Source organism: Meles meles, chromosome X (genome assembly GCF_922984935.1).
Source record: "Meles meles chromosome X, mMelMel3.1 paternal haplotype, whole genome shotgun sequence".
Lineage (NCBI taxonomy): Eukaryota > Metazoa > Chordata > Mammalia > Carnivora > Mustelidae > Meles > Meles meles.
In genome coordinates this window covers 43,354,750-43,492,044 of record NC_060087.1, presented here as the reverse complement: position 1 = coordinate 43,492,044, position 137,295 = coordinate 43,354,750, and the positions used below count along the sequence as shown (strand labels likewise).

The following is a 137,295-nucleotide window of genomic DNA, read 5'->3' as shown; positions in this document are numbered from 1 at the left end:
GGAGGGTCCTCTAATAAGCTTCAACAGGTTCATGTCTCTGAACCTGTTCCCTTTTGTCTGCACCCGTTGAGTGATGCACACCCTTTGCTCCCTCGCTCTTCAACCCCTATTCATTTATTGGGTTGAGATTTCTTAGAAAAGTACCTCGCCAGAATTTCTTTCTCCCAAAAGGGGGAAGTAATACCAGAATTTGACAGTGGTAATTAAAAGAGCCAACCAGGGGGCACCTGGGTGGCTCATTGGGTTAAGCCTCTGCCTTCGGCTCAGGTCATGATCTCAGGGTGCTGGATCGAGCCCCGGATCGGGCTCTCTGCTCAGCAGGGAGCCTGCTTCCCCCTATCTCTGCCTGCCTCTGCCTACTTGTGATCTCTCTCTGTGTCAAATAAATAAATAAAATCTTTTTAAAAATAAAATAAAATAGTCAATGGGGAATTAAATGACCCTTTGACATCTTTTGTTTGCCCTATCTCTGATGACACTATCACTGAGTCTGGGCACAGTGATCATTTGTTCCTATTAGATTAGCTACTATCCTCTTTATGGGAAAAATCTTCAACTGATATTGGCAGAACCCACAGGGTACCAGCCATCAACATTCAAATAGATCCCTCAAAACTTCTCCCTAGAATTAATCAATGCCTTATAAATAAACCTTCAAGGCATCAACTCCATACTAGATTACAACCCTCAGAGCCTCATTATCGCCTGCACTGGCTCCTCTAATACCCTTATTTTACCTGTGAGAAAACCCAATGGCCAAGGATGGAAGTTTTTCCAGGACCTTGGAGCAATGAGTAACATTGTTATCGATTGACACCCTGTTGTTCCTAACCCCCATGTGCTACTGACATCCATTCCCGCTGAAAGCAAATTTTTCAAATTGATCCATGCACCGCATTTTTAGTATTCCAGTTGATAAGGATAGCCAGCATCCTTTTGCTTTCCCTTGGGAAAAGGGGCAATATAGCAGGACAGTAATGGCCCAGGATTTCACGGGAGTTCTTGTATTTCACAAACCTTAGAAGCTGATTCAGATGATATAAAGTTTTCTGCAGTCTCTACTTTGCCACAATACATAGATTATTTGCTTCTCTCTTTCCCTTCTCAAGCCTCTTCACAGGAGGAAAACATCCACCTGTTTAAAAGTTTTGGCCTTAAAGAGACATAGAATCTCCAAAGAAAACTTGCAGTTGGCTCAAACCCAGGTTCTATACTTAGGGCATCTGATCTTGGAACAAGGACCACGTTTAGATCCTGAAGAAACCCTTCACCGCTGCTTACCACTGACAGATCACTATTTGACTCCCCATGACAATTTACCAGAAACTCCTCTAATCAATGCAGACTTTTCCTGGCTTACTGATGGTCCTTACTTAAAGGATGAAAAATGGTAGATGCTGTGCTGGGTTTGCTATTGCAACTCGTTTCGAAGTCATCACGACAACACCTTTACCTTTGGCTACTTCAGCCCAGCAGGCTGAGTTAGATGCCCCACTCAAGCTTGGTCCTTAGCCAAGGGTAAAACCACAGACATTTATACCAGTAGTCAGTATGCCTTTGGGGTAGCCCATGATTGAGAAGTGTTATGTGGAAATGAGGTTTCCTTACTTCCGGTGGGGGTACAATTTTAAATGGTTCTTTTGTCCAATATGTATCAGATGCCATAGTTTTGCCCGCTGCTCTGTTTACTATTCATGTTCCTGGGCGTTCCAGACTCAACTCCTTGGAGGCCAAAGAAAACTAGCTCGCTGATACTTCCACCAAAAATGCTGCCCTCCAGGAAACCAATAGCCAAATCTCTGTCCTATTTCAAAGGGATGTTTGAAATGTCCAAATGATAATTTGGAAAAGTTGACAAGGGATACCCAACAACCGGCCCCAGAGAGGGAAAAACAATATTGGAAATCGCATAATTGTGGGTTCCAAATAAAAAGAGAACTCTGGTTTGGACAAAATAATAATCTGGCCCTACCAGAAATTCTACAATTCCTTTTGCTTTACCACTATAGAGGCATTAAACCATTAGTCTACTGACAAAATGATAGTGTTTGTGAACCAATATTGGTGGGGAAATATTAATAAGGCCACAAAAAATGCCTATTTCTGCCAGAGGGGAGGTGGGGGGGCTTGGATGAAGTAGGTGATGGGGATTAAGGAGGACACTTGCTCCTCCTTGCTCATGATGAGCACCAGGTGTGGTATAGAAGTATCGAATCATTGTATTGTATGCCTAAAACTAGTATAACACTGTATGTTAACTATTCTGGAATTAAGAAGTTTTCAAAAAGAGGGGCAGCTGGGTAGCCCAGTTGGTGAAGCATCCGACTGTTGATTTAGGCTGACTGTGACTTCAGGTTCCCGAGATTAAGCCCCACATGGGGGCTCTGCACTGGGCATGGAACCTGCTTAAGATTCTCTCTCTCTCCTCTCCCTCTGCCCCTGCCCACCCTCTCTCCCTCCCCAAAATTAAATTAATAATTAAAATAAAGAGATAAAAAGTTTTTAAAACGTGCCTACCTCACTTGTCCCACCTGTCCAAAGTACAATCCAGAGAAACCCATTCACACAAATGGGTTTCGAGCTGTTTCCCCTATCCTGTGGATATCAATCTTTTTCAGTCATGGTTTTAGGTTTTCTCACTGGGCCGAAGCTTGCTTTCTTTTTTTTTTTTTTAAGATTTTATTTATTTATTTGACAGAGAGAGACACCGCAAGAGAGGGAACACAAGCAGGGGGAGTGGGAAAGGGAGAAGCAGGCTTTCTGCAGAGCAGGAAGCCCCATGCAGGTCTTAATCCCAGGACCTTGGGATCATAACCCACTGAGCCACCCAGGTGCCCCAAATGATTGTTTAGATATGTGCCACTTTTTAAAAGATTTTATTTATTTATTTATTTGACAGGGAGAGAGAGACAGCAAGAGGGAACACAAGCAGGGGGAGTGAGAAAGGGAGAAGTAGGCTCCCTGCTGAGCAGGGAGCCTGACACAGGGCTCTATCCCAGGACTCTGGGATCATGACCTGAGCCAAAGGCGGATGGTTAATGACGGAGCCACACGGGCGCCCCCCAAATCTTTCCCTTATAGACATGTCGCTGCTGCTGCTGTGGTTAAAATTCTGTTAGAAAAGATTAGCCTAATCTGGGGAACTCCTCTTGAGCTTCACAGTGATGGGAGAAACCCGTTTTACCAGTCAGGTGTTTCAGTGAGTCTGTACTGCTTGGCTGGTTTTGTATTTCTTTTTTTTTATTCATTTGACAGAGATCACAAGTAGGCAGAGCATCAGGCAGAGAGAGAGGAGGAAGCAGGCTCCCTGCTGAGCAGAGAACCCGATGCAATGCGGGCTCCATCCCAGGACCCTGAGACCATGACCTGAGCTGAAGGCAGAGGTTTAACCCACTGAGCCACCTAGGCGCCCCGGCTTGGCTGGTTTTACACTTTCTTGGTGCATAACCTCCTCAATCCTCAGGGTTAGCTGAATGCACTAAAGGCACTCTAAGACTCAGTTGGCAAAATTTGTAGACACCCTCCAAATACCTTGGCTGAAAGCATTGCCACCGGTCCTTGTAAATCTCAGATCCATCCCCCTGGAACTCACAGACTTTCACCCTTTGAGATAGTCACAGGATGTCCAATGCACTTGGCCCTTGCCTCCTTGAACCCACTTCAATACTGTCAAGGCCTAATTGCCTCTATTTAAAGTAACCATGCCCCTGGATGGCTCAGTGGGTTAAGCTTCTGCCTTTCGCCTCAGGTCATGATTCTGGGGTCCTGGGATGGAGCCCCATGTCCGGCTCCCTGCTAAGTAGGGAGTCTGCTTCTCCCTCTGCCGCTCCCCCTGCTGGTGATCTCTGTTAAATAAATAAATCAAATCTTTAAAAATAAAATAAAGTAACCATGCTTTGAAATACATATATACATATATAAAATTAAATAATCATTTGGAGCAATCTTCTCATCGTGTCCTTTTTAAAATAACGGCAGCTCCATTTTTTTGGAGACTTCATTTATGTATTTGTGAGAGAGAAGGAAAGAGAGAGAGAGTACGTGCACAAGCAGGGAGAGCCGCAGGCAGAGGGAGAGGGAGAAGCAGACTCCCCACTGAATAAGGAGCCCGACATGGGGCTCGATCCCAGGACCCGGGGATCATGACCTGAGCCAAAGGTAGACGCTTAATGGACTGAGCCACCCAGGCACCCTAACAATACTGTTTTAAAATGCCTCTGAGGTTTGGCTCTTTTGCAAAAAGTTCATGAGCTATTGCTTCATGTTTATACCTGCACCATATCTTCCCAAATGCGCTTAGCTAATTCAGTGGGCTCTCTCAGTACTTACTACTTTGCTTTCATGACCCCTTTAAGCAGGGGCCCCTGGGAGACATACATGACTCTAGGTTTGCACCCATAGGGAGAACTTTTCTCCCCTAAATCAGAGCACGTGCAAATAAATACTTTCAATTGAATACATTCACACCTAGGGTTCTAGAACCATTATACAATTTGGAATTGCCATATTACTTTTTCTTAAAGATTTATTTTTTTAAAAGAGTTTATTTATTTGCTTATTTGTTAGAGAGAGAGAGAGAGATTGAGAGAGTGCACAAGCAGGCATTGTGGCAGGCAGAGGCAGAGAGAGAAGCAGGCTCCCCGCCGAGCAAGGAGCCCGATGTGGGACTGGATCCCAGAACCCTGGGATCAGGACCTGAGCCCAAGGCAGCGGCTTAACCGACTGAAACACCCAGCCGTCCCAAGATTTATTTATTTTAGATAGAGAGCAGAGGGAGGGGCAGAGGGAGAGGGAGTCTCACGCAGACTCCCCACTGAGCGCTGAGCCCAACATGGGGCTTGATCTTATGACCCTGAGATCATGACCTGAGCCTAAATCAAGAGTTGGACACTTAACTGACTGAGCCACCCAGTCGCCCCAAAAATATTCTTAAAGTAATATTTGTTGGAGACTTTGCAAATTTGGCAAAAGACATAAACCTACAATCCAAGAAGTTCGGCAAACACCAAACAAGATAGACCCAAACAACCCATGCCTGGATGCATGGTAATCAAACTCAGAAATCCACAAAGAAAAAAAATTTCTTGAAAGCAACTGCAGGAAAAGGATGCATTATTTGTAGGGAAACAATGATGCAAATGATTGCAGAATTCTCTTCAGAAATCATGGAGGCCAGGGGTGCCTGACTGGCTTAGTCAGTAGATCATGTGACTCTTCATTTCAGGGTCATGAGTTTGAACCCTATTTTGGGTGTAGAGATGACTTAAATAAATAAATAAAATTAAAGAAAAATTATGTAATATTTAAGATAACAAGAACATAAAGGGGGGACTCCTGGGTGGCTCAGTGGGTTAAAGCCTCTGCCTTCGAACAGGTCATGATCTCAGAGTCCTGGGATGGAGCCCCGCATTGGGCTCTCTGCTCAGCGGGGAGCCTGCTTCCCCTCTCTCTGCCTCTCTGCTTACTTGTGATCTCTGTCTGTCAAATTAATAAATAAAAATCTTTAAGATTAAAAAAACTTAAAAAAAAAGAGAACATAAAGGAGGGAGACTAACAGGACCTGTATGGTGATAAGGTTTCCACATTCCATGTGAAATGGTAAAAATATTGATTTTTTGTAGTCTAGGAAGACTAAGTATGTATGTATTTTCTAAGTATGTATATTTTAACTCTCAGACAAATCACTTTTATTTATTTATTTATTTATTTATTTTTTTTTTTTATAAGTAGACAGAGAGGCAGGCAGAGAGAGAGGAAGGGAAGCAGGCTCCATGCTGAGCAGAAAGCCCGACGCGGGGCTCGATCCCAGGACCCTGAGATCATGACCCGAGCTGAAGGCAGAGGCCTTAACCCACCAAGCCACCCAGGCGCCCCGACAAATCACTTTTAAAAGTATACAAAGAGATACAGCCAAAAACACAGTAGATAAATCTAATCGGAATGCTAAACAATGTTCAAATAACCCAAAGGAGGGGAGCCTGGGTGTTTCAGTCATTAAGCATCTGCCTTAGGCTCAGGTCATGATCCCAGAGTCCTGGGATCGAGCCCTGCATCGGGCTCTCTCCTCAGCTAGGAGCCTGCTTCTCCCTCTCCCACTCCCCCTGTTTGTATTCCCTCTCTTGACTCTCTCACTGTCAAATGAATAAATAAAATCATAAAAAAAACCACAAATAACCCGAAGAAAAGCAAAAAGCAGAGACAAAAACAGGGAAGAAACAGAAAACAAATGATAAAATGTACACTTTGTGCACAATGGTCTAAATTCATATGGTACACAATGGCATAAATCCAAACATACTAGTAATAACATTACGTGTAAATTATCGGGGTTCCTGGGTGGCTCAGTTGGTTAGACATCCAACTCTTGGTTTTGGCTCAAATTGAAATCTTGGGGTGGTGAGATTGAGCCCAAAGGGAGGCTCTGCACTCAGTGAAGTCTGCTGAGAACCCTCTCTCCTTCTCCCTATGCTCCACCCCTTTGCATTTGCGTATGCGCACGCACTCTCTCTCATTATATAAATTAAGTCTTTTAAAAAATAAAATAAATGTAAGTGATCAAAGTCAAAGATTTTAAGGCTGGATTTTTTTTTCTTTTTTAAAAAAGGATTTTATTTATTTATTGGAAGAGACAGAGAGTGCAAGGCACAAGCAGGGGAGGGACAGAAGCAGGCTCCCCGCTAAGTAGGGAGTAGGACATGGGGCTCATCCCAGTACCCTGGGATCATGACCTGAGCCAAAGGCAGAGGTTTAACCAACTGAACCACCCAGGTGCCTCAAAGATGGATTTTTTTTCTTATAAAAAAGGCAACGTGACCCAACTATATGCTGTGTACAGTCAATTCACTTCAAATATAATGATGTAGCTAGGTTGAAATAAAGGATGAAAAAAGATATGCCAGATAAACACTAATTTAAAAAGAAAAAGTTCGAGTGGTGCCTGGGTGCTCAGTCTTTAAGCATCTGCCTTTGGCTCAGGTCATGATCCCAGGGTCCTGGGATCAAGCCCTGCACCAGGCTCTCTGCTTGGTGGGAAGCCTGCTTCTCCCTCTCCTACTCCCCCTGCTTGTGTTCCCTTTCTCGCTTTCTCTCTCTGTCAAATAAATAAATAAAATCTTTTTTTAAGATTTTATTTATTTATTTGACAGAAAGAGAGAGATCACAAGTAGGCAGAGAGGCAGGCAGAGGGGGGGGAGAAGCAGGCTCCCGGCCGAGCAGAGAGCCCGATGTGGGGCTCGATCCCAGGACCCTGAGATCATGACCTGGGCCGAAGGCAGAGGCTTAACCCACTGAGCCACCCAGGCACCCCAACAAATAAAATCTTTTTTAAAAAAAGTTCAAGTGACTCTATTAATAGATGACAAAATAAACTACAGAACCAAGAACATTACCAGGGTAAAGAGAGATATTACAAACTGATGAAAGTTCGCCAAGAATACATAATAATCTATAGTGTGTATACACTTGTGTTGGGGTCGCCAAGACCATCCCAGGTTCAATTCTTTGGGAAGAGAATACACAGAATTCAGCATATAATGGTACCCAAGGCTAATATTTATTATGACTTAAGGATACTAAGCAAATTCAGCAAAGGGGAAAAGTGCATGGGGTGAAGTCCAGAGGAAAGCCACACAAGCTTCTAAGAGTCCTTTCCCAGTGGAGTCATGCCATTCATCCCTCCAGCAACGAATTGTGATAACACATAGGCAGTTTTGTCTACCATTATCTACCAGGGCAGCTCATGATACTCACTGTTTTTCCCCTAAGATCAGAAAGGAGGAAAAATGTCTGCTCTTACCCTGGTTATTTAACATTATTTTGGAAATCCTAGACAGTTCAGAAATGCAAGGAAAAAGTTGTAAATGGTTTACAGATTGGGAAAGAAGAAATAAAACAACTACCATTCTCAGATGACATGATTGTCTGCATAGCAAATCCCATGGAATTTACATTAAAATTGCCAGAGCTGGGGTTCATGGGTGGCTCAATCAGTTAAGCCTCTGACTCTTGATTTTGGACTCAGGTCATGATCTCTAGGTTGCGAGATTGAGCCCCACATCAGGCTCTGTGCTCAGCGTGGAGTCTACTTGAGATTCTCTCTTTCTCTCCTCCTTTGCCTCTATCCTTGCTCACTCACTCTCTCTCAAATAAATAAATAAAATCTTTAAAATAAATTTGGTTTTAAAAGTACTGGAGCTAATATATGAATTTGGCAACATTGCCAAATACAAATCCCACACACATAAATCAAGAGTATTTCTGTACTTGTATACTAGCAATGAACAGTAAAAACTGAAAAAAAAAATTTTTAAGATTGTATTTAGAGGGAGAGAGAGGGAGATCGAGAGCGCACACACAAACAGGGGGAGGGAGGAGCAGACTTCCCACTGAACAGGGAGCCTGACGCAGGGCTCAATCCCAGGGCCCCAGGATCATGACCTGAGCCCAAGGCAGATGATCAACCGACAGAGCAACCCAGGCGCCCTGAAAACTGAAATTTTAAAAAACACATACACACAATACTATTTTACAGTAGCTCCCCAAAACATCTAACAAAAACGTACAGGACCTGTGGATGTTGTAAACTACAAGAAGCTGGTGAAATGAAAGACCTAAATAATGAAGAGACATACTGTGTATGCAGGTTGACAGATTCAGTATAGTTAAGATGTTAACTGTTCCCCCAAATTGGCTTGTACATTTATTGCAATTCCAATCAAGATTCCAGCAGAAATTTTTTTGTGGAGACAGACTACTCAGTTCTAAAATGTATGTGGAGGGGCACCTGGTTGGCTCAGTGGGTTAAGTGTCTGCCTTCAGCTCAGGTCATGATCCCAGGGTCCTGGGATCAAGCCCCACATCAGGCTCCCTGCTCAGCAGGGAGCCTGCTTCCCCCTCACCCTCGCCTGCATCTCTGCCTCCTTGTGATCTCTGTCAAATAAATAAATAATCTTAAATAAAAATAAATAATAAATAAGTAAAATGTATGTGGAAAAACGAAGGAACTAGAATTGTCAAAGAAATTTTGAGAAGGAAAAACGAAATTGGAGGGCTTACCTGGATTTTTACTTACTATAAAGCTACAATAATCAAGACAGTGTGGTATGCATGGGGAGAGACACCTTCATGAAGTATCGATTGGCCATATTTGCGTGTGAAGGTGTGACTATGAAGGGGCATCACAAGGGAGCTCTATAAATGGATGGAACAGCCATATATCCTGAATGTGGTGGTGGTTACAGGAATGTATTCATGTGTTAAAACTCACAGAACCCCCAGGGGCACCTGAGTGGCTCAGTCATTAAGCGTCTGCCTTCGGCTCAGGTCATGATCCCGGGGTCCTGGGTCCCTCTCCCACTCTCCCTGCTTGTGTTCCCCCTCTTACTGTGTCTCTCTTTGTCAATTAAATAAATAAAATCTTTGAAAAAAACCCCACAGAACTCCCAAAGCCAATTTTTACATTTTTGATATTTTGGTATCTTATTTTTATTTATTATTTTTTAAAGATTTTATTTATTTATTTGACAGAGAGAAATATAGTGAGAGAGGGAACACAAGCAGGGAGAGTGGAAGAGGGAGAAGCAGGCTTTTTGCCGAGCAGGGAGCCCAATGCAGGGCTTGATCCCAGGACCCTGGAGTCATGACCTGAGCCAAAGGCAGACACTTAACCAACTGAGCCACCCAGGCGCCTCTCAGGGTTTCCTATTAGCGTATAATTGGGTTGTTTCCAGCAGTTAGCTACTACAGAAAGAGTTACTACACGACCACTATTGTATGTCCCGGAATGCTCACCACAAGCTAGTATGAGATGGCAAGAACCTAAATCATATACTACCTATCCATTCAGTGGAAGAGTGATTGAATAAAGTCTGGCTGTAGTAAATAATGACACTTCATCAGAACCATGTCAGACCCCGTGAGCCACTGTTTGCTCAGGTTACACTAGTGTTAATGTGTATCCGTTGTGAAGATGACACATGACTCTAATTAGAGTGCAGATGGGTCATAGGAACCAAGCAGGCAGGGAGCTCCCTGAGCTCATCTTGGTATCCCTGTGGGCAGAGGAGAGGATAAACGGGAAGGACATAAGTGGCCAGAGAGGACCTCAACTGGACCTTGGCCCACGGCTCTGATTGCAGAGCTTCCCACCTGCCTGATGGCCCTGAACAATTCGAGGGAGACAGCCCCTGGCTGTGCCTGGGGAGACCCAAGTCAGGTCATCCCCAGCAACTTTGACCTGCTCCTCCTCCTCTTGGGCCAAATCTACTTTCTCATCATTTCAGAGCTCCCTTCATTCATGAGCATCCCCTGCATTGGGAAGCCTGTCTCTCCCAGCCCAGCAGCCTGGGTGCAGCCACTTGCCCTGGCTAGGGACTGTAGACCCAGCATTCAGGCTCTGGGAAGGGACTGGGTGGAGGCAGAGTTGGCAGCTGGTCAGGATCTAAATGGGGAGCCAGAGGCCTTTTCCTAAACCCAGACTTTGTTGGGGATGCTCCAGAGCCTTCAGGATCCTGAGCTATGGCCGTCAGGACAGGACAAGCTATAGCCCAACCTTCCCTGTGGGTGAGGCAACAGAACCAGTCCATCATGTGGGGAAAAAACTAAAATGAAACGTTTCAATGAAAAAAAGATTACAAATGTGAGAACTTCCTTTAACCACAGAAACGAGCTTCTGGTAGGAGAAAGAAGAGCAGAAGGAAGAGGAAAGCCATCTGCAGTGACTAGGACCGGGGTCCTCCAGGAAGAAGAGGCAGAGCTGGCCCTAGGCTGCCCGCAGCTGTCCACACGGAGAGAGAGGTTCCGAGGGACACCCAGGTCTGGGGCTCATGTACCCAGAGGCCTGTGACCCTCTCAGGTGTGAGTGTTTAAGTCTCACTTCCTCCTGGTCTTCTTCCTGAGGCCTTCCTGGTCTTGGAGATGAGCCGCCCCCTGCTGGTAAAGGTTAGAGTATGGATAGTCCAAGGCCGAGGGGTGAGGCGTGTGGACACTAACACCTCACCTTGGGACCACACCTTCAGCCACGCTGCTGGGAATGAAAGGAAAAGTCCACTTTGACTTAGCAGGAAGCTCAGGTTTAAACCTGGACTTCCCTGGAACCTAGACATCCGGAATGGGAAATGCAGGGTTTGTAGTCTGTGGTCAGGTGACAGCTGGGCTGAGGTCTGAGACCCCAGGACAGATAGCAGGGGCCCCTGTGAGATCAAGATACTGGGCCTAGTAAAAGGGCGGAGGAGACAGAGGAGATCACGGAGGCCCCAACAAAGGACTGTGCTCAGGGCTGACAAGAACACAGAAGGCACTTAGGACTTCAGTTCGCTCATCTGTAAACTCGTGATAAAAATAGAATTTACATCATGGTGTCTGTGTGAGAAAAGCATGATTCATGTAAAGTAATCAGCCCAGGGTCTGGCACAGAGTAACTGGGAGATAAATGCTGATAGCATTGTTATTGTTCTTATTACAAGAATCATTCAATCTTAATTATCTGGTGACAGGCCCTTCTCCCTACAGGATGGGCAATTTGCTCCCTTCAAGGGGAAGTCCCATCTGTCCACCTCCATTGCTTCAGGGTGGGGACACTGGCAGTGACCACGGAGGCCTCCGGAGAGAGGGAGTGAGTGCTAAGCAGAATACAGCCCCCCAAAGATAACCACACCCTAAGCAGTAGGACCTGGAATCTGTCACCTAACTTGGCAAAAGGGACTTCGCCGATGTGATTAAGTTAAGCATTTTGAGATGGGGAGGATTATCCTGGATTATCTGACTGGGAGTGAAAGAAGGAGGTTGGAGAGAGAGAGTCAGGGTGGTTTGACATAAGACTCAACTGGCCATTGCTAGCTTTGAAGATGGAGGAAGGGGCCATGAGCCAAGGACTGCAGTCAGCCTCTAGAAGCTGGAAAAGGCAAGGGAATGAATTCTCCTCTAGAGCCTCCAGAAGGAACACAGCCCCCACGGACACCCTGTGAGACTCCTGACCCCCACAACTATAAGATAGTATATTTGTGTTGTGTTCAGCCACCAAGTTTGTTGCAGATTTATTACATCATTAATAGGACACTACTAGGTGGGGAAACACAAGTGCTCCCCACTTCCTTCCTTCCTCTCTCTTGGGTCCACATTTCTGCCAGAAATACCCCGTCCTGTGGCCCCTACAAGATGGTGCCTCTCAAGAGGGCAGACAGGGACAGGGTCAGGGGCACAAAGAGGCCTCTGCCCTTCGCAGTATCCACCACTATAACAATACACACACTTGAGGGTGGGAAGGATGGGTCTTGGATGACAGTGATTGCAAGAGTTCATGGGGTGGGGGCTGATAACAGCTGGCATTTACTTGTTCTGTGCTAGGCACTGCCCTTGGTAATTGATGTGTTATCTCATTTAACATTTACCGTAACCCCATGCTGAGGGAAAGTTATTACCCCTGATGACAGACAAGCAAAGGGAGGCACAGAGTGCTTGAATAACTTGCCTATCGTGTGACCTAGTGGCAATTTAGTCCTGGACTGTACCACTCCAGAACCCTTCCTCTCACCTGCCCTGCTATACTGCCTGAATTGTTAGATTAATCAAATATGTTCATGAGTGATGCCATTACACGTTTTCTCCAAAGCTCAGTTGGCATTAGTCTCTTTTTAAGAATGGGAAACCGAGGCTGGTAGGGGACAGATGACTTACCCAAAGGTTACACAACCAGGACTTGGGGTCTTAGCTTTTAAATTAACTCTTCTGGGCTCTAAAACCATAGAGGGGGCACCTGGGTGGCTCAGTCGGTTAAGCATCCAACTCGTGATTTCAGCTCAGGTCATGATCTCAAGATTGTGAGATCAAGCACCGCGTCAGGCTCCATGCTGGGTGTGGGGACTTCTTGGGATTCTCTCTCTCTCTCTCCATCTCTAAACAAACAAACAAATATTCTCTCTCTCCCTCTCTAAATAAATAAATAAATAAATAAAATAAGACAAAACCATGTATGAATGAGGTCAAAGGCGAGATGAACTCCGACGACTGAGGACAAAATGGACAGATTCTCTCCATCCCCCAAGAGGTGAGTGTCTCTGCTCAATGGCTGGTGTCAGGAGACACAGAATAAACAAGTCCCCAAAACATGACTTCCACAGACAGGGCTGAGGGAACCTCAGTAACCTCCAGGACGCCAAGGGAGGTTCTGAAGGAAGTAGTTCACCTGCACTTCGTGGTCTAGACAAGGAAACTGGGGTTGCTCAGAGCTGGTGTAGAGGAGTCCCAAAGAGTCACATCATTCCCACGACTCACTGCATTTTGTTTTAGTTGTGATCTTTTTTTTTTTTTGCCTGAGAAATGTACATTTCAGTGAATATTAAATGAATTGCACATCCAGGAACAACCACCCAGGTCAAGCTATAGACTAGTATTGCCATTCCAGAAGTCTCCTGGGGTCCCTGCCCAATTACATCCCTCCTCCCCTCTTCCAGAAGTAAACATTATCATGGACTTGGTGATAATCATTCTCTCACTTTCCTTTATAATTTTACCACTGATAATGGATTCATTTTGCCTGTTTTTCTGTTTGGCTCCTTTTGCTCAACATCATGTCTGTGCAGTTCATCCAGCCTATTCCATATAGTTGTAGATCTTTCATTCTCATTCTACAATATTCCATTCTGTGACTATATAATTTATTTACACACTTCTTGGCACAGCTGGTTCTTCTATTTGTAATTTCTAATATATTTTAGGTTTGAGCTTTTCATCAGTTAATTGTGTTTGAATTATTTTCTTTCAATTTGAATCCCAATTGTTGTTTTCACTCTATGGTGTTTCTTTTTTTAAAGATTTTATTTATTTATTTGAGAGACAGAGATCACAAGTAGGCAGAGAGGCAGGCAGAGAGAGAGGGGGAAGCAGGCTCCCTGCCAAGTCCGATGTGGACTGGATCCCAGGATGCTGGGATCATGACCTGAGCCGAAGGCAGCAGCTTTACCCCACTAAGCCACCCAGGCACCCCCATGGTGTTTCTTTTTTTTTTTTTTTTTTTTTTTTTTTTTTTTTTTAAAGATTTATTTATTCAACAGATAGAGATCACAAGTAGGCAGAGAGGCAGGCAGAGAGAGAGAGAGAGGAGGAAGCAGGCTCCCAGCCAAGCAGAGAGTCCGATGCGGGGCTCGATCCGGAGACCCTGGGATCATGACCTGAGCTGAAGGCAGAGGCTTTAACCTGCTGAGCCACCCAGGTGCCCCCCCCATGGTGTTTCTTGATCAATAGACATTCTTTTTTTTTTTTTAAAGATTTTATTTTATTTATTTGACAGTGAGAGAGAGAGATCATAAGTAGGCAGAGAGGCAGGCAGAGAGAGAGGAGGAAGCAGGCTCCCTGCGGAGCAGAGAGCCCGATGTGGGGCTCGATCCCAGGACCCTGAGATCATGACCTGAGCCGAAGGCAGCGGCTTAATCCACTGAGCCACCCAGGCGCCCCGATCAATAGACATTCTTAATTTTAATGTAATTGAATGTTTTTTAATTGTCATTTGTGGTTAGCATTTTGCATCTTGTTTAAAAAAAAACTTTTCTACCGTGAGTATATAAAGGTATTTTTCTATATTAAATTCTTAAAGCTCTTTGGTTTTGCTTCTCACATTTAGGTTTTGAATATGTCTAGAGTTATTTTGTGTTGTAAGGATCCAATTTCATTTTTTTCAATATGGATAACAGATTGTTCCATTTATTGGAAGTCCATCCATTTCCCACTGGTATCACAACACCTCATTGGATATCTATTCTGAGTCTACATGTAAGTGGGTCTTTTTCTGAGACCACTGGTCTTTCATTGGTCTATTGGTCTACATTTGCAACAATATCACACCATCTTAATCGCTATACCTTAAATTAAGTATGGGTGTTCTGGCTAGTTGGCACTTACACATAAATTTAAGAACTAACTTGCTATGATATGCAGACACACAAATCTATTAAAATTGTGACTGGATTTACACTGAACCTACAAAACAGTTCAGAGGGAACTGACAGCTTTATGACATTGACTTTCATTCAATAACATGTATATCTATTTAATTAATCTTTTAAAATATCTTTCAGGGGCACCTGGGTGGCTCAGTGGGTTAAGCCTCTGCCTTCGGCCCAGGTCATGGTCTCAGAGTCCTGGGATTGAGCCCCACGTCGGGCTCTCTGCTCAGCAGGGAGCCTGCTTCCCCCCTCTTCTCTCTGCCTGCCCTTCTGCCTGCTTGTGACGTGTCAAATGGATAAGTAAAATCTTTTAAAAAATAAATAAAATAAAATAAAATATCTTTCAATAAGGCTTTATACTTTTTTAACTAAAAGAACTTGCCTTTTTGGGGTGCCTGGCTGGTTCAGTCAGTAGAATATGTTAACTCTTGATCTCAGGGTTATGAGTTCAAATCCCACATTGGGTGTGCAGGTTACTTAAAAATAAAATCTTTTTTTAAAATTTATTTATCTGATGAGAGAGAGAGAGAGAGAGAGAGAGAGTGCATAAATGGGGGGGAGCAGGAGAGGGAGAAGCAGACCCCCCTCCCGAGCAGGGAGCCTGATGTGGGGCTTGACCCCAAGACCATGGGATCCTGGGGCACCACCCAGGTACCCTGAAAATAAAATCTTTTAAAAAAAGAAAGATCTGGGGCGCCTGGGTGGCTCAGTGGGTTAGGCCGCTGCCTTCGGCTCAGGTCATGATCTCAGGGTCCTGGGATCGAGTCCCGCATCGGGCTCTCTGCTCAGCGGGGAGCCTGCTTCCCTCTCTCTCTCTCTCTGCCTGCCTCTCTGCCTTGTTGTGATTTCTCTCTGTCAAAAAATAAATAAAATCTTTAAAAAAAAAAAAAAAAAAAAAAAAGAAAGATCTTGGGGCGCCTGGGTGGCTCAGTGGGTTAAGCCGCTGCCTTCGGCTCAGGTCATGATCTCAGGGTCCTGGGATCGAGTCCCGCATCGGGCTCTCTGCTCAGCAGGGAGCCTGCTTCCCTCTCTCTCTCTCTGCCTGCCTCTCTATCTACTTATGATCTCTGTCAAATAAATAAATAAAATCTTTAAAAAAAATAAAAATAAAAAAAGAAAGATCTTGCCCTCTTTTGTTAATTTCTAAGTAGTTCATAAATGGTATCTTTATTAAAATTTTCTGTCTGTTGTTAGGATATAAAAGCAATTGAGGGTGCCTGGGTGGCTCAGTGGGTTAAGCCTCTGCCTTCGGCTCAGGTCATGGTCTCTGGGTCCTAGGATCGAGCCCCACATCAGGCTCTCTGCTCAGCTAGGAGACTGCTTTCCCCTCTCTCTCTGCCTGCTGCTCTGCCTACTTGTGATCTCTCTCTCTCTCTCTCTCTGTCTAATAAAAATAAATAAAATATTTAAAACTAAATAAAAGCAATTGATTTTTGAATATGGATTTTTGTATCAAAAATCTTTTTAAATTCTTAATAATTCTAATAATTTGTCCATGGACTATTTTGGATTTTCCATATACACAATGGTATCATCTATAAATAATGACAATTCTGTTCTTCATTTCCAATCTTTGAATATTTTTAATTTCTTTTCCTTGCCTTTCCTTGCCTTACTGTTCTTGCTACGATCTCCAGTATAATGCTGAGTAGAAATGGTGATAGCAGGCATCCTTGACATGTTCCAAATGTCAGAGCTCTTAAAATTTCATTTGAAGTATGTAGTTTACCGTAAATCCTTGTAGATAGATATCTTTTATTCTAAGAAAATGTGTTCAACTGATTTCCTAAGGTTTTTATTGCTTATTTGTCTTTGTTTCTGTTTTAGGTAGGCTCCACACCCAGTGTGGAGCCCAATGTGGGGCTTGCACTTACAATGAGATCAGAACTGAAACCAGATTAAGAATCAGATGCTCAACCGACTAAAACCACTCAGCTGTCCCTTGCTAAGGTTTTTGGAGTCAAGAATAGAGGGGCACCTGGGTGGCTTAGTGAGTTAAGCATCCACCTCTTGATTTTGGCTCAGGTCATGATCTCAGGGTTGTGAGATTGGGCTCTGCATGCAGCACTCCTTCTCCCTCTGCTCCCCCACCCCCCCTCAAATAAATAAAATCTTTCAAAAAAGAAAATCATGAATAGATGTTAAATTTAATCCAACACTTTCTCTACAGCTATTGAGATTATTGTGGTTTTTCCTTTGATACGTTAATGAAGCAACTTTTGTTGACTAAGCTCAAATGTTAAATGTTAAATAAAAATGTTGCCGTTTTAGAATAAATCCAACTTGGTCATATTACACTTTTTAAATGTATTGAATGTAGGCAGTGCTAGAGACTGAATGATTGTGTCCCCTCACAAGCTGTATGTTGAAACGTAACCCCAATGTGATGGTATTAGGAGATGGGGGACTTTAGGGGTGATTAGATCATGAGGGTGGAGCCTTCATGAATGGGAGTACCTTTATAAGAAACCCCAAAGAGTGAGCACCTGGGTGACTCAGTTGGTTAAGCCACTGCCTTCAGCTCAGGTCATGATCCTGGAGTCCTGGGATTGAGTTCTGCATTGGGCTCCCAGCTCTGTGGGGAGCCTGCTTCTTCCTCTGACCTTCTCCCCTCTCATGCTCTTTCTCTCTCAAATAAATAAAATATTTAAAAAGAAAAAAAAAAGAAACCCCAAAGAGTAACATTGCCCCTTCACTATGTGAAGACACCACAAGAAGAGAGCCATCTATGAACCAGGACGTTGGTCCCCACCAGACTCCGAATCTTCAGGTGCTGAAGATTCTTCAACTTCCCAGCCTCTGGTGCTGTGAGAAATAAATGTTTGTTGTTTTCAAGCCACATAGTCTACACTATTTTGTTATGGCTGCCTAAGCAGACCAAGACAGGCAACTGTTTAGTTTAAGGTATTTGTATATTTTCTTGAGATCTATAATATTCTTTTTTCACTCATCAAGTTTTAGGATCAAGGTTCTATCAGCCCCATAAAACGAGTTAGATGCTCCCTTTTACGGCACTCTGGAATTGCTTTTGTAAAATCAGAATTATTTGTTCCTTGAGTGTTTCACCAGTGAAGCCATCTGGGCCCAGAGTTTCTGTGCAGGAAGACTTCTGGCTATAGGTTCTGTTACTTTAATGGTCATAGGACTTCTCAACTTATCCTCTTTTTTTTGGGAACAGTTTTGGCAAGTTACATGTCTGTAGTAATTTGAGTACTTTGTCCATTGTATCTAACTTTTCAATCCAGTTGGCAGAAAGTTGCCTTTTTGGACATTGAGCAAACAATCACATCAGTGGAAGACCATGGACACTTGTTTGCACTTTTGATATTTGACCAAGTGAGAATATCCTCATTGAAAGACAGATGAAATGAGTGGGTGCTGAATTTGTTTTCAGTACGTTTTCCACTTCCAAACCTCTGCAATGCTATTCCTTCTGACTGGACTGCCCTCTCTTCCCCTCTACTACCTGCTGGATTCCTTCTCACTTTTTAACTCAGTTCAGGCACCGTGCCTTCCCAAAAGGTTTCCAGAGTCCCCACACTGGGCTGAGCATATGTCCTGAGGCCCTCATCACTGCTAATGAGCTAACCGCACTGTACTAAAATCCTTTCTCTGTGTCTGTCTCTCCCACTAGACTGTGAGATCCTTCCTCTGTGTCCTCAGAACAGAGAAGAGGTGGTCAGTCCACATTTGTGAACTGAACTAAGCTTGTCACCACTGAATGCCCAGCTAGCTCTCTAACCATGTCTCTATTTTCCCACATCCGTTTATTTGTTCCCTCATTTATTTCAATCAGTAGGCATTTATTGAGGACTTACTAGGTGCCAGGCCCTGTTCTAGAAGAGTGGCCAACGAGGAAAGAGGAAAACCAGGCAAGTGTGGTGTCCCAGAAACCAAGTAAAGAGAGATTTCACGGTGGGGGAGATGACCAGCTGTGTCAAATGTTGCCAGTAGGTCAAGGAAGATGAAATCTGGGATGTGGCTGTTGATGGACCAATCAAATATCATCAGGGATTTTTGCTGAAGTGGCTGGGAAAACAATCTGATTGGGGCTTTTTCAGAAAAGCAGGGGAGCCCTGGAGAAGAATGAAAGAAAGTTGGTGTGAAGTTTTGTTGCGAAGGCAAGTAAATAAATATATGGTGTTTTGTTGTGCTAATGCAGAGATTTTTATTTGCATGCAGTAAATATATCTATCCTTTCTTTCAAAGCTTCTGGGTTTCCTGTTTTGAGTTATAAAGGCAAAGTCTGTGGACAGCAACTCTGGTATGAATTCTTCACAGCACATTAATTCCTTTGTCCCTTCTGAGACCTTCCCAATCTTGGAGACAGAAGGGTCTCCTTCCTGGTGTCAAAGGCTTCTTTCTTTTTCCAGGAACCTCAAAACCTTGTGGCTTATTCGCAGCCAGTATTCCCACATCTACAGCTGACCACATCCACCGCCGCAGCCGTGTGTTCAACACCAAACCTTCACGTGGCAATCATTCTTCCTCCCTCCCTGGCAGAATATAAAAAAGCCAAAGGACCCGCCCCTCCAAAGACCACCAGACCACACAGGGCAGGACCATAAGGTGAGGTGACACGTACTGAAGCTGTGGCAGCAGACATGGCCGTGTCACATGGCCAACTCCCCACCCGCCCCTCCCACAGAACAGGACCACGCCACACACACTCAGGCCCACACTGGAGAACACTGTACAGCAAGACACATCATTTCTCATAGAGCTCTATTGTGGCATATAATAATAGGTACTCTATATAAATTAAATTAAAAATAAAGCTCCAGCAGGTTGCACAGGTTGACTGTTAATAAATATATCTCTGGGTAATTGTGCCCCAAGACCAGCTCACGACCACTCGCCCTCATCCAGAGAATTATACAAAAATAAATACAGGCTTGGGGGGGGAGGAAGGGAGGACATGCCCAGTTCCTCTCTGAAAATTATCTCACGTTGTCCACCGTGCCCTGTTCCCCTCCACCAGCATCACCACAGGGAGCTCTGTGCTGACAAGTCCTCAGGCACGGGAAGGTCTCTCTCCAGCTGGGCATTCTCAGAAGCAAAAGACCCCTCACTATACAGGCCACACATCCTATCTGAACCCCCTGGGTGCAGTGCAGGGACGGCCTCTCCCCACACCCCAGAGGGGGGGAATCTGTTACTGCTACACCCCACACAAGCAGCCTCTACGAGAACCAGGCCAGATAGAGGCACAGCGCAAGCACCAGGAGGGACATACCACTGTTCAGAGCCACAGGGACCACCACCAACCCAGCCAGGACACCCAGAGTCTGGGTCAAGGGCCCCCGCAGCTGGGGAGGCAATACACAAACACTTTCTGCAGGGGCTGCTAAGGTGGGAGACTTCTTTGGGGGCTCCAGGCTTGGGCCTGCACCCTCTTCATCCTGGGGGCTCACATGGGGCCTGGCCAGGCTAGAAGGACAGACTTCAGCCCCCGAGGGACTGAGGAGGGTCAAACTTTGCCCCCGTAGGACTGGAGCAGCTGGCTCCTTACCAGATCTAGGAACAAAGCTGTCTGCCCACTCAGTGGTAAACTCCATCCGGCCTTCTTTCTCCCCTGGGGGCCCAGTCACCCCAGCCATCACCCTACTTATGCGCAGAGAGTCAATGTCCTTGCGCATCCCCTTTTCTGGAGCCCCAGTGAACTGACCCTCTGCACCCAGAACCACGGGGCTGTCACAGCCCGAGCCCTCTGCCCATGGGAGCCACACATCTCCCATAGTGGCTACCACAGGATGGGCCCCTGAGAGGATTTCTGGAGGTGATTCCTTGGGGGTGTCCCCTTCTGGGCTGGAGGGTACAATGGAGAGTCCCTCTTCACCCTCCCCCTCCTCATCAGGATCCTCAGTGTCCTTGATAAGCTCCACACCACGCCCCAGCCGGGCATAGTGCAGGGTGATCTCCTCAGCCAGGGCGCTGTTCAGGGCCCTCTCGGGGCCAGGCCACTTCAAGATCAGGTCGCGGTCCGTGAGTATGCCCAGGGGATGGCTGGGGGACACCCCCCCATCTGTGGGGCCCTCCCCGCCACCTCCCGCCCCACCTGCAGCCACAGCGGCCCGCAGGCGGCTCAGGTGGGACAGGTAGAGCTGCTCCAGCTCCTGGTCAATGGTGTCCTCGCCAAGGAGCTCCTCCAACCCACCCACAACCTCCAGACCCCCAGGGGGTTCATCCATGAAGGCCCCCACCATGGAGTCCTTTCGGCCCCCTCCATTCTCTCGTGATACTTCCCACGTGGCCTCCACCTGTTGCTGGCTGGGTTCCAGAAGAGGCCCGGCTGCCCCCTCACTTGCATCGGGCCCCGACGCCTGGTCCCTGGGGGAGCCACCCAGGCCACAGAGAGAGGAAGAGGGGAGAATCCTGATGGCCCATGCCTGGGGGACCTCTGTGAAAGCCACAGGCGGATTGCTTCTGGGGACGTCACCTTCCTCTGGGGGTTTGCCAGTCACTGTAACTTCAGAAACCTAGAGCCATTGGGAGGGGGGTAGGGCAGGAGGGGAGAGAAAGGAAGAGGAATGAAGTAGAGGAGGGGATGGGACAGGCAGAGACAGTGAGACTGGTGACAGCCCACACCCAGCCCCACCCGTGTTTCCAGGTACACCCTCCTTAAAGAGCCCTCTCTACTGCTCCAAATGCCAAAGCCTATGTCATCTTTAGTAACATAACCAAATCAGATGGAGTAAAGGGGACCTCCTGCAGATCATTAAGATAAGGAAGGCAGTGGGCCCCAACATTTGGTGAATGGCTCTCCATAAGCACTGTTGGCTGACCTCTAAAACAGATCCAGAATATCCACGTGAATTCAGATATTTTCTCTTTCAAAAACATTTATTTTGACAAGGCCTAGAAACAATGGCCTATCTAGCAGGAGGAAAGCACATGGAGCACCCAGATTCTGGTTTCTAAATATCATTCTCCCCTAAAAGGAACCGGAGCTTTCTAACTAAATGGCTGCAGGTAGGGTAAGTACAAAATGAGTCTAGGACACACTGTCATTCTAGAATCTGAAGAAGTGGTCAAAGAATGATGGGACTGTGTTCAAAAGGACTCTGGAACCAACGTAAACAAGTTCCTACTGACCGGAGAGAGTTCAATTTAAACACCAAAATGAGTAAATAAATGCAATGGGTGGAAACTTATCAAATATGCTTAAAATTCACGAGTTAGTAATAATACACCAAAACCAAAAATCCTTTAGTTGGTCACCTTTGGAGATGTTCACTTCTTCTGAAAACTGGTAAATAAAAGGGAAAAAATTAAGCATTTATACAGCTTTTTCGATACAAATTATATACCCTCAAGGCAGCCAAATGGTTGATATGAGAACGTTTTTCTTTGGAGAAGAATTCCAGTTACTAAATGAAACAGGAATAAGAGAATTCAATAGAATCAATTCTAGTTAAATTAGTTTCATAATAACAGATGGTATTTAATAAATCAATTTAAAGTGGATTAATTGGATTTAATAGATCACATTAAGTGGAATTAACATATTGATAAAAAGAGAGTGAGAAATGTGTTTCCATACAATCAGCCAAAACCAGCCTGTGGGAAACTCTACAGGACAAACAAGGTTTCTTCAACAAACAAACAAACTGCCAGAAAAGTGAGGGAGATTTTAAAATCTAAAAAAGACCCATCCACCAAATGTAACGTGTTGACCTGGTTTGGATCCTATAACACCTATGAGATAAGGAACTTTGAACACTGATCAAATATTTGATGATACTAAGGACTAACTGTTGATTTCCTGCATTGTGTTGTGTTTTTTTAAAAGAGTGCTTAATTTTCTGAGATACAAACTGAAATATTTGTGGATGAGATAATGTCTGGATTTCTTCCCAGAATAATTCCATAGGCAATTGGGGGGTGGGCAGAGAGGGTACGGAAAAAGTAGGAATGGACATGTGCTGAAATTTGTTGAAGCTAGGTGACAGGAGTATGTGAGTTCATTATACTAGTCTCCTTCTATATATGTTTGAAAACCTTTGTACTAAAACACACACATACACACATGCTCGGTCTCTCTCTCTCTCTCTCTCTCTCTGTCTCTCTCTCTCTCTTTCTCTCTAACATACATCTCCAGAATCTCTATCTCCCGTGTCATCTCCGGCATCAATTGCCTGGATCGCTGCAGTTGCCTCCCCGTCATGGTCCCCCTGCTTCTGCCCTCATTCCTATAGCCTACTGTCCTCACCGCAGCCAAAGGGAGCCTGTTAAATCCTAAGTCAGATCATGGCCTTCCTCCACTCACAACCTTTCCGTGGCTCCCCTGTCACTCAGAGTAAAAGCCCGAGTTCTCTCCAAGGCCCACGAGACGCTGTATGATCTGTCTGACCTCACCTCCTGCTGCTCCCCAACACCCTCCCTCACTGCTCCTTGCTGTTCCTCACACATTAGTCATGGCCCGGCCTGGGGGACTTTGCAGCTGCCTGGGATGTTCTTCCCCTAGTTACTCATGTGGCTCACTCTCACCTTCTCCAACCTTTGCTCAAATCTCACTTTCCATGAAGGCCTCCCCTGCTCTAAACTCAAAAACTTCCCCCCCAACCCCGTATGCATGCGCGCGTGCATGCACACACGTATGACACACACACACTCCCCATCCCTTTATTTTTTTCCTTAGCACTCATCATCACCTAAAACAGCATATATTTTAACTATTCTTTTGTTTTGTCATGTCTCACTCCACCAAAATGTAAATAAGTCCCATGGAGACCTCTTTTTTGGTCGCTCCCAGCTTCCCAGTGCCCAGGACTGCTTGGCACAGGGCAAGCACTGGATAAATGTTTCCTAACATAACAAAGCTCGGGTGAATCCCAGCTCTCCACCCTCTGCCATCAGGTTCTGCTTTGGGGGACCTCCCTCCGACCTAGGGTAAACCTGGAGCAAGTTGGCCCCCACCACCCAGTCTCCCACTGGGCTGTCCATCCAGAGGCTGCCAGGGCCTGCTTACCTGAAGCGTCATCTGAGGCCATGGGCGGAGAGGGGTGGGGGCCACCAGGGGACCCACTGACTCCTGGACATTAGGGCGCTCTGCTGGAGAGAAGAGAAGGGGTAGTGTCAGGGTGAGGCAGGTGTCCAGGTAGGCCAGGTTTAGTTAAGAAAGGCTACTCTTTGGGCTACTTGGCAGCTTTGTCTCTGAGGCTCTCTGGGACAGTTGAAGGCAGAGGGGACCTCCTAATTCATATAGAGAAAACAGGGAGAAAGAAAGGAACAGTGCAAAGAAGCTGAAACCCCCACAGCCTGCCAATTGCTTACCCACAGCAGGGGTGCTGTCCTCTGCGCTCTTCATCCTCAGCTCTTCCTCAGCGGGCCTGTCGGGGGCAAAGAGGAGAATGCATGGATCTGATGTCCCTGAGAAGCCAGTTCTGCCACCCACTGGCCCCTTCCGAGCCTCCGTGGCGGCCCATTCCCAAGGGACAGTGGCTGTCTTCCCTTCTGCCACCTCTTGTTACCCCCCTGATTGGGAAAGTCCTACAGACACATTGGGGGAATGCTGTGAAACACAGAAAAGCATAGAGAAGGGGGGAAAGGCACACATCAGCTAGAGGCAACCACTAGGACCATGAAGGACAAGTTCATTCCAGATATTCTACAAAATCAACTTAGCTTCCGCAGACAATATTTTGCAGCTGGCTTTGTCCGTGCAATGTCCGTGCAACCATATGAAGCATCACTATATGCTCTTGTCAACACCTGAGGTGGCCGTTTACCCTCACAGTGGCTCACCGTGACATCTGTAACCCATTCCCATCCTCCTGAGCGGCTCGCTTGTTGCCTTCATTCTGCTCTCATGAAGCAGACTCCAGCAGACACTACTGGGCATGGCTTATATGAGCATTTTGGATGATTTCCTTAGGGTATATTCCTAGCCATAGAGGAACCTGCTTTCTCCAAGAAAGGCCAGGTGAGGACTGTGGGACTCAGAAAAGCAGCAAAGAGGAGGAAGGAAGCAACTGGAGGACAGGAAGGAAGCCAGCAGAAAAAGGAAGTAGCCCAGGGTCACAAAGACCTGGGTCCCTCCACCAACACACCCCCCGTCATCCAATCAGCCTGGTCAACCCCCTAATCTTTCAGAGCCTCGCCCTCCTCACCTTAAAACAGAGCACAGGACAGTCAGGATATACACACCAAGCACAGGGCAGTCAAGGCCATCGAGCCAGACACCAGCATCTGGCACGGAGCAGGGGGCTGAATCGACCGTGGTTGGTCCTCCTCCACAACGCAAGTCAGGCCCCCACGTCTAAGTGGCATAAGGCAAGTGTATTTCGCCCAGTCTCTCCCAGGGGTGGGGTCACAGGGATCATGGAGAAATCACTGTTCTCGTTCTCAGAAATGAGTACCAAATGTTTATAGATTAAGGCAAATGAGAGGGAAGCGTTAACAAAAACATGAGCAGAGGCAGAGAGGAGCTGAGGCAATTGCTCAGACCTTCTCATTCCTAAAAGGTAATATGATGACATTGACATTTCTACAGATGGTTGCAACTTTTTGAAAAACATAATTAATTGCCTCTCAGAAACCGGGGATCACTAGCTGACCTGAATAGAATACCTTCTATGATGTTCGGCACTGTTCTGGGTGCTTTCACATCTATTAACACAGCCTCACAATAATCCTGTGAGGTAGGTACTTTTAATCCTGTGAAGTGGGTGGTAGTATTATCCGCATCTCACGGATAATGACGTGGAAGGTGAGGAAACGGCTCGAGGTCAGGCAGCAAGGACCAAAACCTAAGCCTTCTGGCTCCCATGTCTAAATCCAGGCTCTTGATCAACAAACTGCTACTTCCTGGACAGGGGGCGGGGGGAAACTGGGGTCTTACTCCAACGCCATCTCCGATCCTTTCCAGAAGTAGGTAGAGGGGGGCAGCAATAACAGACAAGATCTCTCCCTCTTCTTTCATTCAGGCTTTTCTTTGGACCTGCCTTTTGCCCATATATTCATTCCCAGTTTCCCTGCCTTCTTGGGACATGTGGCTAGGTGACCACCAGACACGGAAGTCACAGCAAGGTCCCTCAGGAAGGAAATATGAATCAGGTACATGGATCTAGAGTCTGGAAGCTCCAGAAGGGACTATCTGTCTTTCTCTATGGACTAGGGCTCATGCGTCCCACCAAAGGTATTTGAATCTGAATATTACCAGGCCCAGGAGTGAGTGACTCCAGAATCCTGGCCACCAACTCCCAAGCATCACAGAGAAGAAAGGGGGATTTGAAACAAACCAGCCTGATCTTGTGCCAGTCCCGCCAGTAAGTTTAAAATCTAGGTCTTTGGACCTGTGGCCCAACACGATTTCTGAAGACTTCTTTTGCTGGCACAGTCCTTCGTTAGAGAAAAAGTTACCTTTCTAGATCTTCTAAAGCAATCTTCTTCAAGAAGACCCACAAACAGAAGGGTAGCCCTCCCTCCCAGGGGCAGGACTAGGCAAGCCCTCCCCTGCCATCTGGCCCAGTGCTGACATGTACAACCAGGCTCTGAAATACCACTCCGGAGTCCTAGATCTATTTGAGAGAGAAAAGGTGGGGCGGGGAGGGACACAGGATGCAGCCAACCAGAAGGGAAAGAATTCCACAGTTCAGCTGAAGGAAGGAGAGGAAAAACAAATACAAAACAAATCCCTCAGCCCCCAGAGCATCTCTTCTGCAGCAGAGGAGCGTGAGAAGAGGGGAAACTTCCAAAAATCAGGTCAAGCAATTCAGCCGATCCCAAGATCCACAAAGTCAGCAGAAGTACGCAGGGCTCTCTCCACACCTCTGAAGTCAGAGAGATGAAAGCAGGAGGCACAAGCATTTATCGTTCATCTCCTCCAACGTGGGCCCTTTTCATTGATACACCAAGTCATTTGAAAACCTTCACATCTATCCTTCAAAGCAACACCCTTCCCTTTTTACAAATGCGGAAACTGAGGCTCAAGGAACCGTGTCTCTACACCCACTAACTACACACCACACTGATAACAATCCAAAGAAGGCTCCATTTTGAAGACTGTTCGAAACTGTGGGCTGAAAAAAAAAACCCTAGATATCCTTGAACTGTCTTTCACAGTAAACATTCAGGGGCAGCTATGACTTTAATCAAAAGGAGGATAGTAAGAGAAATGGAGTACAAGTGTATACTGACTCACTGATCAGTAACAGAGAAGAGGGGTTCTTAGAAAAACTGGGAGGGAGGAGATTAAGAACAAAACTGTACCTCCAGCGTGCTTGCTAATTTTCGAGAAGGAAACCTGCTCTTTTGGCACCAGCCCCACAAATGTCACGTGCTATCTCCTCCAGGGCAAAACGCAGTAGTGGGTCAGGGGCAGGCCCGGGAACCTGGGCCCACACCCAGGACACATCCTTGGGGTGTTCTCAAGAACTAGTCAAGACAGCGCAGCCTAGAAGGGGCCACACCAGTCTCCTAGGTGTGAAATTCCTCCTGCCATCAGGAAATTCAACGACCGCTGACCTCAGACGACATGCGGGGAGACCGGAAGGTGAGATTTTAGAAAGAGGCGCCGTCAGCCCCAGCCTGGGCCAGCCGAGACAGAACAAAAAAGTTAATCGCCAGAGTGCAAGCGGGGGAGGGCTGACAACCCCCAATGGGCGAGAACAAAGCAGACTCTCAGAGGTCACATCACTGCAGCCGCCACCCCAAGTCCTCTGGGAGTACCCCCGACGCTGTTTTCAAAGAACTTGGCCAGCCCAAAGTGGGTCATGTGCTGAAACCCAAAGGGAAACTCAGCAGACCCCAGCTCCCATGCAGTCAACTCGAAGATAATGCTGACTCCCCAGGAGGTCAGGTGGCTTCAGAAACCTACCCCACGATACTTGGAATCCCAGGATTCTGGTTACCCTACCGCCCCCCGCCCCCAGCCATCTGCTTTCTGACAAGAACAGGGTTTAAAGCAGTTGTGAAAGCCACCACATTCTGTGGGGGCACTGCTCTGGGGAAGGCAGAGCCTTCCAGTGTTGGCTCTGGGACTCACAGCCCCTCCAGCAGGCTGGGAGGGAGAGCAGTTTATTGTGGCCATGAGCTTCTTTCATGGCAGGGACTTCATTCATTTGGCAGTGACCCACAGTAAGAAATACATTTGACATCATAAGCCAGCACCCCACATACGTGTAAATATACATAGTTATTGAAAACTGAAAAACAGTTGTTGAGTGAAACAGCACTTACCTTTACTACATGTTATGATGCACACTATTTCCTACGCTACTTCTTTTTCTTTAATATTGGTTGGGATCCAGGAAACTGATTTCACAGTTCAATGAAGGGTCAGAACAGGTAACTTTGAATAATCTCAGCTCTGCCACCTACCAGCTGTGTGACCTGGAGCAAGTCACTTAACCTCTCGATGCCTCACTTTCCTCCTCAGTAAGGAAGGTATAATGGTAACGGCCACCCCAGACGGCTGTGGGGTAGACTGAGAAAATAGTGGAACATCGCCTATGAAGTGCTAACAAACAGCGATCCCCTCCAAATTCCCACTGAGGGCAACTGAGGCTCCAAAAAGGACAGCAACTTGCCTGGCAATGCCCCGCTGGTCAGACGCACCACCCAGCCTGGTATAGCCTTTAGGAACTGCGGAACTAGAGGAGGACCACCCTGGCCCAGAGCCCAGCTCTGCCACTTCCATAGTGTGTGGCCTCAGTCCACATCCTGAACCATGATGCCCTACCAATTGTCGATGGAGTACAAAAGGATCGCTTTCCCACTCGATCCTGACTTTCTGGACAACTAAGACGGCCCTTGGCCTGTCCTGTTTCAACTTTGTTTGTTCTGGTTTCCCCTAAGGCTGCCGACTCAGAGAGCAAGTTGTGTCCCCAACCATTCAGCAACAGGTGACCTAAAAATCACTGAGGCCTTACTGTGCATCAGCCCAGTGACAGACCCTGGAGACACAAGGGGGAGCACACCCAACTAGCAAGCTGACAATTTCATGTGGAGGAAGACATTTAAAAAAATAACTCACACTCATTCTTTCAACAAACATTTATTGAGCACCTGTTAAGTGCCAGGCACCATGGCAGGCCCTGCAGGAATACAGATGTGAACAAAAAGCAGACCACGTCCCTACCCCTCACGGAGCTTACAGTCTAAGAGGGCAGAGAGGGTCATCCAATAATCCCCTAGCGAAGATCTAACTACACACTGAGGTCCGTGCCTTCAGGAAAGGAAGAATGCCCTGGAACAAAAGGCCCTGGCCCAGACTCCAGGGTCAGGATGGGCTTAGAATGCTTAGAAGGAAGATAAGCAAGGGAGGGGTCAGGGAGAGGCCGCTCAGGAACACTGCTGGGGAGGTGATGGATTCGATCTTGAACACGGGACCCATCTTTGGGACACCAGCCAAGTGAGAGACACGAAGCCTGGCTATGTGAGCTGAAGGCAAGAGCAAGGAGAAAGGCCAGGGGGTTAAGAGGAAAAGCAGCAGAGCCTGGTCCCAAGGCAAGGGAGAGACCGTGTGTTAAGTAGGAATGCTCAGCAACTTCAAGAAGGAAACCAAAACCACCTCTGGAATCTGGTAGATGTCCGGGGCTGAAGCAAATGGGAGGAGAGTGTCAGCAACTCTTCAGAGAGGGGTTTGCACTGAAGAGGAAGGGGTGGTTAGGTGCTGGTTGGGAGCAGCAGGGACAGAGGGGAGGTCAAAGGACAGGTTTTTCAGATAGTAGAGATGCTAGCACGTATAAAGGCCGAGAGAGAGGATCAGTGAGGAGGGCCAAACAAGCTGCCAGGAGAGAAAGGGTCAAGTTCTGGAGCAGGTGGCAGAAAATGGAACTTGCAGAGCACAAATGGGGAGACTGGCCTGAGGCAGTAAAAGGGCCCCTCCTCCCCTGTAACACAAAGGAGGGAACTTAGTTTGCACGCTGGGGGGCTGTGAGCTATGGGGAGTTCCATCCTTTCAGCTTCTTTTTGTTTTTTGAAGCAGGAAGTAAAGTCTGAAGGTAAAGAACATTTGAAAAGAGTCACAGCAAGGTGGAGACAAGAGTGGATCAGAAAAATAGAATAGGACCGACAGGCGGGGTGGGAAATGATCTTAAAGTTGTGGCAACACACATCTGTTCTGCTACATGACATTTTCAGGCAGGGCTCACCTGATCCACGCTATGAAAACATCAGGGCCATGCTAAGAAAACATCAGGATGTTGGGACGGACAAGCTTTCCAGGGGAAGCACTCTTAGAACGAGGGATCAAAACAAGGAGACTGCAAGGAGTACAGGATCAACATTCCTGGTGATGGAAAACAGCATGGGCAAAGGCCCTGAGGCAGTAAGGGGCAAGGCACCTTGTTAAGACCACAGTGACAGGAGCTCAGAAGGCAGAGGACAGTGGGATGTGAGACTAGCAGCTGTGGAGGACAGACTGGGGGACAGGGCAGGGGGATGCTGGAAGGCCATGCTGAGGCTTTCTTGGTCTTTCTTTCTAAGAGGAACAGGACACCTCCTAAGGGTGTTAAGCCAAGGCAGACCAGGAGGGTTCCTCCTGACACCAGCCCTAGGACTCTGGACTCTGGGAGCCTCAGTTTGCTAATCCAGGAAAGAGGGATAAAAACAGTCTCTCTCAAGGGGAATGCTGAAAGGATTAGATGAGGCCTTTGCACGCGAACCCTCAGCAAAACTTTGCCCAGCACAGAGTAGGGTCTCTGCCAAGCATCACACACCAAGCGTCACACACGAAGCCCTCCGCCCCTGCCTCTCCCACCCAGTTCCACCACAAAACCCTCAACAACTTAGTGCCAGTCTGCGTCTTTTTCCCTGTTTGAACCTAGCACCGTGCCCAGCACATAGTAGGCCCTCAACAAATGCTTGTTGATGGATCATCTCAAAGCCTAAGTGTTATCAAAAGCTTGGTCCCATAGACTTCCCCTGTGCCCCCACCTGATGTGCCCATGCCCGGTTCGGGGCCAGAGTGGGGGGCTGTGGCCAGCACTTTTGAACAAGGCCCTCTACCACAGGGCTCCCACACGTTCAGCCTATCCCCTGCGACCAGCTACCAGTTCCCAAGAGGGCTGGGTCACAGGGGCAGCTGTTCTTCAACAGTGCTCCAAGTCCCGGGCAGCACACAGCTTTTAAAACAATAATAAGTTGAAATGTACTCGCCAAGAAAGCCACCGACCTACAAAGAAAATCTTACCGCTGATCTTGCAATGAGCACCAACCTCCCCTTTGCAAGAGCTGAGATCAAAAGATAAAGAAGCTATCAAAAAGCCATCTGCCCACTTAAAATAATATCACAAGTCATGTTAGGAACCACAGACCTGGGGCCAGATACCAAAACAATTGTCTGAACGGGCTGCTTCAATTTCTCCTTAAAACCACCCATGTATTTTAAAAGAAAAACACCCTCTCCACCCACCTTGGCCCTGCGAGCTTTTGATTTCTCTGGTTCTCTTCCTTTTACACTCTAAAATGACCAAACTCTGGTTACCCAAACTGTCGCATCTTACAGACAGGGCTCCCATGCAGCCACCTGGGAAGACAACTTGGGAAAAGTGACAGAAAAGAAGGCGCTTCTGGGAACCAGGACCACTCCAAACCTTGATCTGGGTGATGGCTACATGAACATATGTATGTAAAAATCCACTGAGCCCTATACTTAAGATCACTACACTTTGTAAAGGGATACCTCCGAAAAAGCAAAGAGAGAGACAAACAGAAAAGAGCGAGAAAGAGAGAAAGAGAGAGAAAAGGAAAGCATACCCTGCTGGGAACACCAGGAATGAGATGCAGAATTCTTCCCGAACCCTGTCAGAACTTCCAGAGGAGTAGTTAAAAAAAAAAAGTCCCCAGCATGTCCTCCCTGGCATTGTCACTCCCTGAGCTACCTCAGTATCCCCCTTTATCAAGTGCACATAACCAGAGCACCTGTACCACAGAGCACATACAGCAGGACTCAGGAGAGAACAGACTTGAAGCTGTCAGCACACAGCTCAGTAAATGCTGAGCACTATTTTCTTCCACGGCTACCACCGTAGTGCCTTGCCCATGTTTGCTGTGTTCAATCCAAAGTGCCTGTCATTCCCCTTTAGCAGATGAGAAGACTGAGGCTTACAGATGAAGAAAACTGAGGCATGGCCACACAGTAGGTGATGGGCAGAGCCGAGTTTAGGAGGAGTATCCAAGGAACTGTATGTGTCATTCCCTAAACATAAACACTAGCTAACACTTTCTGGCAGTGCTATGAGCCAGATTTGGTTCTGAGTGCTTTTACTCGTCTCCTCTGAAGTAGGTGTTGTAATTATCTGTTTTACAGGTGAGGGTACTGAGGCATGGTGCGGTTAAATGAGTTAGCCAAGCTCACAAAGCCAACAGACGGCAGGGCTGCAATTTGAACCAAGGCACTCTGATGTCAGAATCCATTCTCTTAACACTGTAAGGGAAGGCATGCTGCCTGGCCCCTTACACTAAGTCTCAGATTACTGTGGGGCTCATAGGTCCGTAAGCGGGTACTTGCCTGGCTGCTCACACACCCGGGCACACCTGCCCACCAGCCCCAAGCTAGACCTTTCTGAATCACTCACTCACAGCCTAAGGCCTTGCCAGGACCACAAACATCTTGCTGCAGCCTGAGGCTTCTGATCAAGCACATACAAGGTCCAGAACGCATTTTCCCATTCCCATTTCCAGTCCTTCCCAGAAGCAGGGAAATGTGTGCATTTCCCACACATGCAGAGACTCTACTTCTCCCAGACTAGACTTACGTGACCCCGTTCCCCAAAAGAATCAGGCCTAGCTGCTACCTTCAAAGAACTCCTAGCTTGACTGAGAAAATCTAGACTCCTATGATGCCTCCTAGGGTTAAGTGGCTCCTTCTCCCAGGCTCTGAATGGTCACAGGCAAAAACAGGACAAGGGCTTCAAGTCCAGGCCCATCTGGTTCTGCCTCTGCCAGAGCTACTGCTTCCCTGTGAGAGCATAGACTCAGCCCCTCAATACTGCAGGAGACCTCGCACTGGACTAGAACATAACAGTAAAGAGATGCACAGGCTTCAATGTCAGCCATGGTGGAATTGGAAAAGCCAGGCGCCATCACTTCCTCAACCAGTTTCTCCCTCTGGAATCCCAGTTTGCTGCTCTGTCAAATGGGGATCAGATCCCCTGTCCCCCACTGGCAAAGCCCTTGGTCTACCTACTAGATCACTAAAGTTCTGTCCACTGCAGCACACAGCTCATCATTCACACCAAGCTCATTCTCACCTTAGGACCTCTGTCCTCAGCTCCCTCTGCTCCCATACCTGTGCATAACCACTCCTCCTCTATCATTCAGGACTCAGTTTAAATGGCACCTCCTCAGAAAAGTCCTCCTTGTTCCCTTTTCTCCAAACTCTCCCCACCCCACCCCCATACCTGCACATGACTCTTATGATCATCCAGGACTCACCTCCTTAAAGGCCTTCCCTGAACATTCTAAAGCAGCTACTCCCTCCAAATTACCGCCTTACCCTATTTCACTTTCCTCTCAGCAACTAATCTCATCCCTCTGTATCTTATCTGCTTGCTTTGTTTTTCTTTCAAACCATCTCCCAGAGGAGCCTACATGATCCTTGAGGGTAGGGAAGATGTCTGTCTCCTTCAGGGTTTTACCAGGGAATTCAATAAATGAATGAAACACCAGTAATTAAAACAGAGCCTAGCACATGTTTGGCCTCCATTACTCTGACTAACTGACTGAATGCGCCCTCCTCCCTGTCCTGGAGAGCAGGCCTGAGGGGGTTCCAGGGTCGGGATGCTTGTCCTCCATCCTAGACACAGCCCTGCGTTGGCGGAGGTGGCGCTGGCAGACATTACCTGCGCCTCACCGGCTTCATGCAGCTCTTCAGCTGCCTGGCCTCAGCCTCCACGGGACCCTGGCACTCGGGCTGTGGCTCCAGCTGCTGCAGCTGCTGCTGCTGGGGCAGCCCTTCAGCATCAGTGGGTGTGGGAGCGGGTGCGATCCGGAGCAGGACTGTGTAGTTGCGGCCTTGATTGTTGGCCCAGAAAGTGCCCTCGGGGGTCTCATAGCGCACCACGAAGTCCAGGCGCGCCCCATCGCCCGCGCCCTCAGCAAAGGGCAGCTGGAAGGCAAAGCGGTCAGTGCGGCCGCCGTCGTCGGGCGAGGAGGCGGACGCCTGGCCAAGGCCCAAGCCCAGGCCCAGGCCGGGATCCAGGAAGGGATCTCCTGCTCCCGGTCCTCCCGCTCCTGCCCCCGGCGGGCTGCGCGGGACGTAGCGCGCTGGGTGGTCGCAGAAGGAAGCCCAACCGTCGTGTGAGGCCCGCACGTGCACCGCTTTCTCGAAGGAGCGGTTCAGCACGCGTACCAACCCGCGCAGCACCGGCGGGCGCCCCCCAGGCACCCACACCCCGGCACCCCCAGGGACCGCTCCGGGAGGCGGCAGCAGCGCCTCCAGCTCCACCATGACGCGCCCCAAGCGCTCCAGACGGCCCGGCGCGGGCGGCAGCGAAAATGTGGGCACCAGGTAAAACCCCCCGCCAGCGGGGACGGGGCACAGCGGCGAGGGCGCAGGGCAAGCCTCCTCTTCCTCCTCCCCTTCATCCCCATCCTCGCCATCGTCGTCCTCGTCAGCCCCGCCGCCGTCGCCATCTTGCCCGGCCGCCGCCGCCATCTTGCCCGCCCCGGGCCCGCCCCACGGCCGGTAGCGGCGCAGCTGCGCCAGTGGCAGCCCCAGGGCCTCGTCGGCGAACAGCACTCTCCGCGGGGCCACCGCCGCCTCAACAGAAGTGCGGGGCTCGCCCGCGGCCGGCGAGGGGGGCGCGGGATGCCGCAGCGGGGGCTCCACAGGGGCCGGTCGCGCCATATCGGCGGCGGCGGCGGCACCGACGGCACCGGTGGCGGGACCGGCGGGGGCAGGGCCTGAAGGGGCGGGCAGCCAATGGGAAGGCCAGCGCGGGGGGGTACGGCTCACGGGGGGTGTAGGCGGTGAGAGGAAGACAGGTAGAGCAGAAAGCCAATAGGGAGCCGCGCCTGGGTGACGTAGCGGGGAAGCGAGTGCAGGAGAAGCACGCAGCCAATGGGGATGCCCGAGAGTGGGCGGTGCAGGAGGCGGGATGATCAGGGAATCAATGGGGAGGTCTAGATGGGGGTGGTGCGGGGTCCGGGAGGAAAAGAGCAGAAGTAGGACAGCTAGTAGGGGAGTGTGAGCAGGAGCGGCATGTGTGCGGCGGGGAGAATGGAATGACTACAGGCGATGGGGGCAGCGGGGAGCGAACGGAGCGGCCAGAAAAGCAGGAGATCCCTTGGTTGCGTAGACGCCGGAACGCGAAGACAGAGGCCGCGAAGAGCCAATGGAGAGCCACGCGCCGGTGGCGTAGAGGAGATGACGAAAAGATAATGGCTACAGCGGGCCAGTGGGGGAGCCGTATGAGCTTGCACTCTGCCTTCAAGAGGCGGTGCTAGGGCTGAACTAACGAATACGAAGACTAGAAAGAGACCCAAGGGGCGGTGTAAGAACAGCCTCGGAGGCTGGACTGGAGGGGCAGGGCCAATGGGAGTGGACGGCGAAGGCTGGAGCCAGGAGGAGAGATGGTTGATAGCCAATGAGGGACCCAGAATGAAGGCAGTTGAGACCTCAAAGGGCAGTGCTAGAACGAAATGAACCAATATGCAAAGGCTGCAAAGTCTAGCGAGCTGGAAGGACACGGAGGAGGATCGGCTGAGAGCAGAGCCAACCGGGGTGTTGGAGGTTGTGTGAAGGAGTGGATGAACAGCCAATAAAGAGGCCAGAGGAGGGGGTCTAGGCTGTGCGGTGGTTGGGCCGGAGAGCCATAGAATGCACTCAGCTATTGGGAAGAGTATGCCTCTTGTGGTTAGACTCACCATCTCCTTAGCCCTTCGTGACTTCTCATTGCCCCAGAGCTGTGAATGCCTAGAGTCCCTGAAGACCTAGACTGCACCCTAGTGTGAGGTCTAAGAAAGCAAAACGGACTCTCCTGTCACAGTTACTGGGTCTTCCCTGCCCACCTCGGATCCTTTGCTTGAGCAATGCCACTAGCCAAGAATATTCTTGGTTGTCACCCTCAGCTTTCTCTGGGACTTGTCACCATTGCTGAAGAATGACCAAATGAAAAAATTGACCTCTTCTGGAAAATGAGCTTTTTCTGACTTCAGCTCAGCAAAACACTGAGCCTGACTGTATGCCTCCAGGAGTTGGCTAAACACATTGGCAGATGTCTAATGTAATCACAAACCAAAGTCCTACCTTTCTCACCCCACTGGCACTCCACATCCCAAAGTGGCCTCAGTTCCCTCTTTCTGTCCCCCATCTCTGCTCCTGCTGTTTCCTCTGCCACAAGCGCTGCTCTGGCTTCCTCATTCGCTCTCCTTTGAGGTCCTGCCTTCTGTGGGAACTGAAATGTAGCTTTGGTCCGCTGAGCATGACCCTTCATAAATTCCCCCTCCCTCCTGGGAGGGTTTTCTGAACACCTACTGTATGCCAGGTGCTGACATGCGACATCCTGAGGAGAGAGGAGGTCCCCCCCACCCCCGGTAACCTCTCCCTTCTAAGGTCTCAGTGTCCAGGGTGGGGTCATGGATCAGGAAGGAATATGTTCACTTGCAAGCAATGGGGGGGGGGGGGACACAAAAGAGTAGGGTTTAAACAAGATAAGACTTGGAGAGTTTTTTTTTTTTTCTTACTTCCAGTTAGGGCATTATCTGTGTCCTGGTCTGGCCCCAAGACTCTCATCCTTCAGCAAATTCTGTGTGCTCTCCATTCAAAATGTTTGATGAATCCAGCCTCTCCTCCCCACTCCACTGCCAATGCCACCATCAGTCACTGGATTACTGCAGTAGCTTCCTCGTGTCTGATGCCCCTGCTTCCATCTTCACTCCTACAGTCTGTTCTATACTCAGCAGTCAGAGGGATCCTGTTAAATCCTAAGGCAGTTCCTGTCTCCTCCTTGCTCACAACCCTCCTGTGGCCTCCTCCTCACTCAGAGCAAAAGCCAAAGTCCTTACAATGGGCTACAAAGTCCTGCAGGGTCTAACCCCCATAACTCCTTTCTGACCTCACCTTCTCTCCCTCTTCCTTTTGCTCACACCACTGTAACCACACCGACCACCTTCGTAGACCTCGAGCAAATCACACACACCCACTCAGGGCCTTTGAGCTGGCTGTTCCCTCTAGAACCACTCAGATATCTCCGTGGCTCCATCCCCCAAGTCTGTCCAAGTCCCCTGCCCCCATTCTCTGGTGACTTTCATGGACCTGTCTGTGTACTCCTGTGTACTCTCCCCCAGGAGCCTTCCACACAAGAGGATATAGTCCAGTACGGAGAGGAGGTGGTGACCTCTGCCCCTCTCTGTCCACTGACCCCCCCCCCCCCAGCTCTTACTCTGCAAGGGTCCCAGCTCTCAGCAGCAGCAGCAGCATCACCTCACCCTGAGCCCCACTCAAGTGGCCTCCTGGGCCCCTGGGGCACCAGTCAAACTCAGTCATCCCTCTACTTCTCTGGCACCTCCTCTCCTGGAGCCAATGACAGTGAGGGAGAGATGGTCTAGGGAGGGTATACCTCTGACCTTATAAAAGAAAACCAGTCCCCTCTCTCAAGAGGGGACAGGTCCTAGAGCAAGAAATGAGGCCTCCACCTCGAGAATTGGCCTAGTTTATGGTTACACAGGAAGTATAAGTAACGTTCAGACCCAAGTCCAGGCAGAGCAAGGGGTCATTGGGCCTGGAAACATCCATAAAGGCAGCTCCCCAAAATGCCTTCCTGACCAACAAGCACCTCACACCCTCTTGCTCCCAACCACATGCCACAGCTGTTAAGCCCGTGCAAGCCTCCAGCCTGAGGACCTCATCCCACTTTGGTGCCTCCTCTGGCTGCCCAGCACACACGGGCCATCTCTGGGTCTCAGACGTGTCCCACCAACCCAGAAACCTCAACCAGTGAAAGTTTTGTTTTGAACTAATGGTAGGGAGGGTTGGGTTTTGTTTTTTTGTTGGTTTTTTTTTTTGGTCTTTTATATATATATATATATATATATATATATATATATATATATATACACACACACACACACATATTCACTTTTTTTTCTTATCTTCACAAAGCCAGACCATCAGGCCCCCTCTGGGATTTTCCAGAAAGGTGAGTCAGAGTTAAGGATAGTTAAGGATTTTTTTTAGGGCTTGGGAAGTGGGGCGGTGGGGTGGGGGGGAAGGTGAAGGGGCAAAGGGGTGGGTCTTGGCCACTAGGTTTGTACCATGTGAATAAAGAGCGGTTTCCAATTTCTCTTCCCCAGGCCTGAAGTCAGTCTTGCAGAGGGCTTGGAGTAGACGTTGGATGGCAGAACCCTGGGCCACGCAGGGTGCTGAGGAGCCGGGGACTGGGAGCCACAGCCATGACTTATCGGGAGAAGCCCCTGGGGCCTGGGGCTTCTGCTCAAGGGGTTACTGCTCAAGTAAGAAAATGCAGCTGCCAACTCTTGGACAACCGTAAAACCTCACAAGCTTCAAGCTCCCCCCCCACCCCGAGGAATCTACAAATCTCAGGACTTCCCTGTCAACTGCAGCCTCGAATTTAAGACCCAAGACTGTTGGGCCCAAGGAAACCTGGGTGTTTTTAAGCCCATCCAGCACCAAAGAAGGCAGAGTCCCCACTTGCCAGCTCTATCATCTTGGGCAAGTCTGTCGACTACTTTGCGCCTCTGTTTGGCCCATCTGTGTAATGGCCATGATGACAAGATGGACCGCAAAGGGCTGTGGTGAGGATTGAACGTGATCGTTTGGGAGACTTGCCCAGCACAGTGTCTGGCCTGGGGAAAGCTGCAGATAAATGTCAGCTACAGAGAGGATGGTGGATACTTGGCATCCGAAAACCTTGGAAACTGGGATTTTTCAAAGTAGAGAATTGCAAAGACTGAGATCGTGGTGTCCCTGAGTAGGAGAGGGTTGGGGTCCTAGGGTGCCTCTCGGCTTCATGAGGACAGATGCATTAACACTGGGGGCCTCATCGGGACCTTCCCTGTAGGGTACCCTCCAGGTTAGAGCTCTCAGACCCTACGGCGTGATAAGACGAGACTTTTCTCCCTTTCCTCGCTTAGTGATGCTAAGTGGATTCTGGGAGCTAGTGATTCTCAGACTGTTAGATTCTGCAAATTGTGGCAGATAGAGAGGGACTCCCTGCCTTTTCCTCTGTGAAATAACTTCCATGTCCCCTTCTGTAGGGAGACGCGTTGCAGATATCCCCCTCCCTGGGCAGTAAGAACAGTGATGACCATATCAATTCTGCTTAAAGGGAAACTGAGGCATGGAGCAGGGCAAAGTCTCTGGAAACCCAGCCCTATTCAGTTTCTTTCCCTGGTGTTTCTTGTCCCATCACATTCGCAGAGTGGTGTCTCTGCCTGCTTGGGACACCTCCGTGATTTATTTGAGCTCCCCCCCCTTTTTTTTCTAACTCTACACACTTTTGTGTAAAAAACTGTGGTTTCTCATGAGCCCTGTTATCTCATTGATACCTCTCACCTCTGTGGTGAGGGGAAGAAATCATATTTTCAGATGACTCGTAAAGGGCAAAGAAAAAACCCAAAATTTCAAAATTTCCGTTTAAGTCTCATAATCAAGAAGAAGAGAAACAGAGCGAGCGAGAGAGAGAGAGAGAGCAAGAGAGAGAAAAAACTATGAGAACCCCCCCACCCCGTGATGATCAGCACACACACACTCATCGAAAAAAAAAATTGGATTATTAGAAGAGAGAGAGAGAGGTCTGTGGCTTCCACACCGTGGTTTTTCTTCTCGGTATAAAAGCAAAGTTGTTTTTGATATGTGACAGTTTCCCACAAGCCAGGCTGATCCTTTTCTGTCAGTCCACTTCACCAAGGTGAGTGTCCCCGCTCTCCCCCATCAGATGCGGGTCCAGTGGAGGAGATGGTAGTGAGGCAGGCACTGGGCGGGGGTCAGGGGACCTCCGGTACCGGCAAGACAGCTCCTTTGGTTCCAGTCAGGTAAGAGATTTTTCTTTTTTTACAATTATAATAGTAATAATAAATGCCAGCAGACTGATTGGGAAAGTGCTAGATCAATGTGTGGGCAGAAGCAATGATGAATAAATTGATTGCTGTGTAGATGGGCAGGATTTTTTTTTTAAATAGGCCAACTGCCAGTCTTTGTGAATTTCAGAGCTTTGAACAACTTGAAACTGTCCAGGTATAACTGGAAATTTCAACTACACCCCTCCCTCCTCTTCATCTCTTGTCTCTTGATAGCTCCCATCACTTTCTGTCTTCTCACCCTGTCTCCCTCTTTCCGTGTTGCTCTGTCTCCCGGTCTGTTTCCCTGGCACTCAGACTCTCCTTCGCCCTTTCTCTGGCTCTGCCCAGCTTCCCTGCCTCTGTCTCCTCCATCTTCACCACGCTCCCACTATCTCCTTTCCTCTTTCTCCCACTGTCTCTCCTGCTCTCTTGTCTAGCCTTCCCCCACTGACCTTACCCCCTCCATGACCCAGCACAGAGCTTTGTACCGTTGGTGCCTAGTAATAGTGGATTGAGTAACATCGATGAGGACATTTCCATTTTACCAGAGTGATCATCAGTTCTGTTTGCCCCGATCGACGGAGGATAGTGAGCTGTCGGGTCAGGCTGAGCCCTTAATTGAACTTGGGCTTGCACGGCACGAGGGGACCTCCAGAGGGGTACTTTATGCCACTGTTGGTTGTGGTTTAGCTGTGTGGTCCTACCCTGGGACCTTGTGTGCATGAGTGTGTGTGTGTGTGTGTGTGTGTGTGTGTGTGTATGTCCAGAGTCCATGTCCAGGAACCAAGCAGGCTGTTCAGGGCTGGGGCAAGCTCATCTCTGCAGGCTTAGCAGTGCTCACTGTTAGCTGTTAGTATTTTTTTTTAAACAAATTAGAACCACTCTCTCTATTGGTTTTGCTCCTGATCTATTCAATTAATAGGAGCGTTTTTGTAGATCACTAAAAATTGTTTCAACATATGATCTTTCATGGCTGTCAAGACTGTCCTCACACTGGTATGAACCACGGTTGGTTCGACCAAGCGCCAGTTCCTGGACATTCAGGTTGTTTCTAGTTCTTTCCCCCATAATCATCCCTCATTAGTTCCTTGGATTCCTGAAAATGGAGTTGCTGAGACAAGGGGCACGTGCATTTTTAAGGTTGTCTGACCCTCTCTGCAAATCGTTCTTCCAAAAGGTTGTCCTGTTATATGCTTCTTGTACTCAAGCCAGTCCTGGGTGGGTATTATCATTTTTTAAATCCTTTTTCAGCATACCAGGCAAGAAAAAATATTATCACATTGTTGACATTTGCTTTCTTTGATTATTTACACTATTTATTGAGCATTTGTACTTTTTCTTAAGTTGTCTGGTCATATCCTTAGTCCCAATGGAGTGCTCATCATTTTTTTTCTTATTGATTTGTCACAGCTTTTTATTTAAAAGGATATTACCCTTCCAATAGGCATACATGTATAGCAGATATTTTCCCCCAATTCATCTCTCACTTTTTCTATTTGTTTATGGAGTTTTGTGATGCTATGATGTTTTTATATAGACAAATGGGTTACTCTTTCCTTCTGTGGTTACTGTCTCTGGTTTTGTGCTTAGAAAGTCCTTTCCCACTTGAAAATGAGATAAATGTTCACCTTTGTTGGCTTCTAGTCTCTTTTATGGCTTCATTTTTTCCATTTGCTGTGGAGGTTAAGAGTGTGGGTACTGGAGCCAGACTGTCTGGGACAAACCCAACCTCACCCCAAGCCATCTGTATGATTTTTAGCCAGGCATTTAACTTGTCTGTACCTTCATTTCCTCGTATGTACTGTGGTGATTATAGTAGCACCTACCTCAAAGAGTTGTGAGAATTAAATGTATTAATCACGTAAAGTGCTTAGCATAGGGCTGGCATACAAGAAACCCAAGAGCAGTATTAAATATTCTTACTTATCTCTTTAATAAATCTGGAATGTGTTTCAGGGTATATGTTGACTGGTGACATTTCAAACTGGCCAGAGAGGAATTGGTGGGGAAAGTGGACTGATTATTCATTAACTAACTTTATCTTTCCCTTAATATTCCCAGAAGCATTTGTCAAATAGTGTAGCCTCCGCCATCTCCCAGGTTGAAATGCCACATTTATCACGAACTCGCTTCCCTCTAGACAGTGGTCTGTGATTGAGATTTCTGTTTTGTTCTGTTCCCCAGTGTCTGAGCCATGGCACTTTGCTGACTGCTGCTTCACAGTACAATATATCCCCCAACCACAGGCCACCCCCCACCACCCAGCCCCGCCAGCATCTTGCCCTTCTTTTTTCCTTGTTACCTGATGCAGCCTCAGTTCCTGTAGCCAGAGACCAACAACAATTCTTATTTGGGGCATCCATCTCTCTCTCTCTCTCTCTCTCTCTCTCCCCCCCCCCATCCCTCTGTTTCCCTCTTTCTCTGTCTCTATCTCTATTTGGGACATCTCTCCCTCTCTCTCCCCCTCTCCCTCTTCCTACCTCATCCTCTTCCCATCTCCCTGTGCTGTTCTCTTATTCTTTTTGTTTCTCTCATTCTCTGTCTCCCTCCTTGTGTATACTTCTAGGTCTTTCTGTTCCTTTGAGTTCCTCTTCCCTCCTTTCTCTCTCTCTCTCTCTCTCTCTCTCTCTTTCTCTCTCTCTCCCTCCCTCCCTCAGCATCTCTTACTCTCTGTGTATCTCTGTCCCACCTCATGTTTCTTGCATCTCTCTGTATCTCTTGTTCTCTGGGTCTTTGTGTCCCCCTATGTCTGTCTGTCTCTCTCTGTCTCTGTCTCTTTGTGTATCCCTGTCTCTCAGCCAGTCCCCTGGGTGGAGGGGCTGTTGTTGACTCGAGGCCCTGCAGACATGTAGCAGGTCCCCCAGACACAGAGTGGAAGGGCCCTGACCCTTATCTCCTCCATGCTTCTCTCTGCCCAGTGTACGCAGGAGCAAACTGAGGCCTGGAGATCAGCAAGAGGGCCTCTCCCAAGGCCTCACAGGGATGGAGTGGCAGAGTTAAGACCCAACTCAGACCATGGAACTCTTGGCAGGACCCTGCTTCTGTCTCTCCCCTGCACTGTGGGCCTCAGTTTACTTCTCAGCACCCATGAGGGGTGGAGGGGGAGCTGAGCTGCCCCCTGGCTGCTGCCATTTCCCCTTCTGCCTTCTCACAACTTGGACCCTTACTCAGACAGGAGGCTCTGTGGCCACATGGGCCAGTATGGGGCCCAACCTCCTAAGAGCTAGTCTGGGTGGGGTCCCAGGGTCCCATGAATCAGAAGGCCTGTGGCCAGAGGGTAGTGATACTGGAAGGACATAAGTCAGCCAGTTTGGCTGTGGGTCTGGCTGTGGATAGAGCTCAACCATATCCCCAGAGTGGGCACGGGTTCCCGGGAACTTCCATCCCGGGACCCCTCCAGAGATCCTGGCAGTGGGCTCCCTACTGGCCAAGACTCTTCCTGTCCCCTACCATGAGGCCCTAGCCAAAGGCATGCTGGCCTCTAACTCCCCCTCCTTTCCTCCCCATCTCCTGTGGAACGGCTATGAGTACAGGAACATAGTCCCAGAATGAACAGGGAGACTGAGGCCCTGCACGTGTTCATTTATCATCACTGACATTTTGTTAAGCATTTCATGTGCATTAACTTTGGATGAGGGGTATGATTACTGTCCCAGTTTACATGTAAGCCCAAGGAGAGTTATAGCTAGTTAATGGCCGAGCCCAACCCCAGGGTCAGGGGAGTCAAGGAGATGATTCTGATCATTCTGCTGTCACAGAACTTAGGAGGGAAACTGTCAGAAGAAGCAGAGGCTTCCTACAATGCCAAGCCTGGTAAGGCCAGAGACCCTGTGAGGTAGTGAGCTGCCTGTCCTTCAGGGAGTTTCAGTGAGTTTGGACACCATTGACATTGGCCTTCACCATCTGTGAAGTTGGACCCAAGGACCCCCCCGCCCAGAGGGTTTTGAGACTCTGGGATCCTTTGAACATAAGAAATGACGTTCTATGATTCGGAGGTTATGGCATAGTACCATTTGAAGACCCCCAGGGTCCCAACAGCTCTAGGGTCTGCGTGGTAGTCCCCAAGCAAACCTTTGGCCTCAAACCTTTGGCCTCTCCATGGCTCAAGTCTACAAGGCCCAGGACTTGCCATGGGGGCCAGATGGACGTCACTCACCACATCCGCAAGCACCCACATCACCCCCACCTGGGCCAAGGCAGCTGCAGGATGGGCCAGCCAATTCTCGGAACGAAACCCGTGGTGGGGGGGGTCTGCCCCCTTCTCTTCCTCCTTGGTGCCGATGAAGCCCTGCGCATCCGGCCGCCATGACGTCAATGGCGGAAAATCTGGGGATGTGACAACAGGGCCCAGATGCAGACCCCGATATGAAAACACTCTCTGTGTCCCAGAAACAACCTCCATGCAGCTTCTGAGAAACAGTCAGAAAGGGACGCCCCGACAGACAATGCAGGAAGCTGGCTGCCCAGCCCGGCCCTCCAGGTTCCCCACCACCAGACACACCGTATCTATGTCCCCTTTCTGAGAATGTCCCTGTGCTTCCCTGAGGCTGGACGTTCCAGATATGTTTGAGGAAAAGATTTCTTATAAGCCCCAGCCAAGTGTCCCAGCACCGTCAGAAGTGACCACGGGCCAGCCGTCTGGGCCAGGCCAGAGTGGCGGAGACCATCCACTCACAGACCAAAGTTGGTATTCATTTACTCAGGCTTCTATAACCATTTACCACAAGCTGGGGGGTGCTGAAACAACAGAAATTTATGGTCTCCCACTTCTGGAGGCCGGAAGTCCAAGATCAAGGTGCCAGCAGGGTGGTTCCTTCTAAGGCTACAAGGGATGATCTGTCCATGCCTCCCTTCTAGGTCTTGGAGGACTGCTGGCAGTCTTTGGCATGCATTGGCTTCTAGAAGCCTCTCCCCGATCTCCACCTTCACCCATTTGCTCACCTCCTCATGGTCCCTGAGTCCTGAGCTTCCACAGATCCAGGCTCTTGCCTCTCACACAGTAATGTTCTACGCCACCACCACCACCCCCCGCACCAAGAGACTGAGAGTTTACTACCTGGATTCTTACCCCCACCTCCCTCCATGTGAGAGCTCCTGACAATCCCATGAGCTGACAGCAAAGAAAGGAAGGTGCAGCTGCTCCCCTAAACCCCCCTTGTGCCAGCTTGGGCTACTATCGGCAGCTGTGCCCAACCGAGTGCTGTGCGGTGGAGAGTCACATGCACACACACACACACTTTCTGGAGAAAGACAGGGAGCTCTCAAGTTGTGGTGGGACTGTGGAACGCACCTGGGTGTTCCCTTCAGTAAAGTAGTGGTTGGGCTAGGTGGTCCCTTCCAGCTCCAGCTTCCTCTTAGACTGGGATTCTGAGAAGCAGAAGCCCTGCCTGTCACAGAGGGTTCGGTTCTGGGGCTCAGCAAAGGAGCCCAACGCCATTATGGAGGACTTTCTGGATGGGGTTCGGATAGGGGATACGGGGGAAGAGCAGACATTCCAGGCACAGCATCTAGTAGGAGTGCAGGCTTGGAGAGCAGAGTTGGGGTAAATGCTGGTGAGGCCTGAGTCAAGATGCTCCCACCGGCCCTGGCTCAGGGGACCTAAGCTCTCCCTGCTCTCCGGTACCTGCCATGTCAGCTTCGTGCAAGGCAGGAGCCCAGAGATGATCAGACCCCGCCCCTGCCTGAGCTCCAGACTCCTGTCCTCCACTTCCCACTCAGTATTTCCACTCGTGTGTCTAATGCCAGACTCTTTGTGTCTATCCATCCCTGATTGTCACCCCCAACCTTGCTCCCCCCAGCTCAGAAGATGTCCACTCGGTCCTTCCTGCCTGCTCAGGCAAATACCATGCCAGAATTTTCCTTGACCCTCCCCCTCTCACCACCCCCCACCACATCCAAGCTGCCAGCAAATTCTCCTGACTCCACCTTCAAATCACACTCAGAATCCACCAACTTACCATCTCCACCAACACCATCCTGGTCTGTGCCACCACTGTCACTTGCCTGGACTGTCACAGGAGCCTCCTCACCAGTACTCCTGCTTTCACCTTCCAAGAGTCTGTCCCTCTCCCCGCAGCCAGAAGGACCTTGAGTCCATGCCCCCCTCCACTCTTGTACATGCCGGGTCACTGGGATAAAATAATGCCACCCAGAGACTCAGAAGCCAGTCCCAGCAGGATCAGCAAAGGTTGTATGGCCTGTGTATAGTGCAGGGAGGACCAGGAGCCTGAGGCCTGGGGACGAGCCCCACGTGGTTGGGAGAAGAAAAGCTGACACCTGCCTGTGGCTGAGGCCCCAGAAATAACCCTAAGCCCCCACCTCCCTTGTGGAGGACACATCACCACCAGCGCTCTGCCAGCACGCACAGGCAGGCTGAGAGCCAGAGCCGGGCACGTCTGCACCTGGGATGTGTGTGGAGACACATGCACATCTGCGTTCCCGACACCAATGTATGCACACTGTGCCACATGTGTGCATGATCGGAGCTGGGGTCCAGCCGTGGAGCCCTTGAGGACAGGCCCCAACTGATGCCTGCTCTGACCGGGGCACGGGGCGAGGGGTGGTCTACATGGTTCAAGTGGTCGAGCAGTTCACACCACCGCTGGAGACACGTGTAACTCCTTCCCCCTATGTCCCCACAGCCTGCCCTCGGACAAGGACTCAATGCCCAACCCCAGGCCAGCCAAGCCCTCGGCCCCTTCCTTGGTGCTTGGCCCATCCCAGGGAGCCTCACCCAACTGGAGGGCTACAACCAAAGCTTCAGACCTGCTTGGGGCCAAGGGCCCGGGGGCGACTTTCCAGGGCCGGGACCTCCGAGGCGGGGCCCATGCCTCCTCCTCCTCTTTGAACCCCATGCCACCATCGCAGCTGCAGGTGAGGCCCAGGGCCCAGGATGGGGCAGGCAGGGTGAGGTACCTGGGCCTACAGGTGCCGACCTTTACTGTGGCACTGGGCGGGGGGCCCAGCTGGGGCACAGGAAGTGGTTTTCTGGGTCCCAGGCAAGTCTGTGACTTATGCAGATGTCGCGGGGCCAAGAAAGTCCCCAGTTAGCAGGTCTCAGAGATTCAAGGCTCTCCCCGACCTCCCAATCCCGGTCTCAGGAGAGGAGATCCTATCATGGTCCCACAGGTGTGGCCCTGTGTCCGCATCCCCACATGACAAGGGAGAGGGCTGGTGCCCAGAGAGGTGAGGTGACGGGGTTGAGGCCAACTCAGCCACCTATTAGCTGTTTGATCTTAAAAAAGTCATTCGCTCTCCACATACGTAAAGTGGGGATGGTCAGAATACCTGCCGTGTGGGGCTGTGGTGAGGAGTGTATGAACTAGACATGTAGAAAAGTGAGGATAAGGATGGCATCTCACACGCCTGCCTTCTCCCCCCCTCAGCTGCCCACAGTGCCCCTAGTCATGGTGGCACCGTCTGGGGCACGGCTGGGCCCCTCGCCCCACTTGCAAGCCCTCCTCCAGGACAGGCCACACTTCATGCACCAGGTACTGACCCAGAATGGGCAGGGCGGCGGGAGCAGGTGGGACAACTGGGTGCCGCGGCGGGGAGGAGGCTGAACCACAGCCCCTGTGTGCCCCCAGCTCTCAACGGTGGATTCCCACACTCGGACCCCCGTGCTGCAGGTTCGCCCACTGGACAGCCCAGCTATGATCAGCCTGCCGCCACCCACTGCTGCCACCAGTGTCTTCTCCCTCAAGGCCCGGCCTGGCCTGCCACCTGGTAACACCCCCCCATCCCACAGCTCTACAGAACCCCAAGCCCCACCCCCACCCCCCAGGGCTTGAACGTGAGCTGCGTAGGCTGCTGAATGGCGGCCCTCAGGAGGTCAGAGGCATCAGGTCTTATCATCTGGGAAACTCCAGCCTCCAAAAAATGTCAGGCTCAGAACCTGAAAGATGCAGAAAGGCACGAATCACAGAACCACAGGTCTCTGCAGTCGAAATGTCAGCTCTCGCAAATGGCAGCCTTTGAGCTGCTCCCCAAGAAACCTTGGGTGTTAGGGCCAATAGAGTCCCTGGGAATCGGGGTCTGAGAGGCTCAGGAGGGTGGGAAGTTCAAAATGAGAGTCTCTGTGGGCCAAGCCCAAGGGACCAGCCTAAGGTCCCAAAGGTACCCCATCCCCACCCGCAGGGATCAACGTGGCCAGTCTGGAGTGGGTGTCCAGGGAGCCAGCGCTGCTCTGCACCTTCCCAAGCCCCAGCACACCCAGGAAAGACAGGTCAGTGGACCAGGCTGGGAAGGACCCTTGCTCTGCCATTGCCTCCCCTTACACCCTCTGTCCTCCTAGTGCCCTCTCGACCATGCCCCAGGGCTCCTACTCGCTGCTGGCAAATGGTGTCTGCAAGTGGCCCGGATGTGAGAAGGTCTTTGAGGAGCCAGAGGATTTCTTCAAGTGAGTGACCCAGGCTCACACTAGTCCAGGAGGGTCCCCAGTGTGGGAAAAGGCCTGTGGTACAGGTCTCAGCTCAGGCCTCATCTTAGTACAGAGTGATGAGGCAAAAGGCAAAGGCTAAGACCATAGGTTCAAATCCCACTCACTGGCTGTGTGGCCTTGGGCAAGTTACTTAGCTTCTCTGGCCCCTGGTTTCCTCATCTGTGCAATGGGGCATCATAACAGAGGTGTAAACTATTACCTACCTCCATTTTACTGATACAGAAACTGAGGCCATAAAAAAGTTAAGTGTCTTAATCGAGATCACTCAGTTCCAAAGTCACAGAGCTGGAATTTGAATCCAGGCAGCCAGGCTTCTGCTCCCCTACCCATCCTGATTTCATTGATCCCCACAGTTCCAGACTCTCACGGTGACTCTTGCTGCCTCCCCCAACACAAACACATACACACACACCCCTTCTCCCACCATACCCAACTATCAGTGGCAATTCTACACCCTGTCCTCTTCACGACCATGAGTTTGCACAGGCTGTCCACCCCTCCCCACCTGGAGTGCCTCTCCTGTCCTCGCCTACCTCTCAGCTCACCAGCCTTCCAACATCGTCTCCAGCACCCTAGCCAGGCTCCGGTGGCGAGCTCAGACCTGGCACCAGAGATGCCAAGTAGCGTGTGTTGAAGGAACAGCAGGTGTAAGAGGGAGACTGAGGTAGAGAGGGGAGGAGGCTGAGGCAACGAGACTTCCCTAAAGGTCTGGCCCTCCTCACTCGGAGTGGTGAGCCGGGAGGCCAGGCCCAGCATGGTCACCCACGTGGACTCTTCCCCCTACCCAGGCACTGCCAGGCGGACCATCTCCTAGATGAGAAGGGCAGGGCACAGTGTCTCCTCCAGAGGGAGGTGGTGCAGTCTCTGGAGCAGCAGGTGACGGAGGAGAGGGGTGGTTGGGGGATGATGGGCGAGCCTTCCGTCTACCCTGTGCCGGGAGCCAAGCTCACTCAGGACGGGGGCTGGCATAAAGGAAAGGAGGGGGTAGGGCACTCCCAGGGAGGATCACGGCCTGAGCCAGGATATGGCAGAGAAAGGCCAAATTGAGGCCTCACTTTGCACCTGTCCTCACAGCTGGTGCTGGAGAAGGAGAAGCTGGGCGCAATGCAGGCCCACCTGGCTGGGAAGATGGCCCTGACCAAAGCCCCATCCACGGTGAGCCACCCTCGGCCCACAAGCGGTACAGGCGGCTGGAGGGGGCGGAGGGGACCTGCTCTCACACCCACGCCCTGGGACTCTGTGCCCCCCATCCCCAGCTCCAAACATGCCCAGACCTGGAAACCTCTCCCCTCCGTTACAAATCCTCTACCCCCCAAGGTCCCAAAACATCATGATCTGGGGTTTTCAAAGCAATGGCAAATCACCAAGCATTTACTGGACAACAGAGCCAATGCCGTGGGCAGGGTTGGCCGTGTAACACGCAGCGGGCAGGGGCTGGTGCAAAATAGACACATGGGGCCCGGGTTTCAAGATGACCTCCACAGAGCAGTAAACAAAGGGCAGGGACCCCTGTGATCACACAGGCCACACACCCGTGAAGCTGGCCCTGGGGACCAGGCCCCTTTCCCAAGCACTTTCCCGTTGCTGGGGTTAATTTATCAAATCCTCGTGAGGAAACTCACAATAGTTATTACTATCATCCCTAAGATTAAGGGACCGTTGGGTAGGGAGCCCAACTCAGCCCCAGCTCGTGGCCCCGGCATCATACAGCTCAATGCTGCTTTGTGGGATTCTGTATCAGACTGGAATTGGGAAGAGAGATCCCTCGCTTTGGGAAAAAAAAAAACTTACTTAAAATTGAAGTGGAAAGTTTAAGCCTCTGAATCACCAGCCATTCTCTTCTCTCCCCCCACAGGTGTCATCGGACAAGGGCTCGTGCTGCATCGTGGCCAGTGGCACTCCAGTCACCACTGGCCCAGCGTGGCCCAGCCCCCAGGAGTCCCCTGATGGCCTGTTCGCTGTGAGGAGGCACCTCTGGGGCAGCCATGGAAACAGTACGTTCCCAGGTAAGGATGGTCCACATCCCTACGTGGTCCAGCCTCCACGTACCCCACCCCCAGCCCCTCATCCCCCATTGGCCCGAGGTGGGAGACAGCCAGGACCAACCCTCCCCAGCACTGCCACTCAGCCTTTGGGAAAACACAACCCCTTGCCAAAGCTGCTTTTCAGCGTTTGCAAGGCCTGTAAGCCCCCTGCTCCCCCCCACCCCCCACCGCAGTTTCTCCTGTCTAGTCCATCTCCCCTGGGGCCTGGGGCTCACTCAATCTGGGCTTTGGCTACTCCATTCGGTTGTCAGAAGGGAGGGCAGGGAGGGAACTAGCTCCCCCCTCTCCCCAGGGACTCTCCCTTCCCCCTCCAAGGAAAAGCGGGGGGGGGGGGGGATTCTCCCCAGCTCACGGATCCAGGGGCTGCCCGCAAGGCCTGGGCTGTGGGCTTAAGAGGGATCAGGGCCCTTGAGTGCCATCCTGCCTCTACCACTTGGCCACCTGAATCCCTCTGGTGTACAAGTTACTTTACTTCCTTTCAACTTCAGTGATGGTGAGGCCCATTTTGGTGCAAGTAGTGCAAAGCAGTAAATGACACATCAGCGCCCAATGCTCAGCATGCTCACCATGACGGTGACCACTGGCAGTGAGGGATCTCAGCTGGGCGGCCTCTTCTTGTGGCGTGGGGGATGGAAGAGGGAGGAGCTCCAGGACGGGACCTGATCCTCCCCCATCCCCTACAGAGTTCTTCCACAACATGGACTACTTCAAGTTCCACAACATGCGGCCTCCCTTCACCTATGCCACCCTCATCCGCTGGGTAAGCAGGCGGTGTGGGCCAAGGAGAAGGAAAAGAAATGGCGATGGGGGGAGGAAGGGGAGCACCAGGCTCCCACATTCCCAGCCTCCTCCCAAGCGCCCCCAGGAAAGGCTCCCTCATGAACAAACCCAGGCCTCCCACAGGATTCCCCACCCGCCCCCATGCCGGCTCTACCCCAGACCTGCTCCCTCAACCCAAACCGAAACCACTATCCAGGTCTTTGTGAGCCAAATTCTGGCCCTCGCCCCACCCCTTTCCCGGGGCCCACCTCGACCCCATACTTAACCCCCTCCCAGACCCGTAAAATAGCCCCCAGATGACCCTGATCTTTGCCCCTTGCCCTAAACCCACCACAGATACTATCCTAACTCCTTCCCCAGCCCCCACATACCCCAATAAGCCGGTAGGATCCTGCCTCTCACCCCTTCCTTGTGACACCTATCTGACCCTTGGCCTCACCCAGTCCCAGCCCCTTCATTTGAATCTCCCTAATGCTTGCCCAGAACTTTCATCCTAGGCCCACACCTAACCCTTCCACAACAACACACATTCCCCCACCTGGCCCCACCCTGACCCAGAACCTCACTGTGGTGGTAATCTCCCACCCTTTCCTTACCCCACTCCTAAATCCAAACAGATCCAATTCCCTGACCGTTAGCCTCACTCCACACCTAACACAAGCCCTGACCCTGAACGACCACATACAACCAAATTCGTTCTTGACCTTGACTCTAAGCACATGCCTAATACAGAAAATAACTCCATCACCAGGCTCGGCTTGGACTCCCGACCTTAATGCCATCCCATCTCTCAGCCCTCAACTCGCCCCGGTCCATCCCCAGCCAGACCCTTAACCAGCCCCTTCCCTGCTAACCTTTAACTCTACCTGGCCCTTTACCCCTCCCACATCCTTAACTTGGCCCCCCCCCTCCTGGGTTTTGACCTTCCCAAACCCTGACGCCTTGCTCCCGTGGAGAAGGACAGCTCCAACTCCATCCCAGACCTTTAACCCAATCCCGGGCCTACCCCGAACCAGACCTTACTGCGACCCTCCATCTCACCCCACTTCTAACTCTGTCTCTGACCTATCCCCGCACACCGTCTCCCTCCCTCCCTTCCCCTGCCCACCCCAGTTCCACCCCTGTCAGACACCCAGGGTGGGCCACTGCCACCCTCAGCCCAACTTCAGGGGAAGGGCTCCCTGACCACCTGACTCCCTAACCTCCAGGCCATCCTGGAGGCTCCCGAGAAGCAGCGGACACTCAACGAGATCTACCACTGGTTCACGCGCATGTTTGCCTTCTTCAGAAACCACCCTGCCACCTGGAAGGTGAGCTCTTCTGGCTGTGGCAGTGGCTGGGAGGGCCTCCAATGTCACCGGGGTGCTGGGCCGAGCTCAGGAGTCGGCGGCGTGGTGGGGGGGCTTGTAGACATGTCGGGAAGGGCTGGGAGGCCGGTTTGGGCTGGGTCCTGCTGACCTCAGAGGCTGACTGCCTAGCCGTTCCTCCTACCCCCGGCCCGGTGGGCTTTCCTCCCACAGAACGCCATCCGCCACAACCTAAGCCTGCACAAGTGCTTCGTGCGGGTGGAGAGCGAGAAAGGGGCCGTGTGGACCGTGGATGAATTCGAGTTCCGCAAGAAGAGGAGCCAGAGGCCCAGCAGGAGTGCTAACCCCACACCCGGCCCCTAACCTCAAAACCAAGGAAAGGAGGAAGGATGGACAGGGGCTGAAATGGGGGGTGGAAGTGGCCAGGGGCAGGGGTGATGGGCCCTGGACATGCCCACTGGGGCCAAGAAGTGAGGTGTGCACAGTCTTGCCTGCCAGGGACCCTGAGCCTCAGCCGACGATCCTTCTAGAGCATCCGCCCTGCACCAAGGTGCCCTGGCTCCTGCCCCCTGGCTCAGCTTCCCACAACAAGCTCTTTAGCCAAACTGAGCCTTCACACCAACCACACACACAGCCTGCCTCGGTCGCTCAGACAGGTGATCTTTGGGCTGGAAGACACACACACACACACACACACAGGGGCCATCCTGTCCCTTGGACACAGGACAAAGAACCTGCCTCAGTACTCTCGGATAACCCCAACCTCTACAGCCTCACAGACCATTGCACCTGAGCATGGTCCTGTCAACCCACAACCCCCGAAGCACGCACCCACGGCCATCCCCCTGCCTGGCACACACATGCATGTGGTGTCACATGGGGTGTGCCCAGCACACCCCACCCCCGCCCTGCACAGAAGCAGCCTTGATACCTTTAGGATCTCAGGTCCCAAAGAGCCACACAAACACACCCCAGTCATGCACATTCTCATGCAGCTCCCAAGACATCAGCTCGCTCACAGGCCAAGAGAACACACAGGGACACCACAAGTGCATGCACATGCACTTGGTGCCCCAGTGGGTCTCTGGAGTCCCAAGTGGGCTTTCACAGCCACACCCACGGAATCACCAAATAGATCCCATGTCTCACCTGCCGCCTGCCCCACGTCCCCGGTCTTGAACGCTGTGTCCCCATCCAGACCTCAGCTTAGACTGCACACAGAGCCCCTTCTTTATTTGGGATCCAAGGTTCTAACCCCAGTGCCCTCTCTAATAAACGGCAGCCAAGTTCCCATGCTCTGGATGATCACCCCAGATCAGGGCTGGGGTCAGGAGGGTGGGGGTCTGGGCCCAAGGCCACAGCAGGAGGAGCGCAGCCAACAGAGGGAATGGCTAGGGCGAGTGCTTGGCCAGCACCCCCAACATCCCAGCTCCCTGCCCCATGCCAGGAGCAGACCAGCGCTGTGGAGCTGCAGCTCCTCAGGTCTCCCGGACCCGCCCCAGGAGGCTCGCATTCTCCTGGCGGAGGGCTCGGTAGTCCTCGCGGATCTTCTCCAGGTTGCTGAGGGTCTTTTTCCCCATCTCCGTCTCGATCTAAGGCAAGGCAAATCGCACGGCTTCAGTGTGTGGGGCCCCTGTCCCAGTTCCTACTTGCCACCCATCTCCATCAAGGCCACTTGAGGCCCCCTCCTTGCTCCTCCCACCCTCCTCGCGCAACAGCGTGCTGTGCCCTAACGCAGGGCCTTTGCACGTGCCATCTGTTTGCCTAAAGTGTCATGTGCTAATGTGGCAGCACGAACCACCACATACTCTGGCTGAAGCCTCTGCTGATGGCCAAGGGAGGCAGGTACAAGGCCCTACTGGGTAGAAGCTAGGGACCAGAAGAGGCCGCTGGCTGGTGCCAGGTCATACACACAGCTACTAAGGGGCAAGGTTGAGAGTCCAGCCATAGGCTATGTCTGCTCCCACAGCCTCTCTGGGCATAAACCGAGGTGCTGTCCACTGGCTTGCCTTGGTTTCCCCTCCTACCCCCGGACCTCACCTGCTCCTCAAGGTCTCGAACTTCCCGCATGATTGTGCCCGTATCCTCGATGGTTTGGATGAGCTGGCTGCAGTTCTGGGGACGGCAAGAGCAGAAGGCTTGCACCCCGACCACACCCCCCCCCCAGCCAGCCCCCAGCATGCTTCTCCACTCACCTCATGCAAGGCAGCTAGATACTTGTATGCCTTCCGAACAGCGTCATCCTTCTTGGCATCCTGACCAGACAGAAGGGACCAGTGGGCTTGCCCCTCGCCCCCAACACATACCATCTCCAGGACCCCAAGGCCACCCTCCCCCACTCCCCTGACTTCCCCCTCCATGGCTTACAGCAAGGCCCACGCCACAGTGTACCTACACGGTTCACACCAGGCCAAGGCCCAAGCCAGCCTGTGAGCAGACAGGCAGACGGGAGCCTAGCACCCACCGTACCCCCCGACCCAGCCCAGCCAGGCCCACACCTTGAACACAAGCTCATCAGTCACGGCAAATGTCCGGTCCAGCTTCCCAGACAGGGAGTTGATTTCCTTCTGAAGCTCCTTTGTGTCCGACAAGATCTGGCAGAGAACAGGGCAGCCATGAGCCCACACTTACACCCAGACAGTGGCTAGAGAGCTCTGCCTTTCAGAGGGTGTGAGGTCCCTGTGTGGCCACGCTACATGCTTCTGCCCTTTGCGCGTGTCTGCCTGTCGGCCCCAACCCTCCATGGCCACAGTGATGCACCTTAGTGATCTCTTCCTTCTGTTTTCGGATGTTGCCCACAATCTCCAGGATGCGCTGGGTATAGGCCAGTCGGGACACGTCTCTAGGCAGGGTCTCCAGCTCAGACACCTAGACAGGAATACAGCAGATACTCTCCTGGGACCCAGTCCCCATCCATTCCAAGCCACTCAGGGACCCTGCACGGGCCTTACCAGCTGCTTATAGACCTCCTCCTTCCTGCGGGCCTCTTCGGCAGCAGCTCGAACACTCTGGTGCAGCTCCTGGATCTCTGCCAGCCGTCGAGAAGATTCCAGCTGCCAGGACCCCAGGGGCAGAGGGGCAGTGAGCACAGCACAAGGATGGCCCCCTAGGGAGGAACCAAACCCGCCCCTACCTACAGCCCAGGGACCTGACAACCTACCTCTCTGCAATCCTGGAGCTTTCGGAGGTGGCGGTACTCAGCCAGGAGAGGGACCCGGTGCTTTTCCCACTGACCCGCCAAGTGGATGACCCGCTGGGCACTGCTCTCTACCACGAGCTGGGGGTGATGGGAGGGGATCCGTGTCACACAGGCTGGACCCCTCCGCCTCCGGCCCTCCCGCCCAGCCCCGCTGCCAGCCCCACCTGCAGCTTGGCGAGGTTGGCAGCCCCATCAGGCAGCAGCTCCGCCGCCCGGCTCTTCAAGCGCAGGACCTGCTCACGCTCCGCCACGCTGAGCTCGCTCTGACGACGCTCTGCCTCTACCTGGCACCCCAAGACCCCCGCTGCTGTCAGTGGAGGAGCCCAGCCACACACCACAGCCCTTTAGCCCCCACCCAGCCTGAGCGCCCCCAGATGACAACATACCCCTCTACCCTCTAGCAGCCCCCTGAGCCCTCCTGATGGTGACAGACACCCACAGGCCCCTTTGATCCCTCTACCTCCACAATGACCCCCTCCCCCCGCCCCGGAAGCCCTGACAAGGCCCACAAGCCCCTGCCCAGACAGACCCATCGCACCCCCACAGACGCTCACACCCCTCCTGATTCTCAAAGACACCAACATATCCTGACCGAAACCCACAGGTGCCCCTAACCCCCACAGCTCCAACGCCCCTGACCCTACGCCCCCCTCTCACTCCCACTGATTCTCCTGAACCCTCAAGAGCCCACAGGTCCCCGAAGTTGCCTCTGAACCCTTCTGACATCAGCAGACCACCACCAAGCCCTCTCAGCCCCTTTAAGTCCTTCTAGGCCCTCTAGGCCCTGCCAGGACCCAACCCCAGGTGGGCAGCCCCTCCCCCACCCCCATCCCCCACCTGCACGAGGTTGATTCCCAGGGTCTTCATGTTGGCTTCAACCTCTTCGATGTTGCGGTTCACTCCCTCCAGCTGTTCCCTAAGAGACTCCAGCTCCTGCTCTTGGGCTGCCCTCGTGTCCTGGGAGGGACAGGCCAGTGGGGGTGGGGGTGTCAGGCCTGCTAGGCAGGTCGGGAGCCCAGAATCCCCTCTGCTGCTCCAGTTACCTGTTCAGGCCGCTGGGAGGGGGCCGGCACATCGCACACCTGGGCTGCCTGGACCTCGGGCTCCTGGGGGAGTGAGACGGGGGTATCCTGGCTGTCAGAGAAGACCCTGCCTCTCCCAGCCCAGCCTTAGCAGCCCCTCCGAGCGCCATCTTCCTGTCCACTCAACGGCTGACGGCTGTCAGAGCGCGTTTATGGGACCCAGACATTCTGAGACCGCAGGCTGGAGTTCTTGCTCATGAAAAAACCTCCAAGACCCCGATACGAGAAGGATGAGGGCCCCTCTAGGTCAAGGAACAAAGACATTTCCAAGGAAACTGCCCGGGGGAAGCTGGGGTTTGCACAAAGCATCCCTACACCCTGCCATGGTTTCCACCCCTCCACCCCTTTCTCCACAGAAGCCCTTGAGAAGCCAGGGGACCCCCAGCGCACAGAGGGCACACCCAGTGGGGACACGGGAACCTGTGTTGTGAAAGTGTGTCGTCTGCACAGACAGCGACCCTGCAAGCCTGCCTTGGCCCTGCCAGCCCACCGGGGGTCGCTCAGACTCACTCACCGGCTGGAAGGTGAACTTCTCTGAGTGGGTGAAACGGGAGCCCTTGGGAGCACCAGTCCTGGCCCCCGCACCCCAGGCTTGCAGCAGTTCTCCCAGGTCTCGGGCTTGCGCAGGAGCCCCTGGTTGGCCCCAGGTCTGGCGGAGATGCTCAGCCAGGTGCTTCTGTAGCCGCTGTCGCTGGGCCCGTGTATCCTCCTGGACGCAGAAGACAGCGCAGATGGTAGGCTGTCGAGGCCAGCTGGGCACCCGAGGTCCTGCCTCCTCCAGGGAGCCACCTGACAAAGGGCTACTACCCAGTCGCCTCTCCCACCATGGGGGCCCAGTCCTCCCCTCTCAGGACGCACCAGGTCTGGGAGGTCCCCAAGGACAGGGTCCCCGCCTCCCAGCCATGCTTCTCTCCACCCATTCGCTCCCCATACAGGAGGCAGCTGAGGGAAGGGAGAGAGGCAGCAAATCAGCAGCCTCCAAATCAGAGGTCGATGGGGCAAGGCTATGTGGGGACAGAGCAGAGACAGAGTCGGAGGTGCTGGGCAAAGAAGCGGTGGAAACAGAGTAGGAGAGAGAGAGAATGAACAGCAGCAGTTTCGAGACAACTGGGGAAATCTGAGTACGAACGAACGCAGTGATGGATGGTATTGAGGTGTTAATGTTATCAGGTGCGAAAATGACCCAGGGGCTACCTTAAAAAGTGGATACCCTTACGAGTTAAGAGAGGTATACTTCAGTAAGTACACTCAAAATGGCATGCATACTGGGATTTGCCTTAAAATAATAGTGGAAAAAAGAACAACTGGGGGAGAACAGATGAAGGAAGACTGGTGAAAGGCTCATAGTTGAAGGCGGATGAGGGGCACCTCGGATTCATTAGCATATTCTGTGTCTGAAAATGTCTACGAGTTTAAAAAAGATAAACGTCAGAAAAATAAATAAATTCATTAAAAAGAGAGAAGTCAAGATGGAAGAAACGGCAGCGGGGGACGCAGGGCAGGTGGAAAGTGAGTGCCAGAGGTGAGCAGAAGGGAAGGGGAGAGACAGTCTGGAAATGAGGAGACAGACAGAGGAGCAAGAACGGAGGGGCAGCAACACCCCAGAATGAGAACGACAGTGACCAGAAGAGCCAGCACAGAGACCTCAGGACGGAAAAAAATGAGCACAGGGGACAGTGGCAGAGACAGAGAAGGAAGGAGAGACTCAGGGGCAGGAAGAAGGTAATAGAAACAGGAAGGAAGGGGGCAAACCCTGACCTCTCTGGTTGCTAAGAATATGCCGGTAGTTCGGTAGTTCGGTGGAGCGTTAGCCTGAGGGGAAGGCACTATCACCCCCCCCCCCAAGTCTCAGAACTGGAAACAGAGGCTGTTGGGGGAGGGAGAGGAGAGTGACCGGTCTGAGGTTCCCAGTCCTTTGGACCTCAGTGTTCTCTCAGGGGAAGAGCCAGGTAGGCGCATGCAGAGGGGAGGTGATGAGGGACCAAGTGGGGAAGGGAGGGCACAGAGGACCAGAGGATACTGAGATGGGAGCAGGAGGAAGCAGCCATGAGCAGGGGCCTTGGAAGCAGGGAGCCGAAATTCAGGCTGTACCTGGGTGGGGTGGCGGGGTGCCCGGTGGACCCAGTCCTCATCTCCTGGGCGGTCCCGGCCCGTGTGCTGGCAGAGCTGGATGGCATGGCTTTCGAGGAGGGAGGCTACCCTCCCGGCAGGCTGGGGCACCTGGGTGGGGGCTGGTAGCAGCAGAGGACTTGCCTGGAACTCCCGGGGCTCTGGAGGCAGGAACAGAGTCAGCTAGCCCTCCCGCCAGGCCCAGGGTGCCAGGCCTACCACGTCCATCCTTCTCCTGAGCCCCTCCCCACAACCTCAGGCTTACCTCCTCTGGAACTCAACTCAGGCAGGACCAGCCTGGTGGTATGGAAAGGTTTCTGGGAGGCGGAGCCCTGGGGAGGACAGCAGAATCAGAGCCTCCATGAGGAACTGTGGTGGGGGCCACTGGTGGGAGGGGGGCCAAACACCTGAGCGTCCAGATGGGGCCAAGGTGGGGACGGGCAACATTGACGGGAGTTGGGGGGTCCCACCTGGAGGTGCTGTAGCTTGGGAGTGCGGAGGAGGGGTGGGACCCAGGGCAGGGCCAGCTGGTCCCGGATCTGGCTCCCGATGGCCCGGAGAAGGATAGCTGAGTCCCCTGTGGGGGAGTGGAGCAGGAGCATCCATCAGGTGACAAGGCCATAATGCCAAAATACAAACCCTGGGAAAGCAGCCACGGCTCCCGGACCCCACCCCCCATAGATGCATATCTAGCTAGCTAGCCTTCTCGCCCTCAAACATTCAACAAGCAGTTACGGAGCACCTACTGCGTACCAGTCACTGTTCTAGACTCATGGGATACTTCAGTGAACAAACTGAGAAGTACCCCTGCCCTCACAGAGCCAGCATGCTGGTAGAGGAGAACATGATTCAGGTCAAAAGTACAAGACAGAAAGCTGTCAGGTGATGATCTGAGAGGAGGGTAAAGATCACTGAGAGGGGCAAGCAATTTTAAACAAGGCAGTCCGAGGAAGGCCTCCCCGAGGTGACACAAGAAAAGAGCCTCTAAAAGATAAGAGGGTGAACCAGGAAGATATCTAGGGAAGAATAATCTGGCAAATACAAAGGCCCCGAGGCAGGAGCACACCTGGAGGGTCAGAGAAGCACCAAGGAGGCTGGTGTGGCTGGAGTGGTGGGGAGGGGAGCGAGAAGGAGGAGGAGGAGGAGAGGCCGAGGTCCCTCCCAGCACCAACTTCCCACCTGGGGCAGCCCAAGCCCAGGACCCCACGCCTGCCCTGACTCCCCTACCCCAGTCCCAACCCTCCCCTGCCCCCCCCAGCTCTCCCAAAGATACATCCCCCACCCCACCCCCAGTCAACCTTTTTACCACCTCCACCTCTCTCAGGCCCCTACGACACCCAGGAACACCACGCTGTCCCCACTGTGCCCTGGGCAGACCATACCTGCAGGCTGATCTGCATCCTCAGAGGCATCAGAGGGCAGACGCTCAGCCAAGAAAAGAAGGAGGTCCCGGAGATCAGGCTCACTGGGGTAGAGGAAGTTCTGATAGCCAAGCTCCAAGGGATAGCCCAGGTCCTAGAGGTTGGGGAGGTAGCCTCTATCAGGCAGAATTCCCCTGTCCCGGGAGCCCTGAGCCTGGACCACAAAGGCTCCCACTCTCTCACCAACCACCACCCTCTCAACTTCACCTCAGCTCCCCAAAGGCCTCCAGGCCTCTGCGGGGGACAGGGGTGGGAATCACAGAGTGATTACAGTCAATGCTACAGAGAGCAAGAAGTAAGAAAAGCTCTGGCCTTTCTAACTAGGACCCCAAATCCACACGCCACAGAGGAGAAGACGAGTATTTCTGAATCCCTGAAAAGAAACAAAAATTTTAAAGAATATAATTACCAAAGTCACAAAAGTGATGACAAGCTAGAAAGAATGTATATGGAGTTCACATCACAAGCAAAGAGTAAATCTACCTAGTCTATAAAGAGTATCTAAAATCAAACGAGCAGAAAAGACCAGCAATGCAAGAGAAAAGTAGGCAAAAGATAGGAAGAGGCAGTTCACAAAAAAAGAAATGAAAATGGCCCTTCAGCCTAGGCAAATATGCCCAACCTTGCTGCAGACTGAAAGCACACAAGAGAGATCTCACACACACACACACATCACTGATCCAGGACACTGCGACGATCCACCCTCTGGGTGCAGGCTGGGAGGGAGATACCATCACTACGGCAGCGTTCCTACCCCAAACCTGAATCTGCTCATTAGAAAACACTCTGACCAACTCAAGGGTAAGCCAGTCCAGGCAACAGCTAGCCTGGGCTCTTCAAAAACATTTGTCATCACAAAAGAAACATAGAAACAAAAACCAAGGAAGACTGTTGACTATGCAAGATTAGAGAAGTAACAGTGAAACAAAATGTAGGGTCCTTGATTAGATACATCCTCCAGTTAAAACAAAACAAACAAACAAACAAACAGCAACAGAGGACATTTTGGGGACAGCTGGGGAAATTCCACCAGGCACTGGATATGAGATACTGTTGTTCTAATATATTACTATCAATTGTTAAATATATACTATCGATATTAAATTTCAGGGATGTGATCACGATACTGTGGTTATGCTGGCAAATGTCCTACTTAGGAGAGGCGTGATGAAAATTGTAGGTGTGGGGTATCCTGCTGTCGGCCACTTTCAAATGGTTCGGCAAAGAAGTGTAAGTGTGTGTGTGTGTGTGTGTGTGTGTGTGTGTGTGTGTGTTTATGTATCTATATACAGAGAAAAGAATGGAGCACAAAGCTAACAAGCGTTTGTCCAAGTACAAAGCTGGGGAGAAAAATGATACCGAGATATCACTCCTCACCTACTGAAGGGGCACAAATCAGTGGGCCAGGCTATGGAGAAGCAGGTGCTCTCCCCAGCGCTGCTGGTGGGAAGGCAGAAATGAAACAAAGCCAGGTGAGGGCAACTGGGCAAAACTGGCCAAAAACAACATGCGCTTTTTTTTTTTTTTTAAGATTTTATTTATTTATTTGAGAGAGAGACAGTGAGAGAGAGCATGAGAGGGGAGAAAGTCAGAGGGAGAAGCAGACTCTCCAAGGAGCAGGGAGCCCGATGTGGGATTGATCCCAGGACTGTGGGATCATGACCTGAGCTGAAGGCAGTTTCTTAACCGACTGAGCCACCCAGGCGCCCCACAACATGTGCTTTTACTCTTCCACCTCGCTAAGCCTGCTTTGAGGAGCAGACCACGAAGCCATGCCCCAAACAATTCAAGAGGACAGATGCACAAGGTTCCTCTTTACAGCATTATTTGCAAAATACTGGAAACGCCCTAAATGTCTAAGCATTTAATACATTAAATGCCGCTTTGGGGGGGGGAATTAAAAAAAAAAGGTAAGAAGGAGAAAAGAGTCTTCCTCTTCGTCTGTATGAGGAAGACTCTGATTATCTACCTTCTAATTCTTTTTTTTTTAAGATTTTATTTATTTAAAAAAAAGATTTTATTTATGTATTTGACAGAGAGAGGGAGAGAGAGCGAGCGAGCGCGCACCGGCAGGCAGAACAGCAGGCAGAGGGAGAGGGAGAAGCAGGCTCTCTGCTGAGCAGGGAGCCTGACACAGGGCTTGATCCCAGGACCCAGGGATCATGACCTGAGCCCAAGGCAGACATTCAACCCACTGAGCCACCCAAGTGCTCCCTCCTTTTTGATTCTTACAGTGCTATCAGATGCTGCTTTCTTCTACCACTTCTGAGATACAGCATCTCCTCCTCCAGCACCCGTAAAAAATGAATACCAGTGACGATGATAATGGTGGATACTGTGTCAAGCCCTCTCTATTTTCCATGCTTCGTTCGAGTCCTTAAACCAAACGCAGGAATGGGTAGCTAGTCTTTATTTTCCCTTGTTTTACAGGTTTCCCATAAATTAAAATGACCAACTCTACCACGGTGCTGTGATTTCCGAATCACCCTCAAAAGGCTACGGGTTCACTGCCCTCACCTCCTCTTCCTCCGCGTGACAGACTTTATTAATTTACGACAGAGCGTGGGTCCCTTAGGGAGCCTTTTCTCGACAGAACAGCCACGGTAATGAAAAAAAAAAAGTTGCTAAAGAATAAATACAAGGGGCGCCTGGGTGGCTCAGTGGGTTAAAGCCTCTGCCTTCGGCTCAGGTCATGGTCCCAGGGTCCTGGGATCCAGCACCGCATCCGGCTCTCTGCTCAGCAGGGAGCCTGCTTCCTCCTCTCTCTCTGCCTGCCTCTCGGCCTACTTATGATTTTTGTCTGTCAAGTGAATAAATAAAATATTTTAAAAAAGAAGAAGAAGAAATACAAATGGGCAAAGTCCTGGAAAGGGAAGGGCTCTGCAAAGAAACCTTAGGAGTTCCCAAATGACCTCGGGCCGACCTTTCTGATAGTTATAAGAGGGCCTTTCTCCCCGACTCCAAACCAGGAAGCAGATTTCTGGTTTTGCTTTTTGCTTTCCAGACTCTGCAGAGTATGCAGATGTGCTCCCTGGAGCAGAACTACCAGGAAACGGAGCAGAATATGGAAGACCATATAGAGGAAGGATACAATGTCCAATCGTAGTCAACACAATGCTCCAAGGGGATCTATCTGTGTGATACAAGGGTTTTTAGACTATTTCAGAGAAATAGGTTCTTGCCTTGCTTCGTGGCTTGTACATATCCTAGATGGTTACTAAGTTAGGTGGATGGGACTTTTGTTACATGTCATGAATCATTGCTTACAACCAGAAACTGGGCAATCAAAATCTACTAAAGCAAGAAAAAAGATAGAAAGGAGAAAAGGGGGGAAATAAGTATATCCACATTGGCTTATATCTGCATTAAAAAAACAAAAAACAAAAACCTAGAAAGACACACAGAGACCAGTCAAAGTGAATGGTTTGGAGCGTGAGACTATGAGATACCATGTTCCTTCCATCACACCCTGGAGATCTCTTTTACCCTTTCAGTGGTTAACCACCTTTTACCTAATTAAGAGTCCTTTGTATTAAAATGTCCCTGCTCAAATTACGCCTGGGGTTTCGGTCTCCAGACTGGACCCTGACTAATAAAATGACCTACTCGAAACAAAAGGGACTTAGAGGGGTCCTGGGTGGCTCAGTGGGTTAAAACCTCTGCCTTCGGCTCAGGTCATGATCCCAGGGTCCTGGGATGGAGCCCCCCATCGGGCTCCCTGCTCTGCGGGAAGCCTGCTTCTCCCTCTCCCACTCTCCCTGCTTGTGTTCCCTCTCTCGCTGTGTCTCTCTGTCAAATAAATAAATAAGACCTTTAAAAAAAATAAAAAGGGACTTAGAGGCTTTGGTGTGAAAAGATTGGGAATGAAATCCAGCCCAGGCCACTGACTGGCTAAGGTCTTGGACCGATTACTGAACTGCCCAGAAGCTCAGTTTCCTAGCTGTAAAATGGGGTTCCCTATGTGCCTGCTTTAAGAGCTCACAGGCCCCAAAAGAGTTCTGCGTGGGGCCTGAGAAACAGGCCCAGAAAGAAAGTCTGATTCTCTATCAGAGTTGCCATTGGTCTGGAGCTCCACAGACTCTGAAAGTAGACTTCCAGACTCAAATCCAAGATTTGCCTCTGACCCACTGTGTGACCTCAGGCAAATCACTTAAATTCTCTGTGCTCTACTTTCCTCCTCTTGAAAAAAAGAAAAAAGAGGGGGGCGGGGGGATACTGACAGTACCTACTTGAGAAAGTTGTCAGGAGAACAAAGGAATATCATACCACGTTACCACAGCACCCAACCCAGGGTAGGCACTCAGAAAACATCCTTATTATCTGCCTATGCGTGTGGATTAGGTCACAACAGGACGATTTATGTCAGAGGGTCACCATCACAAGAGTATGAAAACCACTGGCTTTCGAGCAACTTTACTCTGGGTTTTTTCCGACACCTGCAATCAAAGAGTTGTGACTGATACAGAAACTCATTCCAGGAGTCAGGTGTGTGAAGTGCAGACACCAAAATATGGAGGTGGCTGAGTGGCAGAAAGTGCTGGGTGTGGGGCATGTAAAGAGGTGGACAGCAGAAGAAACTGAGAACCCCTGAGAACCAGGCGAACTTGAGAGCTAAGGGATGGGCAGGGCACCTTGGCCTCCTGGGAAGAGATAGAAACTGCACAAGCAAGGTCCAAATTCAAGAAACCTGACCACCCTGTCCCTGGGGCCAGGGCAGGGGGAGCTAAAGGAAATTTTCACTGTATTTACTCTACTCTCCCTCTGCCACCATATCCTAGGTCTGTTGGCCAAGTTCACGTTCGTCATGTAGCCAGAGGTGGCTGGAATGCAAGCCACCAGATCAGGCCTCTCTCAGAACCATAACACCACTTACACAGAGCTCTAGCCCACTTTTTCTATATGCCCTGAGTTTTACTCCTCATAGCAACCCTAGGTGGGAGGTGCGACTCTCACGCAGGTTTGACATGTGAAGAGATGGACCCAAAGAGGTTAAGAGACTGACCCTACATCACAGAGCGAGCAAGCCAGGAGAAATGACATTACTCAGAGGGCCTAGACATAGTAACTGGGCACAGATCTGTACTGGGGAGGTATGAGAGTTTCACCACAGGGCACTTTACCTGGGAGAGAGACAGGTTGGGAATTATTCTCAGGAGAGGCAGGGCCACGAGGGGGAATGCAGTAGAGACAGAGTTCTGCTTAACCAGCATACCTTCCTTCAGGTAACCCTCTGACCCCCAACTCCCAAGCAATCCTGCAGGAGCAGCCAGTCACAGTGTCCTACTGGGATGACCATGTGATCCATGCGAGGCCGATCAGAGCACATAGTGATTAATTTAGGAGAGAGCCTGTGACCCAAGTCAAGCCTTTTCCTGGAGCTCCTAAATGGATACCATAGTGGGGAAAATTCTAGCTCTGCCTTAGTGGTGCTAAGCTTAAAATGTGGGAGCCAGGGCCAGCCCAGACTCAAACTAGATCAACTCATATAATGCTCCTAACAACTCTACTTTTATCTCAGTTTCAGAAATAAGGAAACCAAGGCCCAGAAGGGTCAGGGTCACACAGTTAGTAGTGAAGGTCTGAGCTACTCAGGCAGTTTGACCACAGAGCCAGCGTCCTTAACCACTAATGAATGCTCAGCCACAAGAGGAGGTGGCAGAGAGGAAAGCGGAGCATTTCAAAGGAGCTCAGGGACTTTGTGAAGGAGGAAGTAAGAGGCCATGTGTACTGGGAGAAGGGCACTCACCATGCAGGCCTGAGCCAGGCTCATAGCCAGGCGGAACCGGGCAGACATGGCCAGAGGGAGCAGGGGACTGAGGCCGGAGCCCACAGCAGGGTTGATGACACGCAGGCAGCGGACCACAGCTTCTACAACCAACTCCGTGGTGAAGGCTCGTAGCGTCTGCACATCTGGAGGGACTGCCCTGAAAAAGAAGAGGGCAGGCTGGAATCAGGCCAGGAAAAAGGGATCAGGCTGGGCCCTGCTGCCTTATGGAAGCTTTAGTATTGGGGTGGGAGTGGGGCGGGGGAGGTACGGTCACAGTTCAGACAGGTCCTGGGTGTTGGTGACTTCAACTTCCAAAACTAAGAACTGGGGAAGTCCCTAGGTCCTAATGGTGTACATAAGGGATCTGAATTTTTTTTTAAAAACCCTCAAATTGCCATATGCTTAAAAGTCTCAAAGTTCTGGGGTCTGGGAAGGGCAAGGGACCCAGGTGGCATGCCCTCTGTGTTTCTGGATCCCCAGGTATCATGTTCCCTGCACGTCACAGGCCCCTAGATATTAAGCTGGTAGGGTTTTAAGATCAGATATCTCAAGGCTCAGGTTTGCAGGAGTTCCAATTGTCAGGTCCCTAGGTGTCAAGATCCCCGGATATCAAGACCTTCTAGTTTCAAGCAACCGAGAAATCAGGCTCCCTAGATGTTGGCATCCTCGGTTTTTAGGGTCCTTGAATGCAGAAGTCCTTGTGTGTCAGGGTGACTAAGTGTTAAGGCCGCCAGATTTTAAGGTCCAGGGATTTTAAAAGCCCAGGTATTGGGAAACAGGGTTTGAAGGTTCCCAAGTATCCAGTCCCAGGGTTTTTGAGTGCCAGCGTCCTGGGTGTTTAAATTCCCTGGTTCTCAAGATGGCTTAGATTTTCTTAATACCAGGGTCCCAGAGTATTGATGTCAAGAACTACATACTTCAGGATCCTGGGTGTTGAGGATCCAAGGTTTTAAGCTCTGGAGATGTCTGGGTCCTGGAATTTGGGGTTTACCAATTGTTGGGAGCAAAGGGTTTGTTTGGGAGCTCCCCGCTGTCAGAGTGCGTGCATGCGTGTGTGTGTGTGTGTGTCTGTGTAAGGAGGGGGTGTCTTAGGGTCCTGGAAGTTGGAGCCCCAGATGTCAGGGTCTGGGGTTTTAAGGTTCCCGGGTGACTGGGTCCAGAGTTTTGGAGTCCCGGATGTGGGCATTCCGGGGTGGGCGGGGGCTGTGTCCTTACGTGCCGGCCTGGCGCAGGGAATGGATGAGGATTCGGTCCGCCTCCTCCATGGTGGAGTGGTGTTCGAATATAGAGCCGGGTCCAGGGCCGGGTCCGAGCAAGAGAGGCGCAGTTGAAACCCCGTTCCGCACTCGCGGTCCAAGGAGTGTCACAGGCTGCGCGGGGAGAGCCGGGATGTGTAGTTCGAAGGAGGAGTGTGGCGCACGCCGGATGCCTGGCGGCGTCCTTGTGCGAAGGTGCGTCTGCAGGCTTGGGCGTGCAATGGCTGCTGGGAGTTGTAGTTCTTCCGCTTGCAGTCCGGTGGGTTCTTCCAAGGGGACAATTAAGTGTATTTTGAGCGCGTGAGCTAGCGAGCGAGCGAGAGCGCACGCACCTCTGTGTGTGCGTGCCTGTCTATGCGCGTGAGCGCGCGCGCAATGGTAGAAAAGGGACCGGAGGGGAGAGAGGCTTCCTGACTCGTTCATTTAAGGCGGCATTCATCTTCCGTGTCGTAAAAGTGTGTAAGTTAAGGGCAAGAGCTTTAGCATAAAGCGGCTACGATTGCGTCTCAACTTTTTAGCTCACGTGTTTAGCTCAACTAGCTAAAGGTGCAACAGTGGGCAGGTTATATAATTTGCTTGTGTCTTAGTTTCCTCATCTGTAAGGATTAAAACAATTAATTTATGTAAAGCATTGCTACTCTGTACCTGATACATAATACAGTAGGAAAGCGCTATGTAAATTGTAACCACTAGTATTCATGTATTCCATAAATGCTTTCTCTTAATGTTTTACATGTGTGTACAGGCCAAGGAATAATTAGAATAAACATTCATGTAACCACCATTCATTAAAAAGACCACCCTGGGGCACCTGGGTGGCTCAGTGGGTTAAAGCCTCTGCCTTCGGCTCAGGTCATGATCCCAGGGTCCTGGGATGGAGCCCCACATCTGGCTCTCTGCTCCTCAGAGAGCCTGCTTCCTCCTCTCTCTGCCTGCCTACCTGTGATCTCTCTCTCTCTCTGTCAAATAAATAAATAAATAAAATCCTTAAAAAAAAAAAAGACCACCCTGTCTCCACTGCTCAGTAGTGCCGTGTTTGTCAAAACTAAATCATGTTTGCATATATTTGGGGCTCAGTTTCTGAACTCTATTCTGTTCTTAATTACTGTAGCTTTATAACATCCCTTAATATCTGATCTGGAACGTCCTCCCACTTTGTTCCTTCTCAAAGGATTTTGGCTCTTCTAGATCCTTTGTATATCGATATACATTTTAGAATCAATTTCTCAAATTACAGGGAAAAATCTTTCGGGATTTCATTTGGGACAACCATGGAATCTCTAAATCACTTTGGGAAGAATTGACATTTTCACAACATTGACTATTTCTATTAGTAAATTTAATGTATCTCTCCATTTCCTTAGGCCCCCTTTAATCACTTGACAGTATTTGAAAATTTCTTCCCATGGAGATCTTACACACAAGTGTATTGTGTTAGGTCTATTTTTACACATTTCAAAGTTCAAATACTGTTGGGAAATGATATCATTTTTCTTATTTTAATTTCTGACTGGTATATATTTTATAAAAATATTTTTAAAAAATCAGTGCCTTTCTGTTGTCAGACTCTAGCACAAAAATGTCCCATCTTTGCCCCTATTCACCCTCCCATCCAACCCAGCTACAGCCCCGCCCTGTGACCTTAATCTCTCTAAAGCTGGGCGAAGAGAGGGGGGCTGTGTGCAGATGGCTCTTCAACCTTGAAAGGAGGATGTCGGCATCTGAAGGCGGGAAAGGTGAGAGCAGCCTTCCACCCCTGCAGACCCTTGGAGCAAGCCAAGGCTCTGCTCTACCCTCTGCCCCTCTGCCCCATCTACTGCCCAACAGGACCCCACCCCTGGAGAGTCACCAGGGGACCAGAACCACATCACCTTGTTTCCCTCCCCGACAGCACCAAACATAGCCTTAGTATCACCTGAACCCCGATGCTCAGCCTGACTCAGACCCTGCCCCTATGGCCTCCCAGCCCCATCTCCAGCTTTAGTTTGAAACTGAATCCCAACCCTAATCCTGGCCCCAACCTCCATCCTAGTGCCCACCCCAAGTCCAATTCCAAAGCCAACCCCAAGCTTAATCCTAACGCAAACCTTACCAACCAGAGGGCAATCCCCTGTCAGGGTCTAAACCCCAATGTAGATTCAGCCCTTGGTATGAGCTCTAAATTCACCTAACCTCAACCCCAACATTGAGATATCAATATTGTTAGTGAGTAGGTCTCTGAGTCTCCAAAAAGTCTCCAAAAAGAGCACAGATCAATTTTTTTTTAAAGATTTTATTTATTTATTTGACAGAGATCACAAGTAAGCAGAGAGGCAGGCAGAGAGAGGAGGAAGCAGGCTCCCTGCTGAGCAGAGAGCCCTATGTGGGGCTTGATCCCAAGACCCTGGGATCATGACCTAAGCCGAAGGCAGAGACTTTACCCACTGAGCCACCCAGGTGCCCCCAGATCAATTTTTAAAGACTAGAGAGAGAGAGAGAGAGAGAGAGAGAATGAACACATTTGATGGTGGTAGAAAGTCATGAAGTCTTACTACCTTGGAGTCAGAGATTGCATATGTTGGAATCCCAATTCGGCCACTTGGTCAAATCACTTCCCTTTTTGCATCAATTTCCTCACCTGCAAAATGGGAATAATACTCTGTGCCAGACATTATTCTGAATGTTGAACTCACTTAATCCTCACAACGATTCTATAACATAGGTACTCTTATCACTCCATTACGCAGATAAGAAAATTGAATTTCAGGGAGGTTGCACAATTTTCCCAAGGCTGCACACAGGTGCCAAGTTCAGACAGCTGTTTCCTCCAACACTGGGGATCCTAACCAAGCCAACCTACTGCCCCTCAGAGCCTAGAACAAGGCCACAAGAATTGGGAATGACTTTTGCTGAAAACCCCAATGCCAAATTCAGATCCCATCCAAACTTAACTTTAACCCTAACCTTGATCCTAATTCTAATCCCAACTCATACACTCTATTCCTTCCTGTATTTAAACCCAATCCAAAATCCACCACTCGAATTTAACCCTAAATTTGCCTCTAGCTATAAACTTAATCCTACCCCATCCCAATTTAAATTCCCTATCAAGTCTAACAGCAAAGCCTTCTTTACTTGGAAATGTAATTTCACCTTCCCTTCTCTACAAACTCTCTTTACCCTCAATCAATTACAACACCAACTCTTCCCCGCAATTCTTAACTCAGACACCACCCCAGCTCTCCCTAATTTTACATGCTCTTCTCTCCTGCCCTCAGACACAGGGATGGTATCAGGAAGGAGGCAGCCATGATTGCCCCAATACCCTCTCCCTCCTTGACTTGGTTTCTCCACACAGACACCACCCCAGAACCCAGCCCAGCCAATGGGATAGGACCTGGTCCTGAATGGGGGCTGTGCCCTGGGCCTCCAGCATTGGGGGGTGAAGAAATCAGTGGGGCAACCGGCCTGGAGACCCCTAAGCGAAGGACTCAGCACAGTAAGCACAAGACAGTGGCAGTGGCCAGTGCTCAGAGGTCACCCCGGGCACTCTTCTGCCTCACCCTGGCCAACCCCCTGCGGCGGTTCTGCATCAGCATTGTGGAGTGGAAGCATCCTGGAAGGCGGGGGCGGGGCTCAGGAGTGAGGTTTCACCAGGGTACCAAGAGTCAAGGTTTGGGTCAGGGCTGGGATGGAGGAAGGCTGAGGTCACTAGGGATCAAGAGTCAAGAACTGGATTAGAGGGTGAGTTGAGAAATGTGAAGGTCACTGCGGGGGGTGGGGGAAGGAGGAGTGTCAAGAGTCAAGGGCTAAATCAAAGCAAGAGTTGGGGATGGCTAAGGTTTCTAGGGGGTCCAAAGTCAAAGCCTTGGTCAGGGCAAGGGCTGGGAATGTCAGGGCTGGACGCCTTGGGTCAAGCATCAGCATTGGATGGGGAGGGCTCCAAGGGAATGTGGGTTATCTGAGACCTATCTGCCTGGGTCCTTGACTGTCCACCTGAGGCCCTTCGACATCCTCATCCTGCTGACCATCTTTGCCAACTGTGTAGCCCTGGGGGTCTACATCCCCTTCCCAGAGGACGACTCCAACACTGCCAACCACAACCTGGTGAGGCTTGCCCCCCCCCCCTTCCCCAAGCCAGATCCAGCCCCAGTAGAACCACACTAAAACCCTTCAAGCCCCCCATCCGCTCCTCGCTGATCCAGATGACCCTCTCCTATTCAGTCGAAGCTTAGATCTCCAATTATGCTTCTCTTTCCGTGGCTCCCCTCAAGCCCCACCCTCAAATAACCCCCACTCTCCCGTCCTGCCCCTGGCTCCAACCTCAGGAGCAAGTGGAGTACGTATTCCTGGTGATTTTCACTGTGGAGACTGTGCTCAAGATCGTGGCCTACGGGCTGGTGCTTCATCCCAGTGCCTACATCCGCAATGGCTGGAACCTACTCGACTTCATCATCGTTGTGGTCGGGTGCGCATCTTCAGGGGACACCCCCACCTTAGTTCGACTTCCTACCCCAGGCCCGCTGAATTCGGGGCCCAGGGGAAATGTCTGTTTCCGACTGCCCTCATTTGGCAGTCAGAACCAGGAATATCAACATATTTTAAACTTCTTCACATTTCCAGTCACGAGGACCTGTGCTTTTCCGAGAAGGGAGGGGTGGAGGGAGGTCCCGAGGCCCGCCTTGGCCTCCTAATCCCGTGCTACCCCTTCAGGCTGTTCAGCGTGCTACTGGAGCAGGGCCCTGGTCGGCCGGGAGACACCCCGCACACAGGGGGAAAGCCGGGAGGCTTCGATGTGAAGGCGTTAAGGGCGTTTCGGGTGCTGAGGCCACTGAGGCTGGTATCTGGGGTGCCAAGTGAGTGGCACGCCCCCCAGGAGGTTGGAGGTGAGGGAGGGGCGCTGGAGTTGGGAGTTAGGCCAACCTCGCCCCTCTGTTCCCACAGGCCTGCACATAGTGCTCAATTCCATCATGAAGGCGCTGGTGCCCCTGCTGCACATCGCCCTGCTCGTGCTCTTCGTCATCATCATCTATGCCATCATTGGACTCGAGCTGTTCCTTGGACGCATGCACAAGACATGTTACTTCCTGGGATCTGGTCAGCCATTCCACTCCTCTGGGGACAGGACACCACCACCACCGCCGCCCCGCCCCTCCCTCCACTGGTTTCTGGGCCACACCCTGTTCTCAGAAAAACCCGCTCAAATCCACAGGACTCCACCCCCAGGCTAAGGCTCCGCCTCTGGGATAACAAGCCCTACCCCTTTATTCAAGCTCCGCCCTCAATCCCGGACTACTGCCGCCCCTTGACTAATAGCTCCGCCCCATCACAAGACTCCACCTACAGGCCTAGACCTTACTCCTTGACTCCATCCTCCAGGACTGGCCCCAAATACTCAGGCCCTTTATCCAGACTCCCGCCAAGCCTTGCCCCCGCCCTTTTTAAAAGAGACCCTTCGCAGTTCACAAGACTCCTCCCCCAGGCTCAGGGCTCACTGCTATTTACAAGATTCCACCACAAGTTTTACAGTTCTACCCTCCCAGATACCTGTGGTTGGGACTCACGACTTCCCCGTGGTTCCGAATCCTGATCTAGCAGAGCTGGGAGCTTACAGTTGCCCTTGATTTAGAAAAATCTCGAACCCTGAGTTGAACTTCTCAGGTGGACGGAGCTCCAGGGTAGCAGGGACTGTGGGTGGGCAGGCTTCAGAACCCAAAGCTCGCGTCTTCCCACAGACGTGGAAGCAGAGGAGGACCCGTCGCCCTGCGCATCTTCGGGATCCGGGCGTGCGTGCACCCTGAACCAGACCGAGTGTCGCGGGCGCTGGGCAGGGCCCAACGGAGGCATCACCAACTTCGACAACTTCTTCTTCGCCATGCTGACCGTCTTCCAGTGTGTCACCATGGAAGGCTGGACAGACGTGCTCTACTGGGTGAGGTGGACGACAGGCACACAGTGAGAGACTGCACCTGCCTTTCCTCCGTAAGCTCAGGCGAGAGTGTCTTCATATACTGAGAGATGCATGTCCTCTCTCTCCCCAGATGCAGGATGCCATGGGGTATGAGCTTCCCTGGGTATATTTCGTGAGTCTCGTCATCTTTGGGTCCTTCTTCGTCCTCAACCTTGTACTTGGTGTCCTGAGCGGGTGAGGAGCCTAGACACCCGCCCCTATACTGCCCCTCAGCCCCTGTCCCATTTGTTCTATTCCTAGCAAACTCTTAGGCATCCTTTCAGAACCCATCAGAAATACCACCTCATTCGGTCAGTCAACATTGAGCAACTACTGGGTGCAAGGCATCATTCTAGGAATAGAATAAAAGACAAAAATCCCTGTCTTCCTGGATATTACATTCTGGTGGGGAGAGACAGATAATACCAATACACACAACAGACTGTGTATACGCACACCCACACATGTATGTGGTGGGTTGTTGAAATTTTTTCTTATTTCCAGTAGGCCCCATGCCCAGTGTGGGGCTTGAACTCACAACCCTGAGATTAAGAGTCACATGCTCTACTGACTGAGTCAGCCAGGCACCTCACATATGTAGTGTTTTATATGAAATATGTACTATGGAAAGAAAGGAAGGATAAGGATAGAAATGAGCAAATTGTGCAATTATAAATAGGGGCAATCAGGACAGACCTCCTTGAGAGGGTGACATCTGAGTAGAAATGTGAAAGAGATGAGGGAATGGGCCACATGGATATCTGAGGAAAGGGTGTTCCAAGGAAAGGGAACCGCTGATGCGAAGCTAGAATGAGTTTGACATATTCTAAGAACAGCAAGGAGGCCAGTGGGGCTGGAATGGTGAAGGCAAGGGAGCCAGAGTGGTTCCCTCACCTAGCTCTCCATCTTCCTCCCTTAGGGAGTTCTCCAAGGAGAGGGAGAAGGCCAAAGCACGAGGGGACTTCCAGAAGCTGCGGGAGAAGCAACAGTTGGAGGAAGACCTGCGAGGCTACCTGGACTGGATCATGCAGGCAGAGGACCTGGACATCGAAGACCCCTCAGCAGATGGCAATTTTGGTTCTATGGCTGAAGAGGGCCGGCCCGGCCACCGTAGGCAACCCCGTGGGGCCCATTCCCTGCTCCACGCATGCCTCAGATGTGGGCTACCCTCCTCAGACCCCACCCCAACTGGCAACAACTCTAGGCCCAGCCCCCGGTTCCAGCCTAGGACACAGAACCAGACCCACACTCGAATACCCTGTACCCAGAACAAAGACTCCAAATAACACCCCACCACCAACATGGCCCTAACCCAGCCTCGGGCCATTCTCCCCAACTGTCCTTCCCATCTGGCAGGGCCACAGCTGGCAGACCTGACCACCAGGAGACGTGGACGTCTGCGCTGGTTTAGTCACTCTACCCGCTCTACCCACTCCACCAGCAGCCATGGTGAGAGTCCAGCCAGATGGGGGAGGTGGGGGTGGGATGGGCAGACAGAGAAGCAAGCCAAGTTTGGAACCTGGGGTCTTCAAGTACAGACCTCTATTCTCACCCTTCCCACAGCCAGCCTCCCAGCCAGTGACACTGGTTCGATGACAGATACCCCAGGTGATGAGGAAGAAGAGGAGGGGGCTCTGGCCAGTTGCACACGCTGCCTGTAAGGGCCCCCAGCCCTTGACCACTGGCCGGCCCAGAACCCAGTCCAGACCCTGACACCCATCCTTACTGGACCCTCTAACCTTGACCCCAGCCCCTGAGCTCCAACCCCAGCCACCAACTGCCCCTTAGTCCCTCATGACGCTCACCTTCCATCCTCCTCTTTTCCAGAAACAAGATCATGAAAACCAGGGTCTGGTGAGTTGGGAAAATTATGGGATTTTGGGCCCCATGACTTTGTGTGAGCCCCACCTCCAAGTCCCCCGTGACCACCAGGCTAGCCCACCTGAAAGCCCCCCAGGCCCCACTCAGGTAGGTAATTTCAACCAGAAGACTCACCTTTCCCCCCTCCCCAGCCGCCACCTCCGCCGAGCTAACCGAGGTCTTCGGGCACGCTGCCGGCGGGCTGTGAAGTCCACTGCTTGTTACTGGGCCGTGCTGGTGCTCGTCTTCCTCAACACGCTGACCATCGCCTCAGAGCACCACGGGCAACCCGTTTGGCTCACCCAGATCCAGGGTGTGCCCTCTCCCCCACTGCCGGACTACCAGCCCCCTTCCCCAGCCCCCAATTGTCTCCACTCTAGAAACCCAAATCCAGGGTCTCTGGGGTTCCTCAGACCCCCCAGACATTGCCTTCCTGCCCTAATAAATGCAGAAACCTTAGCCTGTCCCATCGCACCTTGTAGCTAGCACTCCCAGAGCACTTGCTCTGGGCATCAAGCTCTGTTCTCCTCACTTTGCATGGACTAACTCAATTTTTCTTCACTAAAGACTTATGTGAAACAAGTACTACTACGGCACGCAGTACTGAGTGCCAAGGTACTGAAGAATTAAATGATTAATCCCAGGACTCAGCTAGTGAGTGGCAAACCCAGGCAGGTGGCTTGGAACTCCAGAATCTTAACTCCACACTGTCTGGATGGGTTAACCCCTCTGTGTCTCAGTTTCCCCATCTACAGAAATGGGGTTAGCAATTGTATCCACTTCATGGGGTTGGTTGGAAGGATTAAGTGAGTTAAAGTGAAAAGTGCTTCGAACATGGCTTAGTCCACAAAAAGCTAACATTTTAGAAGTGTTAGCTCTTACCGTTATTCATTTTATCTCAATGCCAACCTGAATACTGAACACACTTCTGACCCCAAGCCTCAAACCAGCCTCAATCCCAGCTAAACCCCAGAATCTAACACTAGCTTCAAAATGGAGTTTTCTTGGACTCATAGAGGCTGATGGAGGTCCCCCACCCTGATTCTTCCCCTCACCCCATTTCCAAGCCTCTCAAAACCTCACCCACTCTGACCTACAGACTCACCCCAATCCCTAACCCTTGTCCTATCTGTCCCCAGCCTGTGTCTGGTCCGATACCAGCTACCCCAGATCGCCCCATGGCCCCCACCCCCCTACACATTACTGAGGAAATTGGCCAATCCAGTCACCTCTGCCCCTCTCCCCATAGAGTATGCCAACAAGGTGTTGCTCTGTCTATTTACGGTGGAGATGCTTCTCAAGTTGTATGGCCTGGGCCCCTCTGCCTATGTTTCTTCCTTCTTCAACCGCTTTGACTGCTTCGTGGTCTGTGGAGGCATCCTGGAGACCACCCTGGTGGAGGTGGGCACCATGCAACCCCTGGGCATCTCAGTGCTCCGATGCGTGCGCCTCCTCAGGATCTTTAAAGTCACTAGGTGCGTGGGGCAGGGGAGGATTGGGGCCCCAAGCACAGCCTGAACAGCCCCCTCCCCAGCTCCAGTGACTATCTGCCTCACCATTCATTTAACAAATATCCACTGAGTGCCTACTTCATGCCAGGCACACTTCCAGGCCCTAGAGAAACATTAGGAATCAAAGCAGACACAAGTTCCCACCTCGCAGAGATTATTTTGAGAGAGAGAAAGAGCACAAGTTGGGGGAGAGGGGCAGAGGGAGAAGGAAAAGGAAAATTTTAAGCAGCCTCCACACCAGCTCAGAGCCTGACCAGGGGCTTGATCTCACAACCCTAAGATCATGACCTGAGCAGAAATCAAGAATCACATGCTTAACCGACTGAGCCACCCAGGTTCCTCTGGCCTCATGGAGATTAAAGTCCATTGGGGAGGGTGTCTACTCCATTTCCATTTCCTTCCTCAACCTCAACTCCAGCTCAAACATTATTCCGAGCCCCATCTCTGAACTCACCTCCATACCCATCTGCAAACATTACACCATCTCTAACCCTAACCCCTACCGACTCATCATATGCAAGCTCATCCGCAGCCCCAACACCCAATCCCAAGGCCAGCTCCATCTCTAATCTCATCCTTAACTTGCAGCCTATCCCCACCACTAACCACAACCCCCATGTCCCTAACTCCTAACCAGTATCCTACCTCCAGCTGCAATCTCAGACCCAGACCCAATCTCATTCCTATCCCCTCTTCTATCCCAACCCTCAACCACAACCTTATCCCCAACTCAGTCATCTAAAACTCCAAATACTCTCTTAACCCCTAACCCCAACCCCATCCCCAGCTACAGTCCCTAACCCCAATCCCAGTCCCCGTCCCAACCTGAAACCCAATTCTAGCTTCAACTTCCATATAACCTCCATCCTAACTTCATCTCTCATTGCACCCTTAACGCCAACACTAACCCCAAATTCAACCTCCTCACATCTTATTTTCACATCAACCCAACTTCAAAGCTCATTTTATTTTTTTAAACATTTTATTTTTTTTATCTGAGAGAGAAACTAAGAGAGAGAGAGAGAGAGAAAGAGAGAAAGCACAAGTGGGGTGAGGGGAGGAGAGAGAAGCAGATGCCCTGCTGAGCAGAGAGTCTGATGCGGGGCTTGATCCCAGGACTCCAGGACCATGACCTGAGCCAAAGGCAGACGCCCGACCAACTGAGCCTCCCAGACGCCCCTCCAAAGCTCATTTTGACCTGGCCCGCCCCTAGAACATTGCAAGCTGGAGTCCTGCCCTGGGTCCTGACTCACCACTGGACCAGTCAACCCTGTCTCCTCCATCTCTGCTGCAGGCACTGGGCATCTCTGAGCAATTTGGTGGCATCCCTGCTCAATTCAATGAAATCCATTGCATCGTTGCTGCTTCTCCTCTTTCTCTTCATCATCATCTTCTCCCTGCTTGGCATGCAGCTCTTTGGGGGCAAATTCAACTTTGACCAGACCCACACCAAGCGAAGCACCTTCGATACCTTCCCCCAGGCCCTCCTCACTGTCTTTCAGGTGAGGTCTGGAGACCATGGGATAGGTGGGTTGGGTGGGGAGGGGGGAAGCCATAGGGTGGGAGGGTCCAAAGAGCTTCACAGTGAACTCTCACCCCCAGATCCTGACAGGTGAAGACTGGAATGCGGTCATGTATGATGGTATCATGGCCTATGGTGGCCCCTTCTTCCCAGGAATGCTGGTGTGTGTCTATTTTATTATCCTCTTCATCTGCGGCAACTGTATCCTTGGAGCCTTGGGGGGCTGGGTGCTGGTAGAATGTAGGGTAGCTAAGGGGATGTGGGCAGTCCACAGGCAGGCATCTTCTCCATCCTTTGTTAGCCTGAGCTCACCACAGACATCCTTCTGAACGTGTTTCTCGCCATTGCTGTGGATAACCTGGCCAGCGGAGACACAGGGACTGTCAATGACAAGAGCAGGTGATGTCTGGCTCTGCCCCCAAGACAGTCTCTCCCTGGGATCCCTGACTGGGTCTCCACACATACATCCCACACTACACTCAGTCACCCTGGCAATCCATATCCCCAGATCCAACCTGTCAGTCCTCATTCATTCAATGTGCATTCTTTGATCTCCCACTTTGTGTCAGGCCATGTTCTAGACACTGAGGAGACGACAGGAGTCAAGGTAAACAGAGTCCTCGCTTTCACAAAGATAACATTCTAGTTGTTGGAGGCAAGCAAAATACAAAGAAATGAATATATAACATAATTTAATTAAATATATGTTAATATATAACAAAAAAAGAGTTTGGAAAAAAAGAATAGAGAGAAATGAAAGTTGCTATTTTGCTATAGGGTTAGACCCTATTTTGGTCAAGGAAGGCCTTTAACACAGAGGTGACAGTTGAACAGACACCCAAATGAAGGGAGAGAGTGAGCCATGAAAATATCTGGGGGAAGAGTGCTTCAGCAAGTGCAAAGGTCCTGAGGTGCACATTCAGCACATTTGAGAAAACGCCAAGGAAACCAGGGAGTCTGGAGTGAGGTGAGAAAGGAAAAGAGTGGTAGGAGGTGAGCTCAAATGGGGGAATAGGGGGGCCCCATTGGGGGCATTCTGGGCCATAGTGAGGACTTTGGTTTTTGCTCTGAGTGAGTGGGAGCCATAGGAGAGGTGTGAGCAGAGGAAGAATGTGCCAGACTTAAGATTTAATAGGATCCTTTTGGCTGCTGTGAAAAGAACAGACCGTGGGGATAGGGGCAGAAGCAGGGAGGTTCTATGGGACCTCAGAAAGGTCTGTTCTGATTGCACTGACCCCCTCAGCCTCGTCTATCTGCTGCAATCCTTAGAAATTGCTCCCCCTTTCTCTCACAGGGAGAAGAGTACTGAGGGGGTTCTCCCACAGGAAAATGGAGTGTTGGTGAGTTAGAAGCCTGGGCACTGTCTACGCCTCCCATTACCACCAATATCTGTCTATGTGTGTGTGTTTTAACCCCCATTTTCTGCCTGTGCATCTCTCCACTACTGTGTTCCTTCCGTGCCTCCCCTCAGTCCATTCTATAATGTCTCCCCCACCATTGGTGACCCCCATCTTTCTGTCCCCAGGTGCCTGGTGGGGAGAATGAGGAAGAGGAGGGCAGAAAGAATGAAGAAACAGGCAAGTGGGCAGGGCCAGATGGAGGAGGTGTGGGACCTTAGAGACAGCACCCAGGCAGACCTCTTGACCACCTAGATCCTCCTCTCTGAGGAGAAGCCTTTTCTGAAATCATCTTGAAAGTGATGGGTTTGATCGGAAAGGATGACTACCTACTATTTACGTCAACATGGATGGAACTGGAGGGTATTACTCTAAGTGAAATAAGTCAATCAGAGAAAGACGATTATCATATGGTGGAACATACAGAAGATCATAGGGGAAGGGAGGGAAAACTAAGTGGGAAGAAATCAGAGAGGGAGACAGCATAACTACTCTTGACTCTGAAACAAATTGAGGGTTGTGGAAGAGGAGGTGGGTGAGGGGATGGGGTAACTGGATGATGGGCATTAAGGAGGGCACATGATGGGATGAGCACTGGGTGTTACATGCAACGAACGCATCATTGAGCACTACATCAAAAACTAATAAACTGATAAAAGCAGTGGGCTTGGTGTGTGGCCAGCAACATTTGGGATGCTGAGATTAAAGAAGATAAAGACTTTCGTTTTACTGCAGAACTTCTCAGAGGCTTTATTGTAAAATAGCGTGTATTGGATGGCAAGGATGATGATGTTCATTCAACAGACATTTCCTGAGCTTCTACTGTGTCCCAGGCACTGTTCTAAGTGCTGGAGACCCAACTGTGAACAAAACAAACTAAAAGACCTTCTCTGAGGAGCTGAAACACGGGAAGAATTTGCCGTGTGACAGCCACTATTGTAGGGGCTTTACATACGTTTTCCAATGAATTGTCTGTCTTTTGGTCTTCTTCTGGTACCAGGCATGGAGGAAGAAGAGGAGGACGAGGAGGAAGAGGAGGAAGAGGAAGAAGAGGAGGAAGGAGGTGCAGGGCGTGTGGAACTCCTGCAGGAAGTTGTACCCAAGGAGAAGGTGGTACCCATCCCTGAAGGCAGTGCCTTCTTCTGTCTCAGCCAAACTAACCCGTGAGTGCTGGGAATGGATGAGGAGCTAAGGCAGCAGGGGCTGGGGCAGTTGGAGGGCCAGGGACCAGCCAAGGCTCTGGCAGGGTGCATGGCCCAATGCAAAAGAGGCTGAGCTGTCTCCGTGGGGCTCTCCCAATCAACTCTGCGGTTCTGGGTTCTGACCGCAGCCCATTCCCCACTCCCCAGGCTGAGGAAGGCCTGCCACACCCTCATCCACCATCATATCTTCACCAACCTTATCCTGGTGTTCATCATCCTCAGCAGTGTGTCCCTGGCCGCTGAGGACCCCATCCGAGCCCACTCCTTCCGCAACCACGTGAGCCATTGGCTGGGGGCTGGGGGAACACTCCCAGGGGTGTCCTACTGGGCATAAGGAGAAGGACAGAAAAAGAGAGGGAGGGAAGGAGAGGAGAAGGGAGGGACAGCAAAGCTTACAGAGAGACGCGCATGCGCACACACACACATACACACATACCCCTAGGATTTCCCTAAGTCATGACTCAGTGGCTTCCCCTATTTCTCTACTTCCAGATTCTGGGGTATTTTGATTATGCTTTCACCTCCATTTTCACCGTGGAGATTCTACTAAAGGTAATGAATAGGCCCCCAGTCTTACCCCCAGTTGCCCCAAACCATCCTGTACCCACCCCCATAGCCCACCTCTCCTGTTTCCATACCCTCTTCCCCTCTCTATACCCACACCGGGAGTCTACCCTGATGTCCTCCTCCCCCTCCCGCAGATGACAGTGTTTGGGGCCTTCCTGCACCGAGGTTCCTTCTGCCGTAGCTGGTTCAATCTATTGGATCTGCTGGTGGTCAGCGTGTCCCTCATCTCCTTTGGCATCCAGTGAGTGACCCTTGGCATCCCCTGCCCACTCCATTCCTCCCAGAGCAGAAGCCAAACCTGGGCCAGGGCCTGAGGACTGACCCTTCCCCAGCTCCAGCGCCATCTCAGTGGTGAAGATCCTGAGGGTACTCCGAGTACTGAGGCCTCTCCGAGCCATCAACAGGGCCAAGGGACTCAAGGTAACCCAGCCCCACCCAAACCCACAGGACCCATGTCCTGCCCCACTCCTAGGGCCCCAATCTCCAATCAGACTGACTATTTGCACAGATGCTTGACCACACAGCCTGGACCCAACATGTAACCCACACCCCAGACCACTGATCATGTGGCCTGACCCATGTTCCTTACAAGTAACTAACAATTCCCTACCCTTGGCCACATTTCTCTGACCCAAGTTCCTGAAATGTGGCCCCATACCCCTTCCTGGTAAATACTTATTCCTGGTCAGTGCCCACATGGCCCTGAGCACATATCCCTGGGCCACGACCAGGGGTTCCCCAGCTCGAGTCCCTGAGCCCCATCTACTCCCAGAATCCCTCCCCACTGGCTGCTGTGGCCTGTAATCTCGTGAACCATCTGTGTGGGGGCCTGCAGCACGTGGTGCAGTGTGTGTTCGTGGCTATCCGAACCATCGGGAACATCATGATTGTGACTACGCTCCTGCAATTCATGTTCGCCTGCATTGGTGTGCAGCTCTTCAAGGTGAGAGGAAACACTGGAAGGTCAAGGTGGGGAGCAAGGGGTAAACCTGCCTGACAAGTATCCTCCCTACAGGGGAAATTCTACAGTTGCACTGATGAAGCCAAACACACCCCCCAAGAGTGCAAGTGAGTGCCCCAAACCCTGCCCTTGGTGGAGCTCGGGACCCCTCCCAAAGGCCAAAGAGGCCCCTAGATCTCACCCAGGCCCCTGAAACCCTTGGAGCTTCCTCCCAAGAACTGTGGAAACTCCCTCGGTTTTTGTCACGCCCCCCCAAGCTCCCCGAATTCCCCACAGTACATCCCCAGAACATTCCCAAGAGCTGCAAAGGCCCTCAGATCTTGCCAAGTCCTAATAGACCGCCAATACCTCCCCAAACCCCTCTTCTCATTCTCCAGAGTTACCTACATTCTACTCTGGACCCCCCAGAAATCCCCAAACACTCCCCTCACCCATGGTCACTGTCACAAAGTCCCAGGCTTCCATCTTGAGATTCCTGTAGAGGATGGTGATTAAAAGCATGTGCTTTGAAGTCAAGCATTCCTTGTTCAAATTCATCTCATGAGACTTGGGGGTACATTTCTTGACCTTGCTGAGTCCCATTATCCTTAACTGAAAAATGGGGATGAAAAGAATGCAGATCTCACAAGGTTTCTGTAAGTGTATAAGGAGAGTGTATACAACAAAAAGTTTCTACATGTAAAGCCGAGCACAGGGCCTGGCATATACTTCATGCTGAGATTGATTATTAGTATTATTTTTCTCCTGGGAGATGACAATGATGATAATGGTGATGACAGTTAACATATATGGTACCAACTATGTGTGAGATACTATTCTCATTGAGTAACTTGATTAATCCTTGTATCAGGCCAGGAAATATGTTCTGTTAGTATTCTTATTTTATAAATGAGGAAAACTGAAGCACAGAGAGGTTAAATGCCTAAGACCACCCAGCCAGTAAATGGCGGGGGGTAGGATTTGAACCCAAGCTATCCAGCCTCACCACTCCATGCTGGAGACCCCAGACCCCTTCCCCCAGCTCTCCACCCCTGCTCACCCACCCACCCTGTCTGCAACATCCACAGGGGTTCCTTCCTGGTCTACCCTGATGGAGATGTATCACGACCCCTGGTCCGGGAGCGGCTCTGGGTCAACAGTGATTTCAACTTTGACAATGTCCTCTCAGCCATGATGGCCTTGTTCACTGTTTCTACATTCGAAGGCTGGCCTGCGTAAGGAGCAGGGCTCCAGGGATGGGCAGGGGACAGGGAAGGAGTCTATAGGCTGGGATCTCCTTGGGGATGGGTGGAAAGGTGCCTTGGGATGTGATAAAGGTCTCTTGAGACTGGATAGGGTTTTCTGAGGACTGGTGAGCATATCAGAGGACTGACTGGGGATCCTCCAGAAGTTTGATGGGGGTGCTTTGGGGACTGGGTATGGGGGTGTCTCCAGGAAGGCTAGAGGTCTCTGAGGAAGTCTAGAAAGGACTGGGTAGGATTTAAGGGGGACCAGGTAGAGGTCTGGAGGAAGGCACTGGGGGAGGTCTCGGAGAGATGGAGCTGGATATTCAGTGGTTTTCAGAAAGCTGTATAAGTCTTTGGGGTTCTAGTTGAAGATCTTTGGGAAGATGGTGCAAGGAATTCAAGTTGATGGGATAGGATTTGGAGATCTTTGGGGGCTTGTGGGGGAGTTCTGGGGAAGTGAATGGGGATCTGAGGTGGCTGAAGAAGGGAATTTAGTGGTCTATGGGAACTTAAGAGATTTGGGAGTCTTGGAGGACTGGTGTAAGAACTTTCTCTAGAGGGTTGTATGGGGACCTCTGGGTCTCCAGAGGGCTGAGACAAGGGATTTAGGGGTCTTTGAAGCCAGCTGGTGTTGCTTGGGGTATGCATGGAGGTCCCAGGTGGCTAAGTCAGGGGATTTGGGGTCTTTGGGGTGCCAAGCAGGAGATTCTAGAGTGTCTGTTTTAAGGTGTCTGGGGACAGGTCTCAGGGGGCTGGGATATCTCCTCACCCACTCCCACTGGTTCCCCAGTCTACTATACAAGGCCATCGATGCAAATGCAGAGGATAAGGGTCCTATCTATAATTACCATGTGGAGATCTCAGTGTTCTTCATTGTCTACATCATCATCATTGCATTCTTCATGATGAACATCTTTGTGGGCTTTGTCATCATCACCTTCCGTGCCCAGGGCGAGCAGGAATACCAAAACTGTGAGCTGGACAAGAACCAGGTGACCTCTAACCCCTCACCTTAGGGCCTCCAACCCCTCCCCACCACCCTCTTGCCTTGGGATCCCGCTGCTCACTCACGCCCTACACCCATATGCAGCGCCAGTGTGTGGAGTACGCCCTCAAGGCCCAGCCACTCCGCCGCTACATCCCCAAGAACCCACATCAGTATCGTGTGTGGGCCACTGTGAACTCTGCTGCCTTCGAGTACCTCATGTTCCTGCTCATCCTGCTCAACACGGTTGCTCTAGCCATGCAGGTCTGAACTCCCCACCCTGACCCCTGCCAGACACCTGACCCTATTCTGTCCACACAATCTCTTGGGAACCATTAGGAATGCTTTAGGCTGCAAGCAACAAAACCCCCAACTGACAGAGACTTAAGTTATAAAAATATTTGCCACATTTCTTCAAATCTAAAACCAATAATTGGAAGTTGCATCCTGACTTAAGAGATGTAAGAATGTGGGGAAAATGCGGATGGCCACTGTAAGTTGCTATTGATTGTGAAATGCACCCCATTTTCAAAGATTCTAAATGTGAAAAGATGTGCATACTGGAGTCAACAAAATATGGTAGGCTGTTTGATCATTGTTCATCAGGTATCCAGTGTCTTTCTCTTCCTCCATTCTTAACAAGTTGGCTTTCATTCTCATGATTGTTGCTTCATGGTCACAAGATGACTGCCATGGCTCCAGGCATCAAAACCACATTCAAGGCAGGAAAAAGGAGGGAAGAGTGCACCCAAGGGCTCTCCTCATTTGAGCCTTTTATTGGAAAGCAAAAATAGTTTTCACAGAAGCTGCCCAGCCAGCAGCAGACTTCTGTTTCTGTCTCATTAGTCAGAAGTAGCTGCAAGGAAATCAAGAGCTGGGCTTTCGAATATCCATATTGGGATACCGACAGTTTGAGGAGTTTGGCCAAAGCATAGTTCTATCACATCTCCAGACTCACCTCAGTCCAAAACAGAAAATATTTGGTTGTGGGTGGATAGGTCTCTGCCTCAGGCTCCGTCCTCACACTTGGCTTTTTCTCCCAGCACTATGAACAGACTGCTCCTTTTAACTATGCCATGGACATCCTCAACATGGTCTTCACTGGCCTCTTCACTGTTGAGATGGTGCTCAAAATCATCGCCTTCAAACCCAAGGTGCCCCCCCAAGCCCTAGATTCAACTGCAGTGGGTGAATTCCTTGGGGTGGTACTCATTGCAGAGCTCTCGGGGGGGCAGCAACCAAGGGCTCATAGATCAAGGGGTGAGAGGGATCCAGATGAAGGCCTATCGTGTAGTCCAAGCTGGGCCCTGCCTCCATAATATCACCTACCACTGGACCCCAATACTAACTTGCTAGCTCTGAGAAGACAAGACTCTATTTTTTTCCTGCCTACAGCATTACTTTACCGATGCCTGGAACACGTTTGATGCTCTTATTGTGGTGGGCAGTGTAGTGGACATTGCCGTCACTGAAGTCAGCGTAAGGACTGGCCTCTCCACAAACCCAGCCTTCCCCCACCTCAGCCCCAGGGCCTCTCAACTTACCTCCACCCTATTCTTGAAGACTCAGTGCTCCTCATTCTAGCTCCATGTCTCCTGAATCCCTGTCAGGTTTAGCCAAAGCCCCCCTCCACCAGCTCCCTTATTCCATTTATTTCCTTACTTTATATCCCTTATTCTATTCCATTCCATCTGCCATCTCCTAAAACGACTCTCCTGTTATTTCTGTTATTTCCTTCATTGCCTCTACATCCACCTCCATTGACTCCATCATCTCCACCAATTCCTGCTTTGGCTCCATCGTTTCTTCTGACTACTTCATTGGCTGAATTTCCTCCAACAACTTCACTGTCTCCAACACTGGGTCTTTCACGGCTCTGTCATCACCACCGACTGTACCATGGGCTCCATCATCTCCTCCATTGGGTACTACCTGGCTCTATCACCTCGATTGACAATGCTGCTGGTTCCATGTCTCCATCACTGTCTTCTCCATTGGGTCCTCCATCGGTTCTCTAATCTCCATCACCTCCATGAAACCACTGGCTTCATCATTTCCTCCATTGGCTCCACTGGCTCTCCACCATCATTCCCTGTACCCTCTCATTTCCCTCCCACCCTCATTGCCAACTTTTCCCACAACCATCTTGATCCACTACCATATAACCTTCTCCATCATCCCTCGAATAATGACTTTACCATCCATTATCCCCTATATCTGCTACATTGTTTCTCCCTTTGTTCATTTGGGCCTGCAATCTCATCCTCTCCTCTGTCACCTCTGTCTTGGCCATATCTCCCTTCAGAATGGTGGCCACCTTGGCGAGGTAGCCCCCACCTCACAACAGGGACTCTATGCTTCTTTCCACACCTACCCTCCCTTCCTTTCTTCCTAAGAGTCCTTAGAAATGCTCCCTGACTATCCTGGGGCCTGAGTTCTGAGGGACTTGGGGGCTGGGAGGGCCAAAGCATGAGACAGGGAGGTGGCCGGGGCAAATGTAGACTCATCATACCTACCACACCCCCAACCTCAGAGCTCTGAGGACAGTTCCCGCATTTCTATCACTTTCTTCCGCCTCTTCCGAGTCATGCGGCTAGTCAAGCTTCTCAGTAAAGGTGAAGGAATCCGCACATTGCTCTGGACATTCATCAAGTCCTTCCAGGTAACTCCCCATCCCCTTGACCACCCCTCACCCTCATCTCACCCTTCTCAGCCTGTCCTTTTACCACACCAAGAACTACATTTCCCAGTGTGCCATACCCATCTGCAATTTACCATTTCTGGTTTTCTCTGTTTTTCTAGCCTCCCAATTCCCAACATGCCTTGGTCTCACTGATCTTATTCTATTGTATTTAATACTGTGTCCACATTTGGGAGACACTGATAGTCATGGGCACTTTGGGGATGGGTCACATCTCTCGGTAGGCCCAGGCTTGAGGGAGCAGTGCATTCTGGGGCTTACATTTCTCTGCCTGGACCTGAATATCTATCCTCCTCCCCAACCCCATAGGCCTTGCCTTATGTGGCTCTTCTCATTGCAATGATATTCTTCATTTATGCAGTCATTGGGATGCAGGCAAGTGGGGAACCCAGGGAGCATCCCTTAGGCACTGTGGGTAGGAATTCACCCACAGTGGGGGTGGTGGGTTGAAAGACAAGCTGGATGACCCTGAGTCAGTCCACACATCTGTGAAATGGGATCAGCAGTGCCCGCACATCAGGGCTGTGAGAATCTTTTGATCTAGTACTTTTTTGAGTACTAGAAGGTGTGAAATGGGTGACAACCTGTGGGGGCATGGGTTTGCCACTCTGACACATGCCCTGTGCACCCACAGATGTTTGGCAAGGTGGCTCTTCAGGATGGCACACAGATCAACCGAAACAACAACTTCCAGACCTTTCCACAGGCTGTACTGCTTTTGTTCAGGTGACATCCATGCCTCCTCCACTGCCATCTTGGTCCCCAGCATGTCCTTGGGTGCCCACACACCCTGTCTGCATCCCAGACTGCCTGAGCTGTGGAAATAACAGGGCAGCATGGGGCTTCATTTTGCCTGAGACCTTTTATGGCTGTGATCTGAAGAGTCTTGTGTAATAATCTAGCCTCGACCATTCTTTTTCTGGCTGTAAGGAGTATACACTTCTTAGGACTCAGTGCCCCATCAGTAGCATGGGGACCAACATGGGGATACCTGATGAACACGACTGTCATCATCATGGCTACACCAGCTTTTAAATTATTGAAATGCTTTATGGAATTTATCTGTGCCAGATATAACCCCTGGCATGAAGTGGGTCATCTTCTTACCCTCCAGTCCCCTACAATGCCACTTGCGATGACTTCATAGCCTCCCCTCCAAAATGGCCCCACTGTGTGACCCCCAGGTGTGCCACTGGTGAGGCATGGCAGGAGATAATGCTTGCCAGCCTTCCCGGGAGTCGGTGTGACCCCGAGTCTGATGTCAGCCCTGGCGAGGAGTTTACCTGTGGTAGCAATTTTGCCATCGCCTATTTTATCAGCTTCTTCATGCTCTGTGCCTTCCTGGTGAGGACCGTTTCCCCACAACCACCACCACTGCCATGGGGGCTGGCCCTGAAAGGTCTGGGGACAAGGTGGGGAACCCAGATCTTCAGAGGGGGTGAAAGGGCTGGTCTAATAAGATCAACCAGGGACTAGTGACCCAGTAACCATAAGTTTACCTCAGCGTCCCACCAACCCCCCACACCCAGCTTAGCCCTTCACCTAACCCTCACTGTTCACTGGCCCACAGATCATAAATCTCTTTGTGGCTGTCATCATGGATAACTTTGATTATCTAACCAGAGATTGGTCCATCTTGGGCCCCCATCACCTTGATGAATTCAAGAGGATCTGGTCTGAATATGACCCTGGAGCCAAGTATGGTCTATAACTACATAGCTGGGATTGCATGGGACAGTGCCTGTCCCAACCAGTCCCCCAGCCCCAGAACCTCTGACCTGTTACCCGTTACACATTACCTAGTCAATAGATGCCCCAAGGTTCCCACTGCCTCTGTCCTCTGTCTTCCCCAACTGCCCTCAGATTCTTCCCTGGCAGGCTCTGGGTTGTTGGGGGTGGGGGGAGTTGGTAGAGATGAGCTGGTGGAGTCTTCAGAAAGGGATAGAGGTATCTCCAATCCAGCGGTGCCCCCCACCCACCCCAACTTGTCTCAGGGGCCGCATCAAGCACCTGGATGTGGTTGCTCTGCTGAGACGCATCCAGCCTCCCTTGGGATTTGGGAAGCTGTGCCCACACCGAGTGGCCTGCAAGGTCTGTGCACCTGCCCACCCCCCCACCTCTGAAAGGGCTGTCCACCCACCGCAGGGGTGGGCAGGGACCCTGTCTTGGGTGGGGAGGGTGTGTTTGGTTTTATCTTCGAAGGTTTCTGCTCCTGGGTATCCAATGCCTTCATCCCTGGCATTTGCTCAAAGTGGGTTCCATGTCCCTGGTGTGTGTAGAGACTTGTGGCGATGAACATGCCCCTCAACTCAGATGGGACAGTGACATTCAATGCCACACTCTTTGCCCTGGTTCGGACATCCTTGAAGATCAAGACAGAAGGTGCATGGGAGGGATGGGGAAGAGGCAGGAGGGGGAGGGCCTCTGGGGAAGGTGCAGGGATCAATCTCATTGAGTTATGGGCCTGGCTCCTGGCTTGGAACCTCAAAACAAGTGACTATGGCTCCTCCTGGCCTGTTTTACCACCTGTTCAATGGGGGTGGTGTGTGACTGTGGTAGAAGCTTGTGAAGCCCCTTCCAACAGGGGAGTGGCTGCGAAGGGTTCCTCCTATTGGCTCATGCCCCATAGTCTTTCCTGATGCAGGGAACCTGGAACAAGCCAATCAGGAGCTGCGGATTGTCATCAAAAAGATCTGGAAGCGGATAAAGCAGAAGCTGCTAGATGAGGTCATCCCCCCTCCTGACGGTGAGCTAGCTCCTCCCCAATTCCATGAGCCCACCCAAATGTCAAATGATTACTCACCATCACGAAACTAGCATTGGATGGGGGTGGGGGCCAAAGGGAGTCTATGCTGTGGGTAGGGGGAACAGAGGACCCCTGTGTGACCTTGCCTCTTCTCCCTTGCCCCCAGAGGAAGAGGTCACCGTGGGCAAATTCTACGCCACATTTCTGATCCAGGACTATTTCCGCAAATTCAGGCGGAGGAAAGAAAAGGGGCTACTAGGGAGTGAGGCCCCCTCAAGTACCTCCTCTGCCCTTCAGGTCTTAAGAGAGGGGCCTGGGTGGGGTGGGGTATGTGGGAGCACCGTGGCTGAGGCTGCCTGCCCTCTTGGTCTTGTGGAACCCATGTCACAGACGAGGGAACAGAAGTCCCAGGACTCACAGAGGGTCAGGGGTGGCTGAGGGACCCCTTACCCCACCCCACACTCCTGCATGGGAAGCAGGCTCATGAATGGGGGGGTTTGGACCCTGAGCTGCCTTGCTTCCCTATGTTTCTACCCTCACAGGCTGGTCTGAGGAGCCTACAGGACTTGGGTCCTGAGATCAGGCAGGCCCTCACCTGTGACACAGATGAGGAGGAAGAGGGACAGGAGAGAGAGGAGGAGGAAGATGAGAAGAACCCGGAAATTTATAAAGTGAGGGCAAGTTTAAACTCCCCTAGAGAATTTGATTGTAAAAAACACTCCCTTAATTCCTTATGTAACTTGAACACTGCCTTTGGGGAGGAGGCCCCCTGAGAAGACTCCCTACAACAGGCAAACGTTTATTTGATACCTACCATCCACTGTTGGAAGGTGAAACCCAGATTTAGCCCTTAGGTCACTGGAAATAAACTTCAAGTGACTTGTGTCACTGACCAAGTGACTTAGATATAACATGAATGGCAACATTCAATCCTGTGACTTCCACAGGCCCCAATGGGCTCCCAGCCCCCATCTCGCCGGAGCTCCGTGATTTCTGCATCTCTACCTGTTGGGAACAGACCTCCAGATTCACTTTCCCTTGGGCCCACTGATGATGATGGGGGGGCTCCAAATTCCATACAGCCCAGTGGACCCCAGGCTGGATCCCATTGCCACAGGTATGGTCAAGGGTCTGGTGGGATGTTGTAAGGGAAGGCAGGGACTAGCCACTACATGGGGTTAATTCAGGGGCAAGGGGGCCTTTGAATGGAAATTTAGGATGGATGGAAGGGATTTTTAAGGGCTCAGATGGAACAGAGGGTAATAAGGGATTCATATGAGAAAGGCAATGCAAAAGTTTAATACAAAAAGCACGTAATATGGAACTAAGTGAGTTTAAGTTCAAATCCTGGTTCTGCCATTTGCTAAGTGACCTTGGTCTAGTCACTTAGTTTCCATGGTCCTCAATCTTGTCACCTGTAAAAGGGGGATGATAACAGCACTTACCTCACAGAAATAATGAAAGAACATAATGAAGTCACACCTAGCTTTTATAGCCTCCTCCTCACCTCCTCCAACACACTCCCAGTTCCTGTGTTGAAGGTGTCTCTTCAACAGGCCAACTTTGATTTTTTTTAAATGTTGGGTCCTTCCCATTAGAAATATCTATTAAAAGAAAGCCCACATTCATTTTAAGATGATGGCAGGTTGGGACGCCTGGGTGGCTCAGTCAGTTAAGCATCCAACTCTTGATCTGGGTTCAGATCATGATCTTGGGGTCACGAGATGCAGCCCCAACTCGGGCTCTGCACTCAGCATGGAATCTGCTTGGGATTCTCTCTCTCCCTCTCCCCCTGCTCCTCCTCCAGTCTCTCTCTCTCTCTCTTGCTCTCAAATAAATAAATAAATAAATAAAAATAAAATGATGACAGGTTAATTTTATGTTATGTGAGTTTTCCCAATTGGAAAAAAAAAAACACTAAAAGCCCAGTGTTTCTGTAGGGGATGGGGCATGGAACAAGAAGGAACCAGGAGCCCAGGGCCACATACTAGGAGGATTGTTGTTGGAGGGGATCTGGTTTGTCTAACTTGCTTCACTTTCCCCAGGAGAAGTTCTGGAGGTTTTATTTTCACCATTCCAGAAGAAGGAAGTTCTCAGCTCAAAGGAAATGAAGAGCAGGAGAATCAGGACAAGGAAGAGGAAGTCCCCACCGAGGACTCTGGCCACGACATGTAAGATGACCCCATGAGCCACATGCAGGAGGGCAGGACTAATGGGACCTCACTGCCCATGCGCAGGCCTGAGCTCATCCTAAGCCCTCTCTCCCGCGCAGGCTCTCCTACCTAGACGAGCGGGCAGGGATTCCCCCACGCCCCATAATTTTACCACCCCACAGACCCCAGAGATACCTTGACGGGCACAACACACCACGCCGCCGTCTGCTGCCCCCCACGCCTGCAGGTGAGAGCAGGCATGGATCCTGGCCCCCCTACCAAGAGCCAGCAGGGCAGAGGGCTGGGGTGACTCTGACATTCTTCTTTGCCCCCCCACCCCTCCCCGCGCCGTGCCTCCCCCCCACCCCCAGCTCGGAAGCCTTCCTTCACTATCCAGTGTCTGAGGCGCCAGGATGGTTGTGAAGATTTACCCATCCCAGGCACCTATCATCGTGGGCTACCCCTCACCAGCAGGGCACAGGTGAGGTGGGGAATGGGGTGCTGAGGTCTGGAGGGGTAGAGTTAGCCTAGGCTGAATTTATCAAACACACCACATGTCTTCTGAAGAATGAGGCACATATGAATTCACAAAAGCAAAAAAATGGGGGGGGAACCCTCTCAGGACCCCTCACTCTTCGGGAGTTCAATAAACTTTGTTGCCCACCCCCCCCAAAAAAAAAAGAATTCACAAAAGCCTCACTGTACCTGGGAGATAGGTACTGTTGTTAGTCCTAGTTTACAGATGAGGAAACTGAGGCCCAGAGAGGCTTAACCAAGGTCACACAGCCAGTAAGTGGCAGAGCTCAGATTTATACCCAGGTCTTTTATGCTCTTGAATAAAGTCAAGTCTGGTTGATTCGCATTCAGTTTGCCTCCAGTTGTGTTGGGGGGGGGGGGGTTGGGCGGTGATAAGAGGTAGGCACAGGGGTGAGTCCTAGATCCTCATATCCCACCCATCAGTCCTGAGCCCCCTGATGTTTATTCTGGTCCAGGGTTCCTGGGCAACCCCTCCGCAACGGAGTCGGCTCCTCTATGCCCCACTCTTGTTGGTGGAGGAGGGCGCAGCGGGGGAGGGATACCTCCACAAATCCAGTGGTCCACTGCGCACCTTCACCTGTCTGCCCGTGCCTGGAACCCACTCGGACTCCAGCCATGGCAAGAGGGGCAGTGCTGACAGCCTGGTGGAGGCTGTGAGTCTAGAAGGGACCTGGGCTTGGGGAGAAAGGGAGGAAGTGGGAGCTTGGGAAGGAGGGAAGAGGGCATCCCCCCCCAACCCCCGGTCTCTGCACTGTGCATGTGATTATCTATCCCTTTGCTCTGCAACTTCTGCTTAGCATGATGTATGCACGACTGTCCCCAGTGAATTCCCTGCACACTTTCATGGATGATGCATCATCTACCTACACTGACCCTGCTGTGCACATTGCTTTGATTCCATGTTGGGCCTCTGCTGACTCTGATCCTATCTGTGCCCCCAGGTGCTCATCTCCGAGGGCCTGGGCCTCTTCGCCCGAGACCCACGCTTTGTGGCCCTGGCCAAGCAGGAGATTGCAGATGCCTGTCGCCTGACCCTGGATGAGATGGACAGTGCTGCCAGTGACCTGCTGGCACAGGGGACCAGCTCACTGTATAGTGATGAGGAATCTATCCTCTCTCGCTTCGATGAGGAGGACCTCGGAGACGAAATGGCCTGTGTCCATGCCCTCTGAATTCCCACCCCTCCTCCCCTGCTCAATAAACCTTCTGCTCTCCCTTCCCCAGAGGGAGACAGGCATGGACCACAGCCCTGGATTTCAGTATCTTTGCACTGGGGGTCTGGGGCTGCCCAGCGCCCCCCAGGCATCTATCCCCTGCTTCAGCCCTGAGCCACTGCCCACACACGAATATTTCCAGAAACCAGGACAGCCAGGCCTGATTATTCAGCGTTAGGGAAGGAGGGAGGAGGAGGAGGAAGAGACAGCAGCCAAAAAAAGCTGGAGACAGAGTGGAGGTGGTGGGGGAGGGGAAGGAGACCGGACAGAGATGGAGGAAGAAGAAGGAGAGAGGATGTGTGGGGGCTTGGATGAGGAGTGGGCGAAAGTCAAAGATTCCACGAGGGGTCAGTCAGGTCAGCCTGAGGAAGAACAGATGGGATGAAATGGATAAGAATATTCAGAGTAGAGTCCTGCCAGTAGAAAGGCCTGGAGGTTGGGTTTAGCCTTGTATGTAATATGTCAGGCAGAGGGGTCCTCTGACAGCATCAGGAATTTCTGGGAAGCTAAATCGGGATTACCCTGTCTCCTGCTTTCTATCTTCTGCTTAAGAAAAAGAAAATCTAAGTCCGTTGACAGAAGACATGGGTGACAGCAAAGGGCGAAGCCCTCAGCCTGTGGTAACCCCCTCAGGGCCCACCTGGTTTTCCTGAGACCACCTAAGAGTACCCCCACTGTCCCGCACAGATCCCAGCGCTCCTCTTTCTGCTTCTTGCCCTGCCTGTAGTCAGGCAGTCTTTGGGGGTCTCATTAACCAAGCGAAGTTTTATCAGGCATTTACTTTGTGCCAGGCACTGTTCAGGGTTTCCCTCACGCCAAACTGAGCTGGCTTAGACATGCCGCGGGACTTGTCCAAGGTGGCATTCAGCCCCACTCCGAAGGAATCAGAGGCAGTGCTGGGAAAGGTCCTGGATAGGGCCACCACCAGGGAGGTTCCGACCCGGGGTTTCATCCCAGTTCGAGCCATGGGAGAGATTTGAGCAGGGTGGTGACATAGTTAACGGCATTTTAAATGGATGCTCTGACGGCTGTGCTGAAAACAGAAGGGAGGGGGAAGAGACTGGAGATGCTAAAATTGGCAGGAACCATGGTTGCCTTAGCCAGGGGAGGTGGCAGAGGAGATGGTGAGAAATTAGTGGATTCCAGAGCTATGTAGGAAGTAGAATGAACCATTTATTTGGCCCCAGGCTGAGCGCATAACAGTGATTATCTTGTTTAATCAGTGCAGCAACCTTGTAGGTACCATGTTAAAACTATTTTACATGTCCAAAGTCACACAGGAATAAATATTAAAGTGGGATTCAAATGCAAGTAATTGCTGAAACCCAAGCTCTTTTGCCAAAAAGTCACCAACGGCAAGGTATCCATTAGGTATTTGTGTGAATTCGAGTGTGTGTACATGGTGATGCTTTTAAAAAGTAGGTATACATCCAGATGGTTCAAAATTCAAAGGGTACATGGGGCACCTGGCTGGCGCAGTCAGATGAGCATGCAACTCTTAAACTCGGGGTTGTGAGTTTGAGCCCCAGTGGAGGGTAGAGATTAAATAAACAAATATACTTTTTAAAAATTCTAAAGGGGGACACCTGGGTGGCTCAGTCGGTTGGGCATCTGCCTTTGGCTTGGGTCATGATCCCAGAGTCCCGGGATTGAGTCCCATGTTGGGCTCCTTGCTCTGTGGGGAGCCTGCTTCTCCCTCTACCTGCTGCTCCCTCCACTTGTGTTCCCTCTGTCTCTCTCTGTGTGTGTGTCAAATAAATAAATAAAGTCTTTTTTAAAAATACTGATATGGAGCCTTGGAATGATCACCAAGATCGTTAAGTAAGAAGCAGACTGGGGCGCCTGGGTGGCTCAGTGGGTTAAAGCCTCTGCCTTCGACTCAGGTCATGATCCCAGGGTCCTGGGATCGAGCCCCACATCGGGCTCTCTGCTCCGCGGGGAGCCTGCTTTCCTTCCTCTCTCTCTGCCTGCCTCTCTGCTTACCTGTGATCTCTGTCTGTCAAATAAATAAATAAATAAATAAATAAATCTTTAAAAAAAAAAGTAAGAAGCAGACTCCCTGACCAGGAGGGAGCCTGATGCAGAGCTCAATCCCAGGACCCTGGGATCATGACCTGAGCCGAAGGCAGCTGCTTAACCGACTGAGCCACCCAGGCACCCCTACAAGGCTCCATTTTAGTATTAATGACAATTGCATAGTACTCCATTTTGTGGATGTATCAGATTTTGCTTAAATGGGCCACTAGTAAGGAGCGCTTAGGGAGTCATATTATAAACAGCACTGCAGTGAATCATCTTGTACATACAACTTTTAGCACATGTATGAATCTGTCAGATAAGTTCCTAGAAGTATAAATGCTGAGCCGATTCATATATGGATTTGTTAGTTTGCCGAATTTTGCCAAATTGTCCTCTACATAGGTTATTCCAATCTAACTTCCACTGGTAATTTGTGGGAATGCCTGTTTCTGGCCAACCTGCCAATATTGAGCTTAAGCAAACTTTTTTATATTCACCACCCTCAAAGATGAAAAACAGCATCTTAGTAGCTTTTATAAGCATTTCTTTTAGCATAAACGAGGTTGAACATCTTAAACTCCCATTGTACTTATCCACTGGATTTTGCAACATGGCAATCGCCATTGACCTTGTGGGCCTAGTTTTAGTAGCATGAAGGAGGGATAGTCTGATTAAAAGAGAGCTGAGGAATAAACAGGATATAAAGGGTAGAGTTGGAGCAAGCAAATTTTTGACTAAAAGGAAAGAGAAATAGGGGAGATGGTTGGAGGAGGAGAGAGGGGTTTTTAAGACCTTGAACTACGTTGAAATCGCTGAGATTTGGGGCACCGCCAATTACTAGTGGGGCGACCTTGTGCAAGCAGTTAACACCTCTCCGGGGACTCATCTTCCCCATCTGTAAAAAACGGGGCTAATGGTCCCTACCACATAGGGCTATTGTAAGAACACACTCAACAAACTCCGTAAAGGGCCTGGCAAAAACGTTTTACCATAGGACCGAATGGTCCTCCTCTCCCCAGACCTCAAGCTGTGTTTTTCGAGACACCGATCCTCCCAGAGCGCTCTTGCGACTCCAGCTCTAGGGCTGGAATGGCGGCTGGTGAGATTTAGGTTCGGCCTGCTGTGTGCAGGCGCGCGCCGAGAGTGGGGCGGGGGCGCGAGGGGCGGAGCCGTGGCCGCCTGGGCTGTTCCGACGATCGCGCGCCGCCCCCGCCGCGCCCCGCGCCCGCCCTTGTTAGCAGGCGCCTCCCGCCCCCCGCATTGCTGATGCTGCTGCTGGCAGACATGGACGTGGTGAATCAGGTACGTGTTCCAGCACCGAGGACAGAGCCCGCCGCTGCCCGGCCTCCCCGCCCGGATCGCCAAGAATCAGGCGACTCCGAGTGGTGGTGGCCAGGGTCCTGGCAGCGGACACTCGGTCCCGAGTCTACGGCAGGCGAGGGAGGAAGGGGGAGATGGAGAAAAGAAGGAGCGCGCCCTTTGCCGCAGCGAGGGCAGTCCTCACTGCAGCAGCGGGGTCCGCCAGAAGCCCGGATCCTTACCGGCAACCGTGAGGAGAGGAAGAGGGGTCTTGGGGCTAGAGTAGAGGTAACGGGGACGGGGAGAGGAGGAACAGTGGAAGGAAGATGGGGGTTGCTCATAGATGAGTTAGGAAATAGAGCGACAGAAGGCATGGGGGCGGGGGGTGGGGAGGCTGACACCTGCCCCTCCCAGGGAAGGTACCCCAGTAGGTGACCACCCAGAGCAGATCAAGGGGGATGATGCGACGTTGCCTCTCCAAAACCCCTAGTCTCCCCTCCCCCAGTACATATCCAGTGAAGCCATGTCCCAGCCCTCCCCCACCTTACTTAGCCCAGACCCTCCCTGCCATCTCACTCTTCTTCACCACCTCAGAACCTCACCCCTCTCTAACCAGTACCAACCCCTCCCCACCCTCATCATTTCAGACCCCCCACCACCACCATCTGACTCACCTTTACCGCTGCAGACCCCTCCCCCACCCTAGCCAACCTGACTCCTTCCCTGTTATGATTCACCTTCACCACCCAAGAACCCCTCCCCCACCCTAATGAACCCCAACTCCTTCCTCACTCTCTCCACCTGATCCCCTTCACCATCTGACTCAACTTTACTGTTTCAGACCTTCTCCCCTTCCTTAATTAGTCCCGACCCCATTCCCATCTTTCTCACCCCAACAACCCTCTGCCATCAACCTCGCCATTTCCCCAGACCTCCCCTCCAGTCCTGAACCCCAAGGATCTTCTCTCAGAGACCCTGTGCTCACACTTTCCCTGAAGTGTCACTTTCTCCTTCTCACCCCTTCTCTCCCAATATCACTCACTCCTGGAGGTCACATGCCCTAGTCCCAGGGGTCATTGCCTGGTGGGCTTGCCTCTCACTTCCCTTTCCATTCCCAACAATTCTACCCCCTCCCCACCGTTTCTCTTCCTCAGCTGGTGGCCGGGGGTCAGTTCCGGGTGGTCAAGGAGCCCCTTGGCTTCGTGAAGGTGCTGCAATGGGTGAGTGTGGTCTGGGCCATCGGGAGAGAGAAGGAGGTGGTGGGCTCTGGAAGAGTAGGGGTGGGGAGCAAGGAATGGACGGGTGGGTGCAGGTGGAAGGGGATGGAAGAATTGGTGAGGTCCCAGGGGACTGGGGTCAGTGAATAGAGGGGCTGTGATGTGACATCATGTAAGACCAAGGGTACCCCCGCTGTGAAGTGGAAGAATGTGACGTCTTACCTCCTCCCTTGAGGTGAGAGAGGGGCAGGGGAGGTGGAGCGTGAAGCTGGTTGCTGCGGAAAAAATGGAAAGCCAGAGAAATCCAGATACAGAATGAGAGACAGGGAAGGATGGAAACAGAGATGGAAACACCAAGAAGAAAACATAAGAGAGATGAGAGAGAGAGTGGAGACAAGGAGAAAGAGACAAAGAAAAAGGGAGACAGAGATGCACAGAGAACAGAGATGAGAAGAGAAATAAATACAGGAAGAGTAGTAGAAAAAAATGGGATGAGGGAAAGACAGAAACAGAAAAAGAGAGATACTCAGGGGAGCAAGGAAAGGAGAAACTGATACACAGAAAAAGAGAGATGCACAAGAGAGACAGAGAGAGCATGATACAGAGACTGAGTCAGAGACAGAGCAGGAAGATAGAGACAAACAGACCAAGGACGGAAATACACGCAGGGAGAGACATACATTTACATGGATGGAGCCAGAGAAAAAAAGAGAAAGAGACCTACATGGATACGAGAGAGGCAGAGGCAGAGATACAGAGACAGAGAGACATCTGAGAAAGACAGAGAAACAGATACCAAGAGAAACAGAGACACAGAGAACAACAGAGACAGGCAGAAATATATAGACAGAGGAATAAAGAGACTGAGACAGAAGAGAGAAGGAGGGGGATCATAGCATTGAGAGATAGAGACTGAGAGAGACATTGAGAGAAAGACTGGAAGAGACAGCCACACCCCTGTAAGCAGCTTGTCCTTGGAGCAGATGAGCCCTGATTAGGGGGTGGGGGTGGGGACTGGTCCATCTGCTGCTGCTTGTGCTGGGCCCTGATCTGTCCAGAGGAGGGCATCCCATCCCACGTGTACACAGGCTCACCATGACCATCCCCATCCCTGCTGCCCAAGGTCTTTGCTATCTTCGCCTTTGCCACATGCGGCAGTTACACTGGGGAGCTCCGGCTGAGCGTGGAGTGTGCCAACAAGACAGAGAGTGACCTCAGCATCGAGGTTGAATTCGAGTACCCCTTCAGGTGCGCCCCCCCACCCCAGCCCACCCCAGGAATCCCAGGGGAGATGGTGGGGGCGGGGTAGGACTGGCCAATACCCCCTCCGCAGTGGCTCCTGTTCAGCCCCCACCTCAGGAGACCACGGTGGGCCAGGTCACCGCACATGCACTGAGCCCCTACCTTGTGCCTGGCCCTGCTCTGGACATCTAGGACATCTGGTGAGCAAGACAGGCATAGGCTGGTGCCCTCTGGCTGTGTTCTAGTGAATGGGGAGGGGCAGGAGACCGGCAATAAACAAGATTCAAAAGTAGAAGTGTATACGGGTAAATAGCCTTAAAGCACTAGTTGCTCAATTAATGTCAGCCAATATTAACTAATTCCCATTCATTCATTCATTCATTCCATACACAATTTTTTGGAGAACCTACTGTATGCCAGTTTCTGCTCAACGTGCTGGGGACATAACAGGGAAAGAAAAAGAAAAAACAGACTAAGCTCCCTCGGGGAGCCAACATTTTAACAAATAAATTAATAAAAAGGATGATTGAAGACTGGGAGAAATTCAAAGAGGGGATTCTCATGCAGCGTTTTATCACAGAGAATAATGAGGGGTCTGATTAGCTATAGGGAATGATTAAACCCAGTTAAGCAATTCTGATATTCACTGGGCTCATACTGTGTGCCAGGTGCTAGGAACATGAGGATGAGCACAAGCAGACAAGGTCATTGCCCTCGCAATGATGCTTACCTCCTGGGGAGTGGGGAGACAGAGACCCACAGACACAATTTCAGTAGAGGCTTCTGAGGCTCCTCCACTACTTGGACAAATCACATAACTGCTCCAGGTCTCCATTTCCTCGTCTGCAGAAGGGTCCGATAATATCCCTTCCAAGGTTATAATGAATAGTGACTGAGTTAATACTTGTAAAGTGCTTAGCACAGTGCTGGGCACACAATAAGCATGCCACGAGGACTTGTTAAAATAAAGAAAATAAAAAAGTTTAAGGGACTCAGGAAAGAGGTCAGGGCTTGAGTTGGAAATTGGGCATTTTTGAGCACTAAGGATAAATGTAGGCTCAGGGGATCACCTAGGGCTAGAGGGAAGAGTGTAAAGAGGAAAATCCAGGACAGACCCTGAGCAATGGTTGAAAGAAAAAGAAGCACCAGGGGAGGCGTGGCCTGAGGGGCAGTGGGGAGCAGGGATCCACTGGTTCACAGAAGTCAGGAAACAGAATTTGGGGGAGGGGGAGGAGCCGACAGCCTGGGATACCTTTGGGAGTCCTTTGGGAATCCAGAAGGCCACAGAAACCTCCACTCTCTAGTAGCTCCCTCACCTAGGACCTCCAGTCCTGAACACCTGCCTTTTACCCACAAGTCTCCAGGGAAAAAAAGTCTTTGCCATGGTCCCCCTGACTGAATCCCCCACTGCCCTGATAACCTCCCAAGGGCCCCCCCATTTCCCACAAGACACCCTCTCTCCCAACCCAGCCCACTAGGAATCCAGAAACTTACCCAGATTCAAGTCTTAGCTCTGTCCTTTAGCAGCTCTACAACCTTGGGCAACTTAACACAACCTTGCTGAGCCTTTGTTCATCTGTCGAATGGGTGTACTAATCCCTGATTTAGAGGATTTAGGGAGAGGGTCATTAAATGAGGCAGTTATCTAAAGTGCCTTGTGGGTGATCAATCAGTAAGTGTAAGCTCCCTCCCTCAGGACTTTTGCTACACAAGGGGACTAGCAACATTTGCTCTGTCTCAGGATCCTGCACCCCAAGTCTGAGGCCAGACCTCTAGGACTCCACCTAAGACTTTCTCCCTACACACATTTTCTCCCTATGACCTCCATCACACCGCAGGAAAGGCCTTAGTCCCAGGACACCTTCCCAATCTGCACCTCCCCATCTCACATTCGTACATGCGTTCTGTGTGCTCCAGGATCCCTTCTACCCTCCTGTCTGTCTGCCTGTCTTCTGTTTTGTAGTCTCTGTGCTCTCCTCTGCTAAGCATACATTTCTTTTCTCTTTGGGACCTGAAGTAATGTAGTGAGAAGAGTCAACATGATGTAGGGGAAAACACGGTGTTCAGAGCCCAACTGTGCCATTCTCTCCCCAGCTGTGTGACTTTAGGCAAGTTAATGCACTTCTGAGCCTCTGTACATTTCATTGGATGAACATGCACTAAGCACCTACTGTATGGCAGCAACAAAGTTGCTGTAGTTCACACCTACTGTGTGAACACAACAAAGGGAAAAACCCAGCCCTCTTTGAAGTATGGGGGAAATTCAGGAAAAACATAAAACACATGATATGTCAGATGCATGGGGTATCGCCGCCATAGAGAAAAATGGAGCTAGAAAGGGGACTAAGGAGCACTGGGAGGGAATGGTTCTATTTAATTTTAATAGGGAGATCTGGGAAGGCCTCCCTGAAGTGACAGTTGAGCAAAACTTGAAGGACATGAAGGGAGTCACATCTAGGAGAAGGGCATTCCAGTGCAAAGTTCCTGGGGTGGGAGTGTGCCTCAGATGTTCTACAAATAACCAAAGTTCCTGGGTTGGAGTAAGGATTGAATAAGACCTATTTCCCCAGGATGCTGTAACAATCCATAAAATGTGACTGGTATATAGTAGGTGCTCTGTGAAGGATTATTTCCTCCTCTTTCTTCCAGGGACCTTGTCAGAACCTGGGGAACCCATGATTGGGGGGGGGGGCATGTTCCTAGGGTCTGGACCACACCTGCCATGTCTCTCCACAGGCTGCACCAAGTGTACTTTGACGCACCCACCTGCCGAGGGGACACGGAGAAAATCTTCCTGGTGGGGGACTACTCCTCGTCGGCTGAATTCTTTGTCACCGTGGCTGTGTTTGCCTTTCTGTACTCCATGGGGGCTCTGGCCACCTACATCTTCCTGCAGAATAAGTACCGAGAGAACAACAAAGGACCCATGATGGTAAGCCCCCCACAGCCGCTCAAGTGCAGGGCCCAGGGGACATAGAGCCTCAGGGACACGGTCATGTTCATAGGCGCCTACCAAACCATAGACAGTCCCACATGCCAGCAGTCCCCATAACAGCCACAGATGTTACTGCTGCCGCTGCTGGGAGCATCAAAGAAACCGAATCATAGAATGACAGGGACCCACTCAGAGCCCACACAGAATCCCAGACAGACCTACCCCCTGGAAACCTGCCACCTTGCACACAACCACACAGTCTAGATCAAAGAAAGGTGCACAGAGGTTCACTGTGATAGTCATGCTTGTCCTCATGCCACCCAGACACATTGATTCCTACACAGCTGTACTCATACACCCTCATCCCAGACACAAAATGACATAAATTCCCACATTCAGATGAAAGTAGAAAGACATGCTACTTTCCACAGATTTCGGAAACCATCCCACAAAATCCCCCCACACATACCCACACATCACAATTACACTCCCACATCCTCTGTGTCACTGACACACACATGCGTGCACGCACACACGTAAACGCCCAAGCTAGGAATGCTCACCTTTAAGTGAGTACTGGGGGCTTCAGAGCTGAAAAGGCAGGAGAGAGACAGGGTTTTACTGTGGGACCTCCCCCTCCCAAGAAAGCCTGTGATCTGAGGAGACCCCCACAGCATGCCATGAAGCAGCCCACTCACAGTGCCATCTGCCTCTCCTCGCCTGCCTTAGGACTTTCTGGCCACGGCTGTGTTCGCCTTCATGTGGCTGGTTAGCTCATCAGCATGGGCCAAGGGACTGTCAGACGTGAAAATGGCCACTGACCCAGAGAACATTATCAAAGGGATGTCTGTCTGCCACCAGACGGGGAACACATGCAAGGAGCTTAGGGACCCTGTGACCTCTGGCCTCAACACTTCAGTGGTAAGCCCTGGGAAGGTGGCTGGGCTGGTGGGCTTGTTGCGGAGGGAGGCTGGGAAACTCACAGTCTGGCTTGGGGAGCGGTGGAGAGAATGAGGGGAGAATTCAAAGGAGATCCAAGAGGGCTCCCCGGGGGAGGCATGCCAACAACAGTGGCTTGAAGGATGAGATAGCAGTTATAACCACTGCAATACCACAAATAGTCCCCAGGAAGGGAATATGAGACTCTCTGTCCGATTACATTTGGGAGAGCTGGATCCCAGGCCCAGCCTAGTCGTGGGGAACCTCTGGCGACTCGGTACCATCTTGGGACCATTTTGCCTACAGTATGCAAAATGAAAGAATAACTTGAAATGTTTCTCACTTGGACTCCCCCTACTGGCCATAGTCAGGCTGTCTGAGCTTCAATCCCAGCTCTGCCACCTGCTAACTAGTTACTCGGCCTCTCAGCCTCAGTCTGCGCTTGTAAATTGAAAACTACTAAGAGGTCCTGCTCCAAGTTGAGTATTCAGTGAACTAGCAATATACAAAGTGCTTAGAAAAGGACCTGGCATGTGGTAAGTTGTATACACGTGCTACAGATGCTAAGATACCAACTTTTTTTTTTTTGAAAGATTTTGTTTATTTACTTGACAGAGAGAGATCACAAGTAGGCAGAGAGGCAGGCAGAGAGAGGTGGGGGGAAGCAGGCTCCGCGCTGAGCAGAGAGCCCGATGTGGGACTCGATCCCAGGACCCTGGGATCATGACCTGAGCCGAAGGCAGAGGCTTTAACCAACTGAGCCACCCAGGCACCCCCAACTTTTTTTCTATCACTTGCTGCGTGTGAGACTTGGAGCATCTTAGCCTCTCCAGGCCTCAGCTTCCTTAACTGTAAAGAGGAGCTATTACTGCCTGTCCCAAAATTGAATTATATTGTATATATTTAAGCTCCATGTATTTGTTTTAATATAAAAGCATATATTTATATACTTTGTATATGCGTATATACGTATGTGTATATGCATCTGTTAGTGGTATATCTACATGCATAATAAAAATTTATGCTTAACATTTTACTTTATTACAAATTTATTATATTTCATACATGTATAAATGTATATATGTAATAGTGATAGATGTCAACATCCCTGAGAGTGTGAATTCTAATATGCCCCATGCCCCCTGCCCCAGGTGACTTTTCTGCAAATTGGCGTTCATGCGCCAGGACTCTGGAGGGTCCAGGTTTTAGAGACCACCACCCTTCGGGAGGCCACGTCCCTATGCTCCGCGCGCGCGGCCTCGACGTCCCCCGGGGCCAAATCAACGGGCACAGAACGACGGCCTGGCTTTGTCTTCCCGCAGGTGTTCGGCTTCCTGAACTTGGTGCTCTGGGTCGGCAACCTGTGGTTCGTGTTCAAGGAGACAGGCTGGGCTGCCCCATTCATGCGTGCACCTCCCGGCGCCCCCGAGAAGCAACCAGCGCCCGGGGACGCCTATGGCGAGGCAGGCTACGGGCAGGGCCCGGGCGGGTACGGGCCCCAGGACTCCTACGGGCCCCAGGGCGGCTACCAGCCCGACTACGGGCAGCCCGCCGGCGGTGGCGGCGGCGGCTACGGGCCTCAGGGAGACTACGGGCAGCAAGGCTATGGCCCTCAGGGCGCGCCCACCTCCTTCTCCAATCAGATGTAGTCTGGTGAGTGACGGGCGGGCGGCGCGGCCAAGGAGGGTACGGAAAAGGGGACGGGCGGGTCAGTGAGCCAATAAGAGTCAAGAGTAGTTGGTACGTAGGCACAGGGTGGGGGCTTGGAGGCGCCAATAGACAGGCGGAGCTAATAGGAAGAACGAAAAACTAGCCAATAGATGGAGAGCAAGAGAATGGTGCTTGAAGACGGGCAGAATGAAAAGCCAATGGGAGAGAAGTAGAGAGGCCTCTCTGACGGAAGGGAGGGGAGAGAAAAGGGGACAGAGCAACCAATGAAAGAAGGGAATGGCAGGGCGACTTGCGTAGTGCAGGAATCCGCCGAGGGAGGACAAGGTGGACCTTAGAAGTGATTGATAAGCCAGTTTGTTCTAATAAGGCCAATACATGGTGAGGGTAAAGGGCGTTGGGTCATGAAGGTCAGACGAGCACACCAGTCCCGGAGGTGGTGATAGATCTAACATCTCTCACCAACCCCTGTGGTGAGGGAGGTAGTGTGGAATTTCACGGAAGGAAGGGGGCAGGCGGAGGCAGTGGGAGGCTTCTGGGCCTTTTTGCTGGGTCTGAGAAGTGTGATTTCCTCACCTATGAGGGAGGGAAATGGAAAGAGGGGGAGATGACGACACGTGGACGGTGGTAGCTTCTGGCACTTGGCCCGGGTGGAAAGGGTAGGGAGGAGTTTATTAGGTACCTCTTATCTAATTCATCAAAAATTCCTGTTGACTCTACCATTAAAATATATCCATAATCTTCCACGTCTCACTGTTCTCTCCCCTGGACATCACAGCTTTCTACCCACATCCCCATTCTGTTTTACTCACAGCATTGGGAGGGATCCTGTTAAATCCTAAATCCGGACACTGCCCTCCCGTGCTCAGAGCTCTGCCTGGGCTCCCATCTCACTCACCTTAAAAGCTAAAGCCCACACCAGGCATGACACTAAGCCTCACCCTTCCCTTCTCTGATCTCCCACCTCCTCTCACTCCCCACTCCAACCGTGTTCCAGGCACAAGCCAAATTCAGGGCCTTGGTACTCTTTTTCCCCCTGGAGTTTTGCACCCACACTTAGCTTTGATAACCTTACCTGGCCAGCTTCTTAAAAGGCCCCTTTCTTATCTCTCTTATAGTACCTTGTGCTTTTCTTACCACAGTCTGTAATTATTAATTTATGTATTTATTGACTATCTCTTCCACTAAACTACGGGATGTGACCATGACTTATTCATGATGTACACACATCACTCAGAGCCCTACTAATGTTAAGAAACATTTATTGAGGAAATAATAGAAACAACATGAGAAGTTTATTCTCATTTCATGCTTCTCTGCTTAAATTCTTCCAGTGACTTACACCTCATCCAGAGCCAAAGCTGACGTCCTCAGCCTAGTCCACAAGGCCCTATATGACCCCATTACCAACCTCTCTGACATCACCTCCTACTACTGCCCCTTGCTCACTCCACTCGAGCCCCACTGACCTTGCTGTTCTTCAAACACACTAGACATGGCTCTACCCCAGGGCCCTTGCACTGGCTATTCCCCCTGCCTGGATTTTTCTTCATCCCAGTTATCTGCATGGCTCACTCCCTCACGTCCTTAACTCTTTATTCCAGTATCATTTCTTAAATGAGTTCTTCTCTGACTACCCCACTTACCATAGCAACATTTCTTCCCCTACTGGCACTCCTAATTCCCCTCACCCTAGTCTACCTTTTGTTTTTACATTACACTTACTATCACCTGATGTCATACTAGATAACTCACAACACATTTTTGTTGTTTGAAGTCTGTCTTCTCCATCACAACACAAGCACCACAAAGATAAGCAGCTTTGTTTTGCCCAATACGGTCTATCACCAATGGCTAGAACAGTAACATGTTAATGGATATTTTGGGGTTGGTGGAGGGGGGACCACAATGTCTTTGGTACTTAATCTTGTGGGCACAAGAGCTACCTTCCCAGTAGGGGCATCTGGGATGAAGCTGACCCAAGGACTATGAGTGAAGAAGGAAGAAAGAAAAGGCATGGCAGGCAGAGGGTAAAGCCAAGGTGGAGGCATAGCAACGCAGCCCCCCACCCTAGGGGCACAACCTATGTCTGGACCCCCTCTCCTTTCTGTCTTTTGTCTCCACAGGTCAGTGCAGCCCAGGAGGACCCCATGGGTGGGCAAGAGCTCAGAAGCCCTGCCGCCCTATCCACCCCTATACCCCAGGTCTCCGCTCCTCAAGCCAGGAGACTCTAACTCTCTTTGCTGTTTATATATATATATATTATATATAAATATCTATTTATCTGTCCGAACCCTGCCCCCACTCCATACCCCTCATGCATTAGGGGCCTAACCTTGAGTGGTCCCTTTCCTAACCCCACCCCTTCCTTTGCATCCCTTGGCCCCTGTCTGTTCCCTGGCCCTGTGCCCTGAGGTTGGGGGACTCTGAAAGGGGAACAGGGAAAAGACAGGTCTCAGCTAAGTGGGGAAGGTCGGTGTGACTTCAGACTCTCTCCCCTCTCTCTCTTCCCTCCTCCCAACTGGGCCTTGACTCCTCCAGCAATGCCTGAACAAGGGCCATGAGGGGAAATTCAACCCTGAGGGGGGAGAAAGGCAGACTGGGGGACTTGACCTGAGGAGGACTTGAGGGGAGCTCTTGGGTGAAGAGGACCGGTAAGCAAGGGATGTGGGTTCCAGACCTACTGGATCTAGAGTCTAAGGAAGAGGGGTGCCCTAGAGCATTCTGGAGTAGGGGTTGTTGGAACGAGGCTGAGAGCACAGTTCTGGAATGGGTGGAGCTTTGAGTGAGGGGTCAGGCCCCAAAAGTGGGCAGGATTTGAAATAGGACAAGAAGGGGTGTGACCTGGGGACTGGCTTCTAGAGGGGTGGGGCCTGAAGCAGGAATGGGTGAGGCTCCAGAGTGGGCGGGTCTTGGATTGGGACCAGAGTGTACTGAAGCAGTATAGCTAGGAATATTCAGGAGACCGAGTTTCATTCTAAAGGGGGCAGGTCTTGTGCAAGGCAAGAAGTGGGATTCAGGAATGGGCCAAGCTTGACGCGAGATCGTGGTCTGAGTTCTAGACAGGGCGGGGCGTAGAGTGGGTGTTCGTGACTGTTTCAGAAGGGGCAGCCCACCCCAATGAGCAGTGCAAAAAATGTTTTAAAGTGGACAGGTTTGGTGGTGGAGTGGCGGGCGGGAATATCTCTGGCCAAAGCTGAGGATTGAGGTGGCCTGGGAGGAGCCGAGAGGTTAGGCTTGGAGGGTAAGGGGTGGGATCCAGAGAGAAGCACCCCCCACACCCTTGCCCACTCCCGTGTGATAGGACAGCTAGGTAGTCAGAGGACAGAGCCAACGGGTCTGTGGGGCCGGCCCACGCTTCTCCTCCCTTTCCTGCCTCTTCCCTCCCTCCACACCCCCGCCCCGTCTGGAGTCCCTATCCTGCACCCTCTGCTGTGTCTGTGACGTCGGTAGTGCCTGTGATCGTGTGTTGCCATTTTGTCTGGCTGTGGTCCCTCCCTCTCTCCTCCAGACGTCCCCCCCGTTTCCTAGTCCTTCGGTATTGTTTGAAGACCTCCCCAAAGAAGAACAAATAGGATTAATTCTCCTCCCCTAAATAAACTCCTCAACCACCTAGTCCTCCCGGCTCTGATTTCTCAGTGTGTCTTTTTTCTCTGGAGGTGGGGAGGAAGACAGAGAGGTAGGGGAGAGGCAGCGAGAGGAAGCTCCTCTCCTGACCTGCTGGACTTGCCGTTCAAGTCACCCCGTCCTGTCAGGTCCCTCCAGCCGTGCTGCCGATCTGATCATTCCAAGTCACGCTCTGAGTAGCTCTGCCCACTGCCCCTGCCCACTGGCTGCCGAACGCCCTGTCTTTCTAGGGTTCGGTTCTAACTAGCCGCACCCCTTTCTAAGCCCTGTGGAGCCGTGTCCTCAAACCCCAAGGGGTCCGGCTAGGACCCCCATACTTCACGGGAGACTTCCCCCTACCCACCTGCCTCTTATTCTTCAGAGCCAGCTTTCTCGCCATTTCCTTTCCCCGCCCCAGCTGGAGAACTCGGAGACCCTCTGGGTTGCAAGGCCAGGGGGCGGAGCACTGGGGTGACTCGTTCCCTCATTCATTCATTCCCTTTCACCCCTCCCTGGCTCCTCCCCGGGGCAGGGAGGGGCGGGAAGTGACTGGGATGTGCGTAATGGAGTTGGGTATGGCGGAGGTACCCTGGGCCCACGCTGAAAGACCCGGTGGCTGCTGCCGCCACCTTGCCTAATTAGAAACCCCCGCCCGGCGCCCGAGTTCTGATGGCAGGCCAGGGACCCCCTCCTCCCAAGCCCTGAGGCACGGCGAAGCCTGACAGGCGAAGGAGAGACTCCCAGCTATGGGACTGAGCTCTGGGAAAAGGATATCTAACTGGAGAGAGAAAAATGGAAGCCAAGGGAGGGAAAGCTTTAAGATCTATTTCTCAGGACCTAGGGCGACAAGACAGCTGGGCCTGTAAGGAAGGGAAGGGAGCAGGAGGTGAGGCCTCGGAATCTGGCCAGTGACTTTCACATCTTTCCCCCATAAATCTCAAATAGTACTGGCTCTGATAAGGCTTAGGAGTGGAGGCTGTGGGGGTGTATGAGAGCCAGCTCTCTGATGGTGGCGAAGGAGCACCAGCTGGGACTGCGATGGGCTTGGGGATCATTCTCACAGCAATCATCCGGGGGAAAGAGACCCTCGGAATATCACCAGTGGGGAGAAGCACCAAAAGGTGGTTTTAACCCCTCCCCTCCTCCAAATGAACTTCCAAGATAAACGGTCACGAAATGCCAACACAAATACCCTAGCTCACCACTTCCAAGTCTCTTCCCCCCCCCCCCCCCCCTCGCTGCAGAGCCCTCAAGCCCTAGACTATTCCGTGGGAGGCCCTGTGGGCCATGCCTTCTGAGGCCTGGCTTGGGTCCAGGGCTAGAAGGCTGGGGAGCTCTCCCATATGGCGCTCCTGGGCTGCCTGCCCCTCACCTCTAGGCAGGGGGCGCCTTGGCCCAGGAGTGAGCACAGGGCCAGGGGCGGATCGTGCGGGGCGCGCTCCTCCCACGCCGGTGTCGGATTTACGGAACAGAGCTCCCAGGCCGGACGCGCGGTGGCCTGACGACCGTGAGGATTCCATCGGCCTGACCCTGCCCGGCTTGACCCTGCCCGGGCGCGCCATGTTCGCGCGTGGGTCCCGGAGGCGCCGCTCCGGGCGCGCGGTGAGCGAGACTTGGGGCGGCGGAGGGAGTCAGGGGTAAACTGAGGCCCCGGAGCAGGGAATTGGGATAACAAGGAGGCGTTCCATCGAGGGTCTGGGAATGCCCAACCCCAGATTCCCAGAACGGAGGGGCTGGGGCTGCTGGAAGCGTGCGGATTAAGGAAGGCGGAGGTCTGATGGCACCTGTTCCCTACTCACCTCTCTGCACACTTCCGTCAGCACCCCAGGGACCTGGTGGGCTCCCTTCTCGTGTGAATTCTGGGAAGGGATTCTGAGGGCCAACAGACTGGGTCCTGGGGTCCTGGACTGAGCGAGGACCTCCTGAATTTCTGAGGAAGGGGACTTCCCCTGTACTTTGGCAGAAGGCGATCTTAGGGGTGAGGTCCCACACTCCTGGGATGCCTGAATATTAAGGGTCCAGGGATTAGGATGTGGGGGAAGAGGGGTTCCAGGCTTCTACTTGAGCCAGGAGCTTTCTGACTTCCTAGATAGCAGCGTTGCTTTTCTTTTGGCGGGGGTCTTTAGGTGGGGTCTGGGTTTGGTGGTCCAGAGGAGTGAATAGCCCTAGGATGTGAAGGGTGAAGACCAAGGCTTCTTGGGGTGGGGGTTATTGAATGGATCAGGGGCCTCCTGAGATCCTGAAGGAGGGTCTCCAGTTCCTTGGGTATGAAAGGGGGAAGCCAGGATTTGGGGGAGGGGCTGTTGAGATTCAGAAAAGAGGGGAAGGGTTATTGTGGGGATCCCAAGTAAGGATGGGGCCTCAGACTCCTAGCCCGTGGAACCGGAGTCCTGCTGGCCTCCTGGGCGGAGAAGGGGCCAAGATGAGGCCTGGGAGGAGACACCCAGATTAGGGACTCTGTGCTCAGATGGGGAGAGTATTCTGAGTTCGGGAGAGGTGTGTGAGGCCTGAAGAAGTCAGAGGCAGGTGGGAGGTATCCAAGGCTGGGTGAGGGGGAAGGGAATTCCCTGAAAAGGGGGTTTACGGGGAGGTGGTCTCAGCTGTGCTCCGCCTTTGCCTCAGTCGTGCCCTCCTCCCCCGCGCTTCGGGCGCTGTCCCAGCCTGCCCAGCGCTGCCCTGGTGGGACAGGCCCCGACGTGCGGTCGCGGGAGTGGAGAGGTGGGCGTTGACTCTCTCTCCCCGCCCCCGCGCCTCGCCGGGTCTCGCGTCTGTCCCCATCCACTTCAGCCTCCAGAGGCAGAGGACCCAGACCGCGGCCAGCCCTGCAACTCCTGCAGGGAGCAGTGCCCCGGCTTCCTGCTGCATGGATGGAGGTAGGTGACCATCAAGCGCCTCGCCTTTGTCAGGGCCCCGCCGTCAGGGGAAACCCCTAGAAGCTTCGGCCACACCCCTAGGCTTGAGCGGGGTCCACCAGAGCAACTCAGCTGGGGTGGAGCCTCACGCTCAGCTCCAGGGCCCCGCCCCCTGATCGTTCCCAATTGTCCTGTTCCCAGGAAAGCTCCACCCGCTCCATAGCCCCGCCCCCAGACGGTTCTCACCCGCCAGAGTCCCATCCCTAGGGAAATCCTCAGTCCCAAGGCGCTGAGCATCGTCCACTGACATCCAGCACCTCTCAGGCTCAAAATTCCTCTCGTGGACCCAGTGTCCTGTCCTCCCCCTGGAGCCCTGTACCCCAAACATCTCAAAATACCCCGGAGTCCACAGCTGGCACATCTACAGGCTCGGAGCCCCCACCTGCCCACAAGTTCAGAGCCTCAGCACAGACCAGAGCCCGCCTCTAGGGAAAGTTCCCCCACAACCTCCAAAGCCAGTCCTGAGGACTGAGTCCAAACCCCCCTGAATTTAAAACTCCAATCTCAGACTCAGAGCCCCGCCCCTATTCAGGCCCACTGCCGGGAAAGTCTGACCTGAGTCCCAGAGATAAAAGTCAGAGGCGGGCCTGCAGACCCTACAGCCCCGCCCCCAGCTCCCAGCCCTGCCCTCCTCTCGGGTCTCACCCACGGCAGCCCCTCCCCCAGGCCCAGAAATCCTTGGGTGGTGCTGATCTGCCTGTCCCTGCCCCTTTGTTGGACTTCCATGGGCTGCTCAGGGGTCCAAGGGAGCCACCCCTTAATCATTGACCTCCATCCCACCGGGATGGTCCCCTCAGGAAGATCTGTCAGCACTGCAAATGCCCAAGGGAGGAGCACGCGGTGCACACGGTGCCTGTGGACCTGGAGCGCATCATGTGTCGGCTAATCTCAGACTTCCAGCGCCACTCCATCTCTGATGACGACTCAGGCTGTGCCTCGGAGGAGTATGCCTGGGTGCCCCCTGGTCTCAAGCCAGAGCAGGTGACCAGAGGCTGCCCCCCACTCTTGTTCTCCAGTAGATGCTCACATGCACACGCACACCCAGGCACACACATACACACACTCAGGTAGAATCCTATTTCTGGGACAACACGAGACCATGTGAATCCTTCTGACCCCCCCTGCAATCTCACAGTGGTCATTCCCCCACAATTCTTGGTGAATACTGAATGATCACTGAGCAGGTTGGTTGGGGCCTGTTCACCCCACTCCTATTCTACCCCTTGACTCGGGTCTCATGCCAGTGCTTCATTCTCCACATTTCCATTAACGGATTCACTCAACAAATAGTTACTGAGCACCTACTGCATGTCACACTCTGTTCTGGGCACTGGGGCCACAGCAGTGGATAAGACATACACAAAATATGTCTGCCCACATGGAGCTTAGAGTCTTAAAGTGAGCACCAGCCAGTAAGCACATCTGGAAAAATTTGTCAGATAGTTTAAGGGCTATGGAATTTTTTTAAAAAAGGCAGGGAAGGAGTGAAGGAGAGAAATCTTAGAATTGTAAATAGGGTGCCCGGGTCAGCCTCTATGAAAATATGATGTTTGGGCTTTCTGAAGGAGATAAAGAAGTGCCACACAGATATCCATGGTTAGAGCTATCCAGGCAAAAGGAATAGCCAAGCAAAGGCTCCGAGGCAGGAGTGTGCTCTGTGGTGTGGGGAATGGTGAGGAGACCAGTGTGGCTAGAGCAGAGTGAGTGACAGGGAGAGGGAGTGGAAGTGAGGACCAAGGTGGGGAGGGAGACATGGGGAAGACTTTGACCTCTATTCTGAATGAAGGAGAAGCCACAAGAGGGTTGTGACCAGAGAAGGGATGTGGTTTGCTTTAGGATTGAACAGGCTCCCCCTCTGGCTACTGTGAGGAAAATAGGCTGTCGGTGTGAGGGTCGAGGCAGGGGGACCATGACTAATAACCATGTTGGCAGTGGAAGTAGTGAGTGGTGGTCAGATTCTGGATACATTTTGAAAGCAGAGCTAAGAGGATTTACTTGTGGGTGTGTGAGAGAGAGGAGTCAAAGATGACCTCAAGGAGGGATGGATTAACTGACAGGGGACAGGCCAAGGCAGAGCATAAGTTCGGTTTGGGCCATCTGGAGTTCTGAGATGCCCGTCAGAGATGTGAATGGCCATGTGGCCTGGCACTCAAGGGAGGTGTCACAGGGCTGGAGGTAAGGATTTGTGAAGCATGAGCCACAAAGTGGTATTTATAACCATGAGTTTGGATGTGATTCCCCAGGGAGTGAATGCAGAGAATGTAGAGAGAGGCAAGAGATGAGTCTGAGGCTCCTCCCACATTTGGGGGTCGGTTAGTTGAAGAAGAACCAAAAAGGGGACAGAGAAGGAACAGCCAATAAGGTAGGAGGAAACTGAGGACAGTGTTCTGGAAGCCAAGGGAACAAAGCATTTCCAGGAAAAGGGAGTGATCAGCTGTGTTCAGTGCTACTTATGGGTTTGGCTGGATGAGGACTGAGACCTGAAAAAGTATTTTGAAGGTGTGGACATCGTCAATGACCGGGACAGGAACAGCTCTGGAGGAACAGCAGGGACGGAAGGGGCGGGGAAGCCTGACTGGAGTTGGGTCTGGAGACAATGGGAGAGGAAGTGGAGGGGGCGAGTGCCCACAGCTCTTTTGAGAAACTCTGCTGTAAAAGAAAGAATGGGGGACAGCAGCTGGAGAGAAACGTGGGGTCAAGGCCTGAAGGAACTCATGGCGTGTTTGGGAGGTGATGGAAATGATCTGTAGGAAGGAAAGGTGGAGAGTGTCAGTTGACTGTCAGTTGACCGTCCCTTCCGATGACTTTAACATTCTCCAAGAAGTAGGGGCCCACCATTCTGCTGCATCCCAGCTCACCCCTGGTCTCGATTGTTCTCTCCCGTCCCCCACATCCTCCCAGGTATACCAATTTTTCAGCTGCCTCCCAGAGGATAAGGTTCCTTACGTCAACAGTCCCGGGGAAAAATACAGGATCAAGCAGCTGCTGCACCAGCTGCCCCCACACGACAGTGAGGTGAGGAGCAAGAAGACAGGAAGGCCACGCCAGGTAGTGAGGGGGCAAGGCGCAACCAGGGCAAATGCTGAGCAGCTGGAAAGAAGCGCACAGGGTCAGGGGAGGAAAGGGAAGCCCATCCAATGTGAAAGGTGTGCACAGGCAGGGACAGGTGGGCCATTCCTGGGCCAAACCACAACCAAGCCCTGGGAGAGGAGGTAAAGGGTGGAAATGTCGGGCAGGAAGTGCCCAGCTATACCAAAGCCTAGAGGTAAACTGAGTGTGGATAAATTCTGGAAGGGGGCGTGGGGCAGGCATGGTGGGAGGAGCCTGGAAGACCCTCCCACCCCAGGCACAGTACTGCACTGCCCTGGAGGAGGAGGAGAAGAAAGAGCTCAGAGCCTTCAGCCAGCAGCGGAAGCGGGAGAACCTGGGCCGCGGCACCGTGCGCATCTTCCCTGTGACCATCACTGGGGCCATCTGTGAGGAGGTGAGCCAGGGAGGGCCCCAGTGGGTGAGAGCCGTGCCTTTGCTCCAGGACCTGGGAAGAGATGAAGCCTGCCGCTTCAGTCCTAGGGGTCTGTCTCTCATGTCCCCTCTGGTGGATGGGGTCCTTTCCTCACATCCCACTGTTAGGCAGGGACCATGCCTTAAGGCCTCCCTAGCCAGCAAGATCTGTCTGCAGGGCCTCCTGGTGGACAGGACCTGTTCCCTCACAGCTCATGGTTGACTGTGGTCTGTCTCTAAGGAGGCCCTAGTGGACCTTCTCTATTAGTTCCCTCTTCACAGTGGATGTGAGGAGTGGGCTGTCTCTCTGGTCCTCTTCTGGTTGATACATGTCCTTAAGAACTGACCCACAGTGGTCTGGCCTATGTATAGGGCCCAGTGGCAGGTAGAATTTGTCTTCAAGGCCCCTCCCGCCAGATGGAGCCCGACCCTAGGTCCTCCTGTAAGGTTCTAAGGTGAGGTTTGTCGCTAAGGTTCCCCCACTGGACCTGGCCTGTCTCTCTCTCTCTCTCTTTCTCTCTTTTTTAAAGATTTTATTTATTTGAAAGAGAGTGACAACTAGAGAGAGAGATAATCAGGTTCCCCGCTGAGTAGGGAGCCCAGTATGGAACTCCATCCCAGGCCCGCCCAAGCCCATGACCTGATCTGAAGCCAGATGCTTCACCAACTGAGCCACCTAGGCGTCCCCTGGCCTGTCTCTTTGATTTCCCCAGCTCCCTAAGGACAAGACTTGCCTTTAAGGCACCCACAATTAGAAGGGCCAGTCTCTGTGGGTTTCCCCCCAGGAGTCATGTCAGCCTCTAGGGGACCCCACCCCCACCCCGTGTAAGCAGGGCCCCGTCTAAAAGTTACCCACGGGTGGAGCCAGTCACAGAGGTTGGCCAGGGGCAGGCCCAAATGTGATAGGCCTCGGCAGACCCCCATCTGGTCTGACTGTCGGTGGCAGCGTCTCTCTGTCATCTGGCAGTGCGGGAAGCAGATCGGAGGTGGCGACATTGCTGTGTTTGCCAGCCGAGCAGGCCTGGGTGCCTGCTGGCACCCACAGTGTTTCGTGTGCTCCACGTGCCGTGAGCTACTGGTGGACCTCATCTACTTCTACCATGCCGGCAAAGTCTACTGCGGCCGCCACCACGCAGAGCGCCTGCGCCCACGTTGCCAAGCCTGTGACGAGGTTCATGCCTGTCCACCCCGGGGTGGGAGTGGAGGGTGACCCGGGCCAGGGGAAGGCCCTTCTGATGGCCAAGGTGGCCCATGTCCATCTCCCCCCCCCGCCCCCGCTCAGATCATCTTCTCCCCTGAGTGCACCGAGGCCGAGGGCCGGCACTGGCACATGGGGCACTTCTGCTGCTTCGAGTGCGAAGCCTCGCTGGGAGGGCAGCGCTACGTCATGCGTCAGAGCCGCCCCCACTGCTGCGCCTGCTACGAGGCCCGCCACGCTGAGTACTGTGATGGCTGTGGGGAGCACATTGGTGGGTGAATAGGAAAAGGGACAGGCCGACACATGGAAAGCTGGGCCGTAGCACCACCCCACCAGGATCCTCCATTATAGTCCATACTTGCTGTCTAGTGCCCGCACCATAGCCCTCCACCCTTTACTGCAAGTCCCTCACCGGTATCCCCCATCATGCTGGACTTACGAAACCCCACCTGCATGACCCTAGGCACCACTGCGAATCTATGCCCACTTCCAGGGTTCCCTCTAATTCCCAGACTCTTGATAGTCTCTAAAACTCCTCCATCAGCGTAGGTACAGTCCTACCTCCTGAGCCGCACCCTGCCCTCTAAGACCCACTCCTTTCCCACCAAGGCCCCACCTTACCTTCTAAGCCCTGCCCCCCCCTCCACTTTCCTTCAGGTCCACATTTTACACTCCATCCACCTGACCCACATCTCAAGAGTCCAATACCCACCCCCAGTCTGGGAGGGGGCACCCTGGGAAAGAAAGAGGAGAAGAGGAGACATCACCTGGTTTCACAGAAAGGATGAAGAAACTTAGAGTGAAGCCCAAACCTCAGTTTCCCTTCTTCTTCCAGAGAAGAGCCGCATTCTGGAGAGTTGGGAGGGAAGGCGTCTTGGGGTACCCTGCCTCAGGTTCCCTGCCTCTTCCCAAGATGGGCCCCATTCAGGACAGGCAAGGGCTATGCCTGCTGGCTCTGCCTTAGTTTCCCCCCTCTCTTCCATCCCCGCAGGCCTGGACCAGGGTCAGATGGCTTATGAGGGCCAGCACTGGCACGCCTCAGACCGCTGCTTCTGCTGTAGTCGCTGCGGGCGAGCTCTTCTGGGCCGCCCCTTCCTACCACGCCGCGGCCTGATCTTCTGCTCCAGAGCCTGCAGCCTGGGGTCCGAGCCTATAGCTTCGGGGACCGGCCGCCGGAGCTGGAGCGCGGGCACGGTCTCCACACCTCTCGCAGCATCCACAGCCTCTTTCTCCACTGCGGAGGCGTCGGAGACCACCACCAAAGGGACCAGCACGGAGCCAGAGCCCGGTGAGCTAACCCTGGAGGCACGCCCAGCCTCTCAGAGTCCCCGCCCCCACCTCAAGCCGGACCTCTCCCCTTGGCTGGCCCAGGCTGTATCCCCAAGCAGTGCTAGGACTAGTCTCCAGCCCACACTACCCCTTGTGAAACCTGGCTCCGCCCCTCTCTGTTACAAGGCCCGTCCCCTAGCCTCAGTTTGTTCCTTCTTGAACCCAAGTTCTTCCTCCTTTCCTCCAAACCCCTCACCTTCCTCCCTCCGTGCCCAGGCCCCACCCCCCACTCTATGGCTAACTTGGTCGACTTTAGTCAGTGTCACCCCCCCCTTAACGTCAGAAGCCACGCTTCTATTCCCTCCACCCAGAGCCTGCTCCAAGCCTCACATTTCCCAAACTCCCCCCACCTCGCTGCCGCCCTCCAACTGCTGCTCCCACTTTCCCAGTCCTGACAGGGTAAAGTGGAGAGAAGTCCCTTCTACTGGCCTCCCCTGGGTGGGGGGCAGATAACAGGGAGTTGCTCCATCTCTCTTTACAGTTGCAGGCCCTGAGGAGCCCACCCACTTTCTGAGAGGGGCCCCCCACCGCCACTCCATGCCAGAGCTAGGGCTCCGCAGCCCCCCAGAGCCACCCCCAGGACTCCCCAGCCAGCCTGATCCGAGCCCAGAAGATGGTGCTTTTGGTCGCCAGAGCACCCCTCGCGTCAGCTTCCGTGATCCTCTGGTGTCTGAGGGAGGCCCACGGCGGACCCTGAGTGCACCCCCGGCGCAACGTCGCAGGCCTCGTAGTCCCCCACCCAGAGGCCCCACCCATCGCCGCCGCCACCACCATCATCATCGTCGTCACCGCCGCCACACAGGCAGACATCGCCACCACCAGTGTGATTTGGGATCAGGGTCGGACTCAGGATCTTGCTCCAGCTCACCTTCTAGCCCCAGCTCTGAGTCCTCAGAGGAGGATGGCTTCTTCCTAGGGGAACGTATCCCCCTGCCCCCGCATCTTTGCAGGCCTGGGCCTGCTCAGGACAATGCAACTGGAACCCCCAAATCCCCATCTCCACAGCTCCCCAGGAGCTCTCGCCCGGGGGTGCCTCGCCAGGCCAGAGACAAGAACTGCATTGTGGCTTGAAGGCAGTGTAGTCCTGGAGGGTTCTGTTCTCCCGTCAGTGGAGATGATCCCGTCTCCCAGCCCAAGCCATAAATCCCCTTCCTCCTTCATCTGTTTTTGTTAATGAAGTAATTTAATATTTGCCGTAAAACAGGCCTGGCTTCTTTACCTCCTTGCTCCAGCTGTCCCCTCCCCAATTTTCCCCCTCCTGATGCTTGAGATTTATCCACATTTGACCAAAGGATTAATTTATTCATTATCATATGTTGTAACAATCTGTTTATTTATCCCCCACAGAACCACTCCCCACACAGAGGAGTTTATTTGGTGTGGGTCACAACCTAGGGCCTAGAATCTGAAATCTGGGCCCCCCTCCTGCCCTCATTTTGTGGCTTCAGTGGGTGCATAGTCCAGGCAGAACAAGTGTCTGCTCCTGGGTGCTGCAGAAGGAAGGGAGACAGAGGCACAACCATAAAGGTGGCCACACCCAGGAGGGACTGGCAGCTAGGAAGACAGATTCTCCCAATAAAGGCACTTGTACTTCAGTAAGAGGCTGGGAGTTGGCTGGGAGTGTTGTCGGGACAGGCAGGAGTTATTCGAAAGAAGTGTTATTTGCAGGCTTCAGAGAGAAATGAAGGGAGTTCACCTACACCGGGCCATCTGCAGGGTCTGCAAGTGAGGAAAAGAGAGGAAAGCATTGGTAGGATCCTATGCTCATTTCCAGACAAGGAATACTGAAGCTTACGGTACTCATGGGCACTAAAGCCATCAGTACCAATAAGGGGGCATTCGTGCCCTTGGGAGACCCCCTTTCCTACTCATACCCCCAGCAACACTCCCCCCACTAACACACACACTTACCGGTAGGGGCTGCTGTATGTCTTTGCTGCCGCAAGGGGAAGGTGATGTAGGCATCATAGCCAAAGAGGCTTGTGGCGAGTAGGCCCAGTACCTGAGGGTGGGGATGGGTGCAAGGGAGGTTGGATTAGGTCCGTCAGCCTACTCAGCCTCTTGCTTCCTTGTATCTACTACCTCCAAGGACTGCTCCCATGCAGGGATGGTGTCTAAAACCCCAGATCAGGAAGCCAGAGAGCCCCAAGGACAAGCCAGGAGACGGGAATCTACCCCACCCTCCCTCCTCCTAGAACCTCCCAACACAGGGTAACCACACAGTGGCCCCACACGTCAGTGGCATCATGCACATGGTACATTCGAGACAAAGTTCTAGTGGATGGTAGTCTCTTGTGTTGACAAAGGGGCCACCTCTTTGTGCTTTCCACAGAGGTCCCTGTGTTGGACAAGGCACAGCCTTTCGTGGAAAATGATGATCTCGGGAGGACAACCAGAGCATGGGTCAGACCTTCCTGCAGGCTCTGAGGACAAGTGTGACCTGCTATGGGCCATATACTTTCTCCCAAAAGCAGAAGCAGAACTGGGCCCTGGATTCTCAAACCCCTGTCTGCCTTCGAGCTGCCTCTGTGGCTTTTACCCCTGCGATGATTTTGGAGTGGTTTCCTCCCTCAACAAGGACAACAATGGAGGTGATCAGGTAGAGGATGGCCGCTATGAGGGTTCGGAAGAAGTCCTGTGAGGCGTGGGGAGAAGAGGGGAAGTCAGCATCCAGAGGTCCCAGGACCATCCCAACTGCCCCGGGGCCCCTCCCTAGTCCGCCCCTTTCTCACACTCCAAGGCCAGTTGATGATCTGTATCTTCGTGTGCAGGTCACACATGTAGATGACAAAGAAGATAGCAGCAAGGATCATCTCCACCACCGACAGGGAGGAGTATCCTGGCGTGGAGGCACTGAAGCAGATCAGAATCACCAGGCACAATATCTGGAAGGATGACAGGAGAAAGGGGACAACCCCCCCCCCCCAATCAGCATCCAGGACTGAGGGGATTTGGCTTAAATTGGAGGTCTCAAACTCCGACGATGCCTACCAGGGCTGGAAAGATGACAAACACTAATAGCTAAACGTTTACTTTGTGCTCACTGTCCCAAAAGTTGTTCTAGGGGTTGTACAAGTAGGAATTTACATAATCATCACGACAACCCCATGAGCTGGGTAGTTATTATCTTTATTTTATAGATGAGAAAACTGAGGCACTGAGAGCTTAAGTGACTTGCCCGGGGGAGGGGGGGGACACCTAGGAAGGGGTAGAGCTGGGTGCCTCGGTCCCCCGCCTTTTCCCTTCCAGCATAGGGGCGGGCTGCAGGGAGTGGTGCTGCCAGGTGTTTGGTGAGCACTGCTGGCGCCAGCTTCAGGGCCTTGACAGGGGCGGGACCTGCGGTTCCCTCGGCAACCCCTTTGGGAAGCAGTGAGAGTGACACCAGAGGGGCAGAACTCTGTTAAAGGCGTCGCACCCCTTTTACAAGTGAATCAAAGGCGGCTCCCACTTTCAGGAAGCCAAGGGTGGGAAACCCTGGCTCCCCCAGCGGCCCGAAGAGCTAAGGACATCCTCCCGACCACAGAAGGGCGAGAAGAACTGGTAAAGGGCGGACCGCCCTACACCGTAGGACCCAGGCTCAGGGCCCCACCCCAACAGGCCCCGCCCCTGGGCGCGCAGCCAGCCCGCCCGCCAGTGCCCAGGCCGCGCCACGCCCTGCCACGGGAGGCCCCCCCGCCTCCTAGCCCCCTGGGATCCCTCCGAGGAGCCCACCAATGTGTCCACGCGGTCTCCCTCCACAAGGCCCCCCCATAGGCGCTATGGTCCCCTAGCGGCACCCCGTAGCCCAGCAGCTCCAGACCACTTCTCCAATCTCCACTGGTTCGCCCCGAGCCCCTGGATTCGGGCCTCCACCCCCAACCCACCCTCCCGCGCCCCACTGCGGAGCGCCTCCAGGCCCGCGCCTGCCTCACGCGGGGCCTCTGGACTCCGCGTGGTCCAACCACTCCACCCTGCCTTTGCCCACCCGCCTGTCCCGGGACGCTCACAATCTCAGCAAACAGGAGAATTCCCTTTCGGGTGCGCGAAAAGTTGGTGCAGGCGGCCCAGCAGCCGGGGGCCGAGAGGCGCTCGGAATCCGCCATGGGGTGGGCCGGAGTCCCTAGGGGCGCGGAGTATCTACTCGCTTTCTGGCAGATTTCGGGACGCTGCACACCCTGCCGTCTTGCCCGCCGTCTGGCTGGGAAGGGGGCCCCCGGGGCGAAGGAGGGAGTGAATCACCTCGCAGAGCAGAAGCGGGCGGGGCCGGAGGGGGCCGGGCCAGGTGGCTGCCGCCCCGGAAGCCCCTTTGCCCCGCCTGCCAAGGATACTCCCCGCTGGGTGCGTAGCCCCCAGGGCGCCCCACCTCCGGGGGCGCCAGCCTTTGAGTCTTGGCAGTTCGGGGTACCATGTGCGGTAATGGCGGGATCTTTTGCGCTTTCGGAATAGGAATGCTTTCCATGCTGCCTCAATTCAGAATCTCGGGGATCTGGTTTTGGGGAAGCACATGACTCAGTTTCCTTAGCTGTAAAAATGGCTGAGGCCATGGTTAAAGCCAGGCATGTTTCCAGAATTCTGAATATTTCGGATCTTAGAAAGTTGTGTATTTCTTAACACTCTCAGCAAGGTCTGAGGCAGCCCCGCTTTAAAATAATAATAATAGTAATAAAAAGCCTTAATATTTATTCAAGTAAAGGGGTGGAAATCATTCACAATAAGTGGGATAAGCCAGAACTGAAAATTGTCTCTCATTAAGTCAGGTTAGGTTTTGTAACCAAATGGTGCCCAATACGTGGGAAAGCTATTTCCAGAGATTTGGGGACTTCAAATTTCGGGTAAAGGATCATGGTTGGTGGAATAAACCCCTTAGCAGTGATGGAAATGAGACTGCACTAGCGCACAGGCTAAGAGAGAATAGGCCTTGGTGAGCATCAAACTGCTCAGTACATGGGGACAGACATTATTAACGGTGTCACAACCCAGGGGCTCTCTGTTCTGCAATCCTAGGGAGGCCCTGGCCCCAAGTGCTGGGCCTCTGTTTCCTGGTTCTCAGAAGAGGGCCACCAGCACAGCCCTAGATGAAGAATGGGGAAGGAGCCCAGGTTTCTTTAGTGCTGGAAGCTTGGCAAGATGAGAGGAAGGTTCCTGGGGTCCGGGTCGGGGTGATAAAGCTGATGACTTTTGAAGTGTGTTATCCTAAGTGAGCTATTTCTCCTGACTCAGCCTTGATTTCTGCATCTGAGACAGGCATCTGGTCACAGGAATCAGGAGCTCCCTGGAGATATGCTGAGGATCACATTCTCTAGACTGGATGTTGGTTTTATTCTCATCCCATTTGAGGGAAGAGTTGTGGCTGGAAGGCCAGGACAGTTAGACCCAAGGGCCTGCCTGCACACACACCCCAACCTGGGGCGCCTCAAAACCAAGAAAGGGGCACCCTACTATCAGCCCAGGTTGCTGAGAGTGGTTGGGTGGTAGAAGGAATGAAGCACACTTTTCCCCCGACTGAGTGTGTGCTTTCCGACTCTGTGAGGACATATCTGAGTTTCTAGAACAAAACAGACTCGGGGCCTTTGCACTAGCTGTTCCCATGGCTGCCAGTGCCCTTCTCCAAGCTCTTCATACATTTATTTGGCTTTTGGTCATTCTGGCCCTAGCTCAAAAGTTGTCTTCAAAGAACCCAGCAGCACACCATCATTATTTCCACCAACATAACCTCCTTTTGCTGTCTTTGTAATTCTGACCTCTCTCTGAAGTTATCTTTAATTTATTCCTTTTCTTTTCTCTTTTCTTTCCTTTGCCTTTTCTTTTCCAACCTAGGTTTACACGAGGTTAGAAATCTTTATGTTTCGTTTCACCAGCATCTCCCCAGTGCCTATACAGTGCAAAGTAAACAACTGGGGCTCAATTATTACTTGATTAAAAGGACCGGCTCAGGAATCTGGCCTTGATTAAATCTTGCTTCAACCACCTCCCTCAAGCCATTTATACTATCTGGGCCTCACTTCCCTCCCCCATGAAATGGACATATCAGGATTGTTGAGCAGATGTGTAAGTAGATGAAAATAGATACTGCAAGTAGAGCCAGTAGCATGAATAAGGCTAAGTAAATGGTGGCTGGGGTTACTATTATTAGTCTCCCGGGTGTGACTGTGCTGATACGACTGGAGCTCCTTCACTTCCTAGAACCACACCTCCACTAAGCTCTAAGTCAAGGGTAGCTAGAAGCCCCAGCGCACTTCCCCACAATGTCCACAGTGCTGACCGTTGAAGCATTCACCAACTCCTAGCCTGGCTTTGAGGTCCCCCTCTCCTCCCAGCGACAGCCTGGAAATTCACACGCCGGTCTTTTAATTTGCCTCCCCTCTCCGGTGGGAGTTGCCCATTCCCACCTGACCACAGCTTCCTTCATTGGTGTTGGGGGGGGGGGCGCAAGTGCTTAGGGTGTGGTGACAAGCGGAGGTGACTAGACATTTCTTGCCTCGGCCAGCGCAGGCTTTGGGGCTATCCCTGTAAGAGTCCCGCTGGCCGCATAAGCCCTGCCTTCAGGGCTCTGCTCCCAGGATGGAGGAAACTCGGGCCTCTCCCAGGACCAGGAACGCCCAGCATGTGGCGTGTGCACACAAGCCTGGCGCAGTTCGTCACCGTGTATGGAAGAGGGGGCGCGGCTGAGAGGTTCTAACAACCTTTTTTAGCGCAGCCCGCTGACTCACACCTTCCCGGCTCCTCCCCAAAGGGGGCTCCAGGGCCTCAGCCCATGCCCTAAGGGTGACAGTCTACGTGCCAGCGAGAGCTGGCCGACCAGACCGGAAGTGAGAGACCACAGGCTCTGGGTGAAGAAAGCCACCCTGGTTCTAGCCTTGCTTTCGGGCCATCTGGACGATTCCTGATTGGGGCTGTGGGTATTCAGGCGCACTCCCGCTACAACGGCCCACCTCTGCATTCCCCATGCCAGGAGCAAAGATTATCTGTGAGCCCCGCACACCTCCCAAAAAGTGAAATGAATGAACGCGGAGAGAAGCAGGAGCCGGCGAAAAAAAACCGAGTGGGGAGAAAGCACACCAGGCTGAGGATCCGCACAGGCAGACCCCGCTAGAGACACGGGTGAAACGGCATGAAGTAAGCTTTTTAATGATTACAAGAAGAGGCCCTACTTGAAACCAGATTGACCCACCTCCTCCTCTGTGGGGTGAACGCAGAAGCCCCACCCGGCCTACAGCACCCGGCAACTCAAGACTGGGTCGAACCATTTTATTACCTCCCCCGCTCAAAACCAGAAGCGCAGGGCTGGCCGGTCCGGAGGGCTGTACCACTGACACTGCGAGGGAAGCGCGGGCTGGTCCGCTGCGCAGCCAGAGTGGGGATGGGACAAGACCGAGTGTGCGCTCTCCCAGCGATGCTAGAGTGCCCTTGGCGGAGCACACCGGATCCAGGTCCGGCAGTACCAAGTGAGCATCGGGTCGTCCCATATGTGCTCAGTGCCTCCGCCTTCCAGCGGCCATCTCGATAGCAAGCTGCGGCGCCCCTGGGATCCCTAGGGCTCGCGAAAGCCGTTCCTCACTCGGCACCAGCCAGGGTCCCGGGGAACCCGGGGTTCGGTCGTCAGGGTCGTCTGTGCGGCGCTGAGGAGGAGTAACTGCAGGACAGTCGGCCAGCGGCTCTGGGCTAGGCTCAAGGCTGCCCCGACGGTGCGGAAGTGGAGAAGCGCTGACGGTGTGAGACCTCAACACCTCTGGTCCACCAGGATCTGGGCTGCGATCAGGGGATGGCAGACCTGCGGGTTAGATTGGGGGATAGGGTGGGGAATGGAAAACCGAGCCCCCTGACTGAGGGGGGCCGGCAGACTCCAGGGGCTGCAGGAGACAGGGACCTCTCCTTCGAGAAATCTCCCTTTGAGTCCTGGACAAACCATTCAGGAACGGTTACCACCCCTCAAGACCGCCCCCCCACAACGCCTCTTGTCCGGAGACCTCTCCCCAGCTGAATCCAGAACATGCCCCCGCAAATACTTTACCACAATCCCAAAGGAAATCAAACCCTGACCTTGACAGCGATATGCTAAACCCCTCCCATCTAGGACCCCAGACTATCCCCTTCCTTAACCGGCCTCCCTCAACTCCCAACCATTTGCATATGGAACCCTCATCCTTGGAACTAGACCCCCCCAAACTCCAGATCCCCATCCCATCCTCTCCCTCCTGAGACCCACTCCACCTTCTCATTCGAGAACAACTCTTCCTTCTAAACACCTGCTTTTACCCCAGACCCTTCCGCCCTTCTCCTCTCCTAGTACCTCAAACACCTCCCCTCTAAAATCTACTTTTATTCCTATTCTGGGACCCTGCCCTTCCCCATCGTGGATCCTGCTTTTGAGAATATCATGACACCTCACAGACACTAAACTCTGACCTCCCCACAGAGACCACCAACACCTCCCACCCTGGACCCCAGCCTCTCCATGTTTAGAGCCTCTCCTTCCCCTCGCAGCTCTCTGAACCCTCTCCCTTGGGAAACCCACCATCTCCTTTCTGGGGCCCTTCCACCCCTTTAGGCTTGCCAGTGTGGGTTTCAAGGGGCCTGCTTAGTACAAGATGGAGACGGGGGCCGCCTGTGCGAATGCGCTCCACCACCTGGGCGTGGGTGAGGCCCCGAGTTGATTCTCCGTTGATGTGGAGCACGAGGTCCCCAGCCTACAAGAGTGCAAGGAGATGGGTATTGTAGAATGAGCAGATAGGGAGCACCCCGACAAAGGGCGAGGATTGGGCGAGCACTGTTGAGTGGAGAGCGTCTTATACCTCACCTGCAAGCGACCACAGCGCTGTGCTGGCCCGTTTCTCAGCAGCCCGCGCACCGCCAGAGGAGCATCCCCCGATGAATCTCGGCCTCCGCTTAATGTGAGGCCAAAGCCAGTGGAATCTCGAACCAGTTCCACGCAGAACCGTCCAGAGGTCTGGAGCGGCTTCGAAGCAGAACATGCCTTAGCCTGGGTCACTTGTGGCGGTGCAGTACCTGTACCCAAGGTCACTGACCGATGATGCTGGAGTAAAAACACAAGCGTACGTACACTGCCAGTCTCAAAGCGGGTGGCATTAAATAAAAGGGCGAGGTGGTACCTGCGGCCGGTGTTCCACGAAAGTGGGATTAGGCAGGCGACTGTCTGTAACCTCTATGTCTGCAGAGTCCAGCACGCTAACGGCTGGAAGATGAAAAAGGCACTCAGAGGGGGACTCCAGGGAAACCACTTAGGACCTGCCCCCTGATTTAACGTTTTAGCTTCACCTCATTTCCTTACCTCTAGAATGCAGACTGGCACGCCCACCTATTTAACTGGGCTCAACCCACATGAGTAACTGACCTCAGGCCGAATTTTAAGTAATAATCCTGGGCTCTGCTATTTGAATACACCTCTAGACCTTCCTATAGTCCTCCAATAACTCGGAGATCCTGTTCCTCATAGGCACTCCCTGGGGCTGCAACTCCAAGACTGGGCTCCTAAACTTTTCAGGCTCCGCCCCCTAACTGGCCTATAAATTTCAATCCATTCCTGACATTTCGATCCCTTCCCCCTGGCATTTGTAAGCTCCACCTCCTGGAGTGGATTTTTTTTTCCAGACCCGCCCGTCAGCCAACTGCCCGCCCCCAAAACTCTTCAGGCCCCACCTCCTCAGAAATGCCATACAAAGCACCCTGACAGGGATAACCATCCAGCCCTGCACCCACAACTAGCCAATGCAACATTAATCTATCAAAATAGCTTTTCCAGGATCACCTCCTGGAGGAATATTCTAGGATAACGCCAAGGCTCCGCCCCCTCGAAGCGCCCTCCGAGCCCCGCCCCGCCCCGCCCCACCACCCATTGGCTCCACCCAGGGAAGTAACTAGCAATCCCCGGTCCGCCACTTCTGAATCCGGCCCCACTCATACCCCGCCCCCCGGGGGGCCCGCCCCGCCCCGCCCCGCCCCGCCCCCCGCAACGCACCAGCCTTGGGACGCAGGCGCAATGTGGCGCCCGTCCTGCGTACAAGCGCCGCTACGTCGGCCGCAGCTCTGGCCGCCAGTGGGCGCGCGTCCAGCCGCGCCAGGAGCTGCCGGGCTCTGGGGCCAGCACGCAGGGGAAGGTCCCGGCCTGCGCGAGTGGAAAGAGCAGGTCAGCACCCGCCCGAGCCTCGGCGAGCCCCCACTCTCCCCGACGTCGGAAGACCCAGAATGCCCCTCAAGACCTTCAGAGTCCCCCGACCACTCCCTCGATAGTTCCGCAGGCCCCTCTCAACTCCCGCGACCCCCCACCATCGCGGGTATGCCCGCGGACCCCCGCCCGCGCCCACGATATCCCTGGAGAGACCTAGCTGACCGAAATATTTCTGGACACGTCCCAACACCCTGGGACTAGCTCTGGAGGTCTCCAACTGCCCCTTCGTAACCCCAGATTCCAAACTCTTCCCGCACAGTAGCGAGAGGGACCCCGATTCCCCCAGATGTCCCGACAGAAGACGGTCTGCCCCCGCTGTGGCCCCGGCACCCCCGAGTCCCCTTCCAGATATCCTAGGCAACCCTGACGGCCCACGTAGCCCCAACTGCCGCTCCGTTTAGCCCCGGAGGCCCCCGCCTAACCCCCCGCCATTCACTACGGACCCTGAGTGGCCAGGTGTGCCCAGTGACCCCGGGCAGACCCCTCTGGCACACCTCCCCGGAGACTCCTGAGAGCCCCCGGGTCTGGTGCGCAGCCCCGCGGTGCGGTGCGGTGCGGGTGCGGGTCGGGGACCTGGAGCCCAACCCCGGCCACCCGGCACCCGCCCGCCACTTGGGCGCCAGGGCTGCTTTGTTTACCACCTGTCGGAAGGAAAAGGTGAGGAGCCGACAGGCGGGGCATGGGGTGTCAGGGACGCGCCCAGTCCCACCCCACCCAACCCCCGTACCTCCTCTGCTCCCCCTAGGGTCCGTGGCGCCCCTCGCGCGCGGCTCCATGACCCGAAGTCCGCCGGCGGGACGCAAGGCCGCCGGCGACGCGTTTGGAGCGCCTGGGCGCGCTCACCTGGCGGCCCGCCCGGGCCTGGATGCGGCTGGGGCCGGCCGGTCCCGTGCCTGGCGCCCCGACCCGCGCGCTGACCTACCTGGCCGCCGGCAAGGAGGCCTGGCTGCGGGAGCCAGCGCGAGCTCTAGGCCTCGCTCTGCCTCAGGCGCTGCCTCGGTGAGCCCCGGAGCCTGCGCTGGGCTCCTTCTTCCACCCAGGAGGGGTTGTTAGTTCACGAGCGAGAAGAGGAGGGGAAGCCGAGGCCCAGAGAAGTTAAGGGCCCCGCCTGAGCTCTGACAACTAAAAACGGGGGTGCAGAAGTGGAGCCCGCGTTTACCAGGGAATTCACTCTGCAGCCTCCCACGGAGCTTTGCACATAGTAGGACGGGACCTCAGCAAATTTGCAGTGAATCTTTTCTACTCGGGAAGTGGAAGAGTCCGTTGGGCTGGGCGGGGGGGTGGGGGACAGGGGGTGCGCGGGGGAGGCGTCTCCTGGAGCCTTGGGGGGCCTTGGGAGGGTTTGGGGCTCTGACCATGATAGGGTTGGGGGACTCCAAAAGCAGGGAAGAGCGGGTGCCCTTGAGAGTGGAGAGGCGGTAGGGGCCTCAACTTGAGACTCTCAAGGCCCGTGGGTGGGAAGGGTCGCCAGCCAATGAGAAGGAAGAAATGAGGCCCCTCTTAGTTATTAAAAGTGAAGGGTGGCCTGGAGACAGAGGTCCGGATGGGGGAGCATTTGGGCACAATGCTACTGGAGTGGAAGGGGGAATGGAGTGCGGTGAGAGATAGCCTGTGACCCGCCACTCTGTGGAGGAAGAAACTGGAGCCACAGGGGCCCAGACACCTCTCAGTCCAGGGCCCCACAGCCAGCCAACCACAGTGCATGCCTCAGGAGGCTTATCCCCAACATTCCCTGGGGCTGTGACTGTTTCACTCTGGGCCCTGGACGCACTGTGTCCTGATGTTCATTCTGGGTGGCCGGGCAGCCTCTCTTGTCCACCTTTCAGGGGCCTGGTGTTGTTGTAGGTGAGAGGGGTTGAATGGTGTCTGCTTCCCTTCCTCCTGCAGTCTCCTGGCCCTCCCACCTCCAGCCTGACCTTGTCTTCGGAGGGGATACACTGGACCTCATTCATTGTCTTTCCCTGTTCTAGATGAGACTTTAAGCAATGAGGATGGGTAGCATAGCTTCCAATCTGGGGTTCATGGCTCTGGGAACTGGTGATTGAGATAGAGGGGTATGTACGTTCTGGGGAAAGGGAGCTTGAGGCTCTGTAGATTGGTGAATGGTAGGCTTTGCAGGCTCTGTGCACTGTTGAAAGGTCAGGATGGGGGGATAGTAAGGGGAGGCTTCCAGACATTGGCACCCTTAGTGCTTTGGAAATGGGCCAGGGAACTTGCCAAGTGGATGAGGGTTCCAGGGTCTAGAAATGGGGAAGAGCTCCCAGACTGGGAGATGCTCAGTCTTGGTGGACATGAATGGAGTGTCCAAGGAAGCCTCAGGGATGAATTGTAGTACAGGGACCCTGGATGGTGGGTGGGAGTTCACTGAGAGCTGAAGACAGTGGGTTCACAAATCTGGGGACAAGGGCAAGGATTGGGATGAAGCAACGGATCTTAGGTCACTGAGGCTGTTGTCAGGGTTGAGGGGTAGGAGCATCCAGACAGAAGGCCAATCCTGGTTCCCTGAGGTGGAACCATAGCCACCACTCCATCTAGAGCTTCAGTGTACTCCTCTGGGAAGTGTCGGTAATGAGGTGTGCATCATAAAATCGTCAAGAATTTAGGAATAAAGCTTCCAAATTACCTGCATTGGGGCCAGTCAAGCTGTGTGGTAGCAGCCCAGCAGTGTTTATCTTTAACCTATATTGATTACTATCAGAAGGGACAGAGCCAAACCCGCTCTTGGTCCCACTCAAGCATGGGTTTAAACCAATGCCTTAGCTTTGTCCATTCGTGAATATAAACCTATTGCCCCTTTTTACCTCCCCTCATTCATGGATTTAGGCCAGTTCTTCCCATAGCCCTACCCAATTCTGAAAAATTTAATCAATCCTTTTATTTTTTTAATGGATTGAGGCTTGACAAAATCTGATACATTTTTAACTGTGTTTATATCTGTGAGACTATCATTACAATCAAGGTAGGAAACATAATTCTCACTGCCAAAAGTTACCCTCCTACTGCGTAATTCCTCTTTCCCATGTCGTGCTCTCACCAGCCACTGATTTATTCTATCGCTGCACATTTGTTTGCACTTTTCTAGATGTTTAAAATTGAAGTTGGTGGCGTGCCTGGGTGGCTCAGTGGGTTAAGCCTGTGCCTTCAGCTCAGGTCATGATCTCAGGGTCCTGGGATCCAGCACCCCATCGGGTTCTCTGCTCAGTGGGGAGCCTGCTTACCCCCTCTCTGTGCCTGCCTCTCTGCTTACTTGTGATTTCTGTCTGTCAAATAAATAAATAAAATCTTTAAAAAGATAAAATTGAAGTTGGGGGCGCCTGAGTGGCTCAACGGATTAAGCATCTGCCTTCAGCTCAGGTCATGATCCCAGGGTCCTGGGACTGAGTGCTGCATCAGGCTCCCTGCTCCGAGGAGAGCCTACTTCTCCCTCTCCCTCTGCTGCTCTTCCTGCTTGTGCTCTCCCTTCCTCCCCCTGTCAAATAAATAAATAAATAAATAAATAAATAAAATTGAATTTGACCCACAATGTTACATTAGTTTCAGGCACACAACATAGTGATTCCTCACCACCGGTGTAGCTATCATCTGTGACCATACAACACTACTACAATACCACTGACTGTGTTCCTATGCTGTACCTTCCACCCCATGACTTTGTTCCTTTACTGGAAGCCTGTACCTCCTACTCCCCTTCACCCATTTTGCCCATTCACCCAGCCCTTCCCTTCAGGCAACCACCAGTTTATTCTTTATATTTATGGGTCTGTTTCTGCTTTTATGCTTGTTCATTTGTTTTGTTTTTTTAGATCCCACATATAAGTGTTATCTAGACTTCTATCTAAATGGAATCGTATAGTACGTACTCTTTTTGGGGAGCAGATCTGGCTTCTTTCACTAAGCATGGGTTTTTTGAGATCTGCCGAAGGTTCAGAAATAACAGAAGTAAAACCAATCAATCACCAAAGTAACAATTAGTAAAAGTTTATTGTGCACACACCAAGAAAATAGTTTGGAAACCAGGAGCACTCAAACCAAAACATGGGATGAAGCTCAGGGGTATATTGCCATAAAGCAGTTTATACAGTGAGAAAGGAGTGACTGTTTATTCTTCACAGTGACTGGTTATAATATAAGAATTTTCTTCAACGACAGAGAATTCATCAGTGGTTACTTCATTTCTACCTTGGGAGACAGTTTAAGTTTTGTTTATGATTTCCAGAGGCCTAAACAAGAAATGACCCGGGTCAAGTTAGCCTTGCAAAATAAGCTAAAATAAACTTTGTTTATATATCCAAACTGGTTTTGTCTCCTCAGGAAATCTTTTAGGTTGATCTTTGTTTGTTTGTTATTTTAACAGATCCATCCAAATTTTTTCATTCTATTTTATTTTTTAAAATATTTATCTGACAGAGAGAGAGATCACAAGTAGGCAGAGAGGCAGGGAGAGAGATGGGGGGGGAAGCAGGCTCCCTGCTGAGCAGAGACCCCCCCCCCCAATGCAGGGGCTCTATCCCAGGACCCTGAGATCATGACCTGAGCTGAAGGCAGAGGCTTAACCCCCTGAGCCACCCAGGCGCCCTGCCAAACTGTTTTCTAAAGATGCTGTATCATTTTACATTTCTGTCAGCAGTCTCTGAGAATTCCATCTCCTCCATATCTTCTCCAACAGTTGGTATTGTCAGACTTTTTTACTTTCAGTCATTCTGATACGTGTACAATGGTGCTTCATCATGATCTCCACTTGCTTACCCTAAAGACTAATAATAATTGAACATTGTCAACACAATTATTTGCCATCTCTATATGTTTTCTGATAAAGCATGTGTTCAAATATTTTGTCCATTTTTATGGGGTTGTATTATTAAATTTGGGCCATTATGTGTATATTATGGATACAATTCTTACGAAGAGTGATTTGCATTGTCTTTCGAAAAGCATAAGTTTGGTATGCCTGGGTGGCTCAGGTGGTTAAGTGGCTGTCTTCCCGTCAGGTCATGATCCCAGGGTCCTGGGATCGAGTCCGAGTCCAGCATAAGTCTCTTTGCTCGAGGTGATCCTGCTTCTCCTTCTGTCTGCCTCTCCACCTGCTTGTGTGCACTCTCTCTCCCTCTCTCCCTCTCTGATAAATAAAAATCTTAAAAAATAATTTTTAAAAAAGCAGAAGTTTGGGGCGCCTGGGTGGCACAGTCAGCTACGCATCTGCCTTGGACTCAGGTCATAATAACCAGGGTCCTGAGATTGAGCCCATTTTAGGCTCCTGCTCAGCGGAGAGCCTGCTTCTCCCTTTCCCTCTGCCTGCCACTCCTCCTGCTTGTGCTCTCTCTCTCACAATCTCTCTGTCAAATACGTAAATAAAATCTTTAAAAAAGAAAGGCAGATGTTTTGAATTTTGGTGAAGTCCAATTAATCCATTGGTTCCTTTGTAGATTTTGCTTTTGATATCCTGTCTACACAACCTTTGCCTAACCCAAGGCCACAAAGTTTTTCTCCTATTCTTACTTTTAGAAATTGTATACTTTGAGGTTTCACATTTAGATCTATGATCTATTTTGAATGAAACCATTTTGTGTTTTTTTTTAAGATTTTATTTATTTGAGAGAGAGAGAGAGAGCACATGCGTGAGCACAGTTTAGGGGGAGGAGCAGAGGGAGAGGGGGAAGCAGACTCCCCACTGAGCAGGGAGCCCAGACACAGGGCTCAACCCCAGGACCCTGGGACCAGGACCTGAGTCCAAGGCAGACACTTAACCCACTGAGCCACCCAGGTGCCCCCGAATGAAACCATTTTTATAAAACCATTCTATAGGGATGCCTGGGTGGCTCAGGTGGTTAGGTGTCCAACTCTTTTTTTAAAGATTTTATTTCTTTATTTGACAGGGATCACAAGTAGGCAGAGAGGCAGTCAGAGAGAGAGGAGGAAGCAAGCTCCCCGCTGAGCAGAGATTTCCGATCTGGGGCTCGATCCCAGGACCCTGAGATCATGACCTGAGCTGAAGGCAGAGGCTTTAACCCACTGAGCCACCCAGGCGCCCCTCCAACTCTTGATTTTGGCTCAGGTCATGGTATCAGGGTCATGGGATTGAGCCCTGAGTTGGGCTCCAAGCTCTGAGCAGAGTCGGCTTGAGATTTTCTCTCCTTCTCACTCTGTGCCTCCCCTGCTCACAAGCGCTCTCTCAGATAAATAAATAAATCTTAAAAAAATAGTTCAGTCCCGCTTCATCCAAGGATACAAAAACTCTCTACCCATTAACCAATAACACTCTATTCCCCCTCCCCAGCTACTGGTAATCTCTATTCTACTTTTGGTCTCTATTGATTGACCTACTCTAAGTACATTGTGCAAGTGGAATCGAACACTATTTGCCTTTTTGTAATTGACTTATTTCACTCAACATAATGTCTGCAAGGTTCAATCATGTTGCAGCATGTGCCAGAATTTCATTCCTTTTTAAGGCTGAATGATATTCTACTGTATGGTTTTTAAAAAATATTTTATTTATTTATTTGACAGAGATCACAAGTAGGCAGAGAGGCAGGCAGAGGGGGGGGGGAAGCAGGCTCCCTGCTGAGCAGAGCGCCCGATGTGGGGCTCAATCCCAGGACCCTGAGATCATGACCTGAGCCAAAGGCAGAGGCCCAACCCACTGAGCCACCCAGGCGCCCCTCTACTGTATGTTTATACTACATTTTGCTTATCCACTCATCCCTTGACGTACATTTGGACTGTTTCCATCTTTTGGCTATCGGGAATGGTACTACTGTGAACATTTGCATACAAGTATCTGTTTGATTCTCTTTCAGTTCTCCTGGGTATACATCTAGGCACGGAACTGCTGGACGATACAGTAAGACTACATTTAACTTTCTGAGTTAACCCCAAACTGTTTTCGACAGTGGCTGCACCATTTTACATTGCCACTGAGAGGCAGAAGGGTTCTAACTTGTCCCCATCCAGAAGGTTCTTTACCAATTTCCTGATAGTAGCCATTCTACTGGATATGAGGCAGTATCCTACTGAGGTGAGAGTGAGTTGACTTTCCCACCATATACCACAGATTCCGTCCTTTCCATATGATTTGTAGTACTATCTATACATTACGTTTCAAGTTCCTATATATACCTGTATCTAAAACCCCAATGTCTCATTGATTAGTTTGTCTATACTCCATGCCAAGCCTGACACTCTTTTTATTACTGTGTCTTTGTAGCATGTCAAATTTTGAAATCCATGTGCTCCCTCTTTGTTTCTGAGGTTGACAGGGCCCATCCCACAACATCTGTGAGTCCCAGTGTGAGAATACAAGTGGAGGCCCACATATTATAAAGCTAAAAGTCTAAAAGTAATAAATCGGGGTAACTATTAAATAAAATCGAATGTACCCTCCACTCTGAAAAATACAATTCCAATACAAACTCATAAGAAAGGCGGTTCCCAACCCGGATGCCACTGTGTTGTCAATGTCTGTGTAGGTGTCCTTTCTTCCAGAAAGGGGGCCTACTAACACCGAAGCCCAGGGCTATTTCAGCCTCATGGACCCAGCTGCCTCTACATGGGGCTGACCTCTGACCAGGTGTTAGAGAATGTCCATAGAATACATAAAGGAATGAGAATTCTATGGAGAACTCTGCAATAGAGGGTCTCAATCTTCCCCTACCCAACACCAGACTCCAGTTGGGACAGGTGTGGGCAGCCAGACAAAGACCGTAGTACAGACAGACAGAGGCCCAGAAAGGCCAGTGAGTGAGGTGACCAGCACTGCCCCACAGGACTGGGGAAGTCCCCAAGGGGAGTTCAAAGGGACTGGCTCTTGGAAGAGACAGTGGGAAGGCTTCCCAGTGAAGGGGAGGACGGGGGAGTCTTGGGATCAGCCTTGGTTTTTCTCCTCAATCCAGTTCTCCTAAGAAGACTCAGGAAAATAAAGCAGCCTAGACTCTTCCAGACAGAAACATGTAGGTTTACAATTCTACATAGCCAATCACCCATCTTCTGCATTCCTTTTCCAAACTGGATGGATGGAAGATTGAAGCCTTAAAACGGCCTTGATAACATGCAGTCCTGTTTCAGTGGACAAAAGACTGGGAAGGGCTCCTATACAGAAGACACAGTGCAGGCAAAGGAGGGATGGTGGGAAAAACAGTTCACAAAATTTGGGGAATTATGACAGCCCCAGGTGGTTGGCATAAAAACAGGGCAGAGCAATGAATGAGGTCCAGTGTATCCCCTCCGAAGACAAGGTCAGGCTGGAGGTGGGAGGGCCAGGAGACTGCAGGAGGAAGGGAAGCAGACACCATTCAACCCCTCTCACCTACAACAACACCAGGCCCCTGAAAGGTGGACAAGAGAGGCTGCCCGGCCACCCAGAATGAACATCAGGACACAGTGCGTCCAGGGCCCAGAGTGAAACAGTCACAGCCCCAGGGAATGTTGGGGATAAGCCTCCTGAGGCATGCACTGTGGTTGGCTGGCTGTGGGGCCCTGGACTGAGAGGTGTCTGGGCCCCTGTGGCTCCAGTTTCTTCCTCCACAGAGTGGCGGGTCACAGGCTATCTCTCACCGCACTCCATTCCCCCTTCCACTCCAGTAGCATTGTGCCCAAATGCTCCCCCATCCGGACCTCTGTCTCCAGGCCACCCTTCACTTTTAATAACTAAGAGGGGCCTCATTTCTTCCTTCTCATTGGCTGGCGACCCTTCCCACCCACGGGCCTTGAGAGTCTCAAGTTGAGGCCCCTACCGCCTCTCCACTCTCAAGGGCACCCGCTCTTCCCTGCTTTTGGAGTCCCCCAACCCTATCATGGTCAGAGCCCCAAACCCTCCCAAGGCCCCCCAAGGCTCCAGGAGACGCCTCCCCCGCGCACCCCCTGTCCCCCACCCCCCCCCGCCCAGCCCAACGGACTCTTCCACTTCCCGAGTAGAAAAGATTCACTGCAAATTTGCTGAGGTCCCGTCCTACTATGTGCAAAGCTCCGTGGGAGGCTGCAGAGTGAATTCCCTGGTAAACGCGGGCTCCACTTCTGCACCCCCGTTTTTAGTTGTCAGAGCTCAGGCGGGGCCCTTAACTTCTCTGGGCCTCGGCTTCCCCTCCTCTTCTCGCTCGTGAACTAACAACCCCTCCTGGGTGGAAGAAGGAGCCCAGCGCAGGCTCCGGGGCTCACCGAGGCAGCGCCTGAGGCAGAGCGAGGCCTAGAGCTCGCGCTGGCTCCCGCAGCCAGGCCTCCTTGCCGGCGGCCAGGTAGGTCAGCGCGCGGGTCGGGGCGCCAGGCACGGGACCGGCCGGCCCCAGCCGCATCCAGGCCCGGGCGGGCCGCCAGGTGAGCGCGCCCAGGCGCTCCAAACGCGTCGCCGGCGGCCTTGCGTCCCGCCGGCGGACTTCGGGTCATGGAGCCGCGCGCGAGGGGCGCCACGGACCCTAGGGGGAGCAGAGGAGGTACGGGGGTTGGGTGGG

General features: G+C 52.0%; 9 protein-coding genes across 20 annotated transcripts in view; 5 read left to right on the top strand and 4 right to left on the bottom strand.

Moving 5' to 3' along the window:
* Positions 1–19,106: 19,106 nt before the first annotated feature.
* On the bottom strand, positions 19,107–34,781 carry PPP1R3F (protein phosphatase 1 regulatory subunit 3F). Of its 2 annotated transcripts, none has more exons than XM_045994993.1 (4): positions 33,728–34,781; positions 24,213–24,268; positions 23,908–23,990; positions 19,107–21,415 (listed from the first exon to the last, which is right to left on the bottom strand). In XM_045994993.1, exons 1-4 carry the CDS (start codon positions 34,732–34,734, stop codon positions 20,120–20,122), a joined length of 2,442 nt encoding a protein of 813 aa, XP_045850949.1. In that variant the 5' UTR covers positions 34,735–34,781; the 3' UTR covers positions 19,107–20,119. The 2 variants fall into 2 exon arrangements, with proteins under 2 accessions (XP_045850949.1, XP_045850950.1); XM_045994994.1 differs by having other exon boundaries at positions 23,908–23,987.
* Positions 34,281–53,541, top strand: FOXP3 (forkhead box P3). Of its 6 annotated transcripts, XM_045994998.1 has the most exons (13): positions 34,281–34,395; positions 38,181–39,881; positions 46,550–46,781; positions 47,294–47,398; positions 47,495–47,633; positions 48,045–48,132; positions 48,202–48,306; positions 49,137–49,224; positions 49,423–49,503; positions 50,204–50,354; positions 51,077–51,153; positions 52,382–52,483; positions 52,694–53,541. In XM_045994998.1, the coding sequence occupies exons 2-13, from the start codon at positions 39,805–39,807 to the stop codon at positions 52,841–52,843; spliced, it is 1,395 nt and encodes a 464-aa protein (XP_045850954.1). In that variant the 5' UTR covers positions 34,281–34,395; positions 38,181–39,804; the 3' UTR covers positions 52,844–53,541. The 6 variants fall into 6 exon arrangements, with proteins under 6 accessions (XP_045850954.1, XP_045850955.1, XP_045850957.1 ...); XM_045994999.1 differs by having other exon boundaries at positions 38,181–39,757; positions 48,045–48,306; XM_045995001.1 differs by lacking the exon at positions 47,294–47,398.
* Positions 53,542–53,686: 145 nt separating this feature from the next.
* Positions 53,687–67,455, bottom strand: CCDC22 (coiled-coil domain containing 22). The gene is made up of 17 exons (XM_045994995.1): positions 67,274–67,455; positions 66,038–66,215; positions 60,253–60,385; positions 59,341–59,447; positions 59,136–59,202; positions 58,853–59,031; positions 57,276–57,470; positions 56,723–56,785; positions 56,517–56,636; positions 55,844–55,963; positions 55,641–55,757; positions 55,432–55,533; positions 55,241–55,348; positions 54,979–55,074; positions 54,676–54,735; positions 54,521–54,595; positions 53,687–54,072 (listed from the first exon to the last, which is right to left on the bottom strand). Exons 1-17 carry the CDS (start codon positions 67,321–67,323, stop codon positions 53,959–53,961), a joined length of 1,884 nt encoding a protein of 627 aa, XP_045850951.1. The 5' UTR covers positions 67,324–67,455; the 3' UTR covers positions 53,687–53,958.
* Positions 67,456–69,025: 1,570 nt separating this feature from the next.
* Positions 69,026–93,783, top strand: CACNA1F (calcium voltage-gated channel subunit alpha1 F). 3 transcript variants are annotated; one of them, XM_045995149.1, is made up of 48 exons: positions 69,026–69,050; positions 70,652–70,904; positions 71,295–71,400; positions 71,622–71,761; positions 72,007–72,149; positions 72,238–72,390; positions 73,029–73,225; positions 73,335–73,438; positions 74,163–74,320; positions 74,600–74,692; positions 74,807–74,900; positions 75,071–75,097; positions 75,256–75,416; positions 76,353–76,578; positions 77,909–78,116; positions 78,217–78,337; positions 78,454–78,535; positions 79,431–79,476; positions 79,662–79,713; positions 80,534–80,696; positions 80,883–81,012; positions 81,228–81,287; positions 81,437–81,543; positions 81,635–81,722; positions 82,138–82,245; positions 82,318–82,370; positions 83,331–83,477; positions 84,280–84,481; positions 84,580–84,738; positions 85,518–85,628; positions 85,870–85,953; positions 86,780–86,800; positions 87,008–87,136; positions 87,485–87,550; positions 87,810–87,901; positions 88,360–88,519; positions 88,746–88,873; positions 89,170–89,266; positions 89,455–89,557; positions 89,820–89,921; positions 90,088–90,218; positions 90,464–90,592; positions 90,869–91,038; positions 91,967–92,092; positions 92,194–92,321; positions 92,446–92,555; positions 93,067–93,264; positions 93,553–93,783. In XM_045995149.1, exons 1-48 carry the CDS (start codon positions 69,026–69,028, stop codon positions 93,781–93,783), a joined length of 5,922 nt encoding a protein of 1,973 aa, XP_045851105.1. The 3 variants fall into 3 exon arrangements, with proteins under 3 accessions (XP_045851105.1, XP_045851104.1, XP_045851106.1); XM_045995148.1 differs by having other exon boundaries at positions 74,163–74,353; XM_045995150.1 differs by having other exon boundaries at positions 69,026–69,087; positions 70,887–70,904; positions 74,163–74,353.
* Positions 93,784–97,052: 3,269 nt separating this feature from the next.
* Positions 97,053–108,762, top strand: LOC123935535 (synaptophysin). The gene is made up of 7 exons (XM_045996446.1): positions 97,053–97,146; positions 98,298–98,363; positions 99,484–99,608; positions 102,339–102,534; positions 103,267–103,458; positions 104,799–105,129; positions 107,271–108,762. The coding sequence occupies exons 1-6, from the start codon at positions 97,111–97,113 to the stop codon at positions 105,123–105,125; spliced, it is 942 nt and encodes a 313-aa protein (XP_045852402.1). The 5' UTR covers positions 97,053–97,110; the 3' UTR covers positions 105,126–105,129; positions 107,271–108,762.
* A 1,475-nt stretch (positions 108,763–110,237) lies between these two features.
* On the top strand, positions 110,238–118,910 carry PRICKLE3 (prickle planar cell polarity protein 3). Of its 2 annotated transcripts, none has more exons than XM_045996143.1 (9): positions 110,238–110,352; positions 111,538–111,623; positions 112,460–112,643; positions 114,564–114,677; positions 115,009–115,146; positions 116,131–116,334; positions 116,446–116,632; positions 117,353–117,649; positions 118,172–118,910. In XM_045996143.1, the coding sequence occupies exons 1-9, from the start codon at positions 110,311–110,313 to the stop codon at positions 118,759–118,761; spliced, it is 1,842 nt and encodes a 613-aa protein (XP_045852099.1). In that variant the 5' UTR covers positions 110,238–110,310; the 3' UTR covers positions 118,762–118,910. The 2 variants fall into 2 exon arrangements, with proteins under 2 accessions (XP_045852099.1, XP_045852100.1); XM_045996144.1 differs by having other exon boundaries at positions 110,272–110,352; positions 111,411–111,623; positions 114,957–115,146.
* Positions 118,911–119,004: 94 nt separating this feature from the next.
* PLP2 (proteolipid protein 2) lies at positions 119,005–121,911 on the bottom strand. The gene is made up of 5 exons (XM_045996146.1): positions 121,677–121,911; positions 120,423–120,575; positions 120,230–120,325; positions 119,602–119,692; positions 119,005–119,409 (listed from the first exon to the last, which is right to left on the bottom strand). Exons 1-5 carry the CDS (start codon positions 121,770–121,772, stop codon positions 119,387–119,389), a joined length of 459 nt encoding a protein of 152 aa, XP_045852102.1. The 5' UTR covers positions 121,773–121,911; the 3' UTR covers positions 119,005–119,386.
* A 2,870-nt stretch (positions 121,912–124,781) lies between these two features.
* On the bottom strand, positions 124,782–128,741 carry MAGIX (MAGI family member, X-linked). Of its 2 annotated transcripts, none has more exons than XM_045994625.1 (6): positions 128,583–128,741; positions 127,646–127,792; positions 126,780–126,862; positions 126,467–126,703; positions 126,185–126,356; positions 124,782–125,440 (listed from the first exon to the last, which is right to left on the bottom strand). In XM_045994625.1, the coding sequence occupies exons 1-6, from the start codon at positions 128,629–128,631 to the stop codon at positions 125,142–125,144; spliced, it is 987 nt and encodes a 328-aa protein (XP_045850581.1). In that variant the 5' UTR covers positions 128,632–128,741; the 3' UTR covers positions 124,782–125,141. The 2 variants fall into 2 exon arrangements, with proteins under 2 accessions (XP_045850581.1, XP_045850580.1); XM_045994624.1 differs by lacking the exon at positions 128,583–128,741 and adding an exon at positions 128,299–128,540.
* An 8,395-nt stretch (positions 128,742–137,136) lies between these two features.
* Positions 137,137–137,295, top strand: part of GPKOW (G-patch domain and KOW motifs) — a 17,081-nt gene continuing 16,922 nt past the window's right edge. For both annotated transcript variants that reach the window (XM_045995461.1, XM_045995459.1), the window contains exon 1: positions 137,137–137,277. The gene's annotated coding sequence lies outside the window, so the exon portion shown is untranslated. The remainder of the gene's footprint in view (positions 137,278–137,295) is intronic.

Coding starts and splice junctions, on each gene's coding strand:
- MAGIX (XM_045994624.1), bottom strand. CDS start 128,536: ATGCCCCGCCTGTCGGCTCCTCACCTTTTCCTTCCGACAGGTGGTAAA. Junction 127,793..128,298: donor GGCACACCTGGCCACTCAGG/GTCCGTAGTGAA, acceptor CCACTCGCGCAG/GCCGGGACCTTCCCCTGCGT. Junction 125,441..126,184: donor AGGGCCCCAGAAAGGAGATG/GTGGGTTTCCCA, acceptor TCTAACCCGCAG/GTCTGCCATCCCCTGATCGC.
- FOXP3 (XM_045994996.1), top strand. CDS start 39,805: ATGGTAGTGAGGCAGGCACTGGGCGGGGGTCAGGGGACCTCCGGTACC. Junction 46,782..47,293: donor TGCCACCATCGCAGCTGCAG/GTGAGGCCCAGG, acceptor TCCCCCCCTCAG/CTGCCCACAGTGCCCCTAGT. Junction 47,399..47,494: donor GGCCACACTTCATGCACCAG/GTACTGACCCAG, acceptor GTGTGCCCCCAG/CTCTCAACGGTGGATTCCCA.
- CACNA1F (XM_045995148.1), top strand. CDS start 69,026: ATGTCGGCATCTGAAGGCGGGAAAG. Junction 71,401..71,621: donor ACACTGCCAACCACAACCTG/GTGAGGCTTGCC, acceptor CTCCAACCTCAG/GAGCAAGTGGAGTACGTATT. Junction 81,013..81,227: donor CCCACTCCTTCCGCAACCAC/GTGAGCCATTGG, acceptor CTCTACTTCCAG/ATTCTGGGGTATTTTGATTA.
- CCDC22 (XM_045994995.1), bottom strand. CDS start 67,323: ATGGAGGAGGCGGACCGAATCCTCATCCATTCCCTGCGCCAGGCCGGC. Junction 59,448..60,252: donor GGATGCAGATCAGCCTGCAG/GTATGGTCTGCC, acceptor ACTCCCCCACAG/GGGACTCAGCTATCCTTCTC. Junction 57,471..58,852: donor CACCCCGCCACCCCACCCAG/GTACAGCCTGAA, acceptor TTCTGCGTCCAG/GAGGATACACGGGCCCAGCG.
- PLP2 (XM_045996146.1), bottom strand. CDS start 121,772: ATGGCGGATTCCGAGCGCCTCTCGGCCCCCGGCTGCTGGGCCGCCTGC. Junction 120,576..121,676: donor TTCTCCTGTTTGCTGAGATT/GTGAGCGTCCCG, acceptor TCATCCTTCCAG/ATATTGTGCCTGGTGATTCT. Junction 119,693..120,229: donor ACTCCAAAATCATCGCAGGG/GTAAAAGCCACA, acceptor CCCCACCCTCAG/GTACTGGGCCTACTCGCCAC.
- PPP1R3F (XM_045994993.1), bottom strand. CDS start 34,734: ATGGCGCGACCGGCCCCTGTGGAGCCCCCGCTGCGGCATCCCGCGCCC. Junction 24,269..33,727: donor ATGAAGCCGGTGAGGCGCAG/GTAATGTCTGCC, acceptor TGCCCCCGACAG/GCCCGCTGAGGAAGAGCTGA. Junction 23,991..24,212: donor GGACAGCACCCCTGCTGTGG/GTAAGCAATTGG, acceptor TCTTCTCTCCAG/CAGAGCGCCCTAATGTCCAG.
- LOC123935535 (XM_045996446.1), top strand. CDS start 97,111: ATGCTGCTGCTGGCAGACATGGACGTGGTGAATCAG. Junction 98,364..99,483: donor TCGTGAAGGTGCTGCAATGG/GTGAGTGTGGTC, acceptor CTGCTGCCCAAG/GTCTTTGCTATCTTCGCCTT. Junction 102,535..103,266: donor ACAACAAAGGACCCATGATG/GTAAGCCCCCCA, acceptor CGCCTGCCTTAG/GACTTTCTGGCCACGGCTGT.
- PRICKLE3 (XM_045996143.1), top strand. CDS start 110,311: ATGTTCGCGCGTGGGTCCCGGAGGCGCCGCTCCGGGCGCGCG. Junction 114,678..115,008: donor TGCCCCCACACGACAGTGAG/GTGAGGAGCAAG, acceptor CTCCCACCCCAG/GCACAGTACTGCACTGCCCT. Junction 115,147..116,130: donor CTGGGGCCATCTGTGAGGAG/GTGAGCCAGGGA, acceptor GTCATCTGGCAG/TGCGGGAAGCAGATCGGAGG.